At 40.2% G+C, this 137,951-nt stretch overlaps 4 protein-coding genes across 4 annotated transcripts in view; 3 read left to right on the plus strand and 1 right to left on the minus strand.

Moving 5' to 3' along the window:
* Positions 1-28,412, minus strand: part of strbp (spermatid perinuclear RNA binding protein) — a 74,695-nt gene extending 46,283 nt beyond the window's left edge. Inside the window, exons 1-2 of the mRNA XM_062434244.1 lie at positions 28,292-28,412; positions 763-873 (exon numbers count right to left, since the gene is read on the minus strand). The gene's annotated coding sequence lies outside the window, so the exon portion shown is untranslated. The remainder of the gene's footprint in view (positions 1-762; positions 874-28,291) is intronic.
* Positions 28,413-42,245: 13,833 nt separating this feature from the next.
* On the plus strand, positions 42,246-43,812 carry LOC133995702 (ankyrin repeat and SOCS box protein 17-like). The gene is made up of 3 exons (XM_062435174.1): positions 42,246-42,487; positions 42,694-42,901; positions 43,558-43,812. Exons 1-3 carry the CDS (start codon positions 42,246-42,248, stop codon positions 43,810-43,812), a joined length of 705 nt encoding a protein of 234 aa, XP_062291158.1.
* Positions 43,813-51,505: 7,693 nt separating this feature from the next.
* Positions 51,506-120,091, plus strand: sh2d3ca (SH2 domain containing 3Ca). The gene is made up of 15 exons (XM_062435175.1): positions 51,506-51,599; positions 69,791-70,060; positions 70,180-70,627; positions 73,687-73,726; positions 109,980-110,108; positions 112,404-112,553; positions 114,018-114,295; positions 115,278-115,405; positions 115,507-115,879; positions 117,433-117,562; positions 117,725-117,840; positions 118,329-118,500; positions 118,616-118,727; positions 118,814-119,020; positions 119,685-120,091. Exons 1-15 carry the CDS (start codon positions 51,506-51,508, stop codon positions 119,858-119,860), a joined length of 2,823 nt encoding a protein of 940 aa, XP_062291159.1. The 3' UTR covers positions 119,861-120,091.
* Positions 120,092-126,217: 6,126 nt separating this feature from the next.
* urm1 (ubiquitin related modifier 1) lies at positions 126,218-137,182 on the plus strand. Its single transcript, XM_062434756.1, has 5 exons — positions 126,218-126,258; positions 128,454-128,524; positions 133,830-133,911; positions 135,886-135,934; positions 136,477-137,182. Exons 1-5 carry the CDS (start codon positions 126,224-126,226, stop codon positions 136,543-136,545), a joined length of 306 nt encoding a protein of 101 aa, XP_062290740.1. The 5' UTR covers positions 126,218-126,223; the 3' UTR covers positions 136,546-137,182.
* The last annotated feature ends 769 nt before the right edge of the window (positions 137,183-137,951 follow it).

The raw sequence follows: 137,951 nt of genomic DNA on the forward strand, positions 1-137,951 counted from the left end.
AAGACTTTTAACACACATTAGGTATGCAGCTAGGTGGGCATATACATGCATGAGCTGTAAAGGTAAAGACAAGCTTGGAGTACTTGCAACAACACGTGTGTGTGAAAACAGCTCTTGACATTTGACTTCTCTCCCATCTGTCACTCTCCAAATTGTTTAACATGAAAAATTACCCCCGCTTGATGACTTTCTTGGGAAAATCTAGCACTAAATATAGAAGAGTTCCTAACACTGCACAGTGAAAAAAACCTTTGACTTTTGATAAACATCCTCAAAGTGATAATCGTGACTCCTTTCACATGTTACAGAAACCATAACATGCACACTGTCATACACGCTAGCTGTGTTTCTATCAGCAAACTTTTGAAATGTCGCAAAAAAGAAAATACAAATTAGGTGTATTTCCATCATCTGGTATGCAGCCAATAAACTAGGCTACACAAAGAAGTTGGCAGTATAGGCTACGTTACACACAGGGCTGTAATAAACAGAGTAGAAGACGTAGAGGCTGCAAACTAGAAATAACACCAGTCGCCTTGGCCATCTATAAGAAAGAAATTGAAAGAGCCATGATTGTGCATGTTATGGGAACATAATATGCACAAAACATAACATTTTATGGCTGATTGGGCTGCTCTGTAAACAATAAACCACCAAATCTGCAGCAGTGCTTCATGTGCAGAGCGAGACAGAGCACGAGATACACTACACAGAGATATATAAATAGAGATAAAAATGGCTTCCACTATTCATTTCACTCACCTCCCTCTGTCCTCCTATCTGTGTATCTGCCCGCTGCTTCTTTTTTCAGTGTCTTTCAGCCAGTCTGCCGGCCTGGAGTCACCACAGTTCAGAGCAAGCAGGGTTCAGCACCTGAGAAGACACAAGTTCAAAGGTCGGTCAACATCGGTAGGAAAGTGCTTAAGGATCACGTTCGGCTTAAGTCACAAGCTGACTAACTGACATCAAACGGAGAGAAAAAGAACACGGTGCAAAAACAGTGTATACAGTTATCATGCACACATGCACAAAATACAGAAATAAATATGCATGTACACGCTCCACTGAGATGTATAAGGAAACTGTTTTTAGGGAAACAAAGAGAGAGAGAGAGAGACATTGGAAGACTAAACTTCCATTGGGCACTCTGGCAAGTAAATCTTTAATCTCTGTGCGATAAGAGTAATTATGTGGCTTTGGAGTATGAATGTCTGAATTATGGACACAGCAGACCAACACTGTTATATTACTTCCTCCTCTCCTTCCTGTAAACATCACTAGAAGGACATTGGAAAAGTAGTGAGGGGAAATAAGGGAAACTAGGGCTAGAAAAAAAGAAAGGAAACAAAGGATAGACATTTAAAAAGATATAAGAAGACTTTTAAAAACACCATTTTCATATATGGGTCGCTACATAAATATGTGCATCAAACAGCATCTCTGTTTCCATACTTGCTTTGCGTGCAAACATAATACAAAGAACAGGATGAACCATGTTACACTGCATCACATCATTTAAATCAAAGTTCTGTCATTTATTCCTCTGAGACAAGTCTGACTTTGAGAATATGAGAAGCTGCCTATTAGCTTTTTCTCTCTACATTAACCACTTCAAAAAGCTTATAACACAATTGGGAACCTGGCACTAAAAACCTTTAAGAGCTACTGGCTGCCTGGTGACACACAATTTGTCCTTTTAACATTAGTGTGAATAGGTTGTGGCTTTTATAGCTAAGCCACTGTCTTCTTTCAGCTATTAGCTTGAACACCTTGAAGCACCATCAATTGATGAACCAGCTGGAGTCATTAGGTAAGCTTGCTGGATTTAATTCTTATTATTGTAAATCAATACGAACAAGCCTGATTACTTGACTAGTGGGAAATATCACATTATCTGCTTTGTTTCTAATTTATAAGTGCAGTTATGAGATGGGACTCGGTGAAACAGCAGCAACCAGAGCATATACTGCACTGTGTATTACAACGCATAAAATACATCCCTCTGAGTTTCTCTGTAATCACATGTTCCTCGTGGTGTAGAGAGGTTTGACTGTGAAAATCCCGAAAAACCAGTCACAACAAAGAGATGGCGTTGCTCCCTCCCACAAATATGAGATGCAGTTACACAGCCAAGAAAATCAAAGCAGAACAAATGTACAGAATTTCGCTGTTTGTTTGCAGAAAAGGTCACACCTTGGATAATGGAGCATAACTGAGGTGGGTGTTGGTTGTGATAATGGGCGTGAAGTCATGGTCCTGACAAGACAAACAGGTTCCCAGTCACATCATGAAAGTAAATCTATTCAGGACTCTTGACACACAGATACTCACACAAATAGAAACATCACACCTCCAAGCACACTGCAGTCTGTGCACACATGCACAATAAGTTGCAAAATGTTCCTGTAGAGTACATAACATCACACACAGTCTTCCTTTAGCAGTGTAAAATGTGGCACCGTTATCACCATATCAAGATAAAATAAACGTTATTCCTTAAAATAAACCCTTTCACTTTGTATTCATGCTAATATGTTTAAGTAAAATATTATTCTGTGTGTTTTATTTCGAGAAAACTCTTGTTTGTCTTTCAGTTCAAATGTTTCATACAGTTACCAAAATCAAACTTTCAAGCAGAAGGTTGATCACAATTAAAACATGTGAGTCAGCACTGTTAATTACAGTTTGATACGACAAATATGACAACCTGTGTGGCATATTGAATAGGTAAAATATGAATCAGATCAAAAAAACAACAACAATTTATAATTCCACAATGAATTTAGAGACATGCATTTTAAGTAAAGAGAATCTATTTAACTGGTGATTTTTCACAGAAGATCTGGCAGATGTTCGGCAGAGGTAAAGTATGACATGTAGATAGGCTTGTAAAGCAATTTTTCACACTTGTAATGGGCGTGGTGTATCAGATTAAAACGGAGAAAACATCAAGTCGCCGATTTGTGTTTTTTCCCCCGCTGTTGCAGAACTCTGACTCTGTTAGATGACGGTCTCCAGTGACTGACACACGCTCTTGATAGCGTGCTGAAACCAAAGAAAAATAAACCCTCGGTTGACGGCATTATTTAATTTGCCGATCCTTCACATCTCATTTGGAAACCATTACTGATAGTGAGAAATAAGAAACTAAGAGTCAAACTGTGAAGCAACGGTGCAATGAGGCATAAACAAAGACATCATTTTGTGCTACAGTAGATGTCATCAAAACCTGACTCAGAGCATGAAAGACAACCTGTAAGAAATTGAGCTTGTTAGTCACAGACTGCCAACGCCAGTGATTGTCATTTTTCAAACAGAGAGGCTAAGAGACACGTTACCAAAAAAAAAAAAAGCACACACATCTGTGAACACACATTTGCACACGTCACATGGAAATCTGCATGAAAACACGTTCACCAGTCAGTCTGCTTTCTTGTCTATCCATCTGTACACCTCCCATAGGCAGGGTTGAGCTCACTGGTCCATATGCTGCATGAGACCCCCCCCCCGAGCCCACGTTATGATGAAAACAGGGCAGAGGACTTTCTGTCTTTCTCCATGACTAAAGCTAAGCAGTCTCCAGCTCTGACTCTACCCAGACTATTATTCATTTCCACGCAAATTAACAGCAAGTCTCACCTAGTGCTTTTGAGGACAGTGCAGCCCTTAAATTTGTGGGGTACATTTTTACGACCTTTACAGTTTCAGATTTTTACGTCTGGGTTTTCATGAGTGCAGGTGCCTTCACGATGCCTGTGAACAGTGTGCAGCACGGTAATATTAATACTTTCCCCGGTAACGAGTAGTTTTAGGGATTAAAATGTACAAAAGGGTAATTATATTACAATTACTAATCCGAGTAACGCTGCATTATCATGATGACATGTAAGCGCTGTCGGTCAGGACAGGTCACCACTGGCTACTAGACAAAAGGCTAAATGAGGCGAGCAGAAAAATGCTCTCAACCGCAAAAAAATACATCACCTAATTTATTGAAGCATTTGATGTGGTGGCAGAGCAATGTGAAATGTGTCAAAAAGAAAGAAAAAAATCCCCACTGGTGCTGACAGGGAGGCCTCTACTATCCAGTCTGGATAAAAACAACAGAAACTGGACTGTGAGGGAGCTTTTTGACAGCGGAGTGTCCCACAATTGCTCCTGCTGATGATCCTGCATCTGTGTCCACAACGTCAGCCAGCCATGATGAAATTGACTCTTTTTTGCATTTCAGACAGAGCCCAAGGACAGATACTCAGCAGAAACAGACTCTTTGTTGAACCACATGAAGTAAAACACTCTGATCCCATCTAGTAAACCTGTAGAGTGGCTTTTTAGTTTATGAGGTTTTGTGCTCATCCCTAGAAGGAGCAGACTGTCTGATAAGAGGTCTGAGAAGCTTCTGCTGATGAGATACAATGATTGTTTCACTTCTGAACACGAGGAGCTTGTGTCAGGGAAGAGATAACAGAACAAGAAGCAGCCTACATGTCGTCTTATGCAACATTTCATGTTTTGTAAAACAAAAATGAAATACTTCTTGCTGCTCTTATGACACATAATGCAGAAAAAAACATAAAAGTCATGAAAGACTGTTGCTCTATTTTATTTATTTTTTATATAATGTGTCCCATCAGGTTTGAGAGGGTGCAGTGTTTAGTTATGCAGTCTGGCAGGTTGTTGACTTCTCCTGTGGTTAATTATCGTTCCAAAAAAGTGGATCCAGATCTAAAACATTTTTTTGGAAGGCGGGTAAAGTAATATAGTTATATAACCAGTAATATAACTTATGACTTTTGATACCAAGTAAAGTAATATTACTACTTTTTAAAGGTGTCATAATAAAAAAAATACTAATTGCATTTCCTGAGCAACCTGGCCAACACTGCCGGAGAGTTCCTGATCAAAGGGGATGTTTCATCAGTTTGAGCCTTCACAAAGTAATGTGATGTAGTCATTTGGGATTTTCCTAACTACTAATTTTTGTTACCTTAGAATGAGCCCTTTATATCTACATAAGGAGCAGGTCCTCTTCCCCAGAGCCTGCCATGTTGCACCACCATGTTCCTACAGTAGCCCAGAATGGACAAACCAAACACTGGCTCTAGAGAGGACCTTTGATGTTTTTCACAAGTTTTGCAGGCCGCACAGATTCTGCTACACATTTGGAGGGGAAGGCAGAGGGGCAAAAAACTAGTTGTGATGTAACAGATCAAGCATAAAGGCACATGGTACTAGCAGGTATACTTCCAAGTGAAATAACAAGAAGCAGAACAGTAAAGTTTTGAGTCGAGGGCTTTAAGAAAGACCAACTGAGATTTTACATTCACAACAAGTCCAAAAAGTTATGACCCTTAACATCAATGCCACTGTGGGCTCCACAATGGGAGACACTAAATAAATCCAATTACACTCGACTTTACTTCCAACCTCCAATTTATGTCCAAGTAGCTAAAACAGTTTAAAGCCATTTAAATAACTAAAGTTGCCCCTATCTTTTTTATTAAGTATATCACTGGTCTGTTTCCCCTGCTGCCCCTAACACTGTGCCATTATCTAGTTTTATCTTCTGATATTTTATTATTCTATACAGGGATACATGGCACTGACTTTACTTTACGTTACATTTCGATGCAGTTGTACCAGATTAAAAAAAGGTTCAGCATGTTTCTGGCCAAACTCAAAACTGCTGTAAACATTTGGTTTTGTATTTTAAAAAGCCTAAATGGAGCTGCAGTCATTGAGATTTTCTTCAGCTTTTATCCAAAATGAGACTGGCATGTTATAAGAAACGCATTAGTTGATCCCGCTGTGAAACACCAGAGTGCTTTCATAAAAAAATGATTAAATGAAGAACTATTCCATTTAATTCTAAATTTGTTTCACTATTCAATTTGTGAAATAAAATTAAAATGACAATCCCTTTTTAATATTCATACACTTTAATAGTAATTATGATGTGACAGAGTATCCCTAACCTCATTCTTAATTTTAAAAAATCACATGTAATCCTAATCCAGATAATCTCCATTATAAATCACTTTCATTACAGTGATGCTCCTGCATACACGCATTCAATTTGTATGCGTTGTAATGCATATATGATAATTTTTGGAATTAATTCATTTCTTGGGCTTTTGAGGCCGGTGGGTGTGCAGAAGTGTGTGTAGGTGCAGTGAGTCTGGTGCATTTTCTACTGCAAGGTGCTGCTAACCAGACAAGTAAAAAAGTCTCATTTATAAAACATACACAGATATACAACAACAAACATTTGCCTAAGAGGAACAAAGCCCTCTCTAACACACACACATATATTCATGCATGGCACACACAACAACACCAGTGGAGGCGGCCCTGGAATTGGTTCTTTGTTTCTCTGTTTCCTCGGTGTAAGAGATGAGATGGGTTATAGATCTCAACCGACTCCACCTTGGATTTGGGATTCCAATCAGGGAATAACTGGAGGGTGAAGGGAGACACGGGTTGTAGCTAGGTGGAGTGAGTGAGGATACAAGGATAAGAAGGAGATATAGGGATTAGGGGTAGCTGAAGAGGTGATGGAGAGACAAAAAGACCTGTTTTGTACAGAAAACATAACAATAAAATCCATTTATTGTTACAGAACCACCACAGGATGCAGTCAGGAACCTGGATGATATGAGGACGCTGAATCAGGCCTAACGCGCAGTGAAAAACGTAGAGTGAGAGGTTGGAAGAAGACACATAAGAAGCGAGTGAGAAAAGAAGTGAAGACCGAGTGGGAGGTGGCAGGGAGTTTCCAGGTTCAGCCTGTTGTTCTTCATTCTTGTGGATCAGGAAGCTTTGCTCTGCCTCCTTTCACTCAACAATAACGGCAACTTAAGCTTATGCAGATAAATGTATTAAAGAGCAGTTTATTGCTGACTGTATTTCTTTATTCTTTATTCCTTCATATAAATTCAACTGAATCACACATCCTGAGGGAGAATAAACCACTTATTTTATTCTACTACACATAAAAGTTAATGGGCTTTAAATGATTAAGCTATACTGCAGGTTTGTTGTAAGAGGTATCGCATTAAGATACCACTGTTAACACACACACACACACACACACACACACAAGGACACTGTCAGCTCTTTATCTCGGCTTTGGAATAAAAACCCCAAATTCTCTAAAGGCCCCAAGTCCAATTAGAAAAGGAACATCTTTTATTGAGAAAGGGAGACAATGTAATGTTTTCTCAGCATTGTATCTTTCCACGTTTTGATCAAAGGGTTCCTCTCCTCTCTGTTCTGCAGGGTTGCAAGCAGGTTAAAGAACAGTGGCATCTGTATTTGAACATGGTGCAGAAACTTTTCGGTTTGCTAAAATGTGTCTTACAGTACATGGTCGGCCATCTCAATTTTCTCAAAGTTATTTAATTTATTCAAGAAAAGCTGCTGAGTGTGACGCTGAACTGGGACTCTAAAAGCAACTGAATACAGAACACACACACACGCACACGCACACACACACACACACACACACACACACACACACACACCCAGTCATTGGTTGCGAACGGGCATATAAAGACACCACTGTTCCCAACATCACTTAAGACCCCCTCTATGTTATCCATACAACTACAGCAATTGGTGCTGGTTTGCACACACGCTCGTGTGTCTAGGCGTGGGTCCCTTGAATCAACGCTCTTAAATTAGCCGACAGTGAAGCTGAACAGGATGTTAAATGTTGAACACTGACCCGTTCTGCAGCTGAACACATTCACACATACACGTACACACAGGACCCTACAGACAGTGCACAATGGCTTTGACACTAATGTGGTGTAACTACGACATGCTGTATGGACACGCCAATAAAAGCTGACACCACAGAAAGAACATGAAAAACACCTCCCAAATAGATTTTGATAAGGTCAATTAAATTAGTTATGATGTTACAGCACCAGCTAATTTTATCATCGTTTGACTTTTGTACTGTAAAGTTGGAAAAAATTATATGAAATTTGTAACAACATCTGACAGCTTGTTTTGAATCAGCAGAAGTGACACTAATGAAATTCTCATGCAGGTCATTCATGTGATAAAATTGCTGGTGATCCTCTTTTCAAGTACAGTGTATCATTCAGTTATCAAAGCACAAATCGTTTATTATTGCCTCAATATAGATATAATATATGGCAGTATTACAAAAATGCAACATTACTGCAGAATTGCTAGCCAGCTATAATATCCGGACTAATTGTGAAGCAGTTGCAGTGAGTGTGTTTAGATTTGCTACAAAATGATAATTTGAGCTTGTTAAACAATTTAAAAGTAGATTTGTACAATGTTCTTCTTCTTCTTTTTCTTGGTTTATCATTTTGAACCTTTGCATGCACAATACAGAATTCATTATATCAGATTGAAACAAAAGCACAAAAAACAGAGGTTCCTATCTAATACATGAATAAAGGACACAGAGGTATCTTAACAACAGCAACACAAGATCTATTAAGAGGCCTCAATAAAGGTTATGAACATATGCCTGCCTTTTAGTGAGACAATGGGCTATTATATGGTCTAGCTGATGTCAAAGCTCCTCTGACTGCTCTGTTTCTCCCCTGTGAAGCGTTTGATTTAATTCAATTAGCGATGCAAGTGTATGCAAACCAGTGCAATTCACAGTGTTTTTTCCAGGTTTATAGACCATGTTTCAATGAGGAAATGCTGTGCTCACCGAAATCACATCACATCAACCTGACAGCTGACAGAGCACTCAAACAGAACATGAAAATGATGGACAGAAAGGAAAAGGGACTGAGAAAGAGAAGTCTTGACTCCGTGTTCCTCTCACCCACACTCGTATCAACACACTCAAGCACAAACGCTAAATGAGATAGAGTGACTAAGTCTCGCCCTAGGCTTCATACAGTAGCTCTTAACAAATCCAAGCCTAGCCCAATCATTTTCCTTCTCTCGAGGTTGCCATAGCTACAGCCTGCCTCCTTGCCTGTACTTTGGGAAGGGTGAGACTTTACCACTGTGTGTGTGTGTGTGTGTGTGTGTGTGTGTGTGTGTGTGTGTGTGTGTGTGTGTGTGTGTGTGTGTGTGTGTGTGTGTGTGTGTGTGTGTGTGTGTGTGTGTGTGCGTGTGCGTGTGTATTTGTGGTAACCCCGGCAGATGGGGTCTAAACACTTCCTATCTGTCAACCTTACATTCTCACTCCTCTTGGACGTCTGAGATGGGAAGATGTGAGATAGCGGAGAGGTGAGCCGTGCTGAGAGAAGAGGGACTGTGAGAAAATTACTATAGAGGTGGATGATGAGATTGCTCATGACCCCAACACGTGTCATCCCTTTCACGTCCAACACCACGATAAAAGAGCGACAACCTGGCTTCTATTGTAGGGGCAAATATGGTCTGAGCTCCGTTTACTACACACAGTATATCTGAACACTTTCTTTAGTATTAGCAGCTATAGAACAGCTAGGAGGTAAAGTCCTTATTCAATCATAATAGACCTAAAACTGGCATTTAAACACTAACAGAAAATTTTACTCATAAGTTAGCTACAGCTCCTCAAACACTAAGATTTGTTGCTTCTCTCTTTGTAATAGATTTAGTTACCATTAAACCATTAATCTATTATAAAATAATCATTACCAGCAGCCTTACTCCTAACAGCATCTCATAAGATCTCAATGTTGTGTATGTATGTGTGTGTGTGTGTGTGTGTGTGTGTGTGTGTGTGTGTGTGTGTGTGTGTGTGTGTGTGTGTGAGTTTGTGAGAGAGAGAGAGAGAGAGAGGGCCCAAATATTGCCCTCGCCTTCTCCTATTTCTGTAAACAGGACAGAAAAGTAAGGGCTGACAGAAGTGGAACTGTGTGTGTTTGTGTGTGTGTGTGTGTGTGTGTGTGTGTGTGTGTGTGTGTGTGTGTGTGTGTGTGTGTGTGTGTGTGTGTGTGTGTGTGTGTGTGTGCGTTCGTTCCCACATGCTCAAGGTGCATGCACTACACCAGATGTCACCTTGCAAGTAGACTACATGAGTGAGTGCGTGTCCGTGTGTGTGTGTGTGTGTGTGTGTGTGTGTGCGTGTGTGTCTGGCTGTGTGTGTGGCTGCTATCAGGTAGATAACAACAGTGATATAAACACTTGGGGATCAACATATCACTAAAACTCCCACCATCTGCCTGCCAGCAGACAAATATAAACACAGTCTTCTCTTACTCGGCTATTTCTTTATCACCCTGCTGCATCGCTCCACTTTTCTCTCCGTTCTTGCTCTTATGCGGTCCTGCCATCCATCATCATTAGGAGGCGAATAGATGACCTGTCTACACCTGCAACCACTTTCTGTCCCTTAAATCTCTGGTGGTTAGAACACAAGAGAATAGGAGGATGAGAGAGGAGGAAAAGATAGGAGAGTAGATGGGGCATATTTAAGAGAAGTTAAAATGATATACTGTACTAGGACAAAGATATGAAAGAAGACATGAGGTCAAGGTCAATTTATTTGACGTTAAATATCTAAATCACACAGTACATGTTCTATCTCCCCTCTCTGAATTAGGAGGTACAATAATCGATAGAGCAGTACAAAGTAACACACTGTGATACACCAGGTGTTACATCTCGGCATGTCTATTCTGATACAGAACTACAGGTACGCATTATAAGCAATTCTCCTCAGCAATTTCAGGCAATTTCAACTGTTTAATCAGATCTGATGAGGCTGTATTATCGTGATCATAACCAACAAAAATAAATGTCTGTTTGTATTTCGCTCAATAGTCTGCAATCTTGCTCAACTTCCAACAATAATATTGAACCACCCAGCCGGTGTGGTGTACCAAACAAAGCAGGGAGCTGATGAATCTTTACAAGGAGAGCAGGATGAAGCATCAAAAGAAAAGAAAAAAACAGAGGTGGTGGGTGCGGGGGGGGGGAGAACAGGATGGCAAGAGAGGAAAGGATGGGAACAGCTAAGATGGAAGACTAGAAGAGCGGAAGGAAGGAAGGGGGGAAACCTACGGATGAGGGGAGGACGAGCAGAGGACAAAGTATTGTCTCCTGTTAATATGTAAAAATAACTCTGCTGCTGCCTGGTGGAGGAGCTAACTGGGTCAGAGAATTCCCACAGAGAGAGAGACAGAAAGAGAGAAAGAGAGAGAGGAAATGGTATCACATTGATTCAGTCTGTGGTATCAGTGTGAAGCAGAAGTCAGTCTCCCTCTCCTTCTTATAGTGTTCAGGCTGGGAGGCATCTCTGTGCATATCCACTCCCTGCATCTATCTATCCAACCATCTATCTATTTGTCCGCCTCTCCAGCCCCCCCCACACACATCTTTTCATCACCCCTTTTTCCTCCATCTCTGGTTCCTTTGTTTACACCCTCCTCCTTTCCTTCGCCCGCTAATAAACATAGCCTCCACTTAATCGCGTACAGTGTGCTTGCTAGCCTCTCTCTCTCACGCTGCTTCTCTCTTGCAATTAACCCCGGACTCTGTCTCCTTTTCTCCTTTGTCGTCTTTCTTTTCTTCTCACTGTAAACACACATTTCTGACACGCAACCCACAAAATGGGTAATAATACACGGGCAGTTAATCTAATAACATTACAATATTTAATTAAAGGTCTAGTGCGTGGAATTTAGTGGCATCTAGCAGAACGGACTGAAGCTATTACACCGCCTGTATTATTAGCGGTGGTATTTTTGTTTTTTCTTTACTGCTTAAATCCTCTGGAGGGTTGCAGTGAGGGGGGGCTGGAGCCAATCACAGCTGAAATAGGCCGAGAGGTGGGGTACGCCCTGGGCAGGTCGCCACTCAATCACAGAGCTAACATATATAGAGAGAGACAACCATTCACGCCTCCGGGCAATTTAGAGTGACCAGTTGATCTAACCTGCATGTTTTTGGTCTGTGGGAGGAAGTCCGAGTACCCGCAGAGAACCGCCATAGGCATGGGGGGGAACATGTGAACCCCACAGAGAAGGGTCCAAGCCGGGCAGTGGATTAAAACCCAGAAGCCTCTTGCTGTGAGGCTAACCACTGCTTTTACTGGGCCTCCAAAAAACACAATTTAATATTTTGTTTAAAAGCTGTTAGATTTAGCTGATTCACAACTATGTATTTCATATATTTGTTTCCTTTTGGATGACTTATTCCTGATGTTTTATTTCTATTCACCCTCTCTTTCCATTTTAATCCTCTGCTCTGTTGCTGCCTCTCTGTGGAGCAGCTGGAAACAGTTTAGTCAAATGTGAGCATAAATACCATCTTTAAACTTTTTCCTAAAACTTTTCTTCCTCTCTTCTTAACCCGCTTGTATCGGCTCAGCTACTGTACTGCTTTCTCTCTGATGTTCACCCAGCCACTCCGGGTTAAAGACCTGAGGATTAAGGATTATTTGTTTACATAACCAGACAAAACCAACTATTTGAAACGCTTTTTGTTTTTTAATATTTAGTCTATTTATATGGAATTTCAAAGAAAATGTAAAGCTTTCTTAGTTTATCTCTCTCTGCTTTTTAATCTTTGAAATGTAAACCCATGTTTGAAATATCTCATGGTCTGCTTTGTGTCTGAGGTTTAACTGTTGTCGCGGCAAACACAGCAGCTATAAGACTAACCCATAAACCATACAATGTGCACTCGTCAGCAATTCTAAGCAGTAATTAAAATCTTTATTGATGAAGTTTGCTGTAAGCGTATTAAATATTTTGCAAGCTATTTGTCATGCTACTGTCTGTTCTGCAATAACTGTATGTGTTAGACAGAGCCATACATTTACAAGATAAATTAATGTAGGGGTGATTTCCCACCTGTATATTCTCTCTTGAATTCAAATAGAGTATTAAAAAAAAAACGTAAGCAATAATATGAAACTCATTTGTAAAAGGTCAATCTGCTGTAGACTAATTAAGCTAACCTTTACCTCTTTGTTTCTTCTACTTGTCATGTTTCTGCTAATTTATGATCCTTGTTGTAGATTACCTGATCCACCTGAATCCATAAATGTACTAAGGTTGTTTTATTGTAAGCTCCAACATAGAGTTACATTTACTTAAAATGAGTCCAGTGCTTAAAATGATTAAGAACTCATGGCCTAAATGGATTAACCTGCAGGGCTGGTCCGAAATGGGCAGAGCTGCTTCTTGGCTGGTTGACGAGGGGCAACAGAAATAGCCTGAGCTGACTACGGCATATGTAATGCACTGCAGCAGTCCACCCGGGGTTCAATGTTTTCACACTCAAACCACCAGCTGTACTCGTGTTTGTGCGGCTACATGTCTTTGTGCGATGGCGTGCATGTGTCATGGTGGCGAGGCTGGCACAGAGCGTTTATGTGTTTGTATGAAAGAGAAGAGGAGAAATACTTAATGGGTCCAATACTGTAACTCCCACATAAAGTCCTGCACACCCATGATTTAACTAACAGAAGTGATTTCACTTATTTTGCATAATCAATTCATGATGATGATTAGAGCTCCTCTCAGGAGTGATCAGACTGTGTGAATGACAGCTTCCTCACGCTCATGTTGGCGTTGTTACACCTGACAGGGTGGGACAAATTACACAAATGGAAACTGGTGACCTCACATAATGGTCAACATTGCTCTGCCCACTTTCAGCCTGAGCAGAGCTGTAATCAGCCTGGATAAGTGAAAACACCTGTGAGGGTGGGCAGGGCATTTAATGGTGGAGGGCTACACTGCAATCCTTTTGACCAAGGACGCAATGAGTACATTTAGTCTGTCCTCGTGTGCATAAAAATAATATTATCCTTGTTATGTGGGCGCCTTCAGTTGGAGTGACACTATAGAGCTGCTGCAGTAGATATTTGACAGCAGATAACTACTGAAGTTCACTGAGAGAGAGCACTACTTTCTTTGGGCCATTCTGGACATATACTTCAATATCTTCTTATTCAAAGAAGAAAAACACACCATTTAAGACATTTTATCAGTGGCGTTTTTGTAACAGTAGTTAATCAATAGTCATTTAAAGCATTCGAGTACAGTAATATATTTGCAAAAATGCAGTAAAAATGAAATACTAAAATTAAACTACTGGCATGTTTATAAAATCTGCCCTTTGTGTCTCTTTCTTGCAATTTTACAATTATCTGCACTGCTACATTTTTACTGTATGAGTGCTTTTTGATATTTCTGTCGACTCTGCAGCAACCACAGCTGCGGAACCCACAAGTGCTGCACGTTTTTCCTTGTGTATCTCTTTCATTTCATCTCAACACCTGCGTGACTACCAGTCGGTTTAAAGCAACATCAGTCTAGCAAAGTGGTTTGCAAAATGTTTTTTGACAAACTGTAAAACAATGCTATGCTGTGTTCTCAAACTTCAAAGTTTGAAGTCCACGAGCATTAAAACAATAAAGCCATTTAATAAGTGACTAAACCTAAAATCTTCCTTCTTCACTGAGACTTTGCTCTTTAGGAAACAAATGTATTAGAGAATTGAACAGATCTCACTGAAACCACCTTTACTCTCATACATATTGTATTGTGTCTCTCTCTGTGTGTGTGTGTGTGTGCGTGTGCGTGTGTGTGTGTGTGTGTGTGTGTGTGTGTCTGTGTGTGTGTGTGTGTGTGTCTGTGTGATCCATACCCACACACACACGCACACACCATTGACCTCACACAGCCTACTAAAGAGTCACAGATAACAGTAAAGTAAACTCTACAGATAAAGTCTGAAGTCTGAACTACACAGAGGAAGTAAATGTAATGAAGTCCTCGATGTTAACAGCACTCTTCATTCAGTAGCACTGAGATAACCACAAAGTTTGCTCCACCACTACATTATAGAGCAGGTGCTTCGGTTAACCCTATGAGATAACTAACTTCCTGTTTAGCTTGATTTACAGTGACAGTGATGTCAGCTGCAGAGAGCTATCCTGCAGTAAAGTCACTGAAAAAACTAAACAAACAGCACACACACACTGATGCATCTATGTGTGTTGTGTCTGCTTGAGTTTTATAATTTAACTGCATAATAAATACACAAAACACAAACAAACGTGTTATTTAACTGCTGCCAGCTGTGCAACTGCAGTCTGTAGGAGGTAATCAGTAGACATCACGCTGTGTCATGAAAGATCCGCACTTCTCCAAACCATTCAATCATCAATGTAATGATTGACACGCAAAGTATTTCACACGAGACGAACGTGGCTATCCTGACATGAAGCTGCTAGTAAAGTCGGAAGCACACAGAAGACGCTCCCCTCGAAGGCTTCAGTAGATTTGGCAGGCTGTCACTGATTTTCTGCCAATTGAGACCACTGAACTGCAAATATCACTGCAAAACACACAGCGAAGTTGGCTGGAGGTAGTGCCGCTCATTAAACGGTGCACCTTAACCCTTCTGTGTGTGTGCTCAGAACGATTTCGCTAATAAGCAAAAACCTATTAATAGAGAGACCAGCAGATTTCCTTCCTGGGCAAATATTGCTGCTGGAAGTAGGTTGGATGCACATAGATTAATGACTAGAGTAAAGTCACAGGTTAATACTCAAGTTTCTTGATTTTTGAGCAGCATCAACAATAATACTCTACTGTAAAGGACACCGCCCCCTACAGAGGATGCTGTGTTCAACCCCTTCAACAGAGTGCTGCTTTCTCTTCCCCTCCCTCTCTAATGACTGCAGGGTGCTGGACTGTACATTTATCCGATAAAATGCTTCACTCTGATTCGCTAACACTGAGTAAGACTGTGGTCTGTCTCCACATCAAGAACCCGATCCTGAAAAAGAGCTCCAGGAAACACATTGAGCCCTCATTTGGAGAGGCAGGCTGGATGTGGTATTAGTCTCCTAATTCAATTTGACTGAGCTCATCTCTTTTTCATGCATCTTTAATTTCATTTGGGAAATAACTCGCCTTTCAAGTGTTGCTGGTTGTTTGGGTACAGTTAGCGGTACAGTCCAGCACAGTTAGCGGTAGCACAGCATGCCTCGCTCTTTGGCATCCTGAAGTGGACAGGTCTCGAAGGAGATGTTTCAGTCTGATAGGCGCACAGCTCTGCCAAGTGAGGAGAAGCTGTTCAGACAACCCATTTCAACACTTGATATTCTGCTTTTTCCACTTGAAATCTGTAAAAACCTTCTCTGCTTCTCTCTACATCCCCTCGTCATCATTAAACAACCTATAGCAGACAGCGGTGCATTCCAGCGGAAATAAAACCTGGCACAGATTCCCATTTAACCAGCTTCTATAATATCAACCCCTCGATCAAAATGCATCTTTTTACACTTTGTAGTCTACGCAGCAGGGGCGCTGTTGCAATGATGTCGGTGCAAAAATGCCAAAACAGCAAACGTTCACATTCACAATTCCCCACTGATGCTGTCAGATTAAACTTTCCGTACTAAAAACCACACGACTCATAGATAACAGCATGATGTGGCGGATGTTACACACATATTATCAACACAATAAAACAGTTGACCAACCTGAATGAAACTGTAACTGTTATAAAGCTCAAATGATAAAATATTTGAGGTAAAGATACAGTAGATGTCTTGATATTAAGCAGCTGGTAGAGAAGTGAGGACAATCATTACTTACTTCTCAATGAAACTAAGAATTTCAGCACCATGGAGAGCAAACATCCCCACCAAATTATGCGATACAGCAAAGTTCTCAAAGTTAGTCAGAAAGACAAAAAGGTGTATCAACTAGGTGGAAAAAACCCCTAATTTTATATGAACTCACAGACAGCTACTACAGCCACAGATGGTGGTCTCAGCACCCATTAAATGCACAGTTTGATCAAATGTTTTGAGTTACATCATATATTACAACTCACCGTATGTTATTACATCACTCTTAACAAAAAGGCTGTCGTCTCTCAAGATATGAGGACTCGGGGGAGACCACATGGGGAGATCATTTTCTCTGCTTTGGAAGAAGCTGACTGAACCAGACAGTCTCAATATTAATGTTCACACACAAAATTAATTTATAGACAAACTCTAGTCCCTCATTTCAAAAATTACAAGGTGGTTAACTATTTTTTCAGCTCTTTCATTGCTTTCCTTTAACTTTAAATGATGCTTTCCACATCCCATAAATTACATCCCACAGTGGCCTGAGTATGGTTTACACAACAAAGTTTAGTAGAGCACAGTGAAAGCTTCACAGCCTTCTTTACAAAATATTTGCTAATTATTGAGGTTCAGACACACAATATGGGACATGAGTGAAAGTTGATCTAGAAAAAGTGGGAAAACACTTAGTAACACAAACAAAAATAGACCGTTATGGTAATACAAGAAGACTATAAATATAAAATTAATCAATCAATCAATCTTTATTTGTATAGCGCCAAATCACAACACAAGTCATCTCAAGGCACTTTACAAATAGAGCAGGTTCTAAACCGTACTCTTCAGGTTTTAATTTTATAGAGACCCAACATTCCCACATGAGCAAGCACTTAGCGACAGTGGCAAGAAAATAACAGCAGCACTGGTTTTAGGTGCATGACATATTTTATCGTCCTCACTAGCAAACAGATGAAATAAACAATTATAGGATACATGAACTGGAGAAATATTTTAATAAACATCAAACAGAGGATATTCACTCTTTGATTCATTTTGGCATCCTCTGCCTGTGTGTGTTTAATACCACAACACACGACATGAGTACGAGCTGTATGCCATAAAGAAGCAAAAATGAAAAATCTTTTCGGTTTTTTTTTGGCAGCAAGCAATTTGTAGATAGGACAAACAGGCAGTGAGATGACTTATTGATTCAAGCAAAACATACAGATGCACACAAGAAAACAATTTTTGCACGTATCTCTTGCTCTGCGGTCCCTGCTTTTCTTTTCACAGACACACACAAACACACATCCACACAGGCAGCTGACAGAGTGAACTGTGGCTCTGCTTATGCAAGGCAGCCTGACAATGATGTGTGTGCTAGGGTGACACCATGATGTGGCTCCAAAAGGTCTCGGGAGAAATATGGTGAAGCTTCACTGCAGGCCCTGTTTGTCTGCTCACAGGCATATGTGTGTGTGTGTGTGTGTGTGTGTGTGTGTGTGTGTGTGTGTGTGTGTGTGTGTGTGTGTGTGTGTGTGTGTGTGTGTGTGTGTGTGTGTGTGTGTGTGTGTGTGTGTGTTTTTTCTTTTTGCATCCTGTGCTTTTTATCCCATCCTCCCAGCAAGCAAAACAAGCACGGGTGGTTACAGCTCAGCAGTTTCGAGGCATATGACACAAATATGTGTGATTGTGTCTTTGATATGTGTGTGCATGAAGCTGCACGCACACACACACACACACAAACACACACGTCCTACTTGTATGTAATAGATAGATAGATAGATAGATAGATAGATAGATAGATAGATAGATAGATAGATAGATAGATAGATAGATAGATAGATGGATAGATAGATAGATAGATAGAGAGATAGAGAGATAGAGAGATAGATAGAGAGATGTTTGAGAAGCTGAGTTTGGTGTTTTTAAAAAACACTTTAATCACTGTTAATAATTTTACAGTGTGTCTAATCAACAGCAACTCATCTCAGCACTAAAATCAATTAAAGGTTTCAGTTTTAAGCCTTGAAGAAAGAAGCCATGTAGAGGTAACTGTGTCCTGATGTGTTGCATTCTGCTGCTTTGCAAGATTCAATATGATTTTGTCAACAACGTGCCGCTCTACAGAGACACGTATGTTGTTTCAATAGCGATCCTCTTCCGCTGCTAGTGTGAATGTCAGCTCGGACTGGTGGGTGTGCAGCAGAGAGAGCGAGAGAGTGAGAGTGAGAGTGAGAGTGAGTGTGAGTGTGTGAGAGAGAGAGAGAGAGAGAGAGAGAGAGAGAGAGAGAGAGAGAGAGAGAGAGAGAGAGAGAGAGAGAGAGAGAGAGAGAGAGCCGAGTCCCATGAATCCTACTTTATTAGATAAATGTCCTAATCAGATAAAGAAATCTTGCACACACCCCACGCACACACACATTGAGAGACCCACATAGCATCTCACTGATAATCTCCATTACCAATTACGGGGTGATACGCCACAGCTTAACATGAAAGCAGCAATTAATCTGCTAACACCGGTCAATGGGTCATTGTAGTAGAGAGAGAAATATTGCTGGCGGGCGAACATGTGCGCGCACACACACACACACACACACACACACACACATAGCAAAATTTCATACATTTAATTGTTTTTAAGTGAGGTATGATTTTGCCTCATTTCTCCAGAGATGCAATTTAATTGTAGTTCATGTTTTGTGTGTGTGTGTGTGTGTGTGTGTGTGTGTGTGTGTGTGTGTGTGTGTGTGTGTGTGTGTGTGTGTGTGTGTGTGTGTGTGTGTGTGTGTGTGTGTGTGTGTGTGTGTGTGTGTGTGAATGCGATTGTGTGTATGCATGCGTGTGTTTTTAAACTCTGGTGCAGAACTCAAAATTGGTCCCAAGACTTTATCTTACGGGTTCGTATTAAATCAGCACACATACTTGCTTCAGGCCTAATGGAGACGGATTTGCCTGCAGTTATTTTTGATGAGGTTTAAGGACTCCTCTGCTAGAGAGTAACCTACTATTGCTGCTGGAGAGGCTGAGTGAGGGACCACACATGCTGTATTTTTATTCTCTACTTCACACTCATAGAGACAAATGTATTAGCTGTGTGTCAGTCAAAAGAAGAATTTCTTATTTTAACATTTTAATAATCCTCAGCTTGACCTTTCTGCTTCTTCTTTTTGTGATGTGAAGGAGAGAGAGAAAGACAGAGGGGGGTATTGTGCCAGGTTGGCTACTTAATACCTAGTTCATGATGAAAACAAACCTTCTTCTTGGACCAAAGTAACCAATAAATCCATGAAACGTTCCGCACTGTCAGCACTGTCAGTTGTCGATTAACGCAGACGGAGCATGATCGTGTTTTTGAAGCCGCTGACAACTAACAGACATTAGAGACCTTCAAGAGCTGGCTGTGTTCGTCCTTGGTATCAAAACAACTCTTCATCTGCTCTATCTAATGTGCTGTATTAATAAGGGAGACGAATAGAGAGACTTAGCATTTACACATGAAGCTCTTAATCACAGCATATCACATCATGGTGCACAAAGAGCCCGTCATTCTGTATACATTAATCTATAAACTATTTAATGTGCCTCCACCTATTCCGGCTTAGAGCTGAGTGCCTTGCTCTGTGGCACTCCGACAGTAGTTTGGTTCAACCATATTTGTTGAACTATACTGGGATTTAAACTGGCAACCTCCCAGTAACAGTCCCAACATGGTCTGCTTGGTTTAAATGAGTAGCACGATCTTCCAGGAAGTCAGAAAGAGGGCAAGCTATGGTTTCCCTGATCTAAGCTCTTTTTAACACAGTAAGCAGAGCTGGGACATGAGAGGGAGGGGACGGGGGAGGGCTACGTGTGTGAGCATGTTTCAGTGAGTGAGTGAGTGAGTGGGAGAGAAAGTGTAAGACCAATAGAGAGAGAGAGAGAGAGAGAGAGAGAGAGAGAGAGAGAGAGAGAGAGAGAGAGAGAGAGAGAGAGAAGAGAGAGAGAGAGAGAGAGAGAGAGAGAGAGAGAGAGAGAGTTTGGCTGAGGTCTATGTAAATGGGTTATCAACATGTGTACACTATGTGTTATATTGCTGTTAGTGTGTGTGTGTGTGTGTGTGTGTGTGTGTGTGTGTGTGTGTGTGTGTGTGTGTGTGTGTGTGTGTGTGTGTGTGTGTGTGTGTGTGTGTGTGTGTGTGTGTGTGTGTGTGTGCGTGAGTGAGACAGAAACAAAAAGAGAGAGAGAGAGAGAGACAGAGAGAGAGAGAGCGACTGTGTGAAAGGCAGATCTGAGAAGTGACATCCAGTGAGCCACAGCAGTAGAGTGATAGAGCAGATGGGTCTCCTATATCTAACTGTCACACAACACAGTCAGCCACATGTGAGGTGCCTATACTGTACATGTATAGTACAGACACTATATTATATGTATTATATGTATTATACATGTACAGTACATTTGGGATCTTAGATATTTATATTCTTATCTAGGGCTGCAACTAACAATTATATTTGTGATAGATTAATCTGTCAGTTCGTTGTTTGGTCCATAAAACGATGAAAAACGTCAATCACTGCTCCCCAAAGCTTCAGGTGAACTTTTTTTGTTATGACCAAAAGTCTCCAACCAAAAGATATTTAGTTAAGGGTCATAGACGACTACACAACCAGAAATGTTTACTTTTGAGAAGCTGAAATTGGAGAAATTTGACTTATTTCAAATAACTCAACGATTAATTATCGAAACTGATTAATTTGGTAGCTTTACTTTGAACTAATCGATTAATCGACTAATCATTGCAGCTCTCTTCTTGTCGATTAGGCAGCACTGTCACAGAGGTGTCTGATCGGTCCCAGATTTATTGACTAGTATGAAAACAATCCCAAACATACAGCAGAGTCATAAAGAACTATCTTAAGCGACCAGAAGAACAAGGAGTCCTGCAGCAGCTGGTTCGGCTTCCACAGAGACCTCCTCTCAACGAGCCGGTCTGGGGTTACACGAGGAGACAGAAACAGTGAAGACGTTAAATCCTGAGAGAGCTGCGTAAACTTCTCCGAGGTGCAGGAACAATTAACATGCCAATTACCTTGAAAAACTATTTTCTCTTGCTCTATGTTCAGCATCTGATCTTTCCCTCCTTTAGTAACTCATCAATAATCTTAAAGATGTGGCGTTATGAACATGTTAAAATCACAATCAGTGTAAAAATATCTGCCAACTGCGCTCTAATAAACAAACCTACCTCCCAATGCAATAAAAAGGCACTTTGTTAACACTTCTTGCCCACACGTCCATCACTACAATCTCATACTGGTAAACTTATCATCACATCAACAAGCAAGTGAAATGGAATATGCAGAGTGGAGGTCTAAAAGCTTCGCTCTATAAATACACCCGAAGAGACTGACTGTGCTCTAAACCTGCAAGGCTCACATTTGATCAAAATACTGACAAAAATGATCAGATCTATTTTAAGTTTACTTAAAAATACACTTTATGTTTAAACTTATGAGGTGTTTCATGTGTATGCTCTTGGATATCTTTATGTCACATTCATCAGATCATTTATAGTTGTTGTTTTTTTAGCACTGATGAAAAGATAGTCTGTAGAGTCAGTAACTCTGAAGAAAGGTTGTTGATATTAGAACTTAACACCCAATCAAACACACTCCCTCCCTTCGTACTCCTTCAGATGCTCCACCCCCCAAATTCATAGACGTGCATTGCCAAAAAAAACAACCAAAAGAGCAATGCATCAGCTGTAGAGTCACTTCTGTTCCTCTCACATATTAGCATGTAAATATTTAGTGTGAGCTCAACAGTCCGTCCACACTATCCACCTCTCTGTGGACTCCACACTTCCTACCGGACCTGCGTCCAGCGTCTTCGTCCACAGCCGCAGCCGTCTGCAGAGCTGAGAGGACAGCGGCTGGACAAACCGCCTCCACCAGCATTAACTAACTGAACAGAAATAGTTTGCTTGTCAGCTCCACGGGAAGAAATCAACAGTGTTTGTATTTATTGATTCAGTGATAGGCTACTGTTAATAAGTTGAAAGCACACATACAGCGAGATATCTGTGTGATTTAAACAGCTAAATGTTCAGATAACGCTTCACTAAACGCAACAGAAACAGACTCTGAGTGTAAAAAATGCGAGGGGGGGGGACGGGGACTGTCTCAGATTGATACAGTAAATGGCGGCGCATCTGTTCTGTGAGACCAGGTCACGACCTCTCTCTTCCCCCACCATTCACCTGGTGCTGGAGATGGGACATCCTCATGTCTTCATGTCTTCACACAGACAGCTGGTCCGATGACTTCCCCCTGACCTGTGCAAGGGAACGGACGCCCCCTATAGCTGATTGGCTGGAGTCGTATTATGTGTGTTGTTTAAATGCCTATTTACAGAGCCAGAGCCATTGTTTGGACACCAGAACTGACAGCGAGCAGACTGTTAGGAGATATTGTCTGAATTTGATTTTTTTTTAAGTGTGCTGGATTAGAATCACTGACTTTACCTTTAATGCTTTTTTTTGGTTTTGTTCAGTCAGTTTGTGCACAGTTAAAAATAAAATACAATCTTTGAGGTTTAATTCAATTTGTATAGCAGGGATTCTGTGTAAACCCACATTAAGTGGTTTACAATGCCATCTGGATCCATTTTCCCCTTGTAATAAAAAATGTCAATATTTGATTTTTAATTCTGTGTACAGAGCAAAGACGATAAACAAACTATTGCGTGTGATTTGTTCTTCACTGCCTAGTTGAAGAAATACTGAACTCAATTTATGAACATAAAAAATATTAAACTTGTATTAACCCTGTTTCTACAGTAATTTCACCTTTTATAAACACAATTCATTCAGATTCTACCATGAAAATGATTTAAAAATTACAAAAAGAAACTCATGTTCATTAAATAAATGGTACCTAAAAATGTCAAAGTCTTCATGGGGAATTAATTAATCATATACAGTACATTAAGCAACAATGCTGTGTTTGAATAAACTGGCGATGCAAACAAAACAAACCATTCCTCAGGAAGCCTCACTTTTATTTCTGCAGGTTCGCTAATGCGTCTTATGTTGAAGGCTGCCTTTGTTTCATTGTAAGCCAATCACACGAAGCCAAAGTTCAACTTAACTGTGACTTGGGAAGCTAAACCCTGAATAGTTCATTTCAGGTTAGTGGCGGGGGCTGTGGTGCAGGAAACCTTACATGGCCATCTCTCACACTCTGTCTCACTGTCTCCCTCTTTGTCTCCCTCTCTCTCTCTCTCTCTTTCTCTCTCTCATCTCGTGTCTGTGTCTCTCTAAGTTATTCCTGGATTCAACACCGAGGTGAAAGGAAACAGGAGTGGCTGCTGGCAATTTTTTTCTCACACACACACACACACACACACACACACACACACACACACACACACACACACACACACACACACACACACACACACACACACACACACACACACACACACACACAGTGAATATTCCTGTGTTGATGGCTTTGTTCCTAAACCAGTTGGAAAGATGTTTCCTCCACCATGTTTGTTTGACGAAAGCCATCCTCGTCCCTGCAGAAGGAATGCAGGCGCAGTGCGGGTTTGCATGTGTGTGTATTTGCATGTGTGCATGGCGGACGACACAGCTGATGATGAGATATGGCCGGCTGGTTGGATCTGAGTCAGCAGGGTGTATTTGGGCCTGTCATTATCGTCATGTTGATGAATATTAAAAACAGTAGCGCACTCTTGCTCTCTGCTCTTTGTGTAGTCTCTCCTGCATCACAGCACCACTGGGACGCTCCCCAATTCCCTGTTGTGCTTACTGGAGCCTTGGCAGCCAGCTGCCATATCGGCCAATTAGGAAAGCTTTTACTAAAGCTCCAGCCAATTGGATTACTGCTACATTTCCTTGCCAGATGAGACTCTAAATGTGCTGCTGTATGCTAGAATCTGAGAACTGGTAGGCAGACTCCTGTTTCACTGATAGGCACCGGCCATCAAATACAAACTGTAAGGCAATGGCAGTAGAGAGACGCCCCGTGTGTGTGCATGTGTGTGAGCGTGTGTGTGTGTGTGTGTGGTCACCCTACATTATGTCCTCTGCTACTGTGAGTGTGTTACTGAGACTCTAAACTGTTTAAACCAAGAACATAACATAAAGCAAACCAGAACCCAAGCAGCCGAGGGACCGTGACACTTCTCCCAAGAGTACACACACACACACACACACACACACACACACACACACACACACTTAGATGAAAAAAGGGCTATATATAACTATAAAGAGGCGACAGCAGAAAGAGAGGGGAAAGAGGACAAACTTAAGTGTGAAAAAAATGCAGACATTTTATTCTTTAGAATATAATTGTTGCTCTCTCTGAGGTTTCTTCCCTCTTTTTTGTCATGTTTTCAGGATTTTGGGGGGAAGTGTTTCCCTTATCCACTCGTTATCAAGATCTGAGGGTCCAAGGTGCTGTACAACTTATAAAGCTCTGTGAGGCCCATTGGTGATTATTGCTATAAACACGAATTAACAGGAAAAGTAATTCAATGTTTGTTTTACTATATATGTGTACAGTAAATGCTGTATGTGTTTGTGTTGAGTATATCAGAATAATTTACCAGATGAAACCATGATTTTCTGTTATTCTTATATCACTCGATTGTGTCTGCATGTGAATTACGTGCATGTTTGGTTCTTATGTGTTGCAAGTTCTCTGTATCTGTAATCTGGATATCGGTGCTCAAGTAACTTCCATTAGAGGAAATTAAATCCATTAAATCAATGATCCATAAATCAGTCAGTAACCTGTTAAACGGCAGGAAAATCAACACACAGCAAATGCAAGATTTTTTTAAAAAAGGGTACTAAGTCTTAGGTTACAGGTTTATGTGAGTTTTAAGAAATGTCGTCATTTTTAAGACACGTGACTGATTAAATGCATTGAGATTCCGTTCAGCCTCTCACTAGTGAATCTGATGGATCACCAAATACAGTGTAACACCGGTACTCAGAAAAAATGTCAGTGAAAGAAACATACGAGGCAGCAAAAAGAAAAGAGTGGCTTTCTACTTTAATGGAAGCAACAAAAAATCCTGGGTGAAAAACAGCTACTGTGGCATATTTTGTACAATATGCTAACAGGCTAACTGGCTAAGTGGCTAGCTGGTTGGCATCGTCACTGTGTAAGTTATCGGCGTGTCTTCTGTGTGACTTTGACAGCAGCAGCAGCCTCTGTAGGAGACACACAGCTCTCTGTTATAGTGTTAATAAAAAAGGTTTATTACAACAACATTTACAGTTTAGTTAAAACCAACGAAACGCTTGCTGCTGATCGCCAGGAATGTTTTTTTATGACATTATTCAGGTTTAGCCCTCATCTGTGTGGCTCCTGCCGGCTTTGTCGACATCTACTGTTTGTTAAACTGCGATTAACACAGGCTGACCCTTTGACTCACTGTTTGTACATTTCTGCAGATCTCTCAGCATTTATTAAATTGTCAATGTTGACGTTAATGTTAATTGCATCTAATATCAATGTCATCTATACTTACTGAAATGTGATCATAAAGTCTGATCTCTTCCCCTGATGTGCTCTATACAGCTGGATTTACAGAAAATATAGAGAAAAATAAATGTATACACCACTGATTTACTGATACAACATGTGCCTGATTTTATAGTTTGCATATTTGTGTAATTTATCAACATTAAATATCCTTAACAAAAGGTAAACATCCAAATCTTAAAAGGAACTGTTGTATGTAATATGTACACAATGAATAAATAATCACAATTATTACCACATAGTGGAATGTTTGATTTAACAAAGTCAATAAAATAAGTCTGGATTTTACTTTGTGGTCCTTTTCATTCTAAAAAAAAAAAAAGGATGTAAGAGAGTTTACCAAAAGTAATAACAAAACACAGATGAGCCAAATGTCAATAAAAAGGAATGAGGAGACAAATCAAAAGCAAAATACCAGGAGAAAACAATGCTCGAAGGCAGAAATGTTGAAAGAGACAAAGACAGATTGTACATCCTGAGCGCACAATACTAGCTCGTTCTCTCCCTCCTCCTCCTCCTCCTTCTTCTTCATGCGTCTTATTTTTCGATACTGATAGAGAGTTCACTGCCAAGTCAGTGCTTACGAGTAAGACAGTCTGTGAAAGTGCTCACGGCAACCTGAAGCACTCACACTCGAGTATACAGGTACATACACACACACACGCTCTCAATCTGCCTTATTCATGGTACTCTGGTGACTTTGCTGGATGTTTGTCTGTCACACTCCCCCCAAAAAACGAGACATGAATACACACATGTAAAGATGCAAAAATGCAAAATTAAACACACACACCAGCAGCAGCATAACTCCTAATCTGCCTTTCTCCTACATGTTCACAAAGTGCACTGTATGCAGCACAAGAGGAACATTATATGACTGAACTAAAGAAGTCTGTTTTCAGTCTATAAATCAACTCTCTCTTTGCATGTGAAGCAAAGGGCGTTACAACAAAGACACCCCACATGTCTACTTGAGCGGGGCAGGTGTGGCTGGGTGTATTAGCAGGGACAGCTTCTGCACATGAAACTGGGTGGTGGCGGGTGGAGCAAACAAAAATAACCCGAAGGCAACAGGCCATTAGTCAAGCCCGGAGACCACCAGGCACAAAGAACTGATAAACTACTTAAACTAGCACAGCCCACAGCTGGACCACAGAGCAAACAGCTGAGTCAATCAAACACACACAAATAATAATGAAAATCTGCAATATTACTGTTTTAGCAGCGAGATGTTTGTAAAGCACTACATGATAGTTAGATTTGAGGACCTTTGTACACTTGATTTGATCTTTCCAGTTGGTTGCAAGACCAAGAAATAATAGTGTTAATGTACTATTCCTGTACAGGTTTAAGTATGCCAACAAGCTGGTTCAGCAAGAATAGAGAGCAGATCAGCATTTTTCTCTCTCTCTCTCATTTATCAGCATTTTTTTCTCTCTCTCTCATTTCACTCACACGCTCATACACACAAAACAAAAGCAAACTGTAAGAGGAAATAACAAAAGAGTGCTTCAATAACTTGGTTTTGGTTCCCTTAAGCAGTGCCCCCGACAATATTATAAAAGAGGAAATAAAAAACAATGATACAATACAAATTGGCAGCTCATAGTATAAGCAAACCATTAGGACACCTTGTCTAGCAGGACATGCGACACTCTAACAAGACCTAGAGAAATGATTAGGGCTACAAAGACCTCAACTGTTTTACAATGCTATGATATCGCAGCAGAGTGCGGAAGTGGGTTATTAGACACCTGCTACAAAAGATGAGCTATACAGTCAAAACCGCCACCTCTGCTCTGCCCATCTTGTTCAACATCTTATCTCTTGCGTTAACACATTTGCGAAAGCACTGGGGGGAAACCCTATAACACAACATGAGGAAAGTTAACGTTTCTCACATGTTAAGTTCCTCTTTTTAGTTCATACGACGGAAAAAAAGCGAAAGCAAGGTCGGGTAAACAAATAACGAAACAATTACCGCTAAAGAAAAAAGAAAGATAAGATAATGTAGTTTATCCTCCAAACCTCTATACCAATGCAAGACCAAGCGAAAGAAAAATAAAAACACTCTTTGCCACTTTGGGATGAACAACGCTGCTGAAACACGCGTGTAAAGCCGAAACAAAAAAAATAGAAAGAAAAGAAGAACACGGCTAGCTATAAAAGGAAATATCAACCGACTTACGGTGTTATGAGTAAGCTGTTGAGAGTCCGTCACCGCCTGCAAAACATTAGAAATCCAAACGGGGCAAAAGTCCGAAATTGAAAGAGCCGATCTAAGCTGTCAGCGTCCAGCCGCAGCGAGGAGAAGTCACACACTGCTGCTGCCTTGACAACCGGGCCAGCGAGCGCGGAGCCGCCTGCTGGTTTCTGACACGAGACGAGAGCGAGAGAGAGAGAGAGAGAGAGAGCGAGCGCGAACGAGCGAGGTCCCTGGAGATGAATGGTGCCGAGAGTGCGCATGCGCGGGCCGAGGTTGATTCATTCCGGTGGAGTAAAGGCTGTAAAAAAAAAACTGCACAAACAGTAAAGGCAAGAAGCGCTGTATTTATGTATCTATTCAGCCAATTTATTACATTTCCGAGAGGGTGTTTTTTTTTTTGGGATGAATAGAAAAGTATCAGTGGCGTAAACAACCGTAGATATGTGGTTGTCAATTAGCTAAACCTGTCCATAAGCTATGTTTTCCGATTAATGGATGAAAAACTTAACCTAATAAACATAGTTTAGATGAGATGCCACTCTCAAGTCTCTGTTTTTTGAACAATCCAAGCCTGGGAGATAGGCTGTATAAACTAACTAAGCTTTCTCGGGATCCTAAAAATAGCAAAAAGCAACAAACCCTTACAATTTGGAATCAGAAACATTTTGGAAATGTTTTGCTTGATGAATAACCTAATGATTAATCGTTTATGAAAAGGCTATTCTGTGGATATAATAAACTAAATAAAATACATGCATTGTTTTTGTTTTTAGGGCAACATAGGACATTTATAATTGACTACCATGTTAGAAATTTGCAGTGACAACTTGAAAGCTTGTGTATATACTTAATATCTTCAAGACAATCAAATTCAGGCCAGTCAAATAAAAACACACACACACTAGACACAGATATGTATAACTAGTTATTTCGGCTATAAATTGTACTTTTTTTCTCAAATGATAAGAAACACAACGCCTTAGTGTATAAACTGCACAATGTGGGGAAAAGAATGCGAAATCCACACAAAAATGGGGAGAAATCACAATTAGAAAGAGCCTGAGAAGTAGGCTGTAGCTTTGCCATGAATCGCTCTCTCCATCCAAGAACAGCATACCCTCTTACAGACAGTCTTATAAATAATTCAGCAATATAAGCTTGCCTCCGCTTGCACCAGCGCACCCCCACCCCTATCCCGCCCCCCGCGTTCACGGCGTCAATCTATGCAGGCGTTACCAATTAAAACAAATCTCGAAGCGAAATTAAGTTCAATCCATATTCTACTTTTGCAAACGGCCGTGACCGGTCAGCCAGATCAGTCAGGGATTACAAGGCTTCTGTCAACTATCAATAGCCTCACGTGCCTGCAAGAGACATGGGGGGAGGTAGGGGGGACGGTGCAGTGCAAGCAGCAGATGATGCCGTTTGTCCTGTCCCCAAACCGGAGAAGAGCAGAGGATCACCCGCAACCGACAGCAAAATTTAATCCAAGACATCCTGTCCCAGAGCCCCGCATCCTGTCCTAACAGAGCTGCAATGAGAAGGGACGAAACCAGTAAAAGTGTATAGCCAGGGGGGGAAAAGCAATTTACCTGCACACCGATCCCGTCTCTAGCCTGCCGTTATTACTTCCCTCTCAATGTGGCTTTTTCAGTGCTGCCACTCACTCCGAGCTGCTCGCCTCTGAACGGGAATTTAGACAACGGGATTTGTTCACGTGGTCACGCTCGGTGATCCTAATTGGCGGAGTGGCCCGAGCCTCTGCTGGCTCGCACCTGTACGGTGAACAGTAGCTACTATACAGCGGTGTGTGTGTGCAGTGAGTCAGACAGGTGCAGGGAGGAGAGGAGGACACAAGAAATCAGATTGGCGCAGGCTATTTTCATTTTTTATGATTCTGTCTCTTTTTGTCCTCCTCTTTCTTTCTTACTCTTTGTGTGTGTGTGTGTGTGTGTGTGTGTGTGTGTGTGTGTGTGTGTGTGTGTGTGTGTGTGTGTGTGTGTGTGTGTGTGTGTGTGTGTGTGTGTGTGTGCGCGCGCGCGCGGGTGCGCCTGCACTAATAATAGCCATCATTTATGGCAATTGGGGGACTTTCTAAGTGTTTGCAAACCGAAAAGGAAAATTAATATCTATACGTTTATAACAATCTAATAAATGCGGATTTATGACAGATAATAGTCTAGTGGCAAAATATGACATCGACATAGTTTATATTATGAACTAATCAGATCAGAGCACCATTGGACTATTTGACTAAAGGTCTATGTCAAAAGTGTGTCAGGCTTTTGGCAGTTTCCTTCTGTGCAGCATATTTAACAGCTCAATAAGATAACACTGTAAATATATTTGCAGTAAATACAAAAATTGAAGGGTACTGTTTTTCAGGTTCCTGTTAATGTTTATAATTAAGATTACTACCATTCACAAGGTGGTTAATTTATATAAAAACTGGATTGTCGGTACCCCTAGCTAGATCCTTGCTTATGTAAATGCAGAGCTTGAATGCTGGAGGCAAAGGACTAAAAGATGTTATTGTGTTTGGTTTGGTAAAATTTGACTACCCTGAGTGAAATAAATCTTGACTAGCGTATAATATGGATGAAGAAGGAATTTTTAAAGAAAACAAGGTGTTATGACCTACTTTTTTACACCCTAAATCTGGCTGGTGGAATGTCATAGCTTCAGATAAATTGACAGATTTCTGTAAATATTTTTTTATAGCATATTTTTGTGTAGCTCTCAGTTAAAAGGACATACTGGATTAATGCATTTTTGAAATGATTTTGTGCCTCAACAAACTCTGCTAAAAGTCATGCCATTCTAGCCCATATTTTTAAACATAACTCCAATGTCTGAATAACTTACTGACTTTCTAAATAAAGAATCAAACTTCCTGGATAGATTAAGCTTAACCTGCTATCTAACAATTTTAGCATATTCAAGATAAAGATTTAGAAATCATGCACATGTAGCTGTGTGGATACTTTAGCTTAGGCTTGAGTTTGTTGCTACATGAGGATATGTAGATGAAGCCACAATCTATACTATTTTAACATGTGCCAGTAGCATGACAAATTCACATTTACAAACCCATAAGCATAACCTTAACACCAGAATCTTACACTAATTACACAGTAGAGAATTGACTCATCTGGAAGTTCCTTCGAACAGTAGAACATGCATACACACACACACACACACACACACACACACACACACACACACACACACACACACACACACACACACACACACACACCACATAACAATAATAGGTGAAGCACAGGGTCAGCAGCAGAGCGGTGCCCCAGGAAGACAACCTGTTTCCTTTTCCTCTAAGGCATAATGCTGTTATCATGTATTCCCATATATAAGATAATGGGGGTGAGACCAGTGGTTCTCCACTATCAAGTTCAGTACAATATAGTGAGATTTAGAGAAGCCTTGTGTCATTATTCTACTCGATTTAAAATAATTTGCACTCCCACTCGCCTGCCTATCAAACACATAAATGCATACTCACTTTGCAACATATTCAAAATGCTGTTTTGAATATTACCAATCAAGGCTTGTAAACAAGACAGCAGCAGAATCCCATAGTGTAGCCCATTCCCACTTTAACACATGCACACAATTATACTGTACACACAGTTATTCATCTACCGAGGCCACAGCATAGTAGCAGTCAATGGTGGGGGAGTATTTTTAGATTTCATGTGGGTTGCAGATGCTGCTCTACTGAACCAGGTCACAGAAAACATAACAGTGTTTTCAGAGTAACATTCAAGGCCCTTTTTTCAGGTTCCCCATCAATGTTTGCCTTCCCATATTTAATGTATATTTTTAAAGAAGATTTGAGGTCATAAACCATCTCCTCTCCTCTCCTCTCCTCTCCTCTCCTCTCCTCTCCTCTCCTCTCCTCTCCTCTCCTCTCCTCTCCTCTCCTCTCCTCTGGTTTCCTTCACTGGTCCTGGCAGATTAGGCCAAGAAACTCAACTGGCCTCCAGGCTGTTGGCAGTGATATGGCTCTATGTTTTCCCCCCACTCAATTTTGGCCTGAATTAAAAGCATATTGGGGTTTTTTAGGGCAACATAGGGCATTTATAATTGACTACCGTATGAGAAATCTGACACAGTTGCAGCTCGAAGTGTTGGAAATTTGCAGTGACTCAACGTGAACGCTTGTGTATATTTTATATCTTCAAGACAATCAAATTCAGGTCACTCAAATAAAAACACACACACTTGATGCAGGTTGGTATAACTAGTTGTCCAGCTTCATTATAAGCTTCGATGTTCCTCATATTTCCAGACTGGAGGGGCTCCCTAGGTTTTTGGAGTCAGGGGGTGGAGAGTTATTATCTAGGAGAACAAAAGCTGAAAAGCAGAGAACAGAGCAACTTTCCCCTCCTCCTGTTTCCTCCCATCCCTTCCTTCATCCGCCCCCGCCATCTCTCCACCCTCCCCTTCCACACACCGACACAAACGCCTGCCATCTGACACCTCTCTGAGGAGTTTTTTTTTTAGAGTTGTCTTTTAAAACACACACTCACACACACACACATATGCACATTGTTCTGTGGTTGTGAGGAAGAGCTCCTATGTTCTCAGTCCAAGACAGAGAAATGGGCCAAATAGCATAGAGAGAAACAGACGGAAGCACAGACAGACAGACACCCTCTCAGCGCATTATGTGCACTTCAAGAAGGAGGAAGACCGAGAAGGATTGAGAGGGACTTTCTGTCAGTGGACCATAATGTACTGTAGGTCGCAGCATGTGTGTATCAACTGTTGGTCATTTGGTGGGATGCCACCTGGCTGTTTGACCACAAGCAGGACACGGGGAGTGGTGTGTGTGTATGTGTGTGTAGAGTCTTGCTGGGCCGGACAGAACTTCGACGTGCAGCAGATGGTGTTGCCAGCGTGGCATGGGCATAAAAGCAAGGTGGACTCACACACATGGACGCACACAAGTACACACAGGCTGTCCTGCAAGCAAGGTTGCCAGGAAAAATTTCAACAAACACTAATCTGAATGTCATATTCCACCAGCCTTTGTACTTATTTTTATCCCTCTAGTTTTGCTCCTTTTTTTTTCTTTGCTTATTAGCACTGATGATTATGCAACCCACAGTTCTAATTTATTTCTAATTAAAAAGTTTCCTCAGTATATTGTGGAGGAGATGACATGTCACTGTCAGCAAAGGAATAAATAATCAACAAAGGAATAATCAATCTGTAGTATCTATAAATAAACGCCATTCAAGACAGTACAATGGTGTCAAACAGGTGACATGCAGTCTTTGTTTTAAATATCCAACATAGAGCGAGTATAACTTCTTAAAAAAAGGCTTTTTACACTATTAGGCCCGATATACATAAACTCACTCATACTAGCACATATGCACGCCTACACATTCATAAACACAAACATAAAGATGCACACCAAGGCGCATACACACACACTTTCAGCAGGCTGAGGCTGAGCAGCTGTCTAGGGAGTGGACGACATCTCTATTGTTGGAGTGTGATGGATGAGACGGGAGCTTTAAATGCTGCACTGTCGTGGACTATAGACTGGGGGGGAAATTTCCACCACCGACCGTATACCTTCATTGATGCAGTTGATGGAAAAAGATGTTTTGGAGCAGCTTTTTGAACAAGGACATCCTCCCTTGATGTTCTTTTCCATCTCACGAAAGGTGAGGACAACAGCCGTCAAATTAGGATCACACGGAATAAGCAGATGATGACATGACACCTCTACAATACTGGCACTGTACGAAGGTGATGGATTTGCTTTGAGAGCACGTATTTATGTGCTTTGAAAGAGTTGCATCATTTCTTGGCTTTCAATCAGTAGCTCTCGGTCATTTCTCTCTCTCTCACACACACACACACACACACACACACAATCACAAACACACACACAGTGTGGTGGGTAAATAATCCTGTCGTGTGAACATCTGTTGTCAGTGACAGGTGATGGTAAGGTGAGACCACATTGTTACCCCCACCCAAAACCTCACACAAATAACCAATACACACACACACACACACACACACATATAAAGCCAGCAATGCTGTGTGCTGCTCAACCCTTTGGCTGTCATACTAGGTCTCAGTCTTTCTGCACGAGTGGTGACAGCATGACATACACTCCCATCAAAAGGCTTGACACTCTCTTTTGTTGACCATAATACTCTAGGATCTTCAAACTAACACACTGTGAAAAATGCAACAGCAGGCTTTCCAGCTATTAATCCAAACAAAGAAGCCTCTTTTCTTAGACTGCAACTCAATGAGATATAAAACACAAGTATTATTTATAAATCAAGATCAGATGGCTGGGAGTTCATGCCAGCATTGATAGCAAGTGTCTCGAACAGCATGTTGACAGCCTCCAAGCTTCAACACTGTTCCATAGCTGACACCGACCTCTGACCTCCACATACATGGGTGCAAGAGAAAACCAAATTATCCTTTGGGGACCAATAAAAGATCATATATCATGTAGGCATCCAGAACTAATAGAGCCTGATATTCTGAGTTGCCATTTCATTTAGAAATGTGAATTAATGAACAAATCAGAGCTGTGGGTGCTGGTGCAGAGGTCAGACTACAAAAGAAGGCTTATATAATTTAATTCATATAAGTGGTAGTCAAGTTGCAGCCAGACAAGACATGCCTTGGCTGGGTGAGGTTAGTTGTTCCAAAATACAGACATGATCAGGCCTTCTCAATAAGAACATCGTTGTTGTTGTAGCAGAAGCTGCTAAAAAACACCAGGTTAACCTCTTCTGTCTTTTCTTTTTAATCCCTCCCCTAAACCTTGACCTCTATATTGACTACTGTTATCCTTTATTAACATTTTAATATTTTATTAAAATATTATTTATTGCACCTCTTTGTTTAGATTTTCATAATGTTTGTTTCATCATCAAAATGTGTTTTTGCATCATTATAAAATCACTGATACATTTTAAGGGCTTTCAAAAGAGCAAAAAGTTGGAACAGACACATGTGGAGACATGCACACCTGTCCATTCACAGAGGCATGGTACACTCAGTAAGAAATGGAACATAGATGCTGAGTGAATAGACTTTGACTAAAACAGGCTGTCAGCTGGATGATGCAAAGCAGTGAAACCAACAACCCATGTTTTAGTCACTGTTGCATCTGACAGGCTGGTGAAAGTAGCCTGACGGTGCCTTACCTTGGCTGTGCAAAGTGCTGTTCATACAGCATCCCATCAAATGTACAGTACGATGACTCTACACTTCATACAAAACAGAAAGCCAGAGAGGTCGAGATACACAGCAGCAAGTTTAAACGAAGAAAGCTGAACACATACAGCCTTGCTCTGACTGCAGCATTGATCTCGACCATGATGGATATTGGTTACTTCAGATCAACAAGGCTAAAAGCAGTCTGTTCAACCTCTACTCCACATGCTCAATCATCCCCTGTCAACCACCCGCCTGTTCCATCCTTCCACATCCTACATAACATCTTGATACTTTCATCTTCCCTCATCTTTACATCCTTCCATTCAAATCCATTCTCTCCCTCTCTTGAGATACACTCCAAACCCTTGTCACTATGCTTCTGCTATAGCACTTCAAAAGCAGCAGAAATAAGGAGTGAGCCACTCGGGAAGAGAGGGAGAGTGCCCTACATCTAAACTGTATATTTTTTTTGTTTATGAATACAGAATTAATAGTTTTTTATGAACTAAAATTATTCTTGTATCATACTGACTATTTGTATTTACTGCTTCAATAATTGTTTAGGGAGCAGGTGGTGGGAGAGAGTATAACATGATGATCAGAATAGTATGTATCATATTTTCAATAACAAAAAAATGTTGCAAACAGAAATCTTGCATCTGTTGTGTCTGTGCTTGCATGTGTGTGTGTGTGTGTGTGTGGGTAAGGGTCAGGGTTAGGCAAGTAGTGGTGATGGTTAGGGTAAGTTTCCAGGGGTGACCTAGGACAATTTGTTTGTCAGGACCAGCTAATTGGGGAGGGCATGTCCACTTGTGGACAAAAGCAGTGTACCCAGTTGAGAAAAAACTGATTTTGGGGTCAGTCGTTAAGGTTAAGGTTAAGGTTAAGGTTAAAGTTAAGGTTAAGGTTAGGGATAGGCAAGTAGTGGTTATGGTAAAGGTAAGGAGTCTCCAGAAAATGAATGTAAATCTATGTAATGTCCGCAAAAGTGACTATGATCTGTGTGTGTGTGTATGTGTGTGTGTGTGTGTGTGTGTATGTGTGTGTGTTGGAGACACCGAGTGTGCCTAAATCCTCCCATCTGTTGAGCAATAACAGACCTCGCATTAGATCAGGATGAATGGAGGAAAATAACAAACACCAATATTCCAGCTCACTGAGTTCCAAACTGTGGCTGCAAAGTCAGAACATGAGTCAAATATTTTGTTTTTTTCCATCACACCAGTCTGGCAAAGTTTGAAATGTAGTTATGTCAGTTAAGCACTGATCTACCCGACTTCTCGAGTTTAGTGCAGATGTCGCACACCAGGCTAATTAAGTGTAAGACAAAAGTCACACTACAAAACTGTGAACAACAGATTAATTCATCCTGAAAATGTATAGTTTTGACTTGATGTTAATTATAATAAACACTTTATGTAGAGTCCCTAACCCTAACCCTTTTTTGGAAAGTGTATGCATATGATTTAAAGCAATTGTCTTTTGATAAAGCTAAATGAAAAATGTCAGGTGAAAAAGTGGAAAAATATGGAACTATAGAACATTGCATTTCCGGAAAGGGTTATGTTATATTTGAAATGTTTGTTGCAAAAATGTCACACCTGATTTCATCACCCTACATGTTTTGGTGCATGTTATTTTTCCTCCTTCACAGTCTAGATGACAACATCAAAAGACACAGAATATTTATGTTTTGACATTTTCTTCTTATTAACTGCACTTTGAACTGTGCACCAAAAAAGGTCCAATTTTGTGCCAACAAATGTTACAGCTAAGACTTCAAAAAAGAAAGCTTTCTTGGGTTATACTGTCTGCATTCAGACTTGGATTGTATCATAAATATTGACCATTAACCCCAACATGATTATCCTCAGAATATGTGCATCAGTATCCGTTTACAAAGCGTTTGATGCAGAATTCATCAGCTAAATGGACAGCTTATGTTTGCACTATATATAGGAAAAACCTACTGAAATGCTGCACTTCATAAGCCTAATAAGTCAGACTGTATTGGTATATCCGCCATGTTGGAAAGCAGATATTAACTCAACAGAAATGATGAATGTTGACTTTGAATTCACACCATATGTGATGCCAACTGCATCAGCTGATTGCTTAGCAGAACATGCAGACATTGGAAGCACATTTATTAGGCATACTGTAGCATGCTGTTTAAGATCGTCAAACGCTGTGTCAAGGGAAAATGTGAAGCAGCACTATGTTGAGTGCTATGGCGCTGTGCTTCCAAATGAAAATGTTCCAGCATTTGCTTCCAGTCTGGGATTTGAAATCACCTTAGGATCATAAAATGTGGTATCACAATTTGGTACATTTTGCCCCTACAATGACACTGAACCACAAGTAACAAAAATCCCAATATCACTTCATATTGTACCACATAATATTGTGGAAGCATTATTAAAAAAATTAACACTTCACTGTCATACATTACCATATTCAAGTGTATGAAGGTAACTGCATTTACACAGATAGCCAGATTTAAGTGGAGAATAAATTCATTATTATTTCTCAACTCTGTACACTAAACTGATAGAATCATTTCTGATGTTCTAGACTCTAGCTGAGCATAATGTTAATTGTGTGCACGCACATTTCCAGTGTCTGATAATTTGGTATTGGTGTGTATTTTAAAGTAGGGTATTATAGTAAGAGCAATGTAAATCCCTTGGACTTAGATCCAAAGGAGTTATGTGTGACTGACATGACCCCCCCCCCCTTCTTTTTCCTATTTTTTCTAAGTCATTTTATCTCTCTGTCTGTCTCTCACTCGAAAACATTTGCATACATCTCTGCTCTCCCCACTTCCCTAATGATGGTTCAGACTCTGGATCCTGGGTACTATATGAAAATGAGCACAGGATATTTACATCTTTCGGGCTAATCCACTTTTAATTGTGTCTCAGGCCGTTAATCGGCTTGTTTTATTTATGAGACTGGCATGTTGGGTTTATAGGTGTTAATTACAGTTCAGTTTTAGAGAGGCAGCTGTCTCCTTTGAGAACACGCAGCACAGAGAGATGTGTTTGTGCATGTGGCCACATATCTGTGGGTGGCCCTGAGGAAATATACATTTACATATGCAATGTTCAACTACAATCATGATCCAAAGTATTTATATTTTTTCACTCACTTAAATATTTTATTCATGCAAGAGTGTGCATACACAGACACACACAAAGAAACAAATACAACTGATCATTTCTTACTTTTTTTCATTATCCTCTCACTGATAAAACAATTTTATTTCCTTTGCGGTATGTGGTTTATTAAATCTCTCTCTATGGACTTTTCATCAGTTTAGACTTTTTCACGACAAAAAAAAACAACGAACAAAAAGCATCAGGACCTTTTACATTGTTAGATGTAGAAGCAGCATATTAAGGAAACGTTCAAAGAAAAGAATGCAGAGGAAAGACATTTTTGTCAGTTTTTATGGACAAAGGTAAAGCCTTCATAACTAAAAAAATCTCCACATTTGGTTTGCAGAGGCTTCTCCTCCAAGCTGGACTGTGGTACTTTGCTAAGATCCTTCTCCATGTCTTTTCTTCACATCTCACTGCTACTACTGTATTTGGCTCTGTCAGAGCTTTGTGCTGTTTTGTTCAGCTCGCTTTCTGTTTACTTTTGATTACTGTTGCCGTGACCCTGCTTTGTGCAAGTTCCATGATGTGAACAGAAGAAAACTCCAGGTAGTTTTCAAATAAATGGCATTTGGGTCCTAGTCTCAACAGTGTTGTGTTTTGGGAGCTCAATTCACTTGTAAGTACACTGCAGACATACACAAACACAGTGTAGTGTATCTTCTTATTTATTGAACATGAGCAAAAATGCTCAACAACAATACCATGTTATGATTACACTCATGCTAAAAAAAAAACAACTCAAACCTGTTTTAATGCTGATCTTAGAGTACTTTTTAGGAACCAGCCAAATGTTATTATTTCTTTGAATTTTCTGCACCTTTCTATCCTTGTTAGTTTAATCAATACGTCTAAATTTAGTCTTTTATTTGAGCAGCAATCAGTTTAACATTAGCATCTCCGTGTGTGTCTGTGTTGTATTGAAAAAAGGTACAAACTGTTTGAAAAGATGACATTTTTAATTTACAAAAGATCAAAAAAGGAACATCAGTGTTTCAAATATCTCTCTAAGATGGTTTAACACAGTGTGTCTGTTAGTCTGAGAAACAGAGTGATACTGTAGAGACTTTGAGGAGAGAAGAAAATGAAGACAGTTCACCAAAAAAAAAAAAGTCTCACTTGTGTGTATAATGTGTAAGCAAGTGATGTATGTGTGTGTGCGTGTGTGCGTGTGTGTGTGTGTGTGTGGGTTTAGGCATCTGTCTCTGATCTGCAGGCTCAGACAACATTCACACCTGCTGAAGGGTTTTCCAAGACACTCAGAAATCTGTCACCCCACCCCCCCCTCTCTTTCTCTCTCGGTCTCCTCTCTCTCTCTCTCTCTCTCTCTCTCTCTCTCTCTCTCTCTCTCATCTCTCTCTCCTCTCTCTCTCCTCTCTCTCTCTCTCTCTCTCTCTCTCTTCTCTCTCTCTCTCTCTCAATCTCTCTCTCTATCTCTCTCTCTCTTCTCTATCTCTCTCTCTCTCTCTCTCTCTCTCTCTCTCTCTCTCTCTCTCTCTCTCTCTCTCTCTCGTTGTCAGATTTTCAATGATTTTTTCCCACCCTTCCTCTCATCAGCTTTTTGCCTCTAACTTTTCACATTCATTTATTTCTTACTTCTGCATTGGGTTTTAGGGCACATATTCTTTTCCCACAGAGATGTATGCTCCTTCTCTTTTTATAACCCTCTTACACTTTGTGAACTCTCTCCTCCAACCTTCTCTTCTCATTATTCCTTCCACTCTCAGACTCACACTCATCTCTTGTGACTACATCTCCTCATCTCTTCATTCCATTCCTCTCAGTAAAAATTCAGAATAATAGGTGCGGTGTGGTGATGAAATTCAACATGGTACCAAAGAGAGTATAACGTATAAACGTATAAACGTATAAAGTCTGTGTAAAAGAAATAACAATACCTAAAAGACACTAGAGGCAAATATGTGCATTTTCTTCCTCTGGTCATCTAACCCAAATTTCATATAATTAGTTTGTTTACTGAAATCAAATAACTATAAAAAAAACTTGAAGTGATCAAATAACAAGATGGAGAAAAAATAAGAGCAAGAGTATTTAGACACAAATGTGCTTTGAACTTCCTCAGATGCTTCAAGCAATTTATGCAAATGCTTTCTTGAATTGTTGCCCAGATTATCATGCTTACTGATGGCTGTTTCTTCATTAGGAAAAACAACATACCTGTCACAGCTTGTGGGCAAGATTAAGAATGGTTACAACATTTTCCTCCAGGGAAACCAGAACAGCTACATCGATAAAAATGGATAAAATAAAAAGTGGGAAGTAAAAACTGGCATGTCAACATGCATGGAAGAGATTGATGCAACTGTATGGGTTGTTTAAACTTGCAATAACAGCAGAAGTTGTGAACACTTACATTATCAAATTTAAATTGATATGTTGCACTTGTCAGCAAACAGTTGTACATTCAGCAGTTATGGAGCAACATTATCATTCATTTGAAATTGTGTTTTTGTCCACCTGATGAATATAAGTCCAATATTCACTCAGCTTTAGCTCTGTTTTGATCTCTATCAACTACTGAGAGAAATATCTGGTTGTGTTAGCTGTGAAATGCTCCACAATGTTCTCCAGATAGTCGCCAACTGTTCACTGTTTGATGCTGAGAACTTGGTGTACAGTGGGTTTCTTTTCATGAAAACAGCTGCCTGTTTCAGTCGAACACGACACCAGTGAGAGCAGTTAGAATGAACCAGAACAGTAAAGTTGCAGCCAGACAGCTAAACAATGAGCTGGAACTTGCAATAAAGCTCCGTAAAGCTGAGGGGAGATGCAGAGTTGGGTGATAATTCTCTGTAGTTGTACTACTACACTATGAACAACACTTCTGATATTACACATTGTCACTTGATACTTGTTTTAAAAAATGTTGATTAATGCTGCTAGAAACAACAACTTTTATATATTGGCACATATTTTTTTTGAGTTAACTGCTCTTGTGGCACTGGACCAACACTCAAAACCCTGGTTTCTATTAGCCCTAAAGGTAATCTTTAAAGGACCAGTATGTAGGATTTAGTGGCATCTAGTGATGAAGTTCCAGATTGCAACCAACCGATTAGACCTCCCCTCACCATTCTTTTCCAAGTGACAATACTGTAAAAACGTGAAGGTAAAAATTGACAGACTCCGTGGAGGGGACCCATTCCCTATGTAGATTATTCTAAGGTAATGAAAACACAGCACGTGTGTTCTGCTGGATGCCACTACTGGACCTTTAACTGTGACAATCTTATCGTAAACTTGAACTAGAAGTTTTAGTGTATAAACTTAACTATTGGGGTAGCAGATGAGAAAATTCTAATAGAAATCATTATAGGTTGTTTTGTAAAACATTTTTTAAAATCTGTGCCTGTTTTCTTATTGAGCTACCAAAGCTTGAAGACGAAGTGACCACAACAATGGGGAACACACCATCTCAAGCTTCTACGCCACAGAGACAGACGCCCAGAGTAGACTTATCACCAGCTGGCTGGGAAATATCATCAGAGGCAGAGTCACATGAACTGTACAGAGCAGTCTGCAGAATGTCGGAGGCTCGAGACCCACAATGTTTTCATCTGGCCATGCTTGATGCCTTGAGTGCTGCCCAGTCTGTCCGAGCTGGGTTGGACTCACAGCAGTACAGGAGATTTATCAACACTTGGACCAACTGGGCTCTCTTCTATGTCTGCCATCGTGTGAGCAACTCAGGCAATGCAGGTGAACTGATGAAGAAGATATCCATGTATGTTCAACATGAGACGGATGAGATGGCATGTGCATTGAGGTACTCCGTTCCTTAATCAATCAGTGAATCTTGTCTAAACAACATACAGGAAAATTATTTGAATTTGAAATGAAATGTGTGACAGAATTTTCTCACCTGCAAGATCTACTAGCTTTCTCTGAGCTTGCGATTGCATTTCACAGTCAGTCACAAGTCCAGATAATGTTGATTTGTTGGCTTCTTGATTCATGTATTTGCTCCTTTAGGTACTTTACACTGAGTGACACCATTTCAGGGTTGAGTACTGTGTTGAGTGTTGTGGCCAAGAACTGCCACATTGATGCACTGAGGATCCTCCTCCAACATGGGATGCTGGAGAAAGAGAGAAGACCAAGCTACATCATTAATGTCATCTTGTTCACACCCCTTGCCCCTGGTGGAGGAGGAATACATCAAGGCCACACTGATAAGGAGGCGCATTGACTGCATGGTGCTTTGTTTCAGGGTGCTCACCCGTGTTTCTATTACGCACCTGCAGGTTTGTTGAATATTTAGTACATTATCTTTAATCCTTCAGACTGGGTTACCCTCAGACCCCTGACCCATGAATCTCTCTCTGTTTTCTATTCTTTTTTAAATGACCAATGTATAGGGGTCCTGAGGGACCCCAGTCAAAAGCACCCAATTCCACCTGCAGTTTTAATAGATGGAACTATTTATGAAGTACATGTTTCCCACAGGTCCTACTTTAAAGTAGCCTATCACACTTTGTTGAGGGGTAGGCCCACTCTGTCAGCCATTTTTGAAACATACAGACACAGACGCAGCAGGACAGCAATTTCCTCGTGCTTTGTAATCGACTCGAAATATTGCTCGTCCCAGGGGTGCACTGGGAAAGGGATAACCCTAACCCTTTTCAGATTAAATTAATTACTTAAATCATAATGTTTTGAGAAGAAATAAGTTAAGATTTTGTTGTTTCTTACAATAGTTTATTCTTGGGTTCCCCAGGAACCCCAGTCAATAGTCCATATATGTTAAATATGTTAGGGTTAAAGAGAAATTCCATCCTAAAATACATACAACCTAAGAACAACTACTCGATGTTTTTTCTTTGTGGGTTTCTACAGAATGGCTGCATACAGTTTGGGTTCCATGTCAAACTTCTGTCCTTTAAGGTGCAAGTCAGATCAGGACGGATGCCTCTGACTGAGGACTGGAGTGACCACATCCCCCATGGCCGCTGTACAGTCCCCTGTGAGTTGAGTCACTTGTGCAGGGTTGCCATAAGAAGGCGCCTTTTGAGCCGTGCACTGTTGCCCAAAGGCATTTTTGAGCTGCCTTTGCCTGAAAGCCTCAAGAAGTACCTCAACCTGCAGGCCTGAACAGAAAACACCTCAAACCCGCTACCATCATGTAGACCTGATGATCAATTAAATGCCTGAAATCTCCAAAGCAGCTGTGAAAAAGTTGGTTTCTTTGTGTTGTGTAAATTAAGGTGAGAACATAAAGCAATACACACTATAGTTCTTAGATCATATTTTTTATTCATAAAAGCATCACAGATTTACAAAATGTTTTCAGGCATCTTGATTTTCTTCAATGCATCATACCTAAATGTAATCAAAAACATCAGTTCAAATGGCTTTTTACAGCATACACAGAGTTATATTGTACGCCACCATGATTAACACCCATCACCAGCATAAATTTAGACAAACAGATCATATTTTTAGCAGTCATTTATCCGCAAATTTACAGATACTAACGTAGACACATATAGTACACATACAAACATAACAGCTGAACAGTTATTTGTCAACAATGCTATGGCACTATTGTGTTGACAGTTGGTGCTCAGCCATAGGAAAAAAAAACTAAAACAAAAAAAACATTTCAGCAATGAGGTCGAGATGTTTTGGAATGTCTGTCATGCTAACCAGCGTAGTTTGTAGAGTACATATGTCAGTGCTCAGATATTTATGGGGGTGACAAGTGCTCAAGCAAAACAAAACACACTAAGCACCCAGAAATAGTTTAGGAGACTGGGGGCTTTATTACTGCAAGTGGGATCATTTATGCACTTAATTAGATCCAGTAATTTTAAAACAAATCACATTGTGGGCAGAAGAGCAAAGGCCTGCTTTTGTCCTCCATGGGAAATGGGCTTCATGCTGTAGTTGTGGGCATTTCTTTTTGTAGAATACAATAATGTTGATTTTAAAAAATGAGTCGATACGTGATAGGATAAATTGTGAAAGTGGGCCACATGATGATGGTAACAATGCAGTGAAAGTATTTATAGGGTTTTTGGGAAAGCAATAGGAACCCAACCACCTGTTCCTCTAACTATTTATTGAGATGGACCACCATGCATGTCTGTGAGTGAGTGAGTGAGTGTGTGTGTGTGTGTGTGTGTGTGTGTGTGTGTGTGTGTGTGTGTGTGTGTGTGTGTGTGTGTGTGTGTCTGTGTGTGTGTGTGTGTGTGTGTGTGTGTGTGTGTGTGTGTGTGTGTGTGTGTGTGTGTGTGTGTGTGAGAGACAGAGAGAGAGAGAGAGAGAGAGAGAGAGAGAGAGAGAGAGAGAGAGAGAGAGAGAGAGAGAGAGAGAGAGAGAGAGAGAGAGACAGAGAGACAGAGAGACAGAGAAAGAGAGGCAGAGAGGAAAAACAGAGAACAGACTGTGTGGTAATTAGTGTGTTCTATAACCATGAGAGTAAAAGAACATGCATGGCATAATGACCAAATAATAATAATATTATCTCCACTATAGTATAAACCACTGTCGGAAGGCCCTGTAGTAAAAATAGAAATAGTGTAAGTGATAGGGTTAAAAACATAAGGGATGTAACACTACTGTAATTGTTTTTTGTAACTCCTGCTGAGAGCCCCAACTAAATCCATGCTCATTATCCGTAAGTAATCAATGATCATGTTTATTGATCTTCAGCCCCAAGGAATGGGAGGCCACTAGGGACGGTCCACATAATTGACTGTAATCAATGCACTCACACTAATTGGGTTGGGAGCCAATGGAAGTGGGATTTCCTTAGAAAGAGTGGTCGGGGGTGAGGTCAGCCATCTGTTAAAAAAAAAAGGAAAAACTGATCTACGAAGAGGACAGAAGCTATTTTACATGTGATCTTCCCCTGAACTTCTGCTGACCCACTGAGAAAGTGAAGCTGATTCAACACAACACTGTGTAAAGGACACAGTAAGATAAATCCATCAAATATGGTATGCAGTGTTGGTATGTAATCATCCACTCAATACTGAGTGCTGCATGGGCAAAAGCCTGAGGCAACTCATGTTGGCTGTTTCCATTTGTTGTAAATGTACATGGTGAAGTCAACCATTCAATTAAAGTCTGTCTATATATATTTAATGTAGCACTTTTGTTGAACATCGCAGTGCTCTGTACTACACAAAAATCTGGCAATAAAACTAATAAAAAATAATAGGCAAAAAAGCAGGTGCAATACATTTTCAAAATGTTTCAATTAAAACAGTTTGAGGATTAATGTCAATTAAAGCATTTGCGGCCAGGGGTGTCTAAGGAGTACATTAAACACAACAGCATCACTAGACTTGGAGCAAGTGATCAATCCAACATTGACATTATTGTAACCCACAGACAAACAGGACAGAAACTTTATTAAAGGTTGATTCCTACTGACAAACAAGAAACACTGAAAATGCTTATTTTTTCACTGTTCAATTAATCTCGTCATGAACTATCAAATTTTAACAATGCAATTTCAAAATGTTATTTTATCTCTAAATCTCTGAAAATGTCTATAACTCACATTTTCATCCATCTACATATCTAAAAGTGGAGCGGCCATCAGAAACTCACAAAGGTGAATCTCTTCCTTTACTGGTGGACCAGAGTGCAGCTTGTGATATAACAGACCTTTTCCACCGTAGAAAAAGTACATATTTGCCACATTTTTAAAATATTATTCGTCTCTCTGCTTATAGGCTCAGATTACAATGGGTTATTTTTGGCACCGTGAAGTGAAGCGCTGATGGGGTGTGAAGCGAGACACTAACTAGACAGCCAGCAACTTGTCTCTGTCTGCTCATTATCCTCTGATGGTGGTTTGGCGTGTGTGTGTGTATGTATTTGTATGTATCCTGTGAAAATCATGTTTTAGTAATGGTTAAAGACCCTCATACAGACAGGATTGTACAAATGATTTTTTTTCATGCATAAGAACCTAATATTTGTTACATTTAATCACTGTTTACAATACAATCTAATGTGTCAGCCTATTTACCAACAAATACCACAGTAATACAGTAAGGCCAATGCGCATCATGAGATTGCTGCTGTCAAAGATAAGTGCATGCAGTTTTGAAATCTAAGCTCATCATGAGGGAGCAGAAAAACAACAGGGAACTTTGAATTGTAAAAAAAGAAAATCAAAGAATAATTCAACTGTTCTGTTCTGTAGCCCAAAACACAATATTTATATCCAGTTATGGTCTTTTCTCTCCCCTCATATTTCTGTCTTATTCATTCTATTGTGTGCGGCCAGCCAATCTATCACTCAATGCTCACAGGCATTTGTCATGTAAGACTCTTGTGTCGCAGAGCAATAAACAACAATTGATACAAAGGAGCTGGTTAAAAGGTAGAGGGAGCTAAATTACTCATTATTAGAGACTGCGGGGTGTTTTGTTTGCACAGCACATGACAGTATAGAATGAGAATGAGTAAAAAAAATATGAGAGAAACAAGGTACAGAGTGACATAAGGGAGTGTAAGTAGTAATAACGATACAGGAAAAATCCCCCTCCTTTCTTTACACTGTGTCAAAATTGTTTGAAATACAGTCTTGTTGACCCATAGACACAACAGACACCAATCGAAGCTGTCGCAAGACTTCGCCATTGGATGCAGTGTGATTGGCTGTTAAACAACCGGTCTTGTTTTGATTTGCATCATGACTGGCTGTGAAATCAGAAGCCCTTCCCACAGCATCTGCATTTATCTCTCGTAGCAGAAAAACACACCTGTATTGATCAACAGCTAAAATATATGAAGATTAAATCAAACTTGACTGTATGTGTGAGTCAGTTGGGTCAATTTCACTTAAAATGTTCAACATTTTGTGTTTCATCAGCCTGATTCCACACCTCTGAATCATCTTTAATTTTTCTGGCGATTAAAATAGTCTATATCAAACCCAGATTTGCCTCCTGCAGCATGCCAAGCTACTCCACTGATCTGCAAATTTGATTTGATCTGCTTTCTGTCACACTGATCTAATGTGTATGAAAAGACTTGATGTATGTATGTAATGTTGTTTATATCCACCACCAGCCTTACCCTCTCTCTATGTGCTGGCTGATATGCTGTTGCATTCATTATTTTTCTTAGAGTAAAATAAGAGCTTGAAGTGTAACTGAATGTGAAGTGAAAAATCACAGCTAGGAAAAAGAAATGCTGGTGGGAAGAAGATAGGCCGGGAGGGACATATAAGAAAAAATAGCATACATGCGGAAATGAGATTGTGTGTTGTGGGAGCAACATGGCCTCGGGTTAACAAAGGGAGCAGTGGAGAGAAAAGATTCAGGTGGGGATGGGAGGGGATGAATGAGGGAGCTGGAGTCAAGGAGAAGTGAAAGATCAGCAGGCACTTCTGTGAAACCGAACACCTGAGGCCCTCACTACTTCTGTCGCGCTCCTGTGAGCTGGTAGCAGAGAGGCAGGATGATGGCAGGATTTATTTTAGTGGAGTCCAGATTGAAAGAGTCAACTGATGGAAGTGTGTGTGCATGTGTTGATATGTGTGTGTGTGTGTGTGTGTGTGTGTGTGTGTGTGTGTGTGTGTGTGTGTGTGTGTGTGTGTGTGTGTGTGTGTGTACTTGTGCTAGTGAAACATGAATAAACATTTTTCCAATCAGACAGAATCAAAAGAAAATCTTAAGTGTAAATCTATGTTCTCCCCGTGATTTTTAAGTCTATGAGACCATTTTGTCAGTCAGACACATTTATTGAAATTATTGAAAAATAGTTATTTACACCTTTTAAGCTGTTTGCTTACGGTCAGGTTTCTTCATTCAGTACACAGAAGCAATTAAAAAGCTTAAAAATGGTGGAAAAAATAAGTATGGAAATAGGTCAGAATTCTGCAGACTCAGTGAGTGTTGAAGCTCAAATAAAGAACCGAGAGAAAAGCACGAAACCTAGGGATGCTATTTATTCATGATGCAGTAAGGTTTAATTGACAATCAGTGCAATATCTTTGTCAGAATGCTGCATTACACAGATTGCATATAGGATTTTTGCAAATGAACACACTTTTCAGAGAGACATCATATGAACAGTAAGATCAAGTAATGCATCAAATCACTTGTCAGGGGTGCACTCACAGTTTAGCAGGCAGGCAGGTGGGACATCATTAGAGCAAGCAGCCTGCGACGAATGTTGCAGATGCTCTCTGCTTATGTCAGGATGGATCTGACATGAGAGTTGAAAAAGCTGGGAAAGGTTCAAGACAAGCCTTTTTTTTTACCTATAAAATAAGGATGAGAGGTTGAGACAAGGGCAGCACCGTGTACAAAGGTTATTTATTTATAAATCTCTTTTTCACTCTCTGTCTGTCTCAGCCTGTCTCTGCTGAAGAGGCTTTTTGTTTAACCTTTGTTTCACCAGAATCTAAGCCCTTCCACGCTTTGTGTTTTTCCTGAAGTCACACCTCAGGGGCGGCCGAGAGGCGCAGGTGGGCCTGTGGTCAGCAGGAGTGCTCTTCTGTTAACTCAAGTGCAGCTCTGTTGTGACCTTATAGCACACATGACCCATGAAGCTAAATGTTACCCTAACCCTTCTTCTGCCCCTGCCCCTTATAGAGAGTTTTTGCACACCACTGCTGTAGTAAAGCATGAAGCTATCGGGTAGCATAAATTACAGTTCATGATTGATGGTAACGATTAGTTTACCTGCGCTGGCTTTTCATTCTACTAACCAATTTTCTGTTTTAAAATGTAAACATGAATAAATAGATTTAGAGTGATTACTTACAAATGTACTCAAGCAAAGGTGTAATCTCAAAAATACTCACCATAAGCTTGCACTCAATTTTAACTTTGAACCTCTGGATATTTAACCACCAAATGCAACAGACCTGTGCACCCCAGTGTGAGTGTATTTGTGTGTGAATGTGAGACTTTGCCTGACTGTATGTATCACAGATGAATTTGCTGATCCTACAATACATATTACAGGCGGACCATACTCGCATATACCCACTGTCAAGGAATCCTGCTCTCTCTCTCTCTCTCTCTCTCTCTCTCTCTCTCTCTCTCTCTCTCTCTCTCTCTCTCTCTCTCTCTCTCTCTCTCTCACACACACACACACACACACACACACACGCACAGGTCAGGGTGTAATTTCTCTCTTTTTTGTCATTCACAAATCAGGTTCAATGTCACTGGTTGGTGATTATGAAGATTACAGTCACATAAAACAAGTATTGGATAACATAGAGTCATTTCTCACACATTTTCTTTTTATATCTTACTTTATTATAATATCCAGTATGAATGAACACACACACACACTGATTTGCTAATGGCTTAATGCTCAGCTCTTATCTTATCACAGTTTTCTGTTTCCATCCCTTGGCACAGTGTACATTTATTAGGATCACCTTTCAAAAGAACTGTTCCTGATGTGTGCCAGCCTCATGGACAGCTGCTTACTTTATTCACTAATCCCCCTGATACTAAAGCTCTTTTTAACATTTGCTGGAGCGCTGCATTGTGAAGACATAAAGAGAAAGGGCATGTCACGGAGGAGAGGCAGTTGTTGTTGCTGGCAGTATTTTCATGGCAAGGAGGAGCGTCAATGGAAAGATTCATCAGCCTGATTGCATATCCCTGAAGGCCATGACATGGACAGCTTAAACTTAAACTCCACTCTTACTTTACTCAAAAATCTTACATACATTTCTAATTCTTTCAAGTGCTTTCTGTATTGTCCCTTACTATTCCCTTGCTCACAAATATTTCTTGATAGTTTCAATCTTTCTGAGACTAAATTAAATAATGCCTCTCATCCGCCCATTCTCACACACACTCACCATGCCATGCCATACAAGGTGTTGGCCTGCCTATCGGGAGCAACTTGGCATAAACATGAGGTCATCAAAACAGTAACCTAGACCATGATCTTTTGCTAACCAAATTGCATTTGTGCCAAAACCTAGCCAAATGTTAAGCATAGTAGTCTAAGATCAATTCAAAATCCTCAGTCATCCTGTTGATAGTGGCATCAGATCAGAAAACAATTATGTTGAAAGAGAGAGAGAAGGGAAATGCTAAATTGTGAAAGGGAGCAAAAGGAATTTGTCAATGGATGCTTCTGTGGACAAACAACAAAAGAAAGAAATTTAGGATAAAAATGTACCTCGTTCTACTGTAAGCAAAACGTGAATGATAAATGACACATATGAATGTTGACTGTGAAGACATTGGGTTAAAATTGACCTCTTGTGTCACTTAAAAGAAACATGAGAAATATGTAATGGTTTTCTATTTGTAGGTTTGGTTGAGCCTTTGCATTCCTACTGTCACTCCTGGGATGTCATTATGATGAACACATCTGTGATGGGTAGGTCAACTGTTCATGTTTGACTCAAAAATGTCAGTGTATATGATACAGTAGAAGTGCCGAACGTTGGACTGTCGAGTGGCCAGTTTATGCCAAGACATGACTGTACAGGTTAAATTGATGGCTGCAATCTATTGTTATATCTGACTTACTATATTGATAAGGTGTGGAGTGGGTTGATCTCTCTGAGTCTGCTCTTTGCATCCTGTCATCCTGTTGGTTGTTGGTGATGTTACCAGGTAGTGTCTTTTCCATCCACAACAGATTGATCCTACAGCTGGTGCTCTTCAGCCCTCTTTTCCTAATTGTGCGATTCCTCTACTGATCAGCAGCCTCCATGCTCATAATACTTTGACAAGTTCTTTAAATGCTATTCTTGTTCAACAAAAGTTACACATGTAATATTATGTTATGATTATATATTCTGAATAGGTTTCTCCCAGAGTCTGCTCACTGGCTCATGACTCAGGGCCGAGAGGAGGAGGAAGCAGAAACAGAGCTGTGGAGGGCAGCCAGGGTGGAAGCCTGGAGGAAGATCCCAGAAGATCTGCTAGGCAAAGTGCGCAACAGCAAAAACAATTGGCTTCCACCAAAATCAATTAAAGATATCAATAACAAACTGAGTGCTTTATTTTAAATTTGCTTCTTATTTGTTTAGCTAGAGATGGAGACTCGATGCCAAAAAAGAAACCATGTTGGACATCTTCTGGATACCGTATTTGAAGAAAGAAACTCTCTTAATAGCATGTAACTGGTGTGTCCTCAGATAATTACTTCACATTTTTACAGATACATGAATAATCCATGACATGCTGTGTATACTTTTTTTTTTTTTAAGTCAAGACAATGCAGTTTTTTTAAGGAGCAACTTAAAGTATATAGCTGACAGTCATATTTTTGAACTCTGAAGCTGAACATCTTGTTTTAGTTGTTTTATTTGTTTCTTGTTTTTCTTATTCTTTGATTTTTGTTTTTTCCAAGAGTGGCTTAACTTCTAACTGCAATACAGTGACATAGGTTGTCAGTATTATCAGACTTCTTGCATTGTTGAGTGTAGTTGAGGTTGCAACATAGCACACATTTAACATTTTAACTTCCAACCACAGCTATCACTGATGCTGAAAGTGGTCAGTGTGTTAAGTTACTCTTTCTTACTGTCTCTCCTCCAACCCTGATACCACAAGTCTCATATATTATGGACTGAGCCTGAATGTTTGCAGCTTTGGCCTGAGCCTCACACAGTTCGTCTTTAGGATTGTTGAAATTCCTGCACAGCTGAGCAGTTTGGCTCACTTTGTAAGGAGAATAGTCCAAGCAGGCTTCCTGCTCTTTGAGGTTGCTGCTTGCTTTGTGGTCCTTCCATTCCAAACTTGAATATGTTTTTGATATCTGAAAACATCTGCTAGAGAAGTGTCAGATATCTCATAAATTATTTACCCATCAGATCTTCCTGTGATGATGTAACAGTTAATGGTGTAGTGGGGGAAATAATCTGCAACTGATCACCACAAACTATGTTTATACTGCTGAATTATACCCCACCATTTCAAGATAATGTTTCTTTTTGAACCCATGATGGATGATGATTTCAAAATCTAATAATATATACTAAATTACTGTTTAGTCCATAGTCCATAGTCCATTCTTGCAGGCAAATAGTTTAGGTCTTAGCTACACATGTGTTCGCATGGCAGGCATCCTTGCTCCACTGATCCACCTCCTGGAAGTCCACCATTACATTGTGTCCATGCTGTTATATGACATCTTCCCCACTGCTGCTGAGGTTTTGAGTTTGCTACTGCCTGAGATCATCAATGTTGAACTTCAGGGCCATGCTGAGCTTGACTGAGCTGGTCATTTTATGATATGATTCTAAGGCAGAAGACACTGTATTAAGTGTAAGTAATTCTACTTAACTTTGGTGCTGGGAAGGTATTATACACTGGGTTCATTAGAGCTTTTTCACTGGAAACAGCTGCCCGTCATGTCTGGAAACACCACTTACTAGGGTGGTGAAAGTAATTAGTAGCTAAAAAAAGTGAAGTGCTGGCTGTAAACCCAAAACTAAGAGCTAAAAAAAGATGCTTAAATGCTTCTCAGAGGTGTGAGGAACTAGAGAAGGGAAAAATTCTGTGTAGGTTTCTCTTTAGAAGCATCAGCTTTCACATATAGGAAGCTGTGTTGTCTCTTGTTGATATAAAAATCTTGATTACAGCCCCTTAAAACTGTATGTTGGCCATGCTATTGAACACTTCTGTTGCTTAGCAAGTCATCAACACTACTAAGCTATGTGTCACACAGTACTTGGAAGCATATGAAATATTATACTCAGACGTTGAGCTCATTTCAGTTTTTGCAGTGTGTCAGTTATTGGAATGCACTATCATTTTGGGATGTGAGTTCTAGCTCACATGGCCAATTATTTCTCAGCATTAGCATGGCTACACTGAGTAAATCAACACATAATTACATTTCTCTGCAAAAACAGGAAGTTTTCAGGAGAGTATTTAAATCCTGCTCCCTCTCGAGGCTCTTGGTTGGTTGAGGTTTAACATCTTGAAAAAACGGTGCCAGTAATTGCATATATTCACATAATTCTGTCATATCAAAGCGCTAAGCCCCAAAACAATTGAGATACAAGGTCTAATCACAGAGACAGGACAATAGAACAGAGAACATTGGCTATTGAGGAGCCAATTACAAGACTATTTATTGGTGCTTCAGAGAAAGAGGATTCATTTACTGTAGTTTGCTTTGTAAAAACACCACTTGAGCTGTCAGCGGATTCACACATGACTAGACATAAAAAATAGTCTTAATGAGGAGCTGGAAAGCTGCTCAACTCACCCTGCAAATCAAATAAGTATGGAAATGTGGACAGTAGGATACTTAACAAACAAACAGAATGGATATCTGCATGTCTTGGAGACTGTCTTGCCCCCCCTTGTGTCGTGCTCTTCAGTGCACAGGTGTATGTTTGTGGATTTTTGTGTACGAATCCCGAGTCTTACAATCACTTATGATGAAACTTGATATATTGCAAAGAATTAGCCATCTGTAGTAGGATGATACACAAGCTTCAGATAGAGATAAACTGCATTACACAGGGAGGATTTGCAAATATTAGCTTAATAAGAGGGAGAGAATGATTGATATTATAGCTTTTTTCAACACCACTTCACCATCTAATACAAATGCTTTCAACTGCATAGACCCCACCAGCCCCACCCCCTTACCCCCAAACACGCATTCACTTGTGCAGACAGAGTGATGCATCATATGTAATGTAATTACGGCAATCTGATTTAAAAAGAAACAGCTGAGTTGAAACAGCTGAAAAATAATTGATGTTCCAATTGTTGCAAAAGAGAACACAAACAGGAAAAAAGAAAACAATATTCAGATTTTCATATTTCAAAGAATAATGAGGCTGTGACGTTGCAGCAAACAGGGACTCTCTGTCAATACGTTTGCTGCCATCTAAACTGCTGCCTCTTATTAGATTCCATCCATAAATAATTGATGACTTTGCACCTCCCCCACCTCTCTCAATCTTTCTCCTCCTGTCTTGCCCTCTCAATCAGCTGTGAAGAAGGACACTCAAGGTTGAACAACGTGATTGTGTCTGGGTGTGTGTGTGTGTGTGTGTGTGCGTGTGTGTGTGTGTGTGTGTGTGTGTGTGTGTGTGTGTGTGTGTGTGTGTGTGTGTGTGTGTGTGTGTGTGTGTGTGTGTGTGTGTGTGTGTGTGTTACTAAACCATGAAACAGACAGCAGAGGTCAAAGGACAGGGAACTACTTTGACTCCAGAAGGCAACGACTGATGGAGAGAGAGAGAAAGAGAAAAACAAAGGAGTAATAGTGAGAGAGGCCTAGAGAGCTTTAATACAGAACGAAATGTACAGTAAAGCACAATTAAGTGAACTGTATCACTGTAACAAAATGACAATACGATAGGGTAGCTTTAGATTCGAATAGATAAAACATTTATGATCTACTTGCAAAAACTGGGTCACAGTGCAGGATACAATCTAGTCAGGCAAAAAGAGTATATTCGAGAATCTGAATAATGAAAAGTAATCGTTTCAGAGGTATTCGCTGTATGTTCGATTTTGAAGGTTAGCCGGTTAATAGTATTTATATTCAGTGAGTGTCTCCATACAGAGCAGATTTTCTGAACAGATTTGACACATCATCCAATATGCAGATTAATACATTAATACAGAATTATGCAAATGTTCATTGTTAGATTTTGACATATTTCATGAATTTCAGAATGTAGAGAACACTTAATTTATCCCTCCCAGTGATGTTGACAAGTTGAACTGATGGCATAATAACAGTGTATGAGACATAATGAAACAGTTGAAAGGGTTTTGTTTATTTAAAAAATAAAGGGTACAATGTGCAAAACACAGGCTAGAACTCTAATAATTTAAGTATTAGCTGATTAAGCTTCATAACTACGCTATTAGTCTTCTTCCCCAGCTGAAAGGCAATGTAACAGTAGTAGCTGATAAAAAAGGTTGTCAATTTAATCCTCATCCTACGGACGTATGTAACAAACTGTACAATGACCACCGACTGGGTTCCCTGGGACCCCCAAGAATAAACTACTAAAGAAACAAACATCATAGCAAAATGTTAACTTATTTCTACAAGTGATGTAAATAACTTCATCTGACAACAGAAAAACAAACAGATTATTAGTATTTGAGGAAAATTACAGTTAATTTGCATAATGTGTGAAATGAAAATATATGCTTATCTTTAATGCAAAGTGCAGCTTTTATCCCATGTAGAATCTTTCCACAAAGCCTTCAAAGTGACTGACAGAGTGCCCCTACTTGTAGTGTGTGATACTTTACATGCATACCCCTGGCAAACATGAATTCCATAAATAGCTCCATCTATCACAACTGCATATGTGGAGTTAGGTGCTTTTATACACAGAAAGCACAGATTAAAACGTAAGCAGAAAACAATGATAATAAGTCATTAGGATAAAATTGGAATGACTTTTAAGATTAAAGTTAAACATAATTTTAAAATTTAAGATGGGATATTCATCGTTATCCTTAGAATAAGGAGTAAGAAACAGCAGTTGGGAAAACTATCTCACCACAAGGTCCATTAGCGGCTGTTCTGGAGCTTTAGGTCATTTTGTTCCTCAGCAGATGGAGTTGCTGAGTTGTCATGAAATTGTAGATGTTCAAATTCCCATTTACTGAGCAATTTACAGTGACAACTTCACGTCTATATTTTATGTTCCCATTAGGAGCCCACTCAAAAATAGACTCGTAGATATTCAGAGTGATATATTTTTGAGAACAGTGATGTGTGCAGACAATAACCCAGCAGAGTGAGATAAATTAAGGAATATTATCAAGCTGTGTTTTAATTTGGCAGGCATTACACTCACAGTGATCCCTGAGACCATCTGCCTTCTTCCTGTCTTTGTTTCTCCTTTTCCCTATTCATCCCTCTTTCATTGTGTGTTTTAGTCTCTCTCACTCTCTCTCTCTCTCTCTCTCTCTCTCTCTCTCTCTCTCTCTCTCTCTGGCACAAACACTCAAAATCTATTTTTTCACCCATTCTACATCTCTCTATTTTTCTTTGTTGTATTCATCCATTTATTCTTTACTTTGCAGCTCAGTATGACAGACCATGTTGACTGGATCAAGGTCTGTGCCGGCTGTGTGAGTGCTGAGAGAATAAGAAACAATCATTATTTGGATAGCACACTCTGTGTCTGAGAAAAAGGAAGAGAGAGAGAAAGGAAAAGAAGAAATCACAACACAATGAGCTTTCTCATGATATTTTGCATCCAAGGTAATTTGATTTGTGCTTAATTATGCCCCTCTGGGATCTGTGGGCTTGCTTTTAGTGCAGTATGTCATAAATATTTCCTTGTACAGCAGTGAGAGAGCTATCAGATGCGGTGGACAAGAAATAATTAAATATTTAAAAAGGGATTTCTTCTCTCGGATGTTTATTCTTTTAGCCTTGACAAGTGCTGCTGATCAGCTCATATGGTACATCATGGCCAGAATACTGCTGGGGTCTTTGCAGCTGAGCCCAATTACACTAAAATGTACCTGCATAGTGCTTGTAATTAAGCGTCTATCCGCCCTTTTGTCTTTATTGTCCCCTCCTTTTTGCGTATATGTGAAGAAGTATGTATGCATGTGTGTCTGCCAGTTTATCTGCTATAGTCCTCTGAGAGCTGAAACCTGTGTGTGTGATTCTGTCTGGACTCTTTTAGTGGGAGTTTTTCTGGTCCTAAAAATAGGAATTCATTAAAACAGAAATTTGGTGATGATACCAAAAGATGGTAGAAAACAATGTCTGTCTTAATAGTGCCAATTCCTGTGTAACCAGATCAGACAGGATTTCCAAGTATAATTGCATGAATGCCATTACCTGTAAACTGTACAGAGTCACAGCACTGTAGTAATAAGAAGATGTAGATTTGAGGGAAGGTTGTGTACATGTCATCAGGATTTGGCCTCCTTTCTTATCACCCCTGCCCCAGTTTCTAATATATGTTGAAACTACAGTTCTTGTTTAGTGGTTAAAAGTAGAATCCATGATTTAAATGCACATGTAAGAGTAATCCCTCCATCAAACTTCAAAACCCAGAACTTGAACCTACTATCATTCCCACTCAGCAATGCACTCAATGCTTTCTAATGTCGTTAAACTTTTGTTTACATCATTTATTTTGGGAAAAAAACTGAGTAAAACATTTTGACATTTTATGTAATCTTCTAATGAAAGCACAACATTTCGACTGTGGTTTCTATTGACACTACAGTTTTGTATTAAACATCTCACATTCCCACGAAGGGAGCAGTTGAACTTCCAGGAAAACAATGCATCTTCAGCGGTGATGTCATCCTGCACTAGTCAGGGTCACTAATTAAGTCCATGTAATAAAATCATGGGACATTTTTGACAATCATGCCTCATGACAATTTCTGTCCTTACCATCCATACTAATGGCCCTCACTGAACTGACTTTTCACTGGCCTGTTTCAACAGGAAGTACCTCACATTAGAAAAGTAATGATACCATTTCCTGGAAGTTTTAAGTTTAGCATTTTTTTAACTTCATATTTCTTGTTCCCTTCATACTTTTCCCTCTGGTCTGCTGTCCATGGTGCTGATCCTGTCAGGCCTCTGGGTTCCTGTTCTTGAGTGAGAATATGTGAGAATATGTGTGTAACAGTTTTGTGCAGTCTGATCAGTCTCTGTTTGTTTCTCTGTGTTTGGGTAAAACCACTTTACACAATTTGCCTGTTTTGCCTCTGCTGAAGTGGGAGATTTAAGCTACAATGACGAAAACAGCATGCCTGTGCCCCTTGTGGCCCCGAATGTGTTCCAGATTATTCTTTTCTACTTCAACGTTTTGATTCGATTCGATAATCTTCCTTCATTCAATATATGAGCGCATCATCAGACAGGGGCAAGGAATGGGACCTGCCTCTGGTTTTACTCAGCTGGACAACCATCTGTTTTAAAAGTTTCCCTCTGGGAGACCAATCTCAGTAATCGCAAAGATCCCTTTGAAGCTCAATAGTGTGTGTCTGAGAATGATCATCTTATTCCACCAGCCCTCCTGAGATTCACTCCTCACAGCAAATCAATCTCCACAGTTTAACCATACAGTGGCTCAAACTCTCCGGACACCCTTAACACTGTGGTTGCTTCTTACCATGCAATGTATTATTATAAGTACTGACAACATAGTGTGCTACTCAAATGTTTGAGCAATGTTGATATTAATACCCAATAGTGCTCATAATCTTGTTTCATTCCTTAAAACTAAACTTCATCACGTGTAACTTCATAGGTAATACATGCAATGTCTTAAATCCAAATCAAGCACACAAATATGCAATCATTTCTACTGCAATCTTGGCTAATTGCAGTCCTCTAGTGGTTAAAAATAGACAGTACATGATTGAAAAAAACATGGGCAGAAGAGTACAAACAATAAAGGAATGATACAGCTGCACTTGTGCTGTAATTGTTGATGGTTTGGAAACTCTTTCCTGTAATTATGAGCTTGTGTTCAACATGTTTCATGACCATTTTTCCTCAAAAGAAAACTCTCTAAACATCCCATGTTTGAAAGTAAGTAATAGTGTAATACTTTTAGAGTGAGTATGTGAGTTGACAGGGAAATGAAATAGAAGTATTCTGTCATCGTTCAGCAACTCTCACTGAAATGCTTTTAAGTACTTAATCCCTGACTGCTCCGGTGAATTTCCTCAGGGGCCAAAAGTAGAAGCAAGACGACCCTGGGCAGAATCAGTGCATGTATGTAACACTGTGTGACCCGTCTCTCCCTGCTGTTACAGTAAATACAGCAGGAAAAAAAGAATATGCGCATCCATACTGTATATGAGCAAACGGGATGCACAGATTTCATAATATGCTAATTTTCCAAACATCTTTAGAAATACCCAATATCAATTAACCTTCATCCCTAACCATGTATTGTGTATATTAAATAATAAAAATACAGGGAAATATGAACAGGCAATTATGGGCAAGTAAAAATATCAGAACTGCACTGCATCAAATCAACTGCAGTTTCCATTGAGGTGTTTACAGTGTGTTTATTCCTTATGATTCGACACTTTCACAGCAGAGAGGAGTGTTACTATGAAAGCTTCACTGGGTGCAGATGAGTCACCTTCAGCTGGCTGGACTGCTAGACTCATTAAAGATTTGGACACACACACACACGCGCGCACACACACACACACACACACACACACACACACACACACACACACACACACACACACACACACACCATGTATTATTAACCTTTGACATCCCTCCCAAGCCACAACAGGGATGACACAGAAATTGATAGCAGCAACCAGCTGCAGATTGTTGGGTAATTAAGTACGTTTCTGTGCCTGTCTTTGTGGTCATACTCTACCCTTTACCTTTATATACTCTAATCATTGAAATCATGAAAATGGACAATTAAATGACACTAGATATAATTTACTGTAAGTTAACTTATCTCAGTTAATCTGATTTTACAACAAATAAATACAAAAGTAACATCATGCATGTGTCCATTGCATTCATAGGAATATATAAATTAGTGATGCACACTTGACATCTTACACAACAGGAGGGCAGAAGTCCTTCTCTAACACACTCTTTTGTTCTTTTCTTATTGAAGTGTTGAGAACTTATCTACTTTATCGTCACCGTGGGAGGTACTTCATTGAAGTTCTTTCTTTCCACTTTCCTCCTCTTTTTTATTCCTTCATCTTCCTTATCATTAATGAACCTTTTTCTCACTAAAATAGACAACATTGTGGCCATCCACAACCCTCACTGTTCTGATTTAATGCTTTGAAAAGGTTTCTAATTCTAAAGATAACAAGGAGAAAGTATGGATATCTTTTTAGAAAAATGTTCACAATAAATTGAAATTAAATGTGTCCATTTGTTTATAACTTTATAACTTATCAGTTTGCTTCGTCAGGTAAAACAGAAACAGACAGTGGCCAGTAAATTGTTTATCATTTTAACATTGTCCTCATAAAGCCACTATATTTTATCTCTTTTGATCTACAACTTCCCTGCTCAGAGTCAAGGCCATGTGAGGCAACTACTGCCAATTAAACATTTATTATGTGCTGCCCAAATGCCTCTTTTTGATGGTGTTGAAGTAAAATACTTCCACAACCTGGTGTTCATGGTTGGTTCAGAGTACTGGCTCTCCTCCTCCAGGACTACCGGGAGACACGAGTTGCCAGAATCCAAGCTGGCACAGCTCCTGTAAACTGGGTGACTTTCAGGTCTTCTTGTATTTTTCCAAATAATTCATTGCTCGACGAACATCTGAGAGAGCTCCAGTGTTCAAGTCTTTACAAAAACATGCCAATCATTCAATGATCCTCTCTCACCGACTGTTAATCTTCCTCTGAATGACCCGCAAACCACAAAAACTCATGGTTCATTATCCCAATGTGTTCTTCCCGACTTATTACTTTAAGTATGCTTGAGCAATACTGCTGACACATTGACCTTGTACATGAGTCATTACAACCACTGATATTTCACAATAACTTTTATTTAGAGTAGTGGATAAATCATGTCAGTGTCCACACTTATGCATCTAATTTAAATATTTGGCTGTGTATCACGCATTAGAGTTATTTGCTCTGACTGGTCTTTGCTGGTCAAACAGAGCAGCTGAATTCTCTCTAATGTGAAATGCAACTGTCTTTGGCGCCCCCTACAGTTTGAACCACATGATGAAGAAACTGTTTCATTTTTTCCCCCAGTTTTTTGGAGTACAGTGTACAGTAGCATCTCACTGGCTCCCATATTCCTGCAATATATATATCTATACACGTGTCTATTATTCTATTGCCTTAATGTAGGGATATTACTTATGACTAAATCTGTGACATTTCTGGTGCTGCATCCTGAAAAGTAAAACATTGTCGAAAACAATCTGGACAGACTGTTATCTCTGCAAGAAAGCAGCTGGAGGACTAGACAAAAAAAAAAAGTATTCCATTGTATTTGAAAATGAATGTTGAGTTCAATCTGCACAGATTATATGTACAGATTATATGTGCAATATACTATAGCTGCATGGCGTACAAAGCAAATATGTGTAAAAAAACAAAATGTGTGCAGTCATCTCACTTGCATATATCTTGGTAGAACTAACTGAGGATGAGACACAAATCTATATTTTATTAAGTATTTAAAATTAAATCAAAAACATGTTTGTTTTTTTGGTAGATCTTTTGTGGATCTGTAAACCCTTTTCAAAAATAGTCTTGAATTTGTTTCTATATGCTCTAACCAGTACATTGGTCATTTTGGAGCCTTTATGAGATTGTGTTCAAAAGTCTAAATGGAGAGAAAATGCCATTGATGGGCAAAATGATGATTTTCTTGTTGTCATAACGTTGGGCCCATAGAATGAGGTGTCAAGTCAAGGTCCTCACAAGTACAGCAAAGGATGTATGAGTGTATGCCGGGATGAATGTGTGTGTTTGTGTGCTGCCTTAATTCCTACTTGATGACAAACAAGGCTTCAATAATTCAGCTCTCTGCGTCCCTTATGTTGTGACAAATGGAGGCCATGTCAATAGAAAGGGCCAAAACCTGATGGGAACATAATCTGAAACACTGCCGTCATGACCTTTTACTCCCCCACCTTCAGCTCACTTATGCTTACTGGGGGGTTTTTTTTGCAGCATTTTATGTTTTATTGACTGATATACAATAATAAGTGACTGGTAGCATAGCCAGAAAAGGAAAGAACATACCATGTTGACATCAAGGAGGAGGAGAGACGAAGTGACGTGAGACTAAAATAAAGATGAACTGTTGGGGAGATTTAACCTGAGTAGAGGGAACATAGAAAAATAATATAAGTCAACTTTTGCTGTGTCGTACTCATGACTTTCAAGCCTTCTGGGACTACCACAACAACAAGAAATACACAGTGTTCACTGACAGAGCAGCTGTGACTTTCATTCTCTGACCAACACATATTTCTTCTACTGTTGTGTTTTTGTTTCAGTTCTTCATTCTTCACAGTTTTCAGATTATTGAAATTCTACCTGCAACAATAAAATATGTCTTACACTTTTATACAGGTAGAACTTTTTACATGGTTGTAATGCTACTTTAACTTAAAGGATAGGTTCACGATTTTTCAAGACTGTCTTAAAATAATAATGGGGTCCCCATATGGACATTGAAACAGGTTTTACTTGCTGTAATCATTCCTCCTGTTCATACTGACCATTAGAAGATCCCCTTCAAATATGTTTTCCAATGTAAGATAGGGGACAACATCTACAAGCCTTGTTTTGAAAAACAGATCATTTTCACCCATCTGAGTTAGTCTAATAAAGCAGATATCTTCCACAGTTAGTCTTTTTAGTTAAAAACATTGACTTGATTTGACTAATTTGGATGGCTGAAGACTCATATTTTTGCATGGAAGAGAACCTTGGGTCTCCTCCCCCATTACTTACATTAAAAGTGCAGTATGAGGGGATCTCTTAATGGCCAGTATAACAGGAGGAATGATTACAGCAAGAAGAACTTATGTCCATGTTCATTTGGTCACCTGGCTGTTTTTTTAGGACAGGCTTGAAAATGTGTGAACCTATCCTTTAACAAAAAAATTCTTCCTCCACAACTGCAAATGACCACAGCTTCAGAATGTACACAGTAAATCGAAGTTAAAGCATTTGTCATCGATCATCCGTGGAGCTGACAACAGGGTCATGCTAATAAAGACATTAGATAGTAATCCAGTTGTTCTTGCAGTAATGTCCGGATAGATGAGTTTGTAAATGTAGCATGACAAACCTCCTGTATTGCACAGTTATATACAGCAGACACGGGATACATTGAAGATACCTAGAAAGAAGTAATAGAATAACAGCACAGAATAATTCATTCAAAGTGCCTTTTTGATGCTACACTGGAGCGGCCTTTTGCAAATTAGTTTTAAATTACAATAGGTTCAACTCCACAACGTAATGCAAGAGATAATCAAAAAGTTTTCCACTATAAAAAGAATTATCCCTGTGAACACAATATTCATATTCAAACTTTATTTCAGACTCACAAGATAGTCCATAGCATACAAAAAGAAAAAAGTGTACTACCACTTCACCAAAAGCATATACTGACTTTTTATAAACTTGTATAATGACAGTAATAAGGATAACTATAAAACTATATGTTTTTGTGTTTTCTAAGCTACATTTTGTCTCCTTAAGAATTTCTGACAATAAAACCGATGATAAAAAAAACATAAATGGTGGATAAAATGATCTATCATCTACAGTATTGATATATTACTTCCTTTATTTCCTTTAGATGGCGCCAAATCATGAACACACAAAACGAAACACACTTCTTAACCCAACAGATCCCCACTGACTTACTACAGCTGAACGAAATAAAAACCTTCCTGGATGCACTAATCTTACTTACAGCCCAGATCCTGAAACCTCTAAATTAGTACTTCAGATGAATTAACATTATTTTACACAAACTGACAGGGCGTGAACACAGTTGGAGTTCCTTTTCTTTTTTACAGTGATGACTTTAAAAATAAACTGAAACCAAATCAAAGCTTGGAGGGACAACATTACTATTTTTAAATAAGGTTTCGGTTCTGTGTGTCTCTCTCACAGGCCGGTCGGTATCATACAGTGAGGCCTTGGGTCAAAGTGATCGGTATTTGTCATCACATGAGGGGAGCAGGGAGCTGATTCATTGAAGGCTTGCTTTTCATCATGATGAAATTAAAGCAGCACACACAAACACACGCACACACATGCACGCATGCACACACACACACACACACACACACACACACACGCACGCACACACACACACACACACACACAAACATCAAAACACACAGTCATTCACTCTGGTAAATTACTTTTGTAGAAAACCTGGTTGGGACCCAAAGTCCAAAATGAAAGCTGAACAATATGGGAGTGTACTCAGTTGTGCTTGTGTGTGTATGTGTGTGTGCGTGTGTGCATGCGTGCGTGTGTCTGTGTGTCTGTATGACTGTGTCTGTGTGTGTGTGTGTATTTGTGTGTGTGGGTGTACACAAAGGAGCATGGTGTCACCTTGGCCCTTATTCCTTAAGGCGACCAGGTCCCCAAGGGGCATGTGGTTATTACCCTGAGGGACTAGCTGTCCAATTATCCACAGAAAAAAGTGGCATCACATTACAGTTTTTAACATATAAGAATGCTTGCATGCAATATGTACGGTACGAATTATGGGATCAAAGGATCCATTAGGCTGGTAATTAGCCAGCAATTCAAAGTCTTCATGAGTCATTATGAAAGGTCAATAGTCCTAATGACTCTAAATTGGAAATGTGTAAGGCCAATTTATCAGCAATTTTCGAGAGCAAACATGCATGTATCCACAGTTTTCTGTAGTGTTGTAGGGTTTGGGGAACTTTGGTGCCATCTAAAGGATCTTAAGGGAAGCTTATAAAGTGTAGTTTCAGGAGCAGGACCACACTACAACTTAAGTTGTGATCAAGCGATAGATGGATAAAATCGACTGACTCATATACTTAAAACAAACTACGACCAATCAATCTGATCAGTCATACCCATTTACTGCAATGTTCCACTGAATACTTTGGTTTGCAGCCCAGCCTGAGAGGGAGAGACAGAGAGAGAGGAAAGGCAGAGTGTAAAAATGGGAGAGTGACAAAGTACAAATATACAAAGTACGAAAATACAGGATAGGATCCCAGGACCATGAAGCTCCAAGCTGAACATTTTAAAAGTGTTTTACCTCTGCAGTGGAGTATGGCAGACCGTCTGGGTCAAAGGTGATTTGGTCTCACTTTGGGGGAAAGCTATACCAGCACTTTCGCTCCGTATCATCGTTGCACCATCCTTAAGATCCGCTCAGCCTTAATTTGAGGTTTATTGGGGTCCTCTCTGCAGCTTCCCCAAAATCAGTCATTTTTCTTAGTAAATCGTTAAAGCGCATCATGTTGTTGGTGTGGTCCTTACTAGTGAAACAGAAGATAATGGATTTCTGTTTTAATTGACCTCAGTGTCTTTCTGTGATACTGCAGTGAGTTATGATTGCTAGAAAACGTGAAAACTCTACAAGGGTGGTCTACAAGAGCCACTACATTTGTCCTTGGATTAAGCAGTTACAGTAGTACTTTTAACTTTGTTGATGCAATTAAGCTGAAAAATATGATGACAAAATATAAAACAATGAAGTGTGAGAGTCTGAAATATTGTCTAAAGGAAACTGTAATATTGAGGAAAATTAACATAAAAATCCTTGTTGCTTTTTAGGTTGCATGCTGATAAATATGTAAATATAATAATAAAACCTCTTCTTTCTGCTGCTGATATTGCTTCTAATAAAGGGACTGTTTGGATGTTTCAGACATACTATAGTTTTCATTTTGCTGGGCGGCATGTAACACTGTACTATGCTTTCACAGTTCATTTCTTCAAAACTATACCTATACTGGTGTGCTACAGAGCTGACAGGAAGACCAAAAGCGCTGTTATAGAAGCCACACGCCCAAAATCAACAGGAAGTGAAAACCCTAAGAGATACAGTTCACACTAAATGCAAAACTAGTGGACTATTCTGCTTTTCTTGTCATTTGTATGCAGCTGTACCAGCTTCTTAAACAGCGTTGCATGATCTGACAAACAGCAAAACCACATTTGAGCTTCCTGTATTCTGCTTTGAATAAAAATAAATACACATCACTTACAGTAAATAAAATATCTATAAAACCAAATAAACTAAAATGAGTAAAACACACATTTTGTATTCATGAAGTTTTTTTCCCTCCATAATGATTTAAATAGTAGAAAATAATAAATAAGAAAAATGCAAAAAATAATCAAAGAAAGATTCCCAAACACTTTCCTTTTTGAGGGCTGTGTGTTTTATAATACATTTGGGATTTTATATTGTTATTAACTCTCTGAGGATATATAACAATATATAAATAATATTTGAAACAGCAAATAAGTTGACATAAAACAGCAATTCCTCATACCTTATACAACAAAATAAGTCATTTTCTTCTGTCTCTCCCAAACCGACCGATATGACATTTACAGAAAACATCTATGCAATCCGAACTGATCTTCTACCTCTATGTAAGTTGTTTGGTTGAGTTAGTTAAGATAATGAAAAGGTTGTGATCATGACTAATGTAAATCGTTATTGACTCTTGTTAGATGACAGGATGCAAAACTCAGTCTTGTCCATCTTAACCTGTGAAACAGTCATTATTCACACAAAGATAAAGTCAGGAAAACTGCTACAACTGTCATTTTTCTGGTAAGGCCAATCTCCAAAACATGTACTTATGAAAATGATTCTTGGCAACAGTTTTCCTATTTTGCTTGCCCTTAGGGAGCTATAAGGTATGAAAAACCACCCTATCCCACAAAGTCTGACACTATCACAAACACTCCGTATCAGCTTGGTTTACACTAAATGAAATATTCAAACCCTAAACTTCATGAAATGCAATTTTGTTAGCAGGTCAATGCTGCTATTTGCATATGTTCCATGAATATAGCTGAAAGTAAGTAATTGGATTACACTCATAGTAATGAGATTACGGAGGCTTCGATTTCACTTAAACCGTTTAATAATCTTAAAATTAATAAAAAAATATTTTCTAACACTGAGGGTTCATGTTTTATCTCCTTACTTGAGTAATCACATTACATTAATCTGATTACATAAGCAATCTGATTACTTATGCAATTAGTAATCAGATTACATCCACAGTAAACAGATTACATCCACAGTAAACAGATTACATCCACAGTAAACAGATTACATCCAGTAAGTTATCAGTTTACATAAGTAATCGGTCATCATCATCATCATCATCATCATCATCATCATCATCATCATCATCATCATCATCATCATCATCATCATCATCATCATCATCATCATCATCATCATATATGCATCAAAATCTCAGATACTGTACATGCTAAATACTAAGCCATAAACCACCAATACTTGTTGCAAGGACACTTTCAAAGGCTGGGTGGCATTTTCTTCAGGAAATGCAAATATTCCTGTTTTATGAGCTTCTTCTTTCCTTAAAAAGGTAATGCATTTCCTTTTTATGATCAAACATTCCCAGCCTACTGTAACCTTGAAATGATCTAATTTTGTGCACAGCAGCACAAAGATTAAAAATTGCTGCCTTAAATGAAACATTAACTACAGTATATATGAACCATATTGATAAGATTAAAGTCTTGTTAGTTTGAAGTAGCTAATCAGTGATATCAAAGGTGGTAGTTATATTACTAGTGGATTACTTTATACCAAACGTTTTATGTCAGTGGAATAAAAGTCACCAATCAACACTTGTGTTTTAAAAACTATACACCGATACTTGTTTCAACAGCCACTCTCCATGTGTTATCAACACCTTTTCATCATAGCCAGGGACACCCTCACGTTTTATATATTCATATTTTTTTAATCTTACCTTGTCAAGCTTTGTCATCTCTTCTCATCTTTCCATTTCCTCTTACCATTCGCCCTTTTCAATTTAGCACAGGAAGTGAAAAAGTGCTGCCCTGCCCCTGTCACAGCTTCTTATCTTTCTTTTTGTCTCTCACACATTTAAATTGCGTGCAGTATCTCACCCACAGTGAGGAACTGTGGTTGAACTGTGGTTAAACCTGCTCAGTGAAAAAGCTATCCACCCTTCTCATTGTTTTATAGTTTCATTGCATCTTCTCCTTGATGATCCATCTGTCACAAGCCGGCTGCTGATCGTGTACACTGCAGCCACAACATGAGCCTACGGAGACTAAGTGAGTATTATGTGTGTGTGAGTCTTGTGTATAGCATCTGCACTTTGGTCGTATGTTTACACTTCTAGTCTGTTGGGGTTTGGGCAGTAAGGTTAACCATTGCTGACTTTCACAAACTGTCCTGTCAGTTTTACAACATTTTTGTGACAGTCACATTGTGTAAAAATCAACTTGCAGCTACAATTATTAAAATACAGTAGAGGTAATTTTAGAGAGCTGTTTAACTCTATGTTTGACTCTGTTTATGTACAGTATAGTTCAGCTTCATAAAGTACATGATTTCAGTTATACAGATATTGTACATTTTATAAAAGCCGGTATTATATTTAAATAGAGAAAACTTTGTATTTTTGCTTCTCTGTTTTTAAAAAAATGGCGTGAGAATTTTAACAAAAAGTCAAATTTATGGTAGCAAGATGCAAAAGAAAAAATAGTCCCTTTGCAGGGTGTTTCACTTCACAGCCACAAATGAAAACAATGATTCATCTTTTGCATAGAGCAACACCTCAAACCTCAATTCTACGAAACGCAATCTACTGGAACAGCCGGGCAGAATGAGAAGACCTTGTTTCTTAAAGCTGCATGAATTGATTTTTGCCACCTAGGGGCAGAAAAACAAACTGAAAAACGTTGCTCATAAAAGCAGAATTGCAAGACTGAAAACCAAAACAACCAGCTTCAAGAGGCTAAAAAAGCTGTGCAGAGTTGACAGGAACAGAGCTGATAGTTTTGTGATAAGTCCTCAATGGCTCATTATCAGTGCCCTTTTTCACTTTTATCTGATTGGCGGCACCTTGAAGTTGCTTGATGCCCTGTTGATCAGAGTCTTCATAAATGTTGCCAATCTACCTCCAATTTTGTCATCCCATTTTATCATGCTGTATTCCTGTAATGTTGTCATCCTGTCTATTCTGTACACACAAACTCACATGCATGTCTATCCATCCTGGAAAAAGGATCTCTCCTCTGTTGCTCTCCTTTCAGTTTTCTCCTCTTTTTTTCCCTTTTAAATGTTTTAAGGAGAGCTTTTCCATATTCAGATCCAGACAAAAGCCCTTTTTAGAGGTTTTATTTAAAATATTCAGAGCTTAAGGATGGGCAAACAGCAAAATGACAAACAAAAAAGACCTAACCTAACTCTTAGTCTAACAAAACAGGAAGAAAAATAGAAGATTGTTACTGAAACTACTATTTGGCTTGATATTTCACATCAAATCGACATAGAAGATTTTACACCGAAACATGTTAGTAAACTGCTGTTATAGTCAAGAGATATGGACCGATATCATATGTTACTATCCTTCATAATGACCGTTTTGTTCTCTAAATATTCCCCTCTCCAGGTTTCAAATGGCTTGGCAGCCTCACCAACCTTTCTTTTCGCCGCTCCACTGAGAAATCAGACTCCAAGTCCTCCAAGTCAGGAGCAGGAGCTGAGTATGAAGATGGTTCTGATGCCACAGGAACCATGGCTCCAATTGTTGAGACAACAATGGATGACATGGACACCATGCGCCCTCGGACTGCCAGCTATGTTCGCTCTAGTGAGAACTATAGTCACATGGGCACGTTGCCACGGCTACTGATGAAGAAGAGGGACAAGAGTACTAAAGGTAAAGCAGGAGAGGTTAAGAGTTAAGGGATGATTCCTTCAGCCTTTCAATTACTTTTTCTTGCCTCCCTCTGCCTTCCTTCTGTTTTTTTTTATTTCTCATGTCCATCCCTTCTCTAGGAGGCCCCAGCAGCAGCAAGAAGAGTAAAGACAAGAGGAGCATCAGCAGAAGTCAAAGCCAGCGACCTGCTGGGAACAAAGACTGCGTGCCCCAAAGGCTCACAGCTGTTTTATCCAAGGTGGCTGAAGATAAGGCTACGGTGAAAGCAGATGCTGGGCTCAAACAAGACTCCCTAAGTGAACCCAAGAGCCAGCATGAACCTGCAAGTGATATCACAAACCCTGAAAACACCTCCTCTGGGCCCACATCTGACCGTGAACATGTGTCGCCATCTAGTGGCTCAAGCACTGACAAGCAGGACATCACGCAGGCAGGTGCAGATTTGACTACAGACTCAAGACCTGAACCCCTGAAAAAAGAGTCGACCCCTCCACTCGGCCAGGGGAATGATCAGACCCGGCAGGAAGCAGAAGACAACGAAAACCAAAACTCTGAAAGCATTTCCAGGTGGGTTATTTCTATCTTCTTTCTAAACATAATTCAATTTTTCTGTCAAGACAAAGAGTTTTACTGCCTTTTTCCCTAAATTCACTGATTGGGGAGGAGGGGAGAGTACCATCAAGTTAATTGTGGACAACAAAATTTTACATTTTGGCACATCATAGGATTTACAGCATGTTATTGTCAATAATGAAAGCTTAATTGAAACCATGCAAAGTACATAAAGAAAAATATCTAAGGTTGTGCAAATCTATAACATAATAGTGTACTAGTTAAGGCAATGTGTATCAAATAGCTCATTCCCTCACCACAGCAAATTGCATTTTGGTTGAACAATGAGTGTTTCATGTCGTTTGACTCTGAAGTTGAACACCCAATCTTCCTCTGTGCAAAGCCTGGGTTGCCAATAGCCCAGGTTGAGGTTTGTGGATGTATTGAAAATGAGTGTGTTGTGTATGCATCACTACACTGTGTCAGGCCTTAAGGTGGGTTCTGCTTGATTTTGAGGCCTTAAGGGGGGTCCTATGTCCAAAGTCTTGTTTTGGACCTATTTTATGCATATTTATAAATGATGTCTAATACGATTTCTACACAGCAAATCTTATATTCCAGCATTGAAAAACTGTAGGCTGCACATTACTCTGACAGTGGTTGAGTGGGGCTTAATGGGGGCCCAGCAGCTCGGTTTTGCCCTGAGCAACCATATCAGGATAATCCGGCCCTGCTCAGCACCTTAGGCAGGGGGCGCGCATCCGCGTTTGGAGCACAACCCGAGAAGTTGGACAGTTTACAGTTTATGCTGACTTTGTTGTGTACGGGACCCGTCTCAGGCCATGAGTGTGAAGTGAGAAGATAACAGGACTCATTACTTCACTTTCAAAAGGCAGCAGGTAACATTGATTCCTTGTATTGATCGGGTTGCTAGTTTAATGTCCTCTGTCAGTTTGCATTGATTCAGTCTGACATACAGGAGATCCGCAGAAATAAGATTTTTGCGTGCTCATCGTATGCGTTTCATAATGTCTTAGCTGATTCATCCGCAAAGTCAGAAGTTTGTTGAGAGTTTGAAGCTGAAATTTGATGTAAATCCTGAAAGATGCCCCCCCCCCCCCTCACCCATGCAGATTGCATTTTCTCGCTGCTTTCCCATGACATGCCAGGCTGTCTCTGCCTTCAATATTCCATGCATGACAGCAGAGTGCGTGTATCGTGTTACACTAGGATTTATTGTGTGTGTGTGTGTGTGTGTGTGTGTGTGTGTGTGTGTGTGTGTGTGTGTGTGTGTGTGTAGGCTGCAGTCTTGCTGGCATGCATGGGCGCGCATGTGTGAGCGTGCAGCATCAGCCCATTAGTTCAGCACAGGGGCCGTGGGAAATATACAGTAGCTCTATAGTGTACTGCAGGTCCTCTATGGGCACATCAGAGCTCTCTATGTCTGATCAGTCCTAAATCAAAAGTCATCTCTGTCTGACTGCCCATTCCCTTCTGTCAAGACAGACTGTCTAAGGTGCAGCTTCTTTACTTCTTTGCCTGGGTTTTTCTGCTCTTTTGGAAAGACAGTGTTTGTGCTTTTCGTGGCTGGTAAGATTTGGCTCTTTATGGCAGAAAAGGTTTTTGTTCTTTTGCCTCATTGTCCCTCATGGAGCAAAGCATGTCAGTTCCTTTTTGGGGCACTATTGAAAAGGGGAGGAAGAGATAGGCTTCCTATGTTGATTCATGTCCTCTTTACACCCTTGAGCATTCTCATCCTGGAAAAAGACGGGATGTTTGTGCAGAGTACACTGTAAATAATATGAAAGGAAAAGAAGTAAAATAGCAAGTACCTGAGGTAAAATATTAAAAAATATATCACTTGTAATAGGTTATAGAGTTCCAGTAAAAGTGTAAATGTTTCTTCTTATTGTCAACCGTAACAAATGGACTAGTGCCTCCAGCCATGTGTCCCTGTTTTTCAAGCTTTTTCTTTGTTGGAAACATTAATCATACATGAAATGAAAACAAAAAATGCTCCACATGTGATTATGGAGAGCTATTTGTATTTCTATTTGCACCGTGAACACTATTAAAAGCAATTCAGTGTCATAATTGCTTGTTAGTCCAGAGTTTAAACAATGCATCTCAGTAAGTGTTTGAACCACTGCTGGTATGCTTGACATTGACTGAAGCTCTAATGTGGTGCTCAATGGCCTTCTACCTATCTTTGGTGTGGTATTTGTTTTCAAAGCTTCCCTCATGTATGATTGGTATGTTTTTGTATTTACAGCTCAGTCACATTCTTTCGTTTTTATCCTTTTTCTCTGGATAAATTCTGATGTTATCAGCGCAAACGATGGAGGCAAATATTTTACACTTAATAATTTTTTCAACTGAGATCCAGCGCAGGGAGGGGAATGTAGTGCTTCTCTGCTGTGGGACCTATTAACATTCCCAAGCCTACTGCCATGATGGGACCCTTTGATCTGGCCTCTGTGGTCATTTGTAACATGGCTTTGCTCTGGGCCCTGTGAGACCCATCATGCAATTGGGAACTGCTCTGATTGATCTTAAAACTTGTCTGGGGGTGTAATTGCCTCTTTTGTGCACTGTCACTCCGTATCACAAAGCTGCACAGCAGCACCCGCAGTATGGCTCCCAAGACCGCAGCACAGCAGGGCTTTTGACACATGATCTGGATCCTTCGTGAGTGTAAATGTGTGAGTTATGGTGCCTCGGGGATTCAAGAGGCCAGCACCATATTGAGCAACCTCGGATGCACAGTGGGGTTTGTTATCTACCCATTTTCTATGAAGCTGGACTCCATCAACATTTTAGAGAGAGCTGAAGTCGGTCATGGGAATACAGGCGTGTTCTTTGTCTGTAGCAACACACTCTGCCCCTGTTACAAGACCAGATCAAACGCAAGCTTGTGTACATACTGTATATGTGTCAAAGCACACATTTCAAGAGGTTTAATAGCTTTTTTCCCTTGTTATTACACTAGTTAACATTTCCCCTCTTTCATTTCGTTTTTCTTCTCTTCTCCATCTCCCCTCTTTTGCTTTCCTCTCTTTTCTTTTTATCTTCAGCCCCATGGAGCCAGCAGAGAACCAGACAGAATATGTTCAGGTAAGTCTGCAATCACATCCAACAATGTTGTCTTTTTTAAATGTGACTCCAAACTTTTAGTATTTAAACCTTCTAAAATACATACTCACTCGTAATGATGAACCTACAAAGAATTATCACCTGGCTCTGCAGCTCCTCTCAGCTTTACAGAGCTTTATAATGAATTTCGGCTCATTGTTTAACCATCTGCAGCTTTAGTGCTTTGGTTCACTCTCACTGTTTTCAGAGAAAAAGCTCCAAAAACCCACTGCACACTATTTACTTGGCACCAAGTAGCAAACAAACAAAGTTAGCAACTAGCTGAACATAGTGCAGCCATTAGCAGCCAGATATTTCCTTATATTGGACCTACATTAACTAGGTGGAAAGAAACACAACTCCAAATCAATGCTAATGCTCCTGGAAATGACAAACAATCAGCTTAATATGAACTTAAAAGGTAATTATGATTCAGCATTGTTTTAGCTGTGGTCAAAAAATCAATCGGTTAATGCAGGCTTAAGATATATGTAACTTGGGTTTTTAAATAAGTGCTTTTTCCTCTGCTTAAGCAACATGTCAAAGTAAATTAACAGTACATCTGCTTGATTAAAGCACTGTAGCACTTTTTCACTGGTATTGAGGATGCATTTGAAAACACTGTTGGTTTGCGCTTTAAAGGGGCATTCCATCAGTTTATACTTTTGTTATATTGGGGACTAGCAAAATAGATACATTTTTAGAAAAAGTATCAAAATTGAAGCAGCAGAGGCCAATACATGCTGACTTTATGTCCATAGAAGTCAAGCTTCTAAATATTGCCACACTTCCCTTAATGCAACCCAATCCCTGCCTGATTAATGCCCACATCTTCCAAACGCCATACCTAAGGTTCCTAACATAGACAGTTATTTTCTTAGACTCCTTGCAGAGCCTGAGAGGACATTATACATCTGTTTTCATAGGCTGAGTACTGAGTACTTTACTTGTCAAGTAAACTGATCTTCATATGTAAAATTGGTTAAGTAGTACAGGAATTGATTATAGTTAGACAAACCTAGCAGCTTTTTCCTGCCCATTATAATGTAGAAAAGTCTCATGTTTCATCTCTGCTCTGTATTTGTGTCACACACACACACACACACACACACACACACACACACACACACACACACACACACATACACACACACACACACACACACACACACACACACACACACACACACACACACACACACACACACACACATTGAATGCCTGAGAAGCCAGTATAGACATGAGAAATTGTTTTACAGCCAGAACAAGCAACTCATTTTGAATCCTCTCTCCACTATTATTGAATTAGTTTTTTTTAATGTGAGCTTTCAGATGTAATTGTGGCTGATTATTAGCCCTCAGTCTTCAGCAGGCTCACTCTGCTTTTAGCCTAATTCAGTCTGCCATTTAGCTAATTGAATTTGGAGTCAGCAGTGCTACTGTAATGTCAGTACTGTGCAGTTATCAGGCAGTTTGTACTGCAGCCAGGAGGTGGGGCTAGAGACTTTGTGAGGTTGTGAACTCGTTAAAGATCAGAGAGCTTGTGAAGCTGTTTCATGACCTTGGAGATACATGACAAGGATTCATGCAGACTGTACTTTACACTCCAAACACCCTCACTGAGAGGAAAGGTGTGGAGTAATATCAAGAGAGTGAAGTTAAGGGAAGGAGAGAAGGGAGAAAAAGAGGGAGGAGAGGCTGAGGTGTACTGTTGAACACTTGAGATCTGTTTGTCTATTGATTATACATCACAGGCAGGACAGTAAAAGCCTTCTCCTATGACCCTGACCTGTATTCCTTTTGTAGTACAAATACATTCAACCACCTCTGACCACAATAAATTGACCGAGTTAAATCCCATACCATTTTGTAATGTTGTAGGCAGAATAACAGCATGTGAATAGTAAAACTAATGTGACACCTGCACTCTACTTGCCTCAAACATATGTCAAGGACCAGTCTTCCATTTTTTGACCTTTAGAGTTTGAATTACAGATTCACATACAGACATTTTTGATCACAATCATGGTCACTTGTAGTCAACTTGAAATGGCTCTTGTTGGTCCTGAAGTTTGTGTGACAGAGTGCTCTTAAGATGAATTTTCATAATATTTCCTGCATGTAATATTTAATGAATGCACAAAAGCACTTAGGAAGTAAGGAGCCTGTTTCCTGCTTTTAAAACCAACTCACCTACATTTTTTCTGCAAATTCAAGTCCCCCTGTATGTTTTGTCACCCAGATTTGTTTCTTCTCTCCTTTTTCTCGCCTTCATACACCACAACAGCCCCTCCCATCGCTACCCACAAACCCACCCACTCCCCAAAAGCTGCCAGCAATCCCTCCATCTCCTTCCATTTCTCTGAAACATTTATGACAGCTGATGTTTAAATCAGGAGTTGCATGGCCTACAGTAATGGGAAAGACCAGGCCGACCAGGCGACACTCCTTTAGCGTATCATATGCACACACAACCATGCACACACATGTACACGCAGTATCTCACACACATAAAAATGAAAATCAGACAAATTGAGACAGAGAGAAAGACAAACAAACCAATCTGATCTGAATATGCTCAAAGAAAATAAGTGATCAGTAAGTAAAGCTCCCAAAGCATTCATGACAAGCTCTTCATCTTTCAGGCTTTATCATAAAAAATCTATCATCATTAATTTTTCATGTAGTTGCACGGCTGGTCAAGCAATATCTGGCGGGTTTGTCTTTGTGACTTTTAGTGAAAGAAGTGAAAATGCAGCCTTATAATGGTTTGTGGCTGATGGAAAAAAAGGCCTGACCCTAATCAAATCTAAATGTTCAGTCTCAGTATGTGTGTGCTGTTTCTGAATAGTGTGTATGACTTGTAAATGTCTACTTGCTTGTGATTGTGTATGTTTATTTATGCCTGCAACCCCAGCCTTGCTTTGTCTCCTACCCTACAGCATTTAGTGGTTTGGTGGTAGATTGAAGACAGGGGTAGGAGGAGGGGTGTGTTGAAAAGGCTTGTCCTTATGAGGCATATTAACATACTGTATGTCTGGCACAAGACATAAACTGGAGCTCCTAAAAATGTGTGTGTGTGTGTGTGTGTGTGTGTGTGTGTGTGTGTGTGTGTGTGTGTGTGTGTGTGTGTGTGTGTGTGTGTGTGTGTGTGTGTGTGTGTGTGTGTGAAGGGGCTCAGCTGTGTACTTGTGTGTTACTGCATGTTTGATTATGCGAATGGTTTGAATTTCCAAATGTTGTATTCATCTGTGTGTGTGCCTGCCACCCAATTAAATTAAGGCAGTGCCCTGTGGGTGTGTGTGTGTGTGTGTGTGTGTGTGTGTGTGAATGTGGTGCCTCTGTAGATGAGACGGGGTGTAAACTGTGAGGTCCTGGCCTCAGTAACACACCCCAACAAAATTTAAGTCTGTTCCTTCACCACGTAGACAGACTGACACACACAGAGTACAGACAAAGGTCTACACACACACACACACACACACACACACGCACACACGCGCACACAGACACACACACACACACACACACACACACACACACACACACACACACACACACACACACACACACACACACACATATTGACATCTGATCGGATTATTGCATGAATCATTTTATTTAGGTCACCAAAGAACCCAGATAGACTATACGGATACATATACGGCACAGTACCCTTTCATGGCAAGTACGTATCTTTAAGAATTAGAACATGGACAAAACAACAGAAACACCTCAATAATGCAACATAATACAATCACCTGCAGGAAATACCAGTTTAGTGAAAGCCAGTGTTCAGAGTTTAATTACATTTAAGATATTACTTTTGTTCACTTTGTTCCATTCCTTCAAATATAATTGTTCAGTATTTGCAGCTGAGCTGCTTGCAATTAAAGCAGCAGCTATTTGCCTACTTTATATGCTCACTGAATAACATAAGAGTCTACAGCTACACTAGCTACGCAGTGAGGGTGTACTATTAAGGTTCTTTCTAAAGTCCTTTTACAGTCATCCACTGTCAAGGCCTTCACACACAGTTGAATTCAGCCTCCATACATGGATGAAACACACAGCTGTCATTCTTTATCCTGTTTACTGTTTACTATACAGGAACCCATTTTAATACAGTTTCACCAAGCTTGCCCTAACATGCTTACAGTGACAATGCCAGCTTGCTGATGTTTAGCAGATATAACGTCTATCATGATTCACATATTAGTTTAGTGTGCTAGCATACTAACATTTGATAATAAGCACTAAACACAAAGTACAGCTGAGACTGACAGGAATAGCATTAGATTTGCACATATTTCACATATAGAGTGTTAACAATAACAATTTGGACTGGCTGCTGCCACCAGATGAAAAGTTGAGGGATCACAAAAGTTAACATGGATATCTGTACTAAATTTCACGTCAATCAATTAAAAAAAGTTGTTGAGACATTTCACTTCTAAAAGTGTCTCATGATGGCATTAGAGGAAAAGTCAGGGGATAGCTCAAGTTTTTAGGAATCATCCTCTGGGAACCATGAATGTAATTTCATTGGAATAAATCCAGTTATTATAGAGACATTTAAGTTAGGACTAAAGTTGTTGACCGAATGACGAACTTTGCTGTTGCTAAAAGAGCTGACTGTCACAAAGCATACTTTGCTAATTAGTTTTCAGCTTGTGTATGACCTCTTGTCCAGATGACTTTTGTAATTAGGATTTACAGTGGTTACTGCCTGCATGACTGACGCTTCAGCTGCAAACACTGAAAAGATATGTGATATGGTGGATAGAATACCCTCAAAACTCATAATACAAGCAAACTGCATCAGCAAAGAGACCCTGTGGTTACAAGTAGACCATCAGCAACACTGACTGAAAGACACACTTTATTGAATATTTGCTTCACAAACTGCAGCCTCAAGAATTCCTGAGTCTCAGCAAAAACAGCATTATAATCTTCACCAAACTGATATTTATTGCTTGGTTATTATATTCTAAGGTTTCTGTTATTTTGTCCACCCTCCTCAAGGTCAGCATGCTTATGCCACAAAGCCGTAGATGAGGCAGAGAATAGTCAAGCATTGATGTCGCTAAGACAAGCTGTTTTATTCTCATATTAAAGATGTGTCTAGTTGCTACAGCAACACATTTATCTAAGGTTAAGTCATTTTAATACAATTAAAGCAAGACAGCTGATTTTTAATTGCACTATTTCACACCAAAACGAGTTTCATTTCCACTGGGCCTCTTTCACCCCCTGCATCATTACTGCAGGCTGATGTTTCAAACAGGCTTTGAAACACATATCTGGTGGTTCGATACGGATTAACCAGTTGGTGAAAAGGGTCCTCCCTGTTAAAACACACTGATGGCAATCACACACACACACACACACACACACACACACACACACACACACACACACACACACACACACACACACACACACACACACACACACACACACACACACACAGATCATTAGCTGTGTCCTCCTAACCCCCAGCAGAGCTCAGCCTTTTGTTTTTAGACACACACGTGCACGCACAGACACACATGAAGATATGTGTGCACATAATCATGATCTGCCCTCAGTGTGTCCCTTTTCATCTTTCTCACACACGTGCACATACACATTTTTTTCTCTTACCTTTCACACACACTTTCTCTCTCACTATCTATATTCTTTACCTCTCTCTCTTTTTCTATCTCTGTGTCTCTCTCACACACACACACACACACACACACACACACACACACACACACACACACACACACACACACACACACACACACACACACACACACACACACACACACACTCCTTTCATTACTGGGATGCTTGCAGGCACAGGCCGGGATTCTCCATTGTGCTCCTTATCAGCCTGCGGGATGGGAGTCACTAATTAATATTTAACTGAAGACCGCCTCCAAGAAGGTGAAGGAGATACACAGATAGAGGGCTGGAAGCAGGGGATGGCAATGGAGGAGAATGGAAGGACAGTGGAGAGGAGGGGGGGAATGAGAAGGATCAGAGAGAGGAGGAGGAAGCTGGAAGGAGGAGGTCAGGTGGGTGATGAGTGGTTGGGATAAGGAGGCAGGATGAGGGGAGGAGCACGGTGATGAGAAGGGTTGGAGAAAGGTTTGATTCGATAGAGCATGTAGAGAAGGAGTTGAGGATACAGGAATACTGAAAAAAGAGAAAGGACAGGTTTAATGAATGGAGAACAGGAGAGGAAGAAAACAAAGCTGAAGTGAAGCATGTGAATGTAGAGAATAAAATGAATTTAAAGGAAGCAATAGTGGAAACAAAGTAAGGGAGAAAGAGAGAAGGAAAGTGAAACAAGAAAGATGGTTCAGGGTAATGGAGTGTACAAGACAGACACAGAAGTAAGAATGAGGCCCTCTTTAGTCTTCCCAAAGGCACAAAATGGGACAAAGTTACGATCTGTGTCTGAGGAGAGTTCAATTTATTAACGTCTTAAACGATCTGGTGCAGTGAAGGTTAGGGCGGGATGATATGACCTGCAGCCCTACTACAGTATATCATGATAAACTGTCACACTTAACTCCAGAATGAAATATGCTACAATAACTGTATAATACTGTGGTGCACAGTATTTCCTTTCTTCTTTTGACGTCAACTTTTTGCCATCTTCAAATCTTGACTGTGGACTGTTGTGACTATTTTCCTTCAGGCAATTAAAATGTGAAAGGTGAAAGGAGCAGAATATCCAATGTTGAGTGTTATATCACAATGCAGATCACAATACGTTTTTCTCTGTATCAAATGTTTTCAGACTCAGTTGTGGAGAATCTGTTGCTTTTCTTTGATGTTGCAGCTCCCCACGGCAGCCATTTGATATCTGTTTGACTTAACTTAATTCATCTGAGGATGCAATATCACATGTGGAAACACAAGACAGAGCTTTCACAATATATTTTGTCTCCAAATGCGCCTCTTTCAATAGGACTCTTTCATTTGTGCAAATCAAAATACTTGTTAAGAAGGGAGCCAAACTGGGCTGCAATAAGAAGGAATAACATAGGAAGTACACATTTTAAACAGTGTCATTTTGTAGACTGGCTTTTAGCTAATGCACCTTACAGAACAATATATTTTCATTATGACATGTCTGAATGGGAATCACACCCCTAACGTTCAACGTGCTCAGAGCCATAGGCAACCATCTATGTTTTAAACTCTGCATCCATCATAGTGTCACATCTGTTTTTTTCCCCACAGCATGCATTTTGAGTCTTTGCGTGTGTGTGTGTGTGTGTGTGTGTGTGTGTGTGTGTGTGTGTGTGTGTGTGTGTGTGTGTGTGTGTGTGTGTGTGTGTGTGTGTGTGTGTGTGTGTGTGTGTGTGTGTGTGGCACAGCAACCAGATGTAACATGCTGTATGTTGTGATTGTTTTGGCGTGGTATTACAGAGGATTGAGGCAAGGAAAGCACAGGGCCCCTTCTTATGAGATTATTTGTGCCCCGACTGTGTAATCTGTCTAATTCCAGCGGAGGATGGTTTAAGATTACATTAAGAAGAGACGCAGCAGTTAATGAATCTATCCTGTGTCTTGTAACTCCTTATCTGTCAGCCCTTTTTCTTTCTGCCTTTCACCCACTAGCATGCATTCAAGAGGCAGATTAGCAAAGTGATTACCGGCATCATCTGATACTGAGTGTTTGTGTGGTGCAGAGATGACCTAGAAGGCAAAATAAGGAAGGAAAAAAAAACGGAGCATGCAGTGTTTTTTTTATTTTTTTATTTTGGGGTGACCTGTAGTGACGATGTCTCGCTCTTGCGTTATGCCTTCCTGCAGTGGTGCAGACTGAACTAAATGCAGTGTCAGAATTTTGGATGCTGTCAAGGCTCTCACAGTGTTGCTATGGTGAAGCGTCCTCGATGATGTCACTCGCTCAGGCCTCTGGAGACAAAGCCCCACCCCTACTGACATCTCTCTGCCGGCATGTGTGCCTGTGTGTGTGTGTGTGTGTGTGTGTGTGTGTGTGTGTATGTATGTGAAATGGGCCGGTGAAAATCACACCGTGTTATCCTTTAAACACCTGCCTGTGTGTTTCAGCCTATAATGACCTGTCTAGCTGCAGTCTGCATGGCTTTTTAGAGACACATTATTATATTGTAATACACCCACAAATATGCAGAAAGATAACATTTCTGTCAACATTATTTCACCACAAGAACCAATATATGTTTCTCCTGCTATTTCCAGTAATTTGTAATGGTGTGTGTGTGTCTGTGTGTGTGGACATGTAGGGGGAATTAAAGGTGTCTATTTGCATTCAAGTGTGTGTGTGTGTGTGTGTGTGTGTGTGTGTGGTGGGGGGCACCCCTGTTGGGTTCCTTTCATGGCTTAAGAAAGGTTAGATTCCGTTGGGAGCCTGCACACCTCCTCCTTCTCCTCCTCCTCCTCTTTCTCTCCTTTTACCCGCATCTTCTTCATTCATCGTCTTGTCTTTTAATTATCTTTTCTTTCCCTCCTCCCATCTTTTCCTTACTTTCTCCCTGCTTTACTCCCTCCATTGTCCCATACCCCCCCCCCCCCCCACTCCATGTCAGCATTGTCTCAGCACTGAAGCGGGGGTCGTTGGGTGGGTAGGTGGGTGGGATCTGCCTGCAATTCGACAGCACTCCTCTCTGCTTGTGCCTGCCAGCATTCACCCCCCACCCACCCCCTCCCTCCCTCCATCCATCCATCCCTCCCACCCTCTCTCCCTTCGGTCCGCCCTCCCCCCACCCACACTCCCTTCATCAGTAAGCAATGAGGTAATCCCTAGCAGCCGCGTGAAGTGCAGCAAGTGCAGGGAGAGGGAGAGTGAGGGAGTGCAGAAGCGTCAGAAGCCGGTGCAGGGCAGAAGCAGCGGAGATGTCAGGAGCTGTAATATCACTAGCTGTTATCAGTACCAGCTGTTAGCAGCTCGCTCGGAGCTAATAGCTGATGTGGTTACCAGCAGATGCTTGCAAGCTGAAGCTGTGGTGTTAGCTGTTTAGCTTTTAGCCTGGTTTGTTAGTGGTGGCACTATGTTGAGGGGCTGTTAGCCAGACAGAGAGGCAGGCAGGCAGGCAGGCAGGCAGGCAGGCAAAGAGGCTGGCAGGGGTGGGACAGGCTTAACCCAGGGGGGCTGTGGTTAGATCCGACACCCTGGGTGGGGTAGAAAGAAAGAAGAGGTAAGAAGAGAGAGAAGAGAAGAAGAAGAAGAAGAAGAAGAAGAGGGAAGTGAGAGGAGAGGAGGTGAAGCAGAGGAAAAGGAGGAAGGAACGAAGAGAAAGGTTTGAGGAAAGGTAGCAGAGAAAGGTGTGAACCTACCATGACGGAAAGGTGTAGTCTGTGGAGTGCTCTGTCGGCTGCAGCATGCTGCTTCTACCGGGGATCCTTCATGCAGGTGCAGGTGAGTGGACATCTCTGTGTGTTTGTGTGTTGTGGTACTGAAGCACAGAGCCTACGCTTCCTGGTGTGTGACAAAGTGCATGTGGCATGTGCGTGTTGTGTTTTCATACACTACCCAAGCCTCCTTATATTTGGCAAAATTGTGTATGTACACGTGTGTGTGTTTGGAGGTTTGTGCTTGTGTGTATGCAGGTGAGCTCACTATTGGCTCCTCTCCAGTCCTGGTGTTACACTGTACTTGGTGACCCATCAGATCTTAATATATGATATTAGATAAAGTACATTATTAAGAGCAGTGAGTCAATCTATAAGCAGCATTTTATTTATTTTATATATGAGTAACAGTCTGATTTCCTGCTAAATCAGTAATTTTACTTTTCTTTAAGTATATTTAACTGATAATACTTCTTTACTTTTACTTTACTGGGATATTAAATGCAGGATTTTTACTTGTAATGAAGTGTTTTTACGTTGTGGTATTCATACTTTTATTTGAATAAAGGATCTGAGTTCTTCTTCTAACAATGCAGGTTACAGAATCTGATGGGTCACCAAATACAGTGTAACACCAACATTGCACGGTATTAGGTGACCCATCAGATTCTGTGACCTGCAGTGTTGGTTAGGTTTAGGCATGAAAGGTGAGATAGTTAGGTTTGGGTAAGAATATCAGGGCAGATCACACAATCTGATCTGTGTAACACCGGTAATGTCAGCCTGCATGCTAACTGGCAGACTGATGATATCATAGAGGCTGTACAGTACTGAGAGAGACTGTGTGAAATCACAGCGTGGAGAGAGATAGAGGGAAAACGTTGAGAGAGGAAGGGGCTTTGGGAGTTTTGTATGTTTGATACGGGAAAACGTGAAAGAATATGCATCTGAGAGTTGTGTTTGTGCATATCAGAGGGGGAGAAAGCATGTGGAGGGTACAGTACAGTGTAGCATACAGTATCGGTTTAACTTTGGTCTAATTCTGGCACGCTGCTTGAAACCTAATATCTGACCTTACTCCTGGGACAAAATGACACCTACAGTAGATTTTGTATGTATATACAGTACTATTATCTGTTATACTTAATTTAAGATGCTGTTTGAGGAAAAACTTTTTTTTTTTTTTTTAAATGTCAGCTTTTCAGGGACAAACTGAATCAGGTGCTTTTCCTAGTTTTATCTGGCAGAGTTGGGTCTGTTAAAAAAACCTCAAACATGGTTGGATTTCACGTGACAGCAGTGATAAAAGAACAGAGTACAATGCATCAGTTAATAGATGAGATAATGGGAAATTGTAGACTATGGGGAACCAAAAGATGTTACTGCCTGCGGTTATGATACTGAGCTGGACTGTGAAGTGGTTATAGAGGAAGAAGTAGATGCTTCTCTTCTCTTCTCTTCTCTTCTCTTCTCTTCTCTTCTCTTCTCTTCTCTTCTCTTCTCTTCTCTTCTCTTCTCTTCTCTTCTCTTCTCTTCTCTTCTCTTCTCTTCTCTTCTCTTCTCTTCTATTTCTCCTCTCTTCTCTCCGCTGCGCTGTTTGTAGCCGCCTATGTTGCTATAATTATGGCTTGAAGTAGGAAAGCCGCAGAGTTGTGTTTGTGTGTGTGGTTAAAGTGTATTTTTAGAGCAATAATCCTGATGTTAGGTGTTGGCGTGTCCTACCTTGTTCCTGCTAACAGGGCGATTCATCAGTATGACAACTGGCTGAGACAGTTGGTGTCGTCATCCCTGATTACTTTAGTTGATTTGCCATTCTAAAAAGAAATGTCTATCCTAGATAGAGCCATTGGTTCTCTTCTTTATTGCTTTTGGAGTCATCTGCTTTTGTTAAGAGCGAAGTCTTTCAAAGCTCAGACTAATGAAGTTATTCTAATTAAATCTGTCATGGGATTCATGCGTAGTGGTGGTTGTGGAAGGGGTGTGTGTGTGTGGGGGGGAGGGGGAGTAAATTAATTTGCAGTTGCTGAATTGGTGAAAAGTTAAGTGGGAGCCTCTCTATTGTAAAAAAAAATTAGTAAATTCCATGCAACTTGGTGTTTGTTTACAAACAGTCTGATTTTGTCTGTATACCATAATTGATTCTCCAATCCATTCTCATTAAGGATAGGCTGTCAAGCACAATACTGTGTGTCATGTAACCCAAAACAGTAGTGTCTTTTACCCAGAGAACCAATGCTTTAATCTTTACTTGTTCTGCACATCAATGTCATATTGATGCTTTTTCTTTGCCTCCAGGGGGTAATCATTTGTTATAATATTTACACTTGTATTACTTCTCTCTAAGACACGTGCCATGTGTTATTGCATCTTCTTTTACGTGGAAAAATAAGGATTAGACATGTCTCTGTTGGTGTGTGAAACTCTGAATGCTCAGGGGGACCACTAACGTTGATCTCTATCTTTTTATCAATGTTTTACCCCGCAAAAAATGGACTATATAACGAGAATTGATTGGTTGTTGGGGTATAGTTTTGGGCTTATTTGTAGATTGGTAACTATAATGTCACTACCGGTGTTGAGCTGAATTCTGCCTGCCCGCTGATAATTACATGCACCTCATGGGAGCGCACACAGCTAAAGGGAAAACTACCAGACGTTGTAATGATTTTAAAGGCAAAGTACTGTTTAAAAAGGCAATATAATCTTCAAACTTCTCAGTGCTCGTATTTTGGGTCGTTTTTTGCTTGACAGTGTGAATTTCATACATTTATTAATGATCTAAGATGAAATAATAGGGGATGCACCACTCAGCAGCAGTTCTGCCGAGTGGTGCATGCACCCTTGAACACCCAGTAATGATACTTTAAAATCAAAGTTGGAAAGGAATCAAATGGTTTTATCAGCACATACATTCTTTGCTTGATTTTGATAGAGTGAATTTGACACACCACATTGTTCATTCTAAACATTCAAAAACAGTAGATTTCCGATTATTTATTGTAATTGATGAAGCTGGCAAAGAAGATTATATCATTTTTAAACATTCAATTGCCTTAAAATCCTTTGGCTGTCCCCCCTCCCAGGAGGTGCATGCATTTCTCAGCGGGCAGCCAGAACTCACTGGTCCTAAAACAGTGTTTTGTGAAGTTTTTTTTATATACCACTTAACATTCATTCTTAATGATTTGTGATTTCTGTCTCTCTTTTCCACAGAAATATGATAAAAATGTTAGCTATTAGATCCGTAATGACTAAACCAGAAGTTAATTTCTACTAGTACTTTTTCCATCAAAACTAAAAGAGACCTTTTAAAATAATCATGTGTTGTTTAGGATGTTGTGCGAGTAATTACTCGCACAACATCGTATATTTATTTGCTGTCTGTGCACAACTAATGACCGCAGACTGTCTTGCTCATGCAAGTTGTTGCATGGTGGGTGTACATTAGTGGTCAGTAACCGCAGCAGGAAAAATTGCTCCCACCGCAGAACATTTCAACCATACAGTTTTCTCTTTTAAAACGCCAAATAAACACAAATATAGTTAGTGTTAACAGCTAAAACACAATATTGGCCTAAAGTGGGTTGAATACTGTAAAACTTTTTTTAAAAATTAATTTATGCACAAATAACCTGCAGAGATGGTGTGTTGATCCAGTGTCAGTGGTGTGTGTGAACTCAGTTCATCAGCTTTATCGGTGGTGAGAGATTACACTTGATCCCCTGGTCTAGACTGCACTATGCTAACTATGAACACACATATACAGACATGCAGCTTAACCATTGTGTCTGCATTATACCCAGTGATTCCAGCGCGTCTCTGTAACTGGGACAATGTAACAGCCCGCTGGACTCCTGCAGCGGGGACCCCCCCTCCCCCATCAGCCCCCAGAAAAACGCACATACAGACATACACACACAGATACATAAACAGATGCATGGGCACAAAAATACACAGAACTGTCCCCTCCCCTTTACTTTGATTGTTTTTGAAGTGAATCCCTTTTTTTCTGCCAGCCACTTTCCCCCTCCTTCCCCTCCCGCCCTCCCCCGCCCCTTCTCACTCTCTCCTCCTCCCACTCTGACTCTGTAGCCTCATTCCCCACTGACCCGACCAGCATGTGGCCGCCATCATGCCAGCCAGCAGCCGGTCCCTCTGTCCTTTAGCATTCCTGCAGCCCGCCTGTATGTGGTACATACAACCTCCAACCTCGCAACATGGCACCTCTCTGCTGACCAGTCCCAGGCACTGTTAACCAAGTTTCTGCTTGTACAAACAGATTCTCTGGAAGTCAGCACCTCGTTATATCTCCTGACAGAAAGTTTTAGTCATGTTGTCATAAAAATATACAGTAGCCCTAATTAAAGGCCCCCTTTCTAGCTCCTTAATTATATTCAGTGAAGTTTATAAGACGCAGAGTTTGGGGTTTTACAGATTTCCTCGGGAAAATACCCTGATATTTTCAAAAGCAGTTGATAGAAGATTTATAGAAAATACATTTTTGTCCAGAGCATGTTGTATTGCCTGCTGCTAGAAGACCATGATTATATTTACAGTAACTGAAGGACTCTTGCAATGAGGAAAGCTGAACAAAACAGGCATAGAACATTGAAAAATACATAAAAATATAGGGTAAGTACAAAAAGCTGCTGATTATGCATCAGTCCATTTAAGTAAGTAAATAAAACAAGAAAAGGTTAAACTATAGAGTCTTAGCAATGCAGATGATAATGTTTAAATCAGATTTTAACCAAAGTTTCACCTATTTTTTAAAGGTGCAATATAAAACATTCAGCCCCAGATAATCAACTATTTGCAGTAAACTAAAATATCGATTTGAGAAATAGGCAACGCAGTAACATAATCCTGATCCAGATTTGATCAGTACTGCTTAGTTTGACTGTTTGATCTGAGTTTTGTAAGTTGTTTGTTTAAGGTCTGTTTTTTTTTTGTTTTTTTTTAACTTTATTGAGTAAACAACACACACATTAGCGGGGCTGAATGTTGTATATACTGCACCTTTTTAAATATATGATAATAAACACTGATACATTTAAAGGTTTAGAAAAAAAAGAAACATTGAGCCTTAGTGATACTTATATAAGTGAGATCATCGTAGAAGTCAATTTATTAAGGTAGCAGGAGGATGTTTTTCAATAACCCAGCAACAAATAGATCATACATATTAATCTTGCCAGCTTTATTGCATTTATGTCCCTTCTGTACATCTCTACGCTTCTCTTTATTTCGCTATCTCTTTTCCCAAAGAGCAGGTCTTAGTTTAATAATGTTGGCGTTATGTCCTTTCTAAGTCCTCTATATGATGTTTATATCTCTACTTTGATGTTATTAGTTTTACAGTAATAAAATGAAACGCACTCCATGAGGGTGACATTGAACTGTTTCATGTGTCCTCTCCTCTCACATGTTGGATGTAGTTTCAGTGATGTCTGGTGTTGTGCATTTTCCTTTTTTTCTTTTTAGAAAGATAACAGTCTTTGAATAATAGGAAGAGCTTAGTTGGTTTTAGTCCACTCAGTCAGTCACAGCAGGTTAACCAGCAATCATGTTGTCACTTGGGTCCCTGGGGGTCCCAGCGGTTTTGTATTAGCTTTAACCATCACCCCACTCCCTGTCTAGTCAGCGCTAAGCTAGCTGTAGGAGATATGGCCCTGCTAATGCCTTTATGTGTGTGTGTATCTGTCTGTCCAAGCCAGAAAGGGAGCCCAAGCCAATTGGTATTTTTTAGTATTGAAATATTCACCATGTAATCCCCTCTTCTCCACTCCTCCTATCTCTCTCACCCTCTCGCCCTCCTCCCCAAAGCTTTTCACCATAAATCCTCTTTTGGCGTGCTTGCCTGTCACACCCTGCAGGCTCATAGTGTGAAGGGCAGCTGTGTGCACGCGTGTGTGTGTGTGTGTGTGTGTGTGTGTGTGTGTGTGTGTGTGTGTGTGTGTGTGTGTCAAGATTGCCTTGTTCCACAGTCCATATCCTCATTAGAGCACTGTGATGTTTTTTTGGCAGTAATGAGGAACACGCGTGTGTGTGTTTGTATGAAGAAGAAGAAAAAGAAGAAGCAGTACTTTATTGATCCCTGTGGGTAAACTGATCCTCTGCATTTGACCCATCCTATACACACACTCTAAGAATGGTGGGCAGGTGCTGTGCAATGCCAAACTCCAGTCCTTTTTGCCAGTGTCTTGGTCAGTCGCCCTGACACGATTAACCCCTAACATGCATGTCTTAGATGGTGGGAGGAAACTGGGGGGAGAATGTAATCTCTACACAGAAAGGACCTGGGACAGCTGGGGTTCGAACCCAGGACCTTCTTGCTAACTGAGCCACTGTACTGCCCACAGCTATGTGTGTATGTCCACACGTGTGTAGGGTTTATAGTGTAAGTGATGAACAGTTCTGTAAATCATAGACATTTCTGCGACTGTTAGAAGACAATGGATGTCAACTACAGTCTCTGATGTCAAAGTCAGATGCCTTGTACTGTACACTCAGCCATCCACCCCAAACTCCTGACCCAACAGCTGTCTGCTGTTGGGTCATAAAGACAGAGATCCCTGGTTACAACAAGAATTAAGATTATTATTAAGATTGTTATTTTGGCCGTTTTGTCCAATTCTGTCAAATAGCTGTTCTGCGCTCATGTCAAGAAAATAGGTCCACCGAAATAGTAGATTAAGTTGAGTTTTGATGCCCAAATTGCAATAAAGACCTGCGGCTCCTCATCTAACCAGCTGACTTCTGTAAAACTAATCTGCCAAGAACAAAGCAGCAAAAAAAGCCTAGATTTATATATAATTTAGTGCCTTTGCTTGAAGGTTTTTTTTTACTGTGAAGCAGTGACAGGAAGTTTGCTTTAACAGCACACTAAAGAGTCCACTATTATCTCGTTCTTCAGCAGTTCTTTGTCCTTCTGACAAATTGTGCTCAGGGTCTCTTTTAATCTTCATCCTGGCTCAGGAGGTCAAAGAAAGCCCGAACAGTTAAGAGCCCTTCAGCTTCAAGCCACTATTAGGTAGCTTACGCTAAAGGTTGGGAAAAGCACTTTGATTTCTGAAAAGATGTAACAGTTGTGTTGACTTGTGTTTCATTGAGCCTTCCCATCAAATAATTTTACCAAGAAAGTACACATTATAGTATACCTCAGTTCCAAATGAGATACTGCAGTCTATAGAGTAATCAGGTATTAGTGAAAGTTTTAAATACTGCTGTTTAATATTAGTCGTTTTATGTATGAGTACTGTATAGTGCAGGCTGTTAGGTAGAAATGTGTCTTCAGGCATTGTATGGTTCAGCAGACTCTAGCGCATAACATGCTCACCGTTCAAACAAGTGAGAATGCAAACGATGGTCTCTTCATATCATGACTTCTAGCTGCAGGCCAGGATCACTGAGCTTTTCCAGCTCAGTGCTTCACGTAATCATCTGCCCTCTTTCCTGACATGGTAGAGGAAAGCTTTAAAATAGAATAACATCAGAACCTAAACCTACTATATGGCGAATGCTCCTGTGCATTTAATAGTCTAGACTCTTTTAAACAAAGGTTAGTGGAGGAGAGAGATTAATCTAAATACCTGCCTGCAGGTTTAGATGAAAATGCCCTTTAACTGAATGTTATAATTATCCTCTTCTCTCTCAACATTTAAGGTAAGGACTTAATTACTTTGCTGAATATTTATATGCATTTTAATCTTTTAATGCCTCTGCCTCTAGATTCTGAAATCACAGTGTATGTTGTACTTTATTATACTTCAGTATGTTCACTGGATTTTTTACTGTTTGATTTGTTTGAATCTGCTGATTTTAAATGTTGGGTAAGGGATGGTGAAAGTATAGATATTAAAGTGAAGAAAAATAATATATAGATGACAGCTCTTTATAACTGTGAACGTAAACGTGTAATTTCACACTCAAGATAGGTTGATTGGCCATTAGCTGAGTTTATTTATTGAACTCACTTTGTTCACCATTGAAAAAGAGTTATCTCGTCTCTCCTCTCCTCTCCTCTCTTCTCCTCTCCTCTCCTCTCCTCTCCTCTCCTCTCCTCTCCTCTCCTCTCCTCTCCTCTCCTCTCCTCTCCTCTCCTCACCTCTCCTCTCCTCTCCTCTCCTCTCCTCTCCTCTCCTCACCTCTCCTCTCCTCTCCTCTCCTCTCCTCTCCTCTCCTCTCCTCTCCTCTCCTCTCCTCTCCTCTCCTCTCCTCTCCTCTCTTCTACTGCTACAGCATTCATTCAATTTAAGATGAATTAAGTCAAATGTGTGTTTGGTTTCACAAGCAAACTTTCAGAAGTGAAATGCAAGCTGAGCAGAGTTTGTGCTGTGGATTGAATCAGCCCTCTAAAGTCTCTTCCCTATTCACTGCGGATACACACACCACAGTCACATGCGCTGGGAAAGACACAGCTGAGAAGGAGTGTGGCATAGTGAAGGGATTTGGAGCAGGAGGTCAGCAATTGTTTGTTCCCTTCATCTTTGACCTCTGCTGGCCTCTTAGAAGCCAGAGGCTATTGGATTGCAGACGACGTTAAAGGCTTTTAAGTTCCCCCAAATGAAACAAATGTGCTCATGCTTTTCATGCCCATTGTTTGATACAAAAAGTAGAGCTTTGTGGTTTGGAGTGATACACAATTACTGCAATCTGGAAGCGTAGCACCTGCTTAGAAGTTGAGATGATGCTAGCAAGAGACTTACCGGTCATTTATTTAATGTCACAGAATGTGATTTATCTGCTTTCAAATGTCTCATATTGTGATTATGAAGATTTTGTTTAGAACTTTGAAACCCAATGCAGTGCTTTGAACATCACTTTGATAATGCCATATATATCGATAGTGGATGAAATAATGTCTATCATATGGCACTACCCTACTATAAAGCATATTTTCAAATTATTAATTTTCAGAGTCCAAATTGTCAGAGAGATTGTATTTTCTTCAGGGTAAGGTTTTCCAGCTCTCCATGTATTTATTTATTTTTTTCTTTTCTAATTTCTAATAAATCCCACTGGGTGAAGCATGTTTGAGTTACGGAAGGCCTTAGACCTCTGTGGAGTTTTTAATGCGTCATTTTCCTTTATGAAAAGACCCAGGGCTGTTAAAGCGTCTCTGGGTGATTTGCAGAGAGCAGCTGAGAATGGCAATGAGCACACTTGCTCGTGTACTCTCTCTCTCTCACACCCAGAGACATTCACTCATGTATGTGCACATGCCTACACATCCATGAATGCACGGGTCTACAGATTAGTTTAAAAAAAAAAAATCAATATAATCTGATGATTTTTTTTAAATAAACAGTTTAGACTATAAGGTAAAAATCTGCATTTCATTTGCATTTGCCTTTGTTAAACAGCTGATTCACAAATCAATTTATTAAATTGTTGTCAAATAATTTTCAGGTCAGTCAGTTGAGTCATTGACTAATCATTTTAGCACTAATGCTGATGCACAAGTTAAGTTCACACACACACACACACACACACACACACACACACACATAAAGAATACAGAATTTTATCTCGCTGATAACAGTTATCAATGAAGCAGATTGGTGTGTTAACATGAACCAGATACAGATGCTGATTAGAGATTAAATGGATTAAATTGACTGCAATTCGATTGCTTTGTTGGACCTAATTCAATTCAAATTAGATGAACACTTCTGCTAATAAGATAGAATTCATGCAGTGTGGATGCACAGATCGTGTGCTGGAAGACAGACTCCAACTCATCCATAATTATTTGGTTTTAGCTAAAGTGATTAGTTTGAGCAGAATGACAGAAGAAGAGACTGAGTCCAGATATAAGAGCATAATGGACAAGGCAAAGGCAAAGAACATCCTCCAGCAAGGCAATTATTTTCTGTATCAGTACATCTAGAACTGTATTATCATGCTTGGTGAAATGTTTTTTTAGTTTGTTGGATCTTGAGTAAAGTATGCATGTTAGATTGATTATATAAAAATGCAGCTGCAGTTAGAATGATATTCAGGACTGGTTTGCATCTTGTTTTCACACGTGAAATCTTGGAACAAATCCCAACAGCAATACTGGCAATTACAAACTGGCGAGTGACATCATACTCTAAAAAAAGGGGGCGTCGGGGTTAGGAGTGGGAGGTGTGGGTAGAAGGAGGGGGAGGGGAGTGTTAAACATGTAAGCAGAAAAGAGAGAAAGAGAGGAAGTAGAGTGAACACGCAGCACTTTGTAACAGACTATCACAGGCTAATTTCCCACGAGCAGAATGTGTCTAGTGTCTCTCATGGGAGTGTTTACAATCACACCTTCATACGCACACACACACACACACACACACACACACACACACACACACACACACACACACACACACACACACACACACACACACACACACACATACATACACACACTTCCAGATGCTGAAAGTGAGTCCCTTTCTGTTTTCCTTTTTTTTTCCTGTGCACTTAAAAGCAGTTGCAAGGGCAAGGCTGCTCTCAAAAAGTGTGCATGTGTGTGCATCAATGAAAAGAGATGTGAGAGTGTGAATCAGTGTGTTTGTGTGTAGTTTACTGCAAAGTGAGAGTCCCGGTTAGCAGTAAAAGCTCCATCTGCATCACCATGACAACAACCCGGTAACAACAGGGAGACAACACCCATCTCAACCCTCCCAACCCCCATCAGCTGTGTGTGTGCAAGTGTGTGTGTGCATGCTTGATTACTTGCATATTTGATAGTGTGCATTTGTGCAAGCATGAGTGAAATTCCCCTGTGTGTGTATGTGTGTGTAGTATGTGTGTCTGTGCCTGCCTGCGTGTGTGTGTGTGTGTGTGTGTGTGTGTGTGTGTGTGTGTGTGTGTGTGTGTGTGTGTGTGTGTGTGTGTGTGTGTGTGTGTGTGTGTGTGTGTGTGCCTGCCTGCGTGCGTGTGTGTGTGTGTGTGTGTGTGTGTGTGTGACAGCGAGTGTCCATTAGGGAGTATCCCAGCAGGTACTGTCTGTGTCTCTGAATGATGGGCAAGGCCCTAATGGCTTTGCCTGTACGCCTCAGTGGGGAGTGGTTATACACACACACACACACACACACACACACACACACACACACACACACACACACACACTCCATTGCTGCCTCTGTATGAATGGAATTGATACCTCAGCAGCGCTCTCCCACTGTCTGCCTCAGCCAGCCAATTGTACAGCTCGCTGCTGTACCTCCAGGACGGGATGACATCATTGCCGGCCAATGGAATCACAGCTCTAGGGCGTGCTTCTTTCTGCCGGTCTGCATGATTAGGGGTGATGAGGAAGAGTGTGCGTATGTGTGCTCACGCTGGTAATAGCGAGATAAAACTGATTGATATGCATCTGTGGTTTCCTATGGGATCAAACTGTTCCTCATTTCCATCTCATCATGTACAGTCACCACTCCCTTTTTCTATGTTGTTTTCCTCCTTTCTCTCTTTTTCCTCCCATCTTTCACCCTCTGTAACTTATTGGCCTCTTTTCCTCTCTTTCCCTCCTGTTTCTCTCATCCTTTTTGCTTTCATCCTGCCTCTCCTTTATCCTTGTTTGTTTACCTATTGAACCTCTTTTTTATTTGTGCCCTCTACAGTGGCACCTTCAGCTGCATCATCATCATCTCTTCCTGTGCCGTGTGTTTGTGTGTCAAGTTCCAAGGCCAGTCGATAGGTCATTGTTTGTACTGTGACTAGGCAAAATGTGTGTGTGTGTGTGCGTGCGTGTACTGACACAGCAAGGAGTCGGATGTCATTGTGACCGAACAGATAAACTTGCCTATGACACATTTCCCTTCTGTGACCTTCCATCTAAAAGGAGTGTTTGCGTCATGGATTTCCATGACATGGCACTTGAGGTTTTTGCATTAAAAGAGATTCTAAAATATTCTTATATACAATTATAATTTCTAGAAATGAAAAAATGTTGTCGCGTTCTACAACATTCATTGAAATCTGAAGAAACTCACATAACAAAAATCTGCTCTCTGATTAATCACCAATTTTTTTAATGATTTATATGGTATTATTTATTAATTAAAAGCATATATTTGTGGTTCAAAAGTTTGGTACACAGACTACTTATAAGTGGTATGTGAGGAGTCAGAATATGAACAGTATGTAAGTCTGGAAACATGGCACTGGACTGATATAAGTTATGTGACCACAGTGGGTTTGTATCGAGACTTATCCCTTCCTTATGCTCTGACAAAGCATGTTGTTTGTCCCCCTAGAGGTAGTGAATCCTGATTTGATCCCACATAATTTTGTTTAAAGCTAAGGTTGAGCCTAATCCCTTAACACCAGAATAGGTAATGCAGAATATACATCATAAACATTATTAACATGCACAACTTCAGTGTAATTGCATTCATGTAATACTTTCAAAAGAGCATCCAGAGCTGTGGCTGTGTTTGTCTGCAAGTGTTGATGTTTGTATTTGCATCCTGTTTTTTGGCAGTGTGTCAGCCAGCAAGGCTGATTAATCCCCTCTGTCAGTCATTGATTAATTAATTAGATGCTGTGTCACCATATGTGTGTATCCATGGTAACAAGACGGTAGCTTAGGTCACTGTCTTTGTTGAAGTAGAGGTAATAAAAGTAGTATGACAATAGTATAAAAGTGTCTGTGTATATATAGAAATACAATAATATAATATGCCTCTGTCTGCAGTGTTATTTTATTAGTGAAACAATGAACCTCCATCAGATATAAATAGGTGCTGTTGGGCATGTAAGTAGCCTTCTGCTACAGCATTCAAAATCTACAGCATTTAAAATCATAATTCAATCGGAGGTTCATTTTTTTATTCACCTCTTAACCAACCCAGGCCCTCTTTACCAACCCCCACTGTCCTTCATCTGCTGCTTCCTCCCTTTAGGTCCCTTTCCTGTTTAACCCAAGGGAGAAATGCATTGTGGGTTTGTGGTTTCCTCTTCACACCTGTCACTGTCAAGATAGATGATACTAGTATGGATGGTAATGGTACTGCCTTGCTGTTAAATGACAAATAGGAATGTGTGTGGGGTGGGGTGGTTGGGTGCGTTAAAGGGCGTCTGATTGGTTGCAATATATGTTTAAATTCATGCACACATGTCTGGTGCTAGATGTGTATATGTGTGTGTGTGTGTGTGTGTGTGTGTGTGTGTGTGTGTGTGTGTGTGTGTGTGTGTGTGTGTGTGTGTATGTATGTGTGTGTGTGTGTGTGTGTTAATAAGAAAAGGCTAGTATTGATGAGTCCTTAGACTTTCCATCCATCAGTGTGATGACCTTTTACCCCAAAAAGCCCACAAATTAGCCATTAAAGGTTCATCTCAGAGAAGGGAGGATGACAGTGAGTGGCACAGGCCTTAGGGGTAATGTGTCACTGGGGTAATGTGTTGGTGTGTGTGTGTGTGTGTGTGTGTGTGTGTGTGTGTGTGTGTGTGTGTGTGTGTGTGTGTGTGTGTGTGTGTGTGTGTGTGTGTGTGTGTGTGTGTGTGTGTGTGTGTGTGTGTGTGTGGTTGTGTCCCATCCTTCTGAAGAAAAAATGAAACCAAGCCGGTCAACGGTGTTTGTTATTGTGGACGCTGACCTAACATACCATAGTGATAATCTTTGTCAGGATGATGATCTTCATCATATTTAGAAATGACAACGCTTCCAGTTTGTTGACATTCAGCTCCACCAATCACAAGCTATTTTCTGAGCTGCCAAACTAAAAGATTAGATTTGTGTTTCCTGCTGAGTGAATAAACTACCCAGATTGTCTTTTGGCTGTCCTAGCTGGCCTTGGTTGCCATAGACACTAATAGCTCCAGTTTTAATTAAAGTCAAAAAGACAGTATTCTTTACTTTGAGCTGAATGGTGGTAAAGTTAGAGAAAACTAAACCAAATAGACATTTATAACATAAGAGTCAGGAAAATAGGAAAATCATTAGATGATGAAAGAATGAGCTGATGTTTTATGAATTGGACAGACTGACCAAAAAATCAGAACATTTATGTATAAAAATGTAACCTCTTGTGAAGGAATTGTTTTAAATACATTTTTCACACACACCATCTCCTCTCCCTCTCCTCCATCCTGTAACGCATTGCTTCTCTCTTCTTGCTTCTGCCTCTCTGTGTTGTTGATGGAACAAAGTGATGTATCTGCCGTTCGATATCGGCACACGAACAACTACACACTCGTGCCGACAGGCTGAGTATATTGGTGAGAGAAAGTGCACAGAGATGAAATGTGGTTGAGAGATGGCAGGTGAGAGCAGCGGGATGAGAGATGTGAGTGAGAGATGAACTGGCAGTGGATAGATGGAAGAGAAGACTGAGCTGATTAAACTAAATCTAAAAAAGATTAAGGATACATCTGAGTGGAGGAATAAATCAATTGAGGAGGAGAAAAAGAAAAGGCAATGGAGGGAGTTGGCAGGATAATAAAGATAATTAAGAGACAGGCTTGGGGAGTAATGGAATACATGGAGCAGCATTACGTAATTTGGATACTAAAAAAAGGTAACTATTCTGTTAAAGTTACAGAAAAAGTAAAAAATAGGATTATTAGCAGCATTACAGTTTAAAGATAGCTTAAAGCAAAGAATGATATACTACCATAAACTGTAAAAGTCCAACATATAAGCAGCGCAGTAACGAGAGGGCCAAATATCTGGTCCACGATGGTGTGAGTAGAGGATGATACCACATGGCGCACACAGGTGTGCACAGCGGGCGCATGTACACACTTCACACACAGTGAACTTATGTTGGGAGAGCAGGCAGGGACGGTCGATAAGCACTGTGGCAGTCCTAAAGACTCCTACAAATAAGTTAAAAGAGAGCTTGAGTATATGACAGCTTGTAGCGCACATAACGGCTCTCCACTGAGATGACTGTGTGTGCGTAACGTGCCCAGAGCTGACAGTATGTCAGTGGTCGCTCAACATGCTCAATACTGAATGAGTTACAGAAAACTTATTCACAGATAGAACCAAATGAAAGGATACGGTGAAGCCCTTGATGCTGCTGCACATATGTCTGCCATCCCTATGAGAAGGGCTGTGGAGGAGGAAAATGCTCTCATAGAGTAGGCACGAATACCCAGCAGGGGGTCTTCCCCCGCTGCGTCATATTCCAGCAGGCCAAGCGCTGTTTCCTCACAGGCTTTCCCTAAGAATGCTCTCTGTAATGCGCATCATGTGTTGTGCACTTTCTTTGTTGGTGTATAGCTTACTGCCTGGCTTGAAAAGCAACTTTTTCTTTTAAAAAAAACAATTAAGAGAGGACACACTTTTGATGAATTGGTTCCCACATTTTCTATTCTAAGGTTACATTGTTCTTTCGTAAAAGTCATCTTATTGATATTTCTTTTCTCTTGTCTTCATTTGCATATTCAATCTTGAGGTAATCAAAAAGTAACAAATGAATCAAGTTACATTACTTTAGTATTGTGTTACTTGGATTAAGTTTTTAACTGATAATTAGTTATTGTATCAGAATACAAGTAACCCTCCCAACCCTGTTAAGAGATGAGCCAGACATCTCAGTCCCCTCATTTGGTTATCTCCATCTTTCCCACCTCTTCCTCATAAACAGATAGATGTGTCACAGAATGAGGAGACGCACCAGGAAACAAAGAACAAGACAAGTACAAAGGAAGATAGATATTCAAATAAACAGCACAACATGTCAAGAGAAAAGGCTGCAGTGTTTGTCTCACAGATGGTGGGAGGGGGAAGAATCAAACCTGATGAAAAGTGTTGGGAAAATAAAGCAGTGAAGTAAATGAAAGCCTTATGATGAGTCATATGTGTGTGTGTATATTTGAGCTGTCTATAAATTGCACCGCAGTGAGGGACAAGTGAGGTATGAGAAGCACAGAAGAGCGGAAATGCAGTGATTGAACAGCAAAGCCTCGATTCTCTCTGACAGCTTTGGCCAGTCAGGAAAGATAGGACAGCACGGTGCTCCAGGCAGGGTTAATAAACATCTTCAATGAGAAACTTTTATTCCGTATTGTGAGAATTCTGCAGTACTGTAGTAGTAATTAAGGGTGCACATGCGATAGTGTCTTTATTTTGACATGACAAGTGACCAAACTTCTTTAACTGTGAGCAGCTTTTTAAACAAAAACACAATGGCAGGCCCCCTACCAGATACAAACCCAAGCGCAATGTGTGATCATCATTAATAAATGTCCTCTGAGTACCCCATGGACATTGGCTGTTAATGAGGGCAGATGTCTGTGCCTCTACCAGGGTTTGAATTGCCCTCTGTGGTTTGGTTTTTGGCTGGTAGAAAATGTATTATTGGCCAAAATGTCCCCACAAAAATGATGGGAAATAAATTGATCAATAGCCTTATTAAAGTTATAGTTTGTGCAGGTTTCATTTTGAGTGTGAGAGCGCCGAAAAGGCGGCGTTTAATGCGCATTTCCAGGTCTATATAATATTTAGAGGCTCTACTGGAATATCTTTGTATAATTTACAGTTATCGATCTGTACTGGCCCTTTATGCAGCCCCTCAGTTCAGCCTCTGTCTGACATGGGCAGTTTTAGCTCCTGTCTCTTTAAGGCCCCCCCTCTTGATAAGCCCACTCTGTTCTGATTGTCAAGCTTTCCAGAATCTGTCTCCAGAGGCTACGTATACAAACAGTTGTAACCGGAAGACATCTCCTGTTCTTGTTATATAACTCAAAAACTAATTCTCATGTACATGTAGTCGAAACCTGATCTGAAATAAGTGAGTGGACAAGGCGAACAGTCCATGGAACAACTGTAGCAACAAAAGCTGTGGAACAGACAGCTGTTTGTATGTCTTCCCCATCAGTTTGGTGGGGAAGTAACATTGCAAATAGAGTGTTCAGAGCAGGCTGGAGCCTTGGCTTTTGACTTGAAGGATGCATTTTTACATGCATTCATCTCCAGTTTTGGAACTTTGATCATGTTTAACATAAACATCTGACATTACAAGTGTATATAAATGACAGAAAAGCACAACAACCCTGATATGTCCCCTTTAAGTTTCTGCTCACGTCAAACTGTTGGTTAGCTCATGGCATTTTTATTTTTAGCCCCCCTTATCAGACTGGTTACTTCATTCAACATGGAAAGCAATCTACACTAGAGCTATGAGCTATGATGTCATAGATTTGAAATCAGACTGTTTATATATATATATGCTAATTTTGTGCATTCTCTGCGTGTATCCTGTGTGGAGCGATGGTACAGTCAACGAAACTGGAAACATGTCTACTAAAAGCCTCACTTTCTCTCAGCCATGTTGGCAGAACCCCAGGTCACCACACACTGTAATGTGTGTAAATTTAAAGTATGAGTCATTGTAAGAAAATAGCACCCAAAAAAAGCAGTTCCAGTATGATTGAGTGGGCTGATGTGGCTTCCTGACTTTATTTTCAGCTATTGTTGTGGTTGTACTAACAGATTATAATGAATTTGGATGGAGTTCAAATTTTGGTTGTAAATTCTTGGCAGTGGAGTTAATCTAAAGGGTTCGGTGGTATTTTATCCTCATTTACACTTTTGTCTACTATCAGTGAATTTAAATCAGAATCATCAGTTATAGCCAGACTATAGGAAAAAGATCACACACTAACACAATCATACACACAATGGGATACCATGATAACTGCTCCCAACCAGCCATGTTTTCCTCTTCATTGCACCCCACTGCACATGATGGAGCAAAGCACACATGGGGCACATTAACCTCTCTCTGTCAGACACACCCACACACACACACACACACACACACACACACACACACACACACACACACACACACACACACATACATTTCTTACTCAGGGAAACACCAGCTGGGGCATGCAGAGTATGGGGTTACCATAGCAACAGCATCTATAGGTGTGGCATTGCTGAGTCGACAGTAAGGTAGTGATGGTAGGTCTTTTTGACCATGTTGGATATAGAAACATATAGATAGATAGAAAAGTCAGAATCAGGTCCCGCCATGTCAACATTTATTTTTGAAATCTGTTTTCATCCACCTTTCATGACATTTAATTGCTACATTTCCTCATTAATTCATCATATTTAAATCAGTCCTGCTTGAAAACTTTTTGAGTTTCCATGTAGTCTTTTGTTTTGTTTTGTTACATTAGATACAAATTTAAAAAGCACATAAACTGTCTCTCCAGTTTAGATAAGATTTGACCCCAAAGAGTCATCTACACCCTGCAATAGAACTCTGCATGTGTTCGTATTACATTTATATGTGTATCCAATTGCAGCAGCGCAATGTGTGTGCCTACATTGCTGTGTCATTAGAAGAAATATTAATCTAATTTGGATTGAATTAGGTTGAAGCAAGCTATCTAATTTCATCCAGAGAAACGTCTAATTGAATCTGTGTAATCTCTAATCAGGATCTGTATCGTACTGCGGGTGACATCAACACTCCAGGCTGTTTCTTTAATAACCGAACATGTTATCAGTACCTTTAGAAAAATGGAGCGCTGTCATCTCTATCTCAAGCTGTGCACACACTTATTTCTAACAACGTGTGTACACATGTCTTATAGTCTTTATATGTGCTATTTTTGTGTACCTGTTTGTCGATTCTGAGAGGGTTTTTTTGGTCTGTACAGATGCTTTGGGTAAAGGGATGTTTACTCCCTTTACTCTTCTGATTGTGTGTGTACGTGTGTGTCTGTGTGTGTGTGTGTGTGAGAGAGAGAGGGAGGGAAAGCGAGAGCGCGAGAGAGAGAGAGAGAGAGAGAGAGAGAGAGAGAGAGAGAGAGAGAGAGAGCGAAAGAGAGAGACAGTAGCCTATAGGCCTGTTTAGTAGAGAAACCCTGGGTTAGGAGGCGAGGGAGAGACGTGCAGTGAGGAGTCGCATTTAACAGTCAAACATCATTAAAATCTTCTCTGCTCCTCTGTGTGTGTGTGTGTGTGTGTGTGTGTGTGTGTGTGTGTGTGTGTGTGTGTGTGTGTGTGTGTGTGTGTGTGTGTGTGTGTGTGTGTGTGTGTTTGCTATGTGTATTTATATCTGTGTGCATATGCATTCCCTGTTTGTTCATGTTTAAAAAAAAAAAAAAAAAAGGTTTTTATCAATTTTGCGTACGTTTCTGTGATGTCTAGCTCACTTTTTTCTGTTTTCCCTCTCATTGCTGCCGACACCGCTGTCATGTGCAAACACTCCCTACACAACAGATTATAAAAGACTGAGATAAATGAGCCAGAAAAGATACAATTCAATTCACAGGAGTGTCAGTGTTGTGGATACATACATAATAGTACACAAAACCACTCTCACACAGTCACACACACACACACACACACACACACACACACACACACACACACACACACAGAGGACATTCAGCCCTTTAGGCAGCTGATTGTCAGCATATATCTTTTGGCACGATCACATGAACACTAATACACACAGACACACTCTCAGTAATGGTCTTCTCATCAAAGTGCTGATTGATGTTGTTCACCAGGTTGATTAGAGAATGGTAGAGAGAAATAAAGAGAGGAAATGCTTTAGCTCTTTGAAAGTAACAAAAATTAGGAAAGGAAGTGAATCACAGAGGAAGATACATTAAAATATGAATAACAGAGTAAGATAGGGACAGAGAGAAAGAAAAGGGTTAGGTCCATTGAGAGGAAGGCAGAAACTTGCACTAATATGTTAAAGGAACATTTTTTTTTTACAATCTTTTTGATTTCATTGAGGCTTTCTTTCAAATCCGTTATAAGATTTTACGTATTAACTTCATTGATGAGTCATAGACATTGTTCTGTTTTGTTTGTATTGTCGCACATGCCCACAAACGGACATCTGCTCTGTAGCCTTTGTTTAGGTTGTTTCATGGGTTGTTCACATTGCCCACTCGCATATGTCAGCTTAAATATGTACGGCTGTATTTGAAAAGTTTCCTTTTTTAGAAAAGAAGGAGAAAAAGCTCCAAAAGCGCTTTTGGGAGCTGGCCAATCAGAACATAGTGGGTCCCTCAGAAAGGGCTGCTTAAAGAGACAGGCACTAAAACAGCCTGTTTCAGTCAGAGGCTGAACTGAGCGGTTGCATAAAGGGCTAGTATAAGATAGATAAGACGTTTTTTTAATCATGCAAAGATATTCCAGTAGAGCCCCAAAATAAGATCTTGAAATGTGCATATGTCCCCTTAAACCAGGAGAATGAGCTTTAAAAGTTACCTAAACAGTCTAGATTCTGCAGAAAAACGTCTTGGTTTAACCTGGTTTGACTTGACGATGATACTGAGATGTACAGTAGTTGCGGCTCACACAGTGCTGTCATGTAAAGGACGATTATATACAGATGTTTTGGGTGCATTTTGTTTTTACTCTCACAGTGGTTTAGATATTTGAGTTTAAATGTGGATTTGTGGTCTCTGTATGCAAAGGTCTTTAGTTAATATATATATATATATATATATATATATATATATATATATATATATATATATATATATATATATATATATATATATATTAGTTAACCGAAAGAGAGGGGCCAGAAAACCCCAGGAAAAATGGGAAAGAAATAGAAAGGCAGAGTGACAGCAGAAAGCCGAAATGCACAGCAGGAGAGTGTAATTTTGAGAGCTGCACTGTGCTTCCTGCAGTCTCAGTGGGAGTGTAGTTGTATGTCATATCCTGTCCACCAGCTGTCACTCAATCCAGGGGGTCTCTTCTGTGACACCATACTGACTGACAGCTCACATCAGTGCCCTGTATGTATGTATGTGTGTGTGTGTGTATATCTGTAGTGAGATATATAGCCGCATTCAGCTGCCTCAAGGGGTGAATGCCCTGTGTGTGTACGTGTGTGTGTGTGTGTGTGTGTAGGAGACACTCATTCTTGACGACAGTAGAAGGTCACAGTTATCAGTCTCATATCCTCTCCGTCTCTCTTTCTGCCAGTCGATGCTCTCTCTCTTTCTGAAGTGGCTAGCTGATACTGTCTCATCATATGAGACATAAGCACTGTTATTTTTATCTTTGTGTTGTTGTTGTTTTTTTGAGTGCCTGGTTTATCCCATTTGTAACAAATCTTTGGGCATGCTGATACATGAAACACAGTATAATCAATACTGCAAAGCATACATTACTTTTTATTCCAGCATCTATTTTTGAGCTTTCATTTTCAACTTGAACTGGTTTTGGCCCAAAAGGCCAGTTCTGCATTTCTCATTTCTCTCCTTTCTTTAGCATATGAATCAGCTACATTTCATTTTTATTCATTTTATTATTGAATTTTTTTCTCTTGAGATCATATTAAGCAGTGCATGTTAAGTCATAAAGTCTGCATCTTCTGCTCATGCAGACAGTGCTAATCAATGAAATCAAATAATTCGTAATTGCATTCTTCCTCTTATAAGAGCAGAGTTACTTCAGTAAAGGATGGACACACTGCTGCAGTTTCAAGCTTGCAGTTTTATATTAAAGGCAGCATCAAAGGCAAGTAGAAGTGTCCGGTCACAATATGTGTTGATTTATGAAACGATTATTGCTGATTTCTGACTCTCATGTAAAATTAATCAGTAGAAATCTAGAAAAGGCTGTTTCTCCAACAAAAAGGTCAGGCTATTAAGCACTACTTTTCTGATTTTTTTTAATATGGAGCAGCTGGTTCATTAAACGCTACTGTGGTTCAGGCTCAAATTGGGTTAAAATTCAATCAAAGTTGGTTCAAAAAGAGCCAGGTGAAACTTTTTGTGTGTGCACTTGACATTTTACATGAGAGTAATGAGCAGTTTAGTTAACTTCTCTTCAATACACTATTATCACTTACATTTAAAAAGACAATATCAGAACAATTTACACTGTAGATAATGTGGTCCAAACATATATGCAAACCATTACTTATTGTAGAGTTTATTCCCTCCTTACTGTCTATAAAGAAACAAGAATATGACGTGTCAAATGCACCGCTGAGCTTTCTTTATTGCATCATTGCAAAAGCGGTTTCATTAGCTTCGATTCAATGCCACTCTCACCTTGCTCAGAAAACATAAAGGGTATATATAAAAGGTCTAATATTACCAGCGCTCCCTCTGATGCTCATATCATTTTACATGTGTCTTAAACACCATTATACCCGTGAGAACCAGTGAGAATATAAGAGTGGAAATCAGGCTGGAGGGCACAGAGGGATTACAACAGTCTGGAGAGGTGTGATACTGGCCATGTACGTATGCATGAACCCTGTCAATGTGTACATGCCTGTGTGTGTGTGTGTGTGTGCGTGTGTGTGTGTGTGTGGGGCGGGGGTGTGTAATATAGATAGGAGGATTCAAGGGTCTTCATTCAATAATCCTGGTCTATATCTCCTCAAAAGAGATGAAATAGAGAGGAAGTAGAGGCAGAGAGAGGAGGAGAAAGAGAGAGCAGATCAAGGGATATTGAGGTCCTTCAAAAATTGGACCTCTGACCATTGTATGTATGTGTGCATGTGTGCATGTGTGCACATGACCAGGAGTTGGGATCTCCCCCGCCCAAAACCAAACCCTGTTCCTCCCCCACTGCCACCACCACTTAAGGCGTTACCATGACAACGGGGTTAGAGGCTAGCTAACTGAAAAAGAAAGAAAGTGCATTCTGACATGAGCTTAGATCTAAGTGCTCCAGTCTGTTTGGAATGCATTCCTCTCTTTTGTTGGTGAGCTGGAGTATTTCTCTCTTTTTTTTCTTTGCTTTGCATCCATGCTGGTAAAGAGACTATTTTTACCCCAGCAGGTTTTCATACTTGTCAGCAATTATCTTCCATTTCATTTCTCATTCACGCCATCACTCTTGGAGTTGTTTGTTTTAAGTCACATCACCTTAAATTACTTGAGGTACTTGGCTTTGTGCTCTTTCCACACGAATTAGCAAAAGAACTAGTTCAACCACAAACAACAACATGCTGATACTTGCCATAGTTAACACTCTACCCCACTGTGTTGAACGTTGTAAATACCTGTATATTTCTTGATTTAATATCACAAAACATTATACGTTATTTTAGTTAGAAAGTGGTTACTTTCAGTCGAATCTCGCAGCAGTGACTAGTCATACTGTTTGTGTAATCAAATCTTGCACACTTGCTCTGAGAATAAAACAGCAATTATGCAAACTGGATGAAGTAATAAACACAGAAATAACCAATTCAAACAACAAACAACAAAACAAAACCAAGAACTGCAGGAAAACACACACACACACACACACACACACACACACACACACACACACACACACACACACACACACACACACACACACACACACACACCCAGTAGACATCATGCAAAAAAAAGTGTGTGTGTATAATATATGTATAAATATGTGCATATATTTAGAATGTCTCCCCATTATCATCCCTTTCATTTATTTTCCTTTTAGGTGGTCCGTTTCCTCTCTTACTGATTTTTAATGGATAGTAGTGGCAATTCCCTTCACTCAGATCTTCACTTACAGAGGGGGTGTGGTGATGTCATGAGACGAAACCGTCTAATTGGCCCACTGTGAGGAAAAAGGGGCTCAAGTGCAAAGGTGTAAATTAGGTGATAGATGACTTTGTTGATATATATAACTCAGAGTCACACGTACCCTTGTTGCCTGTTCCGTAACTCTAAGTATACTCACCATTATAATGAATATATCTAAGCCCGCTTTTATCTTCTGTAACCTGGTGTTACTTTCCATCCAGCTCAGCTTTCACCAAAAATAGAGACCCATCCATTAATACTGCCTCCCATGAAGTATACACACACCCACATGGATGAATGCACATATCCTGCATGTGCGTGCACACACACACACACACACACACACACACACACACGCGCACACACACACACACACACACACACACACACACACACACACACACACACACACACACACACACCAATCACTTTTCCTCTCTTTGTCCCCCTGGGGAACCAAAGTCCTGCATCAGCTGCTAAATTGCCTAAACTCTCTCATCTGCTAATGGGCTACCTGTCTTCCTGCGTGTCAGCCTCTCTGTCGACATTAATGAGTTTCTGATGTCTGTCTGTCTGTCTGCCTGTGTGCCTTCCTGGATGGCTGCCGTCTTGTCTTCATGCGTGCTGGCTGTTAAGTCTGTCTGTTTCTGCGTCTGTTTCTGCTGCTTGTCTGTCTGTCATCCTCTTGGTTCACACAGTGTTTCTTGAGGTGTGTTTTGATTTGAGGCTCCTTGCTGCTCTGTATGACTAACTCATAGTCTGTATGTAGTTTTTATGTGAAATATAATCATGTCCTTATATTCTGAGATTTTCGTCTAAGTAAATGTAATGTAAGTAATGGTATAGCTAGGCCTAGTAGTTGTAGCATAATTATATAAATTATGTAGAAGTGTGACTAGTACGCATAGAGTTTCTGCTGTGTGTGATGAAAGACAGAAGGCTATACTCTTCTTTGCTGATGTTGCTATGGTAACCAAGGACTCAGTGTAGTGGGGTATAAGAATGTCATCACCTAGTCATTGTAACAATATCAGTAATATCATATTATCATCTTTGTATATGTCTCCTATTGTACCCAGTGCCTTTGTGTCTTCTCCCTTTGTCATCAGTCACATTTTTCCTGATTTTCAAATATGTTCACCTTTGCTGTGTTTCATCTCTTTCTATAAGAACAGTGTGTTTGTGATTGCCTCTGTAGTTGAAGCCGTGATATGAGTTTCTCTGCAATATTAACATCGGGTTGATTTTGATATAATTGATATTTGTGTGTATGTTGGACGCACACTTTCTATATACCCTCATATGTCAGAGTATAATACTAAAGCTGATGTTTCCCGTGTCATTGTCCGCCCTTGTCTTCTTTTTTTAATCTTCAGCTTCTTTATTGTCTGTCCATATTTTGGTCTCTCTGTCAGTGTGTCCCCACTGATGTCAGCCTATTCCATGAACCGTATCATAAATAGAGCCCCACTGACATTTCAATTTGCCCCGTAACCCTTCATATATATACACACACATGCATACACTCACACACACACATATACACACCAAGTTCATTGTTGAGCATCAGTTCAGTGGCAGGCGTCTCCTGGGTTTCCACAGAGACAAGGAAAAGCAATAACTGCACACTTGACCCCTCTGCTCTTTTATTGGCCTCCTCTCCCCTTCACACACAACACACACACACTCTCACACCTCAAATCTAATCTGGGAGAGTGAGCCTCCATGGCGATATTCCTCCGTTTTCCCCTGAGGATTGAAGAAGAGGAGCAAAAGAGAAGGGGCTGGCAGGGAGGAGAGGAAGTTAATAATTTCATCTTGCAGTGACCTGGAGACGATAAGATCGATTGTTTGCCTCTTGTAGTCTCCTCATATCACACACACACACACACACACACACATACACACACACACACACTCATGCAGGCAGGCAGAAACAAACTCAGCTCACACAGATCATCACAGTTTCTTATTCTCGCTCACACACAGTGTCCCTCTTTCTGTCTGCCACACACATTCAGCAACACCTTACTCAAACTTTAGGATTTTGTGAGGGATGAACTGTGGGCATGAGGGAGAAGATTGTGACTGAGAGAAAAGTAGGAGAAAAACACTGAGCCAGAGATAAAGAAAGAGGGAGAGAGAGAGAGAGAGAGAGAGAGAGATTGAAAGAAAATATTAGGAGGAACGACAGGCCAGCCTTAGTGACAAGTCTGTTTACTGTTTATTTTGGTCTCCAGTCTCATTTCTCTTCATATTGGCAGAGTTGAGATGATTTCCTCGTACTGTTTATTCCTGTGTGGATTTCTGTGTTTTGTGCGTATTTGTGTTTGTGTGTGTTTCTGTGTATGTGTGTCCTCTGTTTACCTCATCCAAGATCAACTATCTGAACTCAATCTTTCCACAATCATCAGCTGCTATGGTGTCTTCACATCACATGTAGATCTCCGTGTGGGATTTCTTCTTTTTCTTTCCTTACCCACGCAAATAGCGCATCAGTAGATCCGATACTTTATGACTTGTGCTATGCAGATACACTACAAACCAAACATTTTAATTTATTGTACACATTTTTGTCTCGCCTCCCTGAATATGATTGTGGATTCAACCAATCCAGATGTCAGTATCTCTTAAGAAGCTTGACTCGTGACGTTTTTATTGTCTCAATCACACACAACTGAAAAGTATTTGTAGATAACTAACCATGAAAATGTTGAGTTTATTGTCATATTTTACAACCTAAATTTCCCCTGTGTGCTGTTCTTTGTGCAAACAGAAATATGAAGCTTTGAAATCTGAAATGTGAACCATTTGTGTGTTTGCGTGTGTGTAGAGTCTGAGTGTGTGCGTGTATTTGGCATTATTACAAGCCAGCCGTGCTGAGTGACCACACTCAAAAGCTAAAGCTAGGTCTCCACAGTACATCATAACAATAAGAGCTTACTTATGATGATTCCTCCTTCTCAGTAATCAGGTCAGGGTCGATTGGATTGTGTCTTGTGCATGCGAGTGCATGAGTGTCTGCGTGTTTGTGTGTATGGCCGCACACAGTAGTGATGCTTCCCTGCAGTGTTGCCTTCTGTAACACAGGTGTGCATTTTTACGCATGTCTGCTTACTTGTATGAACATTCATGTATCTTTTGAGATATTTTGTGTATTTATTAGATAGCAGCAGTACAGAAGATGACAGGAAACGAGAGAGAGGGAGAGAGAGAGAGAGAGAGAGAGAGAGAGAGAGAGAGAGAGAGATATTCATATAGTGAATATAACGCTATCCTTTAAGTCTTTTTGCACCATTTCTCTTGTAAATTCTACATTATGTTGTTATAATCCGTGGGCAAACATTGCGTGATCTACATGTGATTATGAGTCCCTTGTGTAAACTCCCCTCCACTCATGTCTTGTTTTTTCTTTCTCTGTGTTTGTTTCATGCAGTTCTCCAAGGAGAAGTACCTGCTGGAGTCTCCCCCCGAGAAACTTCGTAAGGAGCTGGAGGAGGAGCTGAAACTGAGCTGTGCTGACATCAGGAGCCATGGCTGGTACCATGGACACATACCCAGAGAGGTACACACACACACACACACACACACACACACACACACACACACACACACACACACACACACACACACTTTAAAAGTACACAGTGCAATCTATACATGCATATTAGCGTACATCGTGTTTCCTCTGTCATGACATCGGTAGCCCTGAATGGGCACTTGAGACCGGATGGGTACACACAAAATTTCCAAGGCAATAAACCCTTAAGTTGACGCACATCCTGTGTACAATGTGTCTTAGCACATGCACTGTGAAAAACACAAATTCAGACAGTCCAATGCAGGCAAGTACATAAAAAGAATGTCCCAAACAAACGCTGATAAAAATTAAAAAATTAAAAAATTAAAAAATAGAATAAAAATGAGTTGTATTTGTATTTAGATTAAATTAAGTCTAATGCATTTCAGCTAACCAGCTGAGGTACAATATTCAACCACACCCAAAATGTCATTCCTTACTACTCAGTGTGAACATACCAGTTATCTAGCCTGGTTACTTATCAAGAACACCACTAAAATATGAATAAACTGTTTGTGTCACAGTCCCTTAAATCCCTGTAGAAGTGAAATAAAATATGAATGAACATTCATAAAAAGACATATTGTCACTGTAGTTTGCATTTCAATTCCCCACAACTCATGTCAATCTTTTAAAAAGCCAGAATTAAATGAGATAAAAGTACCAAAAACAGTTTTTCTGTGTGGGTTGATGTGTTTGTCAAGCAGTTGTATTAGCTGAGCAATTACTTTTGCCAAAGTCTCTGGCTTTGAAAGCACAGTTTAAATGCTTTACACACAGAATGACACTGATTAATGAATCCCATCATCTGTCACAGCTCAGTAGAAATTGCTTTAGCGCTCAGAAGGAGGAAACTGTGCCAAACAGACAGCTGCGCGTGTTGCTGATGCACACAATTGAGTTTCACAGCTGGTGACCAAAACACAGATACACAGAGACACATGATGACAACAACCCACACACACACACATACTGCATGCACATGTGAAGAGCACAGCCTCTGTCTCTTTATCAACCTCTGTTATCTGTCTCTCTCTCTCACTCTCACACACACACACACACACACACACAAACACACACACACACACAGAGAGAGAGAGAGAGAGAGAGAGAGAGAGAGAGAGAGAGAGAGAGAGAGAGAGAGAGGGAGAGATTCAAATCAGCCATCTGTGAGTCTTTCCTCTTTTAATTTACATAACATATTCATTTATTCATGAATTTGCCCCAGTGTAAACTTGGGGAAACCCTGAGCCCCCTGGTTACCAAAACAATACTTAGTGACTAAATCTCACACACACACCCTGTGGGTGGGTACTGTACATTAGATTTCCTAAATCCTATCCTTCCTTCCTGCTTGCTTTTTTTCCTTTTCTTCTGTTCTTGTTCCTTTTAAAATTGAGACTTCCAGTATGCACAAAGGTCACGAGCACATGGAGCACATGTGACTTTCCTTTCAGTCATTAGTTTTGTACTAATCTGTCAGTGTAAAACATGATATTCTCATATGCGGTGAAGAATCAGATAAACACAGCTACAAAAACTCACTTAAATATAATTATGTTTAGAAATGACTGATGTAAGAGGATCCTACGCTTGGTTTGAGCTTTTGATCTGTGTGTATACTGCCTCCTGCTGGTGTGTGACACTGTTTACCTTGTACTGTGGTGCTCTGGATGTTTGAGCACATTTAAAGCTTCACACCTTCATCCTTCATTCAGGAATACCGCTCAGTTTGAAATATGTTTCTCTTTTACTACATAGCTGCCAGATCAATACCTGTGATCTCGTCTCACAAAGCTGCAGAAACCAGAGACGCGTTGGCAGTGTTTGGTATCAGCAAGATGTATAGCCTGAAGCTGTTCTATTGACCATGGATGAGAGATTATTTTTTCTGGATTGCGTGTCTTGTCAATATGTTCAAAATAAGTTTCAATTTTACATTAGTGCTGAAGTCAATAAAATGTCATCCTCAGAAAGTCATCCTGGCCATTGTCACTGGCAATTTATCTGCCAAACTGCCTCTGCTATGCACAGTTTAAATTGGCAGTGAAAGAGATAGTTGTGTTTGTTCAGCAACACAAAATGTCCTGAGGCATTGTTATAAATAATCATGATTCTCTAAATTCAATTATACAGCAGTCAGATTATCAGAAACATAATGTTCAGACAAATAATGTAGCGCAGTGAGCCAAACATGCTTCCAGCTCTTTGGGATCAGAGCCTTTTTGTCTCCTTTTACTAAATTAAAACCATTATAAACCATTTTTTTTCTCTGTCTAGGTGTCAGAAACTCTGGTTGTGCGTAATGGAGATTTCCTGGTGCGGGACTCCCTGACCAGTGTGGGCGACTACGTGCTGACCTGTCGATGGGATAATGAGGTGCAACACTTCAAGGTCAGCAAAGTTCTGGTCAAATCCAACGAGACCAAGGTACGTACTCTGCTGTTTCGTCAACTCTTAACTGTTGTTTGATATGCTTGCATGTGATTCCTTTTACTTTGTTTCTATATTTGCTCTCCTCTGATCTTATTCTGTCATTTTTAACTTCAACCATGTGGCGCTTTCCCTTTACTTTATATTTGATAAGCAGAAAGGACACAGGAGAATAATTTCCTGCTGTTGTTGTCTGTCCTCTTTATTACTGCCAATAGATCAAGCCAGCCACCATAACTCAGTAAGACATGGTGTTAGAGTACCTAGCCCTCATAAATATTATTAGTCACACCTGTTTTTGACCTCTTAAAATACCAACTGGGAAAAGGGTCAATTGAGTCTTGACTACAGTTGCCCATAGCCTCCTCTTCCTGTCTCTCTGGCTCTGTTTACACCTGGCATTAACATGCCTCTCGGGTGATCAGATCACAAGTGAACAGCGTAAACTACCACCAACACGCATTGTGATCAAGTCCCTCAAATCACTTGCTGAGGTGGTCTGGGCCACATTTGACCACATATCTTTAGTAGTGTAAACGCTAATGCGTCCTGATGCATCAGCAAGGACATTACAGGAAAACACATTTCCCATTTTAGTAAAGACATGTAAGCAGTTGAAAAAATGGAGAAGTGCATAGATGTACATGATTGGAGTAATGTGAACAGTTGGAATAGCCCATGCATGTATATTAGTTCTTGATATATTTTTATCAGCGCTTTAGCCCACACCTAAAACAAATCTGGCACTTGTCCAACGTGATAGCTGTGTGTGGGGCCCTTTGACTTTATAGCAGAAGTGTCATAGGCAGTAACGAAATCTGGACACAAATGGTCAGATTCAGACGCATAATAGAGACAGGTGTGAACGGCAGTGTGTCTCAGCTGTCCACTTCTGTTGAGGGTGTGTGTTAATGCCATGTAAAGGGCCACTTTGGATCGGCACCGTTTTTAAATGGAAAGCGTTTTTAATATTATTAGTCACCCATGTGTTTGGCAAGTCCTCCATAAGAAAGGCTTATTTTTCTCTGGTTGCCCCTGAGGATGAAGATGGTTACACAGGAAGACTAATTTGTCGCAGGTGTGCCTAGTTGACCAGCTGTGCCTCTCTTGTTTCTCTCTCTGCCTCTAAACCTCAATTCCCTCCCTGCTCGTTGTTGATTTCTGTTTCATTATATTACGGGTGTAAAGTAGTTATTACATAATTCTGCTCTGTGTAAATGGTTTTAAGCACTGGACAATTAATAGGATTTAAGGGGAGCAGCAGCACTTTGTACTCTCCACTCAGAGGAATCTGTAACCGCTATGGTTACAAAAGCTGTAGTGTAACCTAGAGGGATTTTTGTTGTTGTTGTTTTTGTAAACACGAGAACACAAACACTTTGATTGTCTAAAAAGTCATTCTCTTTACTGAGTTTATTGTGCGAGATGTTTTACTAATTTCCAATATTTCCTCACCCACAGGTGCAGTACGTGTTGGAGGCTGACAGTTTCGACTCGGTGCAAGAGCTTGTACGGTTTTACGTGGGCCAGCGCAAACCTGTCTCCCAATCCAGCGGTGTCCACATCTACTGTCCAGTTAGCAGGACTTTGCCCCTGCGCTACCTTGAGGCCACTTTCGCCCTGTCCAACAGCAAGCAAGGCTCTGCCTACTCACCATCCAATCAGAGGGGAGCGTACATCAAGAGAAGGAGTGTCACAATGACTGACGGGCTGACGACAGAGAAGTTGATACCTCACAGGTGAGTCAAGACAGGAAGGAGAGGAGTGTTTTTTAAGTGGCAGAGATGCTGTTCTGTCCTATAAACACAAAGTCTGAGAACCAATCTAACAATTATTTTTTGCAGTTTTCATCATATTTCATTTTATCATTGCTCTCTGTTACATACATGATCAGTGACTCAGACAGCCCCAGTCCAGTTGAGACACCGGTGGCACCACCAGAACCAGAGCCGGAACCTGTGCCAAAATGCAGGTTGTGTGTGTGTGACATTAGTGTTGTTTTGAGCACTAAACTGGTGCACTCACCTCCCACATTCCTGCAGTCCCCTCACTTCACAGACACCATTAGTACCTCCCTTAGTAATGAACCTGGTAGTACCCTCAGAGTGAAGTTGCAAAATGACTCGTTCACTTGCCCACTTCTGCACTGGATCACTCAAGTTTGATTCAGGATCATTCAAGTTTCAAACAGGACGAGGCTGCTTGAAACATGAATCCACAAAGGAGGAGCAGACAAATATGTTGCGTACAGTGGAAATAAATTCTCATAGGGAGCACCAAAAGGAGTTTAGCAAGCTTTTGAAGCATGGGACAAAAACAGCTTTAAAAAGCAAAGATGTGTGGGGAAAAATATATATCTGGGCATGTTTGTTCGCAGTGTTAATGTGCTAAAAATAGTGATTATGCAGCTTAAAAAGCTTGAGGATTTTTTTGTACACTGTACTACATGTTCTGCTCTTGCTTTTAAATCCTAAACATGGTTTAAGTTTATAAATGACACAAATAAATACACGTGTTTATGGTCACACCAACTAAAATGTCTCACCTCTTCTCTCACTGTGAAATTAGCATCTACACCCTTAACCACACCATTCCTGTCCTCTGAAACTAATAAGTTTGACATCATCAGCTGCACTGCTTTGTAAGGTTTCCCTTGCTACCTTGACAGCTTTAATCCATACCGAATGATTTTTTAACTTCCTTAATATACTGTTTTTGCAGCCCTTCAACCATTCACCACCATAAAGACGCAATGCGGAACTGTGCAATGAGCATGGACCAGATTCAGGAGTATCGTTGCCCCTTGTCACCTGTTGGAGAAATCCCTCTGTCTCCTGCATATAGTGCCAGTAAGTGCCAGAGATACACAGACTCAGACACATTAATAAAAACATAAATACATTCCCTCTAACATTCACACACCGAGATTTTAACACTCTTCTGTTTTCAGTCACCAGGCAGAGAGCGCACTCAGGAGGGCGGGCCCTGGCTGTTGTCCCACCCTCCCCTGCGATGCGTCGTTCCAGCGACCCTCAGCTCAGCCCCTCAGCCAGTAACAACCCTCCGGAGCATCCAGCGCATACCTCTCATTCAGCACACTCCTCACCCGCCCATCATCCAAGCTACCAATCGCATTCCTCAGAAACAGCAGGGAGCTACTGTGACCTCAGACCTTGCCCCGCCGGGCCCCCCAAACCCCCGACTAAAAGCTACGTGGAACGATTGCGAGTGGAAGAAGGGAGAGTGGAGGGAGCGAGGGAGGAAGGAGAGGGGATGTTCAGCGCTCCACAGGTGGAGACATCGTCCTCCTTCAGGCCATCCAGGTACAAGATAGAAACAAACACACACAGATCAGGCCTCCAAACCTAAATGGTGTTGAAAATAATCAACTTCTCCTTTTTTTTGCTATGGAATACTTTAAATGACAAAAAAGAAAAGGAGCTAATTTGGGAGTATGTTACAGGCATTGAGGGCATAACAGCTGACAGTTGACCATTTTAAATATGTTGTGGGTGTTGCTTGAATTGCCAGCTTTCATCTTGTGCAAAACAGACTTCATCTGCAAATCATACAGTTAAGAAATCTGTTAAAATAGCACACAACAGTTTTTTCTATTTGCACCCAAAGTGGAGGTCAGTTCTGCATGAATCATTCCTCCCTTAGAGTGAAAAATGACTGGTTTTCATTGGCTATTTACCAAGGCTGAATATGCTGTACATACCATATATGGAAATGTCATGTGCATTGCAAGAAGGGAAGGTGGAGAAATATGGCCAAACTTATGGTTTTAGGCAACAGTTGTTGTATGTCTAGTTTATTGATGGCTGGTCTTTCAGCTGAGTCAGTTGTATGGACTCAGTAAAAACAGAAAAGTCTTCCACAAAATTGCTGACCAAGATCACTGTAGTTTAAAGAGAGCTAAAGAGAATGGTTCATCAAAGACTTGTGATCATTACTACAGCAGATTAATGTGTAACAAGGATTTGTAAGACTTAAGGTTTAGCATAAGGAAACCGTTTAGAGAACATGTGTACAGCAACTATATAAGCAGGAAGAAGCAGCGTGGTGGTCTGATGCTGATCATCAAGCACAGCAGGGTTTGTTAATGAACTGAGAAAGTGTAAAGAAAGAGAAAAGAAACCTATCTGCAGTGAGTAGTAAACAGTGCTGGCAGACCAAATGAGTTGTGCTACTGTGCCACTAAGTATGTACCTGTGGATCTTGACTGTTGCCCACAACCCTCTAGCATATTATATTAGGATATATAATTGGTATGTTGAAAAGGTCAACACACCTGCTGACATTTTGTAATATAGGGGAAAAATATGCGAGTGAAGCACAGCAGTACAGGTAAGAGTGAGCAGAGACTGAAAAATAGACTTTAGTAAACAGCTGATAATCCTGTGGGAAACAGCCTGAGGCCAGACTTTGTGCTGTGGCCAGAGACGCTGCAGATACTGTATTTTATTGGATTTATGGTGCCATGGGAGGACACAGGAGATGAAACTTGTAAGGAAACGCTTAGGTATACTGAGCTGGCAGCAGAGAGGGAGCAGGCAGCAGCTTTGGGCATCTGAGTGCCCGTATGAAATTTTGATGCTGGGGGATTATTAAAAATGTGTGTTAACACTGATAGGGAAAAGGGCAGTTAAGGCGATAATGGCTACATATGATCGAGACACAAGCATCAGTTTGAGTCAGTGACTGGCTGGTTGAAGAGAAAGCAACTTTAATCATGTACAATATCAATAATGTACTGTCTGATGAGTGCTGATTGGTACAGAATATATACTGTCCTGTGTATTTTGTTTAGTTTGCTGCTCATGTACTGTCCCGGTTCAATATTTGCTCATGTGATGTAATTGGTCCTGTGCAGGTTCGAGTCTTGCCTTTTACCCACTGAGAATAAGCCTCTGGAGATGTTCGTGCTGAAGAGAGTCAAAGAGCTGCTGGCTGAGGTGGATGCAAGGACCGCAGCTAAACACATCACCATGGTGGACTGCACGGTACATGCAAACACACACACACACACACAAACATATTACAATTATTACAATATTGTAAATAAGCATTCACACACGCCGACACTAGGCAAACATATTCATACACTAAAAATGATAAAACTCAGCACAAATACAACTTATCTTCTTTTTTGTACACTTTGGCAGGTTGCTAGAATATTGGGCGTAAACTCAGATATGCAAAGGATGATGGGAGTGTCCTCAGGGTTGGAGTTGCTGACATTACCACATGGACACCAGCTGAGACTTGACCTGCTGGAGAGGTACAAACATGCATCTTTTTTCCCACTGTCTTTCTTTATGCTGTAACTCTTAAACTAATCCAGTTATTATCTCTGCTCCTATATTCTATTCTTCATTACTTTGTCTCTACTAATCATCTCCTTTTTTAAAATCTGCTTCCATATGCACACAATATGATAAATATTTCAAAGTCACAGCATGTCACTGAAAGAAAACTGGATAAAAACTGTGAAACTGTGAAGTATCAAACTGTGCTTTACAGCTTTGTGTGACTTTCTTCTTTAACTTTGAGTCTCCCAGTAAACGTTGTGTAAAATTATTCAACAAGTATTGCAAAATAATATGTATGTCATCCATTTCTGAGGGCTCTATCAGATGACATCTTTCATATTATACACTACTATAAGCCGCAATGTGAATTTCCAGGTTGGCTTTCAAAATAGGCTTCTCTGCCTTCCTGTTCCTGTGCTTCTCTGTCATCTTTAATAGTGCTTTCCTCTTTCCTCAGGTTTTACACCATGTCTATCATGATGGCAGTGGACCTGCTTGGCTGCACAGGAAGCACTGAAGAGAGAGCGGCCCTGCTCCATAAGACCATCCAATTAGCAGCAGAGTTGAAAAGCAACCTGGGCAACATGTTTGGCTTTGCTGCTGTGATGAGAGCCCTGGAGCTGCCACAGGTAAAAAAAAAAAAAGAAAGGAGAGAAACTGGAAAAAGTTGCCATATTAGCGCAAAAAAAGTTAGTAATTTTTTTTCTCCAATGCATTCTTATAATTTTTGTTGCATTACTTCAGATTTCTCGCCTGGAGCAGACGTGGGTGACATTACGCCAGAGACATACAGAGGGCGCTATTCTGTATGAGAAGAAACTCAAACCTTTCATGAAGAATGTGAACGATGGAAAAGGTGAGATCCTAGTCTACATGGAAACTCGTGGGTATGTGTTTTATGACTCTGTGATTTTATATTTACACCTCTCAACTGTCTTACAGAGTCTAGTGTCCTCTCCAACACCTCCTTCCCCCACATCATTCCTGTGCTGTCCTTACTGGAGCGGGGCGTGAGTCTCGGGGAAGGGTTGGAGCCCTGGGAGAGTGCAGAAATGGGAGTGGATGTGGTCATGTACCACCTCGAAGGAGCTCGTACCATCGCACAGCAGGGGGGAATCTACAAAACCAATGTTGAGACCAAACTGCAGGGTAAGGCCAAATACAGATTTTAAAAGTGTGATTTGGAGAAAAAAAGAGCACATTTTCTCACCAAGCCTCTACAGAACACTTTGGTTAAAACTCATGAAACAGTCAAATTGTCAGTTTCTTCAGGCCATTTTCTCACCACAGACTGTTGTGTTCTTGTGAGACGGTTGTGTGTTATGTTTCATGCTAATGATATATACAGTACCAATCAAAAATGTGGACACAATTTCCCATTCATTTGAATGAGAAAGTGTGAAACATTTGACTGGTACTGTAAATGTTAGTTAATAATAATGCATGTTCAGTGTCACAAACTTCACTAATTAATGAGTGTGTGTGTGCGCCTGTGTGTTTGTGGTTTCTGTGTTCATTGTATTGATCCTTAATACCTCACCATTGGTTTTTAGTTTGAAGTCATTACTGCTTTATTGAACAGTCTGTCAATAGCTATTAGTTCACATCTTCGTTTTCTGTTATATCTGCTTATTGATCAGCCTGACCTCAGCCTGCTCCTTTCATTAATAGTGTTATAATCCAAAGTGGAGATGCTTTTTTTCATACAGCTGGTAAAATCAGATCAGCTGAAGGTTTTTAGGATTTTTTTTTTTTAAATAAATCAGCAATCTGTTCAATATTAATGTTTCTTTTTTCCTTTTAATTATTTCAGGATTCCAGGAGAGAGCAGAAATACGCGACATCTTCCAGACAGAGTTTCAGATGCGTCTCCTGTGGGGCAGCCGCGGCTCTGAGGGCAGCCAATCGGAACGTTACGAGAAGTTCGACAAGGTCCTCACCGCCCTCTCACACAAGCTCGAGCCTCCTGTGCGCCACAGCGAGCTATAGCACCCGCCACAACGCCGATCATTGCCAAAACACCCCCATCTGCATTTACCACTCATACTGGTATGATCTTGTTTTGCATCGTAGCGGATGATGTGGAAGAGACGGCAAGGAGGGTGAGAGTGACTGAAGAGGCAGCTAAAGGAGCATCTGAAGTGAGCAATAGGAATACGGAAGTGAGAGTCTCACTTAGAACAATTGTTGCACTCACTGTGGACGCCAAATAAGGCACAGAGTTCCTTCTGTCCCTCCCTGTGGACTTCCTCGCTTAGCGCTAAAATATTTAAATGGCAACAGAGAGGATAAAGTTGAAAAGAGGCTGGAGATATGGGTGACCAGTTCCTCTGGTTGGTACAACCAGTAACATGTGTACGGTGTGCCCAGAGGGCCAAACAGAGCTGCAGAGTTTGGCTTTGCTCCAATAAAACACAGACTCTTGTTTCAAACAACTGCTGTCACACACTGTAGCAGAAATGACAACATAACTTACTCAGCTCATATTTCAATGTTATGTCTGTATGAGTGAGCGTCTGTGTGTGTGTATGCGTGTACATGTGTGTTTACATTCCTTCATTTTTGTATGTCGTTAATGTTTCATGGCAGGTTTTATTGTCTTATTTATTTGTCATGATCAAAAGATATCAAAACATTACGGACGTTGCTTCATCAAACTCACAAGAATCTGTCAGTGCTCAATCTGAGGGGACCGTGTTCATAAAACCTCATTAAATATGTATCAAGCAGTTCCATTGAATCCAATTAAAAATGTATCAGGCATGCATTAATAAATGTATCAGAAATGAAACATTTGCTGAAGTAATGCAGCAACTTCAATCTGAGGGTTTTGTGAGTTGTTAAAAACGTTAAGCAACCCTCTGTTGTAGCTATGTTCGACTAATACATTTGATATTGTGTGTCTTGTGCACAAAATGTCGTTAAAAACAGTGTTACATAAAACTGAGTTAAAGCAATGTTTCACTTAAGTGTATGAACATTTCTGAATATGCTTTGGTATGACTGTCAGCTTCAGCAAACTTAAATGTTTTCTCTGCAAAAGGGTCACAAGAAGTAAAGGTGCAGACATTTGGTGATGTTGATGCATGACGTTAGATGTCAATCCTGAACTCAAGAGACTATCCTGCTGAAACAAAACAAAAACAATCAAAATGGTTGATTTTATGTAACAACAATTGTGAAATATTACTTTAAACTACTAATTTAAATATGAAAATGTGTCAAATTTGAGATTGACATAGATGTGAAGTATTCATCTTTCATTTCTGTGGATAATCTGATAAATTCATTTGTCATCTTTCATTTTTGAAATTTCCCAAACTGAATCTAAACCACAACTCTGCAAAAAAGAATGTCTTTTAATTCTATGCTTTGCATTTTTGTTTCAATAATAGAGATAAAAATGATTGTGATACTTTTTTTTTTACTGCATTTGGGATTACATTTTGGTTGTCTGTTCAGTGTTAAATCTTTGCTGTATTTACAGGATTTGGCCCTGAGAGGGTTGGAGCCAACTCTCAGAGCTATGCAATCATTTCAACCAAGGGCTGACACCCCTGAGCAACCCATTCAGAATATTTTACAAAACTTTCGCTCAGTTTTCTGCATCAGCTTCTTTTAAAACAAATGCCTACCCTTTGTTCTTCCTAATCCTCTCTTATCCAAACTGATCATCTATATGAATGAAAGTCAAATCGCATATCAATCAAACAGAAATAAGTCTAAAGATATAATTCAACCCTAGAGTTGCATATCTGAGATCCTTAAATGAATGCTTGTGTTTTACTGTCCCGCTTTCAAGTCTGAACCCTACATGGGTTCAGCTGTACAGATCAGAATTCATCAAGTGGAGAGCCATGTGCCAGTTCCCACTGTGGTCCAACAGGGGGTGATCTTTATTCAGCAAACAACAAAAAAAGGAGAAAAAAAACAACAGAATCATTAATTGTAATACAACATAACAGCTTCCTGTTATACATGTGTGTTTTGAGACCAAGAGGACGCCTACTGGTTTAGGTTTGTTATCTGATAATGCTGATGGTGGAAAAGGTGATGATGATGATGATGATGATGATGATGATGATGATGTAATATGTTTTTATTAGTTCTCTTTTGAATGCTGTACAGGAATGCTCTGACTGTGTGGATTCTCCTGTTGTGTATAACAGGGCTGTATGAGATGAACTTGAAAAGCAAAAAGGTGTGATTTAGGACTGATCTCATGATTTTTTACGTACTGTACATAACAATTCACTTTTTTCAAATAAAATGATTGCTTGTGTCAACGAGTTTGAGTGTTTGACTGTATAATGCAACAGAATGCAGTCCATAACTTCACAGAGGTAATTAGATTCAACCTGAAAGGGAAAGTCTGGTAGTCAGCAAATCCCATGAAAGACTTAGACCAACCATTAAGTGTTGCCTGTGTAGCTTAAGCCTAATATGGCTTATTTCTTTGTTCCTTAGACTCCCATTGTTGCCCCAATAACACATCAGTGAGACACACTATTATACTCTGTGACAGGCTACTTATTTAAAATGAACATGGCTACTGTAGATTAAGTTTGACTTGATCCCACATGCACTGCACATATTCTCTGACATCAGTACTCACGAGATCACTAATCCGCAGCTGAAAATGGTCCCCAACAAAAGCACTTTCTACTTCTGTCTGAGTGATGTTTGCTAAAAGCTACAGTGCCCAGCTGTTTTAGGACATTATTTAGCTTTTTTAAATTAAAAGATAAATATGTGACCCCATTTTAAAATGTTACATTTCCAGTAGGAACAAATAGGCTTATAGGGTGGCATGCCACACAACAACCTGGGGAAAGTTAGTAGGTGTGGAATAAGTGTTGTTGGTTTGGTCCTTTAATGGGATTTGTTGGCAATAATTGTCAGACTTAACATTTAAGCTCTGTACACACACAAGGGATTTATCTCATTATATATCCTATTGGCAAAAAGGTGAATGTGATGATAAACATCCTTGCTGTAGTCCCTATGCACACAGTTCCAGTGAACAAGTACAAGAACATTGTCCTGAAGGAAACATTTTAATGTAATGCACAGTTTATGCCAGTAGGAGGCAGCATTTGCAAACCTAAGCTGGTCCCACTGTTGTATACAGATTCATGGTGCCTCATCTAGTCAACCACTGTCAAGCTCATCCAGGTTCCTGGTCCAGTTTGTGTGGCTGGCAGTGCAGCACCTCCGGAGTTTAAACAGTTCCTCCTCAGGTAGAAAGAAAATCATTGTTAGTCCACTAGTGTTTTTGACCATGCACCCTTCTGAGATCTTAAGCTACTCTGATAAGAGTTTTTTTTCATTCAAATCTACCAGTGTGTATCGCCTGTTTCACTGAAAATGCACAGTATGAACTGCACTGAGCATGCGTGTTCGAAGCATCACACATTGTTGTGCAGACAGACCCATGGTGATGGCAGCAGGAGGGAGACAAAGACAGATGGAGTGTGTGTGTGTGTGTGTGTGTGTGTGTGTGTGTGTGTGTGTGTGTGTGTGTGTGTGTGTGTGTGTGTGTGTGTGTGTGTGTGTGTGTGTGTGTGTGTGTGTGTGTGTGTGTGTGTTTGTGTGTGTGTGTGTGTGTGTGTGTGTGTGTACAGTCATATGTGTGCTTGTATGAGTGCATGCGTGTGTTTGAGTGTCCCCAACATGGGTTTTTGTCAACATGTGTGTGTATGTGTGCCACAACAACACAGATGTTTCAAGAGTACTGCTGTTGCTCTTGCTGCTTACCCCCTTCAAGAAGGAGGCAGTATAGTTCGGCCTGGCAGCTGTTATATTGAGGGGGGGGGGCGAGTTTATTCCAGGTGATATATTTCCTCCAAAAAAACAGAGAGTGAAGGAATTATTAAAGCTATGGTGTAGAACTGAATAGAACAAAACAGAACAAACCAGAACACAAAAGAACAGAATAGGATGCCCCATAATCTGCTGCAACAGAAAATTATCATTCGCTCTGCTCTTTGTCTCCCCTTCCCATACAGTTCCATAGGCGTAACATGTTATGGATGTAATCTCTAAGAGGATTCTCTCTGCTTGGTATCATGGAACATGTTAATTTCAGCTCTTTATGTCCCTTATTGAAACAGACCCAAGATCTCCCAGGCCTGCCAGCCTGCAGTCAGCCAGCCAACCGTCATCAATTCACCCCTAATCTCTCCCCCCAGCCCTTTTATAGCTAATCCATTGTGTTGGTCATTGTCATCTGATCATGTGTGACCCGGGCTGCTCTATAGCTGGTGCCTGGCAGCCTAGCATTGACTTTTGACGTCCATCTACAGGAAGATATTCAAACTTGTCTCTGCTGATTCTTGGTTTCATTGGATTTAGGGTTGTAATTATGCTTGATTGTGGCAGAGATTCCCTTATATAAAGAAATATGAAAAATCACTACAAACTATGCATATATGATGGCAAGGCAGGGGAATGTGTCTGTTTTTAGGCCACTCTGAACTTTGGTGGGATTTAAACATTGCCTCAAGCTCTGTTGTGTTATAGTTCAGATAGCAATTACTCCTTCACGGAATAAATATAATTAAAATATATTAGGTAACTGCATTAGGCAGTGAATACATTTTTGGTTTGTAAATTAAATAGTATGTAGATACTGGGATTGGAAGATGAGGACAGATCCTTTAAAAGGATATTATGTATTCAAATTGTTGCTCTTGTGCATCATTTGAATCATTTTACAAACACACCATTAAATTCATTAAATTTCACACTATCTTCAACTGAATATACATTATACATTTTTTTTTATTTACACCAGTAAAACACATTGCTCACACTCAAGAAACATAAAGGGTATTTTTGTTTAGTTCATAACGAGATGAAGACAGCACAAGAAATTCATCAGAGTACGACAGAAGTGTCTATGAACTGTATTTAAGACCCTGTGATGGTGTGATCATTCCTGGATAACGCCCTCTATAACCACGAAACTTACTATCATAATGCACTCATACCCCATCCTCTGCCTCTTTGTCTCCCTCCGAGCTTACACAGTAACTGTTTTCATTTTTTAGGAATCATCTCATCCCAGCTGGAAGGAGAGGCTGCAACCACTAACGGTGCTCATCACGTCTTCATTATTTTTCAAAACTTCCAATGATGCCTGCACCATCACGGGACTCCCTCGTTTTCCCGCCTGCCTCCTTACCCACGCCTCACACTTCCCTCACCCCCACCAGGCCCCTGGTCGATCTGTCTATCTGCCCCTGCACTGACTCCTCATTAACACATGAATGAAGAAGGGAAGGGCCTGCTAAGGCTTGGACGCCAACAGAAGGCAGCATATTTGCAATTCAAACCTCTGACCGACCGCTCTCCACCCCCACATCATCGTGTTTGCCCTGTATACTGGGACTGGAAGTGTCACCCGTATGATTGTGGATGTATGCGAGGCGAGAGAGAGACTGAAGGAGACAGATGTGCATTCACACACTCATGTCATGCCTCTGCATACTAACATACACAATGCAAATATGCCAACATGCACATCCAGAGTGGAGTGTGAGAGAGAGAGAGATACAAGCCTGTGGTTCTCAAACTTTTTCACATCAAGGACCACTTAACTGACACAAAATAGACCACAGACACAGATTTGATAAGATTTTGTCCCAAGGTCCCCCATCTTAAGGATGTTTTGCTTTTAGATCTTTTATAAGAGAAAACGTATGAACCTGGACCCCCTGGAAAACTATCAAGGACTCCTGCGGTCCCTGGATCCCCACTTTGGGAACCACTGCCAATTAATGACTTTCCAATATAATGTTTCACAAAGATAAAGTCCGGTTATAAATTGGGCACCATCATAAGATTGTTACTTTTAAGGACCCTTTACACCCAGTCTAAAACTTCCATAAGAGCATAGTAGTCAGTCAAAACAGAAACAAAAATTAAATTCTGTCTTTAAAATTATATTTTTGTGTAAGTCACTACATTTCGAAAACAGGGATGCAGGACAGAATGCTAATTTTTTAGTTTTTATTTTCAATACTGACCCATAAAGTTCACAAAAGCACAACTAAAGAACAGACCTCCAGAAGTCAGAGGTCCAAAAATGCAAAAAAGGCCACTAGTTCAAGTTCAAAAACATGTAGTGAAAGTCTGGGGGGGGGGGGAACAATGTAATTAAAAACTAATGCATGAATCTTTAGTAATTAGTGGGTTTTTTTAACGGAGGTGCCTTCCAGTTTGCTGAGTATCAAATTTCCTCTTGCTTCACACACACACCAAGAAAAAAAAGAAGGAAAAAAAAGGAAAACTGTATCATTACGTCACTTCCTTCTCTCGCCACTACTACTTCCTGCACATGCCGACAATATGGCAGCTTCCGTAGCGATTCAACTGGAGTTTGGGTAGGCGAATTTATAACTGATAGTTTATTGTGGCTCTTTACATGTCCTGACGCGGTAGTTATGTGAAAGTAACGCTGCATGACAACTGTAGCTGCTTAGCTTTGTACCGTTAACATTGGTTTACTTAAATGAGACCGCTAATCAGTGAAACTGTCTCAGTAACGTTACTCAGTGCGCAGTTCAACATTTCGGAGTAAACAAACGTTGTATTTTTTATCTTATCAGTGAAATTAATTTGTTTTTATGATTTCACCCATGTTTACTGCCTGTGCAGAGCTATCAAATGTTTCCCCAGGTCCAAAACAGCGCTTTTACCCAACATTTAGACAGACTGAGCCTCGACCGGTGTTATGCTTTAACGAGTGACCGTGTTAACTGGTGACTCTCAGCAGTAAACTTGGTGGTTGCTGGTGAATGAAATGAGCAGCCTTCAGTTTGACCCAAATCAGCTTTAAATACATACTCACTCAACATGCATACTCAGCTATTAAATGACTGTTCTTTTTGCACTGTATCTGTTAAAAATATACATCTTACAGAACGTTTTGCTGCTCCCTTTTGCACTGCCAGTACTGCCTTTTTTGCACTACCACAACTTAATTATACAGAAACGTATGCTGCTACTTCCTACATATAAAAAGTAGACTCCAAAATCTTATTTTATCTTACTGCCTATCCATTCTATTTTTTATTTTTATATTATTATTAGTAAATGTCTTATCTGTTGTGCACTTCAATGTTTACTCTTTAGTGTTAGGAAACATCTGTCTTATCTGATGTGCCTGTGCACTTTATCTGTTCCACCGTGGGATAGTGAGAAACGTCTTCTCGATTCCTTTGTATGCCTTAACATGTGAAGAAATTGACAATAAAGCCGACTTTGACTTTGACTTTGAAAAGTACTTGCCAAAGTATTATTTAAACTGCCCATATACGTATGTTTAAATGATTTTGTTATTACAGTCAGACAAGCTAAACGTTGGGTACCTTTTTGGAGAAGGTTCTTCATTTGTACTACTTTAGTCATGCTGTGTGCTATTGTTTTGTTATTATTGTGATAATGGTATTCAAATAAATGAAAAATGGAAGTCCTGTAAATAATTTTAAAATGGGATTATCTCAGACCTGGAGGTGAACAGAGACCATTCCTCTATCATTGTATATGTAATCTTATATCACTGTATGAATTTACACAGCATTTTCTTGGAAATAACCTGCAGTATTGTGAATGGATAAAATAACAAGGCAGACATATCAGTGTTTTGCTGATCTAGTAAATTAAAAAAAAAAAATTGCTCATAATAACTTTATATAACTAGTGATAAAAATAGACCACTGATACAGTATTAATATGTGGCAAAAAGACTCTGATTGTTGATCTGACAGTGTATGTTGTCATATTGCCTAACCTTAGCTCTACCACTTATTTAATTTTTAATAATATTAGGCCTCAGCACTGAAAGGACTTTGTGCTAGCTGACACAGTTAAAACAGATTCAGATGGAAAATATTCAAACACCACGTCAGTAAGTGTCATTGTAGTGGTCAACACTCTGAGACCTGACAAACCTGCAGTTTGACTTGCTTATGAAGACTTGAGACTTGACTCGTGAGGAGTAGCAGTCGTCTTACAGTAGTCTTCTATTGGTCTCCTGAGTAATTGTGAGCCTGAACCTCCTGTTAGTATATCTTAATGATTTCTTTCAAGACCCACAGTTTCCTCACTAATGTGCACATAATACACAAAATCTGTCTCTGTGTCTGGACAAACTGCCACAGGCCCAGAATAATGGAATTGGGGGAAAATAGGTTTTATATATTTAATCCTGGAGTCTGTTTAGGTGACTTACATTTATGCGTTGTTTAAATGGCTTTTAAAAAAAATAAATTGTTGATGGGGATAAAAATGTAAACTTGACTTCTGATTTATTTTGTCATCTTAATGCTCCTCATGGGAGTTAGTTAATGTGTGTGTTAAACAGCACCAGCTGCTAGCTCTTCCTGTATTTTGTGTCAACTGTTTTTATAACATTTAAGGTGTGTTTTTAGTGGAAGAAGTTAATCAGACTGGCATAGTGGGCTGCCAGTTTTACTGATGGACTGGTTATGATCCCTCACAAGTGAATATAAATGCCACAAAAACACACAATTTATGTATCTGACTCTTATTTATTTATTTATTTATTTTTGTCCAGAGGAGGAGCAGAGCTGCTTTTTAATGGTGTGAAGGAACATCATGTCACTCTTCCAAGCCAAACCGAACCTTGTGAGTATCACCTGTCACCTGTCACCTGTCTCTGTGTTATAATTAGAGCCTTAATGCTTTCCAGTGGTCCGTTTTAGGACCAAAGAAACAGTGTTGTTCTCAATTTTCTGTCTTTAAAGTAAATGTTTTGTTCACTGTGTAATTAATACACATGTAGTGACAGAATGTCAGATAGCTTCTTTTCAGGAAACCCATTGATGAGAAAAGGTCTTGATTTTTATTTTTATTTTTTAGAACTAAAGGACCAATCTGGTGCTTCTGAAAGCTTTAGTCCATATTTTACAAATCACACAGTCTGGCGTTATGTGGTATATGTACATACATGTTTGAATATTATTTGTCTGCCACGTTTTGACTTTTTTTGTCAGGACTACTTGTTAATGTAATAGGATTAACCAACCCTCCGTCCACCAGCACATCAACGCACCATTTTTGCAGACTTTTCAAATATTTCCATGTTTTAATTGCATTATCATGTGATGATGATCATAAATTGACAAAAATAAAACCAGATATGAGGTTTTGAGAATGTATGATATGCTACAGATCAGGTTTGCGACCTTTTGGTATAATGTACTGTCATAATGTTCTAAGTCGAACATTATGCATATGCAGTGAATAAATGTCCAAAGTTTTGATTGTTCCTGATGAGCAGGCAACATTGTATGGCAGCCTGCCATCAGTGCATGAATGTGTGTGTGAATGTGGCTTGTAGTGTCAAAGCACTTTGAGTGGTCATAAGACTAGAAATGTGCTATACAAATGCAGTCCATTCGCCATTTACTGTCAATAGTGTTTTTTGGAAAAACCAAACCAAAGAATCCTGCACACTATCAGTCACTTGCGCTCACTTTATTAACAGCACTTTGGCTGTTCATTGGGTTGAATTTAATCTGATCAATAGTGACGGACGTTTCTTTACAGTCGAAGAGTCTATATCATACACACCTGTCACTGAGACTTTTGGATTGGCTAGAATAGTTTTGAAAATGATTGTCGGTGATGTAAAGTATACATCCCAAAAATATCATAATGGCCACACATTTTACATCTTTATTGGACCTCTGGAAATGAAATATTAATGATATGGTAGCATGAGGATTGAAGGAGGGAGAGTGCAATTTGTGACTTGTGATAGACCTTATTTTTACTTAGTGGTTGTATCAGCTTAATTCTTTTTAGTCATTATAACACTGGTACAACAGTATTTTATGGAAATGCATTTACTGCTCCATAAAGCAATGATGAAATTATGGAGGGTAAAGGGGAAGTTTATGTTGCTTCTGGCGGTTGCAAGAAAGCTGTTGGGGTAACAGCTCTCATTCATTTTTAAAACTAGGATAATTTTGTCCGACTTGACAAGCGCATACTTAGTTTTCAATTCATAAAAGCTTTTCATGTCAGGATCCATATTTATTTGATTTGATTTTAACAGAGGAAGTCAGTCTCCCTCCGATCCAGGTCACTAACTCTGCTTGTTGGAGCCAAGGAGAAACCTTGATTTTATTTCCTAAATCCAGCTCTGGACTCGGATCATTGAGGGGACAAAAAAAAAAGAGGAGGCATTTTTAGAAGAGGAAAAATTTGACTGTGAATGGCAGTTTCCTTGAGGTTAAAATAATGGTTTAATAATAAATAATGTTTTTTATGGAGAGAGACAATGAGAGAGAAATATGTGTCTTTGGTATTTGACTAAACAAAGGGTGCTCAACCATGGCGCTGATGTTACCACGACAACAAAAAGACAAAAGTTGACCAGAACCAGGAATGTCAGGAAGATATGACCTTGCTGCACCAGCCAACCTGTGTGTTTTAGTGTGTGCGTGTGCGCATGAGATAGATAGCAAACCCCAATGTTTGCTGTATAGTACACATAATTTTGATGCCACAAGAGCTCAGATATTTTGACCAAAAATTTCCTCAATGCCTTTGCGTATTTTGATCTTTAAGTCTGGGCTGGTTGTGTGCCTGGCAGGTTTGCTGATCCTGAAAATGTTGCTCCGAACAAATTTCGCCTTTCGTGTGTATGTGTGAGTACATGGGGTTGGAGGGGGGGCAGTGAAGGCAGATATAATTGGTTCTGAATCCTTCGTATTTCTCTTTGACCCCAGTCGGTGATTGATGACCCTCAACTGAAAGACCCCACCCCCACACTCTCTCTCCCTCTGTCTCTCTCTCGCTCTTGTCTCTCACACACACACTCTCTCTCTCGCTCTCTCTGTCTCTCTCTCTCTCTCTCTCTCTCTCTCTCTCACTCACTCACTCACCCACTCACTCACTCTTCCTCATGTATACACATACACAACAAAACCCCTGTGGTCTATGGATCACATAGTTTTTGCGCCACACATCAGCAGATAGATGGATAGCCCCCCCCCCCCCCCCCCCCTTCACATGACCGTCATAATCGTACGAAGACAGAAAAGCAAAAGGACAAGAAAGGGGGAAAAGTGCATGCACAAAAGAGAAGCGGGAACGGTTTTGAATCTGCGTCAAAATGGCGCCTTTCCCTTCCCTCCATGTCTCCTTTCCACCCACGCGACGCAGCCATCCCAAGATGCATTAGGAGCCTGTGACGCATTTCCCCCTCTCTCTTGTCCATTTGTTCGCTCATTTTCTTTTATCACGTCTCAGTCTCAACATGTCCTTGTTCTTCGCTTTTACCTTTCTAACTCCTAATTTCCTTGCACTGTCTCATCTTTTACAAAGCACAGTTCATTTAGAAGCCTGTCTTTTTGATTTAGACTATAGATGATTTAAATGTGTAGTCCTCTGTGTAACCTTTTAACAAGAAAGCCATCAAAAGGGCCTGATGACTTGTTTCCTTTAAAAAGCAGCTAAATTAATTAAAGTTTGAATTATTAGACCTGTATATTGAGTGACAATAAACATTGACAACCTGTTCATGTTCTGTGTGCAACTTGGGGTGTGGGTGTGGGTGGGTGTGTGAGAGAAAACAAATGGAAAACGTAAATGGGTGAGAGGATGAAAGAGCGAATGAGGGGTAATGGTGGAGAAAAATACCGTAAGACAGAGAGAGAGAGCAAAGAAAGGAGTCACCACAAAAGGAGTTATGACTGGTGTAGTGATTAGTTCTGTTTTTAGCCTCGCAGAGGTGCAGGTCAATATTCACTGCCTCACTCTGTGCGTGTTGCAAGGGGAGGTAGTTGTCCTTTTTTTTAGTTTTTTTTATGGAGGCCTGGAACCATAGAATACTACTGAGCTGCCCGACAGCACCGCAATTAACCTGAACACCATTTTCACTGGCTACACACACACACACACACACACACACACACACACACACACACACACACACACACACACACACACACACACACACACACACACACACCTCTTAAACATCGCATATCATCCACACAGCCTGTCACCCTTATAGCCACAGTGAAGCAGGTGCCTCGAGAATGCTGTTTTGACTATCTTATTTTATTTAATGTGATCATCTGGGTGTTTATATTTTTATGTTTTGTAATCACGTTTATGCCACATTTAGGATGGGAACACTGTAATTTACATTTGTTTTAATGGATGAATAAATTGAACCTTGAACTTGGGAAGATGATACTTTAACAGAAAATTGACACATTGTTGCGTTCACCAATTTTTGGGATTTAAACCCCACAAAAGGAAGAGGCGTTGTAGAGTTCAGACACTTGTAATTTTAGATAGAAATACCAAATATATTTAAGCCTGCATTCAGAATCAAATGAGTAGTTGATTTAATAGCAGAGCTAAAAATGTATCTGCATAGTGTGATTTTCAACATGTATTGTTTTTTTGTAAACATAGCAGCCTTTGTACTGTGTTAATGTGACATTCGTGCTGCCCTTGATACAGCTGAACTCTTGAATCCCTGTGTGGTTCGACGCCTACCTGCTATGGCTCCACTGCTCTCTTTACACCTGGCTTGAGATGACTCACCGTTGTCCTCTTACCTCTCGTATCTCCTCCATCTGCCGCCGCCGCTGCTGCTCTCTTTCCTCTTGATCTCCTGAAGTGTATTTGTTCTTCTTCTCCTCTGGTTATTTACTCCATTCCTCCTCGTGCATTTCCATCCCTCATCTCTTCTGCTCTTTCATTCTTGATTAAATTGTTCATGGAGGCTGATACTGTTCATTTTCATGGTATGTGTGTGTGTGTGTGTGCATGTGTGTGCGTGCGTGCAATTGTAGTGCTGCTCTCAAGTGTCATCACGAGCCGTTGGGCTACATTAAGCAGACAGCTGTGATCATGCACCCACGCCGCACAACCAGGAAATATTCACAGGAAAATAGTCAATTTTTGTCGTCTGCACATGTGTTTTTGTCCATTTATCTCACTCTTTTCCAATATTTATAAACAAACATGCACAGCAAGCACTAACACACACACACACACACAAATACGCACAAACACTCGAAGGCGTTTACATCACCTTGAATCTTAATGTCAATGATAGCCACAACTTTAATATATTCATTATTAGCTGTTTAGTGGGGATTTATCCTAAAAACTCTCATTGTCGTTGCCTTTGTGGCTGTCAGTCGGTCTGAGTGAGGCTCAACCTATTGTTGAGACAAGGTCAATCTGATTGTTCAAGAGGTCAGACTCATAGAAAATTCAAGCATCGCTGATATTCACGCTCAGGCGAGAAGCATTTAGTGTTTGACTCTAACAAAGAAAATTATTATTCTGAAATTGGATTTTGCAGTTCTTTTTTTTTATTAACCCTGAACTGAGAAATATCATATATAGATTTGTTTAAAGTGTAGAGGCTGTTTGAAAATGTCTGGATCCATTTTTTCTTCCTTTTCAAAACAAATCCATGGTAGATGAGTGTTGAAAATGATCATGTCAAGCTGCAGATGTTTTCTATGTTGTTTTTTTTCTACCATCCCTTAAATTTCATACACACTTTTATTTCTCTATAGCCAAGGTGAACAAAGTCGCTCTTGGCCATTGACATCAGTCAACCCTCCCCCCTTTGCACTGTCGTCGTCCCCCCTCCCCAAACCCAACACACACACACAAACTCATACATATACATGCACACAGACACACAGACACACACACACACATATACACAGCCTTGTCCCGCCTGGTGCTTCTGTCGCGTCACATCGACCAGGGGGCTGGAACCGTGCACCTTGACCCTTCACCCCTGACCTGTGACCTCTGTTGTCTGCGTCTGTGTGTGTGTGTGTGTGTGTGTGTGTGTGTGTGTGTGTGTGTGTGTGTGTGTGTGTGTGTGTGTGTGTGTGTGTGTGTGTGTGTGTGTGTGTGTGTGTGTGTGTGTGTTTTCTAGGGGACATGAAGCAGCTGCTGGTCTGGATCCAACGGAACCTGCTGAAGGAACGGCCCGAGCTCTTTGTCCAGGGAGACTCTGTGTGAGTGTGTGTGTGTGTGTGCACTTGACACACACTTGATCTGTGTGCAAAAATATAACCTTGAAGGCTATGTTGTATATCACATTGCAAATACACAGTACAAAAAACTATAAATGCCACATGTGACATTTAAACATTCCTGAGTAAGAGCAGCTTTCAGTTTGTTTAAAATGTGAAAATAAAACAGAAGTAAACTATGAGTTAGGATGGTTTTTGAATCTTTTCTCCTTTAGTTTAAAACTGCTGAAATGCTGGGGAAAAAACATTGTAGCCTGGAGGTTATAGGTTTCAGTAAGATGATTACCTGTGTGCAAGTGTGTGAGTGTACATGTGTAAATGTGTGTGTGTGGGTCCAGGACTCACAGCAGCCTTATAGCACTGGCTGACTTTTACAGCTGCCTTTGTGCAGGACTATTTATAGCATCACCCAACCAATGAATGAAGAAAAAGCTGGGTTACCTATAAACCTTATAGATTAGATGTGTGTGTTTTGTGTGTACTTTATGTTAGCAGTTTTTTGAGCAAGCCATCATCAAGGTGTTTCGTCATAATCTCATGAAAAGATCTAAGGTCACTGTGTGCGATTAGTTTACAAGCGTTGCCCTTTTTTGTATTCTTTTGTTCGTTTCTCAACACAGCCCGGTTTTCTATGTGTGTGTATGCATGCACGCTGTGTGCAGGCACATGTTTGCACGTCCAGGTTCCTCTCACACTGCCCTTTCTCATTGACGTCATAGAGCATCTACAAGGTGGATGGAAGCTCATTTGAACAGTATGAGACCTCTATCTGTTTTGAGCGTATTCTTATCTCACCATCCACATTACCTAAATTGCTCTTTGGCTTTCAGAAAATTAAAAAAAAAACACAAACATCTGTTAAGAAGACTCCACCCATAGGTGCCTGCTGTTACCCTCCCCCATCATCCCCATTATCCTCTTTTGGGGGTTGGTGGGCTTTTTTTTTTTTTTAAAAGCTTGTACGTATTTTATTTTTGGGCTCCCATTAATTTCCAGTGACAGTTTGTTTTTACCCGCAAACTCTTTACCCTGTGTACTCTTACACCAGCCACCAGAAAATCCTCCTTAGTTTCAGTCTTTGTTAGCCTGAAAACAGTTTGAAAATTGTGTGTGGTAAGTGCTACATATTTGCAGAAATTGCAGTTTAAATGTAAGTAAGATGAGTAGCAATGAAAATAACCAGAGTCCTTGTTTATGATCCAATATGGGCAGTAACATTAACATAACACACACGTGCAGCCAGTTTACACTGCTGGATAAGAATATGCTGTGTATGTTCTGAAATGTAATACTGTTATTTTTAATTTTTATATTCATGTATATTATTACATTTACAGTAAGAAAATGTAAATGCCGGATTTGATTTAAAATATCTCTCCACTACATTTAAAAATAAATAAATGTTAAGAAATGTGTTATTTGACTAAAAAGATTTCAGTAAAAACAACACACACAAAAAAAAGAATCCAGTGACTTTCAGGTGTATTCATCACTTATGTTTCTTTAAACAAACTACATTCATTTTTCTTTGTCCCGATCCACCACCCCAAGAAGTTAAAGAGTACACTGCAATTAGTAAGAATTAGTAAGAATTACATTTGTACATTTTTATGTATATGTAGAAATTATTAGACATTTGTAGAAAAAATCAAAAATACAAATCTCACACACAAAATTGAGATTTAATGCTCCTATTTCTCTTACATAAAAAAAGCAGCATTTCTTTAACTAAGTGTTGAAATGTTAATCAAACTTGAAAGTCTTGTTTTTTAAGTATGTTTTATTTCTGAATCTTGGATAGAGATAGCTTTTTTTCCTGGATCTATATAAAATGTGTGTTTGAATGGGTGATCTGTAAAGGCATTTTTCTATCTTTTTCATGCATGTGTGTGTGTTCGGGTCTGTGCTACCTTTGGAAAATGTGTCTGCCACTGAAAACGGTGTGTTTTCCCACAGGAGACCTGGGATTCTGGTGCTTATCAATGATGCAGACTGGGAGCTAATGGTGAGCTATGGGAGCCATGTTTACTGTCGGAGAGAGAGAGAGAGAGAGAGAGAGAGTGTGTGTCTGTGTGTGTGTGTGTGTAGAAACATGCATTATTTTTTATCTGCAGCTCTTTCGATGCATGCAGCAGACTTTATGTCTTCATCTTGCACACATACTTCCTCATAAAATGCTTGTGTGGATGTTTAAGTTAAGAAGAGGAAGAGTGTCTGTGTGAGTGTGAAGGGTACGATGTTAACCTGTACATTCATGTTCATTTTCTCAGTCGGTTAATGTATCATATAACGTGGAAGCAGCTGCAAAACAAGTTTGTCCTCAGGGTATCATATCTATACACATATTTACATGCACACACGTCTGAACGCTTCAATTTGAATCAGTTGATTCAATCACAGGATGTAAATGAAATGAAGAGTTTGTCATTGATCGCACCCCACCGGGAACATAGGAGTAATGCACATATTTGTATTGGTAAACACAGATGTTTTTTCTCTTGATTTAATAGGAGAAATGTTAAATATTTTGTATGTTATTGTCCTCAGGGGGAACTTGACTATCAACTACAAGACCAAGACAACATTGTGTTTATTTCTACTCTTCATGGAGGATAGAAAATACAAACCTATCTTTGACATGCCTGTCACAGACTCAGCCTTTTGCCTCCACATCTTCTGCACTCTTCACTCTTTTCCCCCTAAACATCTCAACAAAACATCACCCCACTGGATGCTGTGGGACTGTCAGCATGCACTGTGACGACTGAGGTGATTGATGGTGGTGCAGGAATAAGTGGGGATACAAAGATGGATACCAGGAAATACGTAGAAAAAGTGGGACGGGAATTTTGACTTTGGCGTAAATACCACCACTACCAATCCTTTTTTTTTTTTTTTTCTTCCCAAACTGCACAGGACCAAGGGGCAGTCATATGAAGCCCTGGTTGTTCTGGTCAACTCACAGTTGCGACTGTAAAAACGTACAGTTATGGCGTAAACCCTCATCTCCCTGTAACCTCTCTTCCAGCATGGCTGTAAAAGACAGTGGGACCTTATCCTGAGGTGGAAGGTGAAGCTCACTAGAACATACATTTAAAAAATAAAGAAACTATCATGTCTAGAGCAGCATAATTATCTTTTTTTATGCTCATAAATTGCCCAATGTTTTTCATAAAATCTCATTTTATTCTTCTAATTGTTTTTTTTTATTTTCATTAAAAGATTAAAGATTAAAAGCTTTTTTTTAAATTGAGTGCCTGCGTTTCTTTTTAAACTTTTGCAAAAATAATGAATGTAATAACACAATTATCATTTCTGCTATTACACTTATTAAAAAAAAACAATTCAAAATATTTGAACAATGTGTATTCCCTACCTTTTTTTATGTGGCTATTTTCAGTCATAAATACAGTTGGGTAATATTAAATAAGTAAATTATTCTCTTGTGCTCTTTTCTTTAATTTATGAAAAGTCTTAATATTCTTTGTGTTTCTGCTGCTGATAAATGTGGAAACTTTCGCCATTGTTATAATTCCACCTCCCCCCCGACCCCAATAATACATTTTATAGTTTCACAAATTACACATTTACATTGAGGGTTTGTGTATTTCACAAAGTGTCGGATCTGTTTCGACACGTCACCATTAAACTAATTTTGTCTGCAAGGATCCATATCACATCCTACCCCCGCTCAGCTGGAATATTCATAAGAGGGGGCATGCAGCGTGTGTGTGTGTGTGTGTGTGTAATTTTGGGGGGGGGGGGACTACAGGACCACTGCGGGAGGTCGAGGTCTAGCCTCCGGACTGCCCTCCCCTGTGCGCCCGGGGCGACCTAAAACCTTTTCTCGGTTGTAGAGTCCGATTTGCAACGGGAAACCGGCCGATAATGGTTGGTAGAAAGGAAATGCTAATGACGCTGCGAGGGGTTTATAGAGGAGAAAATGTAGAACCGTGTCTGCCAATGCCGGCCTACGACACTGAGAGTGTTTTATAAAAGAGAGAAACACACTAAAACTTTCT

This window comes from Scomber scombrus, chromosome 15, assembly GCF_963691925.1.
Source record: "Scomber scombrus chromosome 15, fScoSco1.1, whole genome shotgun sequence".
In the NCBI taxonomy this organism is placed as follows: domain Eukaryota; kingdom Metazoa; phylum Chordata; class Actinopteri; order Scombriformes; family Scombridae; genus Scomber; species Scomber scombrus.

Excerpts from the sequence above, each read along its gene's own strand:
- sh2d3ca (XM_062435175.1), top strand. The coding sequence starts at position 51,506 with ATGACTCAGGGCCGAGAGGAGGAGGAAGCAGAAACAGAGCTGTGGAGG. Across the intron at positions 110,109-112,403 it reads ATGGACACATACCCAGAGAG|GTGTCAGAAACTCTGGTTGT; the intron begins GTACACACACAC and ends TTCTCTGTCTAG. Across the intron at positions 114,296-115,277 it reads GAGAAGTTGATACCTCACAG|CCCTTCAACCATTCACCACC; the intron begins GTGAGTCAAGAC and ends CTGTTTTTGCAG.
- LOC133995702 (XM_062435174.1), top strand. The coding sequence starts at position 42,246 with ATGTCGGAGGCTCGAGACCCACAATGTTTTCATCTGGCCATGCTTGAT. Across the intron at positions 42,488-42,693 it reads GAGATGGCATGTGCATTGAG|GTACTTTACACTGAGTGACA; the intron begins GTACTCCGTTCC and ends TTGCTCCTTTAG. Across the intron at positions 42,902-43,557 it reads AAGGCCACACTGATAAGGAG|AATGGCTGCATACAGTTTGG; the intron begins GCGCATTGACTG and ends GGGTTTCTACAG.
- urm1 (XM_062434756.1), top strand. The coding sequence starts at position 126,224 with ATGGCAGCTTCCGTAGCGATTCAACTGGAGTTTGG. Across the intron at positions 126,259-128,453 it reads GCGATTCAACTGGAGTTTGG|AGGAGGAGCAGAGCTGCTTT; the intron begins GTAGGCGAATTT and ends ATTTTTGTCCAG. Across the intron at positions 135,935-136,476 it reads ATGCAGACTGGGAGCTAATG|GGGGAACTTGACTATCAACT; the intron begins GTGAGCTATGGG and ends TATTGTCCTCAG.